We start from the raw sequence: 132,173 nt of genomic DNA on the forward strand, positions 1-132,173 counted from the left end.
ACACCCTCCTGTCTAATTGATGATGACGTCCAGGCCCGCATCCATCAAGCCTCCAAAGCTTTTGGCAGATTGCGTACTCGTGTGTTCGAAAACAACCACTTAAGAACTCCAACAAAAGTCGCAGTCTACCAAGCAGTGTGTGTGTCCACGCTGCTATATGGCGCAGAAGCCTGGACCGTCTATCGACGCCATGTGAGACGCCTTGATGCATTCCACATCAGGTGCCTCCAACGAATCCTTGGCATCACCTGGCAGGATCGTGTTCCACACACCGACATCCTTCAACGCACTGCCTCCACCAGTATCGAGGCCATACTGGCAAAGAGGCAACTTCGGTGGGTTGGACATGTCATCCGGATGCCTAGCTGCCGCTTGCCTCGACAGGTGCTTTATGGACAACTCTTGTCAGCGAAGAGGAAGCCTGGTGGTCCTAAGCTGCGATACAAAGACCAGCTTAAACAGACTCTAAAGAACTGCAACATCAAGCCCAGCGATCTGGAGTCTGCTGCAGCGAACAGGCCACTGTGGCGCTCCTTATGCCACGAAGGGGTGACACAACTTGAAGACAAGCGCACCCAGAGGAGGATCGTGTTTGTGGAAACATGGCTGATCGACAGCATATACTACGGACAGTGCCATCCAGCTAGCCCAGCTAACTAGCTTCCTAGCTTCCGGGCAGACAGAGCGCTCATCGAGGTGGGGAAGACTCGCGGCGGGGGACTCTGTGTCTACATCAGTGATGCCTGGTGCCGCAACACTGTTGTGGTATGCAAACACTGTTCACCAATGATGGAGCTTATGGTCATAAAATGTCGGCCATTCTACCTGCCGAGGGAATTTAGTGCCATACTGCTGGTAGCAGTTTACATCCCCCCGAGCTCAATTAACAACAGGAGCGCGGCATTGAATGAACTCTACCAGTACATCAGCGAGCAACAGACAGCCCACCCAGATGCTTTCCTTATCTTGGCTAGCGATTTCAACCATGCCAACCCGAAAAGCGTTTTTCCACAACTCCATGGACACATTAACTTTCTGACTAGAGGTAACAACATTCTGGACAATGTCTTCACCACACACAAAGGCGCCTACAAAGCCGACCTCCTCCCCCACCTAGGAGCTTCGGACCACTCCACTATTATGTTAATGCCCGCATACAGGCCACTTGTCAAAGTCGTCAAACCAGTCAAGAAGCAGATAAGGGTGTGGCCTGATGGGTCGTCAGAGGCACTCAAAGACTGCTTCTCCAACACTGACTGGAACAAGTTCAGACAAGCGGCCACCTACAACAACCACATCGACCTCCAAGAGTACACAGACTCTGTTACCTCCTACATGAGGAAGTGCATGGATGACGTGACTGTCACCAGATCTGTCACCATCCTGGCCAACAAGAAACCATGGCTGACGGGTCAAGTCCACAGGCTCCTTAGGGCTCGGAACGCTGCCAACAAAGCTGGCGATGAGCTGGGCCTGAGAACAGCCAGGGCCAACCTGTCACGTGGCATCAGGATGGCCAAGAGACAGCACTCCAGGAGGATCGCAAACCACTTCAGAGACAGCAGAGACACCAGGAACCTGTGGCGTGGGATACAGACCATCACAGACTACAAGCCCTCTCCACAGACCTGTGAGAACTCCACCACTCTGCTGAATCAGCTGAACGACTTCTTCGCCCGCTTCGAGGCAGACAACAGCACTCCAGCACAAAAGACCCCACCACCTCCCAGCGAACAGGTGCTGACACTGTCCCAGGGCAGCGTGAGGCGCTCCCTCAGAGGGACCAACCCACGAAAAGCCCTGGGTCCCGACGGCATTCCCGGCCGTGTTCTGAGTGACTGCGCTGTGGAGCTCACAGATGTCTTCACGGACATCTTCAACACATCTCTGAGCCAGGCTGTTGTGCCCACGTGCCTCAAAGCCACCACCATCATCCGGGTCCCTAAGAAGTCGTCTCCCACCTGCCACAATGACTACCGCCCGGTCGCACTCACTCCCATCCTCATGAAGTGCTTCGAGCGGCTAGTTATGAACCACATCAAGGCTGCCCTCCCCCCCAACCATGACCCTTCCAGTTTGCATATCGGCCCAACCGCTCTACCGATGATGCCATCTCCACTGCTCTCCACACAGCGCTCACCCACCTGGAGACCAGAGACTCCTACGTCAGAATGCTGTTCATCAACTTCAGCTCAGCATTCAACAGAATCATCCCCCAACAGCTCACCGATAAACTGAGCAAACTGGGGATCAGCACCTCCCTGTGCAACTGGCTGCTGGACTTCCTGACGGGGAGACCACAGGCAGTCAGAGTTGGCGACAACACTTCCAGCACCATCACGCTGAACACAGGGCCCCCCCAGGGGTGTGTGCTGAGCCCCCTCCTCTTCACTCTGCTCACGCACGACTGCTCACCATCATCACCCAGCTCCAACCTCTTCATAAAGTTTGCGGATGACACGACTGTGGTGGGCCTCATCAACAACGACGAGGAGACAGCCTACAGGGACGAGGTCAGCCGCCTGGCCACGTGGTGCAAGGACAACAATCTCCGTCTGAATGTGGAGAAGACGAAGGAGATTGTTGTGGACTTCAGGAGAGTGCGCCCCCAGCATGCTCCACTAACCATCGACGGTGCTGCAGTGGAGAGAGTGAGCAGCACCAAGTTCCTGGGAGTGCACATATCCGAAGACCTGTCCTGGAGCCACAACACGGCATCAATCACCAAGAGATCCCACCAGCGCATGTACTTCCTCCGCAAGCTTAAAAGAGTTGGAGCCCCGACCCCCATCACGACCTCCTTCTACCGCGGTACCATCAAGAGCATCCTGACCAGCGACCACCGTGTGGTACGGCGCCTGCACCGTGTCCTGCCGTAAGACTCTGCAGCGCATCGTGAGGACAGCTGAGAAGATCATCGGTGTGTCTCTCTCCCCCCCCTTCAGGACATCTACAACACCTGCCTCACCCGCAGAGCCATCAGGATCGCTGGCGATCCCACACACCCCTCCCACAGCCTCTTCAGCCTGCTGCCATCGGGTAGGAGACTGCAGAGTCTCCGAGCCAAGACCAGCAGGCTCAAGGACAGTTTCTGCCACCAGGCAGTCCGGAGACTCAACTCCCTCCCAGCCCTGCCCCTTCCCACTGCCACACTCGCCGAACTCTGAGTACACCCTACATGCTGTACGATCATCCTGAACTCTATTTTTTTTTGTTCTTTCTCATTTTTTTCTGCAAGACCTCACTTCAACCCTTTCTTGTTGTTTGTTTTTGCAATTATGACATTACGTCATTTTATGTACGTCACTTCCTCACTTTACATATGTCACTACCTCACTTTACATACGTCACTGCCTCACTTTCCAGACGACACTACCTCACTTTACATACAGAAATTACAAGTATTGTCTGTTGTCAATTGTATGTCTTTTAGCCACGTTATAAATGCCTTGCATGTCTTGCACGCTGGGTCCGAGAGGACATTAATTTCATTTGTGCTGTATGTCATGCATATTAGCACGTTTGACAATAAAGCTGACTTTGACTTTGACTTTAGCGAATCTGAGGTTATCCGCACTGTGTTGAAGATAACTAAATCTGGGACATTCCGAGACATGCTAAGTGATACAGAGGGTCTTACAATGTCACAGTTAAAAACAATTTTACGATCACATATCAGAGATAAGAGCAGCTCTGAGCTCTTCAACAAACTCACGGTACCGCTCAGCAGCGAGACAGTGAGTCCCCACAGCAATTTTTATATAGACTGATGGGTTTGAAGCAAAGAATTATGTTTGAGTCACAGCAACCAGGTGCAGATTTTGGTTACGATCAAAAACTTGTCCAAGGTACATTTCTGCACACACTCTATCAAGGGCTAAATGAGAAGAATTATCATGTCAGATGTGATCTCAAACCATTCCTTACCGATTTACAGGTTCGTGATGATGTCTTGTTAGAACAACTTACCAAGTCCACAAGTGAAGAGGCTGAGAGGGTGAAACGCATCAGTACTGTGACTAAAAATTGATCTGTGAATGTCCATGCTGCTCCAACTAATCAAACTGACCAGATTAACCAGACCAAAGTTGACTCTGAATTACAGGCTAACCGTGCTGCCATTCTCGAGCTGACTGCACAAGTGACCGCACTGACCAAACACTTTGCCCAAGTTGTTAAACCTACAGAATCGGCGCCTCAGGTAGATCCAGGTCCGTCCCTGACGCGACCCCAGACACCAACGAATGAGACTAGGGGCAGGTGTCAGGCCTGTGTGCGGAAGAACATTAAGAGCTGCCCTCACTGTTTCATTTGTGGTCAGGAAGGACATAGAGCTGTGGGCTGTCTGCGAAGAAAGGCACTGGGAAACGAGGAAAGGTCACTGGAGTGAGGCTTCCAGTGATCAATGCCAATGACAAGCCTCCAGTACAAATCAACTTGGTTGAACCAGTAACATCCATAAGTCTGACGACGCAGTCTCAGTCAACATAAAAAAAACATGTAGCACAACTAATTGGCAAGCGATGTATGGTCTCATGTGCACTCAATGGGGTCCCACTCCAAATGCTGCTTGACTCAGGGTCTCAAGTGACCGTGGTGAGTAGGGCGTGGGTAGAGGAAGCACTGCCCAACGTAACCATTCAGCCACTTTCATCCCTATTTCCGGACCAACCGTTTGAGGTATCTGCAGCGAATGGCACAGCGGTTCCCTTTGATGGATGGGTAAATGTGGGGTTGCAGATACGGAGTGGAAGCCATGGACATGCTGACATACAAGATCAGTACAAGTTGTGTGAACTGTCCTCTCTTAGGAAGCAATGTGATTGCAGAAATGATCAAAGAGAATAATGAACAGGTGGACATTGGAGCCATACTGAAAGAAGCCATGAGTGTCAGTGAACGCACAGTAGAGACTTGATTTCTGTGCTTCAGAAATTGGGCCCTGATGAGACATTCCTCCAGTACCCTGTGTGTGTTGGGAAGAAGGGACTCATTATTCCTGCGGGCAAGGTATGGGAGGTGAAGTGCAGAGTCAGAGCATGGGCCAAGGGGGGAACAATGCTATTTGAGCCCAGTATAGGGAACAGCTGCCCTGAGGGGCTAGAGCCGTTCTCCTCGTTAGTACATGTACCCAGTGGGCGACAAAAATTGTAAAAATTTCCATTAAGAATGTTAGTAAACATGACATTCATCTTCCACAGAGAACTGTTCTCGGCTCAATTGAGGAAGTTACTGGGGTCATGCCCTTTAAGGAGTGCTCCGACAATCCAAAGCCGCTAAACAGTCCCACCGTTCAAATCTGCTCGGCTCTGACCACAGACAAGTGGAATCCTCCGGTTGACTTGTCACATCTTAAAGAGGAAGAACAGGGCATTGCCAGAGACATGTTGTATGAAGAGTCAGATGTCTTTGCAAGAGGTGATGCTGATATAGGTTGCATTCCAAACCTGCAACTCAAGATCCAACTCACTGACAACACGCCGGTGCAAAAGCGTTACAATGCCATTCCAAAACCCCTTTATCAAGAGGTCAAAGACTATGTGCAAAACCTACTTCACCGCGGTTGGATAAGAAAATCCACTTCAGCATACTCATCTCCTGTCGTCTGTGTTAGAAAAAAAGATAAAAGCTTGCGCCTGTGCGTTGACTTTAGGGAGCTAAATCGCAAAACTGTCCCTGATCGTCATCCACTCCCACGCATTACAGATCTGCTAGATAACCTAGGGGGCTACTCTTGGTTCTCAATACTTGACCAAGGCAGCGCTTACCACCAGGGCTTTGTTGATGACAGTTCCAGGCACTAACGGCTTTCAGTACCCCTTGGGGGCTGTACGAGTGGCTCCGCCTCCCATTTGGCCTAACTAATGCGCCAGCAGCCTTTCAAAGATGTATGAAGGACGTTCTTGATGGCCTGAGGGACGAATGCTGCTCTCCTTATCTGGATGACGTGCTCTGCTTTTCAAAATCATTTCATGAACACGTAGAGGACCTGAGTAAAGTGCTTAACCGGCTGCGGGAGCATGGCATAAAGCTACGTCCGAATAAATGTGAACTGTTCAGACGACAAGTGAGGTACTTGGGTCGTCTCGTGTCAAGTGATGGTGTCCGCATAGACCCTAAAGACCTGGAAGCCGTTTTGCAGTTAAAAGAGAGAGAACCACGCAATGTAGGGGAAGTCAGAGCTCTATTGGGGTTCTTGGGCTACTATATATCCTTCGTATAGGACTTTGCCAGGTTGCACGGCCGCTGTTTAAACTGGTAGAGGGGGCCATTCAGTCTGACCAGAGGCCAGTTCACAACACCGCTGCACGCCAAAGGAAAGTCACCAAGTTAGGCCAGCTTCCCTCTGGTAACCCTGTTCAGTGGGGCCCCGAACACAGTGCTGTGGTCTCCCGCCTGGTAGTGGTATTGACTGGTCCACCTATTTTAGCCTACCCAGACTTTAATCTGCCCTTTGTGTTAAATACGGACGCATCCAATGAAGGTCTGGGGGCTGTGCTTTATCAGCAGCAGGGAGATAAACTTCGCGTTGTTGCTTATGGATCCAGAACACTCTCACCTTCAGAGAAAAATTATCATCTCCATTCTGGAAAGCTTGAGTTTCTGGCGTTGAAGTGGGCAATCTGCGACAAATTTCGAGATTATCTCTACTATGCACCCACATTCACGGTGTACATGAACAATAACCCTCTCGCGTACGTCCTAAGCACGGCCAAACTCAATGCTGCCGGACATCGCTGGGTGGGTGAATTGGCGGATTTCCACTTCACAATAAAGTAGAGGCCAGGCAAGGCGAATGCTGTCTACATACATACATACTGTCGCGTTATCCAGTTAAGATGGAGGGACACACAGAGGAGTACACTGAAACTTTGCCCCCAGACGTGGTCCCAGATGTGGTTTCCACCATATGGCAGGGGGACAAGGCTGTGGCTGAGGAGGATGTGCCATGGATGGCGGTGTTGTAACTCACCTCTGATGGTGAGGATTTTCTGCCGGTGACAGTCCCCGTTATCACTCCAGATGATATCAGAGCTGCTCAGGAAGAGGATGCGTCAATCTCTGAGGTAATGACACTGAAGAGGAGGGGATGGAACCCCAATGACAAAGATAAAAGACAAATGGGACCAGAGGCAAGGAGACTAGTACACGAATGGAATAGACTGAAACTGGACAAGGGAATTTTATACAGACAGGCGGGGAAATGGAAACAGCTCGTTCTCCCTCGTAAACTGAAGTCGACGGTGCTTAAACACCTGCATGATGACATGGGTCATGTTGGAGCTGACAAGGTGATCAACCTTGCAAGGCAGAGGTTCTATTGGCCATTCATGCAGCACGAAATAGAAAACTACGTAATTCGCCAGTGTTCCTGCATTAAACAGAAACGACCCACCATTCCGGAAAAAGCACCCATGGGCAACATCACTACTAGTGCCCCATTTGAGCTCATTTCTATTGATTATCTCCATCTGGAGCCAAGTAAAGGAGGCTATGAGTATATTCTAGTCCTGGTAGACCACTTTACTCGTTTTGCACAAGCCTACCCGACTAAGAATAAGTCAGGCAAGGTTGCTGCTGAGAAAATCTTTAGTGATTTTATTCCACGGTTCTCTTATCCAGAGAGACTACATCATGATCAAGGTCGGGAGTTTGAAAACAGTCTATTCAAGATGGCGCCCCCCGGTGTGGCTGCCTCCACAGCAGCTCTTTCCCTTTCTTGTCTACTTTTTCACTTCTTTACTTTTCCGTTTTTGTTTTGCCTAATCTCGTTCCATAAACCTACGGAGAGGAGATGGGCATCTTTTCTTTTGCTCATCGCCGTTATTTTTTACTTTTTCATCGCTCCTGTGAACGGGGAATCCACGCGCACGCGGAATCCCATTGTTTACAGTCGAGACCAGCTACTAGCGTGGCGGGCTAATAGCGGACTAGCGGCCGCCGCACCAGACATCCCCGATGAACTGAAGAGGAGGAAACGAGGATGTCGGGCCGGGAAAGATCGCCGCAAAAGAACGAGGAAATACCGACACGTTCTCCCGTCCGTCATCATGGGGAACGTGAGATCGCTCCCAAATAAAATGGACGAGCTGGCGGCGCTAACGCGACATCAGAGGGAGTACCGGGAAGCCAGCTTGCTACTCGTCACAGAGACATGGTTTTCGGCAATCACTCCGGACGCCCACGCAGAGTTGGAGGGCTTCCAACTCGTACGAGCGGACAGAAATGAAGGCAGCGGTAAGCAGAAAGGAGGGGGGATTGCTGTATTTGTGAATGACAAATGGTGCAATCACGGTGAAGGAAAAACTCTGCACTCGGGACATCGAGCTGCTAGCCGTTAGCCTCCGGCCGCATTACCTGCCACGGGAATTCTCACACGTCATAGCCGTGACGACGTACATTCCCCCTACGGCAAATGGCGGCGCTGCCTCCGATGCCCTCATATCTGTTGTAAACAAGCTGCAAACCCAGTCCCCCAACGCCTTGTTTATCATCTCAGGGGACTTCAATCACATTTCCCTGAAATTCTCCCTCCAACATTCACACAGTATGTAACTTGTGCCACCAGAGACAATAACATATTGGACCTATTTTATTCAAACGCCAAGGATGCATACAAACCCTCCCCCCTCTCGGAAGAGCAGACCACAATATGGTTTATCTCCAGCCTGTGTACAAACCCCTTGTGCAGAGGCAACCAGCTGTGACCCGCACGATCAAAAGATGGTCCACAGAAGCTGAAGAAGCTCTGCGGGACTGTTTTGATTCAACCAGGTGGGAGCTCTTTACTGAGATTCATGGGGAAGACATTGACTCACTCACCAACACCATCACAGACTACATTAACTTTTGTGAACAAAACACCGTACCCACCAGGACTGTGCGGTGTTTTGCCAACAACAAACCATGGATTAATCCCGACATAAAAGTCCTCCTGAAGGAGAAGAAAAGGGCTTTTGTGTCGGGCAACAGAGAGGAACTGAAGGCCGTGCAGATCCAACTGAGGAGGAAGATCAGAGAGGGGAAGAAGGCCTACAGGATGAAAATGGAGGAGCAGCTGCAAGCCAGCAATGTCGCTGGTGTCTGGAAGGGCCTGAAAAACATCTCAGGCCACAAAAGCCCAGTGACATTGAACGAAAAAGACAAGGACTGGGCAGATGAACTCAACCGCTTTTTCAATCGGTTTGACAAGACGCCAGCCGCCCCCGGCCCACCGTCAACTTCACCTGTAGCTGCACCTGCACCAACTCTCACTGTGGCCTTACCCTCCCTGCCCCCTCTCACGACCAGCTTTCCACAACCAACATCTGCCCTCCCAACCGTTGCCACACCCTCAGCCGCCACTCTGCCTCCTGGTTCCTGCCTGTCTGTCACAACAGCGCAGGTGAGGAACCAACTGAGGAGGATGCAGGTGAGGAAGGCAGCAGGTCCGGATGACATCAGTTCCCGACTCCTCAAGACCTGCTCCGACCAGCTGTGTGACATTGTCCAGCACTTGTTCAACCTGAGCCAGAAGCTGGGCAGAGTTCCACATCTGTGGAGAACGTCATGCCTGGTCCCAGTGCCCAAGATTGCCAACCCCAAAGAGCTCAACAGCTACAGACCGGTGGCGCTGACGTCTCACCTGATTAAGACGCTGGAGAGACTCGTCCTCGCCCACCTGCGACCGCTGGCAAGCTCATCGCTGGACCCGCTGCAGTTTGCCTACCAGCCCAGCATCGGTGTGGAGGATGCCATCATCTACCTCCTCCATACGGCGTTGCTGCACCTGGAGAATGCTGGGAGCATGGTGAGGATCACATTCTTCGATTTCTCCAGTGCCTTCAACACCATCCAGCCAAGTCTACTGGGGGACAAGCTGCAGCATGCCGGAGTCGACCATCACCTCACATCCTGGATTACAGATTACCTCACAAACAGGCCACAGTACGTGAGAGTAAAGAACTGTGAGTCGGGCAGGCTTCTCTGCAGCACCGGAGCGCCGCAGGGAACAGTCCTGGCTCCATTCCTCTTCACCCTCTACACCTCGGACTTCAACTACAACACCCCAACCTGCCACCTTCAGAAGTTCTCTGACGACTCAGCTATTGTCGGCCTCATTACAGAGGGAGACGATAGGGAGTACAGGGGACTGACAAAGGACTTTGTGGACTGGTGCCAGCAGAATCACCTCCAGATCAACACCGGCAAAACCAAGGAGCTGGTGGTGGATTTCTGCAGGAAACAATCGTCACCTGCACCATTGAACATCCAGGGTTCGGACATTGAGAGGGTGACCTCCTACAAGTACCTGGGTGTTACTCTCAACAATAAACTGGACTGGACAACAAACACGGATGCCCTAATCAAAAAGGGACAGAGTCGCCTCTTCCTCCTCAGGAAACTGAGGTCTTTTGGAGTTCAGGGTTCACTCCTAAAGACTTTCTATGACTCTGTGGTGGCATCAGCCATCCACTATGGCATTGTCTGCTGGTCAGGCAGCATCACCACCCGGGACAGAAAAAGACTGGAGCGCTTTGTCAAGCGGGCCAGTTCTGTCGTGGGCTGCTCGCTGGACTCTCTAGAGGAGGTGGGCAACAGACGGACGCTAGCTAAACTAAAAGCTATGACGGACAGCCCCTCCCACCCCCTCCTGCCCATCCTGACAGCTCTGGGTAGCTCCTTTAGCCAGAGACTATTACACCCGCGCTGCAAGAAGGAGAGGTACCGCCGCTCGTTCCTACCGACTGCTGTCAGGCTTCACAATTCCCAATGATCACATGTGAGAAAAAAAAAAAAAAAAAAAAAAAAAAATGGACACTTGTAAATATGGGTTGTTGCAATATATCTAAATGCATTTCTTGATTCTGCACTATGTACAGTCTTGTTTATAGATTGGTTTTTGCACATCTACATTTGCACAGTAGACAGTTGACATTTTTATTTTGTTATGCTTAGAATATCTTGTTTTCTATCCTTTCACTCCCACCCCAACCCCATCCCTCTTCAATTGCTGCTGTGGACTGCAAATTTCCCCATTGCGGGACGAATAAAGGTATTCTGATTCTGATTCTGATTCTGATTCCAGCGGTTTCAACAGTTGTCTGGCATTGCGCATTCCCGAACCACCCCATACCATCCGCAGAGCAACCCTGTAGAACGTCTGAATAGAACATTGTTACAGATGCTACGCACTCTCCAAGACGAAAGGAAAGCTGAGTGGAAAGACTATTTGCCTCATGTAGTTCATGCGTACAACTGTACAAGACATGAGTCCACTGGCTATTCACCGTTCTTCCTCCTCTATGGAAGGTCTCCCCGGTTGCCCATCGACTTAGTTTTTGGTCTGACAGCTGACGAAGAAGTAAAAAGCCGACAGGAATATGCACGTAAGTGGGCCTGTCGAATGCAAGATGCTTACAGAATTGCCTCCGAGAACAGTCAAAAGAGCTCTGAAAAAAGGAAGAAATACTGACCGTGGTGTTAAAGGCATTGCACTCCAGCCAGGGGATCGTGTACTTGTCAGGAACCTATCTGAGAGGGGTGAACCTGGCAAGCTCCGGGCTTATTGGGAGGAAAAAGTCCACAGGGTCACTGAAAGAGTGGGAGATGGACCAGTGTACAAGGTTCGGGCAGAAAACGGAGACAAAACTACCCGTGTGTTGCACCGTAATCTCCTAATGTCTGTCAATGATTTGCCAGTTGAACAGCCAAATAAACAGGAAAAAAACAGCTAGACAGACAGGCAAATAAACAGAAAAAACAGCTAGACAGACAGGCTTATAGCAGGGAAGCAGTTGGGCAGGAGTCTGGATATTCAGATGAAGAGGAGGGATGTTCATACAATCTCCGACGGTTACCTGTGTATACAAGGAAGACAGGCAGTCATCAGGTGTCTCAACCTGAACCGCCCAATTTAAGAGAGCTGTGGCATCAGAATTCCACCCCCAGGCACAAACTACGGAACCAGAGAATGGGCATCAGCTAGAGGAAGCGTTTCCATTGGTCGTACCAGCATCATTACCAAAACCAACACCAGCTGACAGCCTGCCTGCTGAGGGAAGCCCGGAACAACTTGTAATGGATGATAATGAGGGTGATGCAGGAGCGCCGGCGGAGTTGGTGGAATCGGACACCGCGTCACAAAGTGGAATGGAATCGCTGCCACGAAGGTCTACTCGTACTCTAAGACCCAGAGAGATATTTACATATGAACACTTGGGTCATCCATCATACCAGGCCTGGAGACCTGGGGCAAATGTGGTGTATACTTGCATGCCTTACCCCACGACTCATTATCTAGTGCGACCTGAACACTATTGCTACCCTACCCCGACGGTATGGACTTGAATGTAGTTGCATTTCAATGTGATTGACACCACCCTACGGAGACCAGACAGATGACTGTGCTTCTACTGGTACTGGACTACTTGTTGGTATAGTCAAGATGTCGGGGGACATCTTTTAAAACAGGGGAGACTGTAGGGGGTTAGAAACGACCTCTGTTATTGTATGTTAGTCGATTAGACTACCAAGTCAGGAGAGGGCGCTACGCGCCTGTGAATGAAACAGAGGAAGGCGATGTAGGCTCAGCTCACGCATGCGCAGTTGACATAAATGCCGTTGTGTGAAGCTGATTAACACGGTTGTCTCGTGTCGTCTTTCCTCGTCGTTCACAGTGCTACCTGCCTGTGACACCTTTGGACCTAGGGGACCCAGGTATCCCCTAGGCCTGAGGCCATGAGCTCATCAAGGCAATGTTGGCAAAGTGGAATGATGTGCAGGCTTTTATCGAACAGTTCCATCCAGAAAAGACTGTGGCTGTGAGAATCATCAACATGATAAACGATAATGTGATGCCTCAGCTTCGTAAGACCTTACAAGTCAGAAAGCAACAGGTGTCAGATAAGAGGTTTTTAATAATCAAAAATGATGAGGAGTCTCCAAATAAGCAAAGAGGAGAAGCCACACCAGAGGTTGAGAATCCACATATGTGTAACCAAGTCTCAGTATAAATGCACCTGCTCTGTGATAGTCTCAGGGTTCTGTTTGAAGTGCAGAGAGCATCATGAAAACCAAGGAACACACCAGGCAGGTCCAAGATACTTTTGTGGAGAAGTTTAAATCCGGATTTGGATACAAAACGATTTCCCAAGCTTTAAACATCTCAAGCAGCACTGTGCAAGCCATCATATTGAAATGGAAGGAGCATCAGACCACAGCAAATTTACCAAGACACAGCCGTCCCTCTAAACTTTCTTCTCAAACATGGAGAAAACTGATCAGAGATGCAGCCAAGAGGCCCATGATCACTCTAGATCAGGGGTTTCAAACTCAATTTACCCGGGGGCCGCTGGAGTAGAGTCTGGGTGAGGCTGGGCCGCATCAGGATTTCCACAAGAAAAGCACAGATCTTTATTAAAATGTATAATTTTTAACACACACAAAATTAATTAAATGAATAAATGGAAAAATGAATAAAAAAATAACCAGTAATAAATAAATAAAATAATTATAATGATCATAAGGCAGATAGAAATGACTAGAAAAAAAAAAACAGGAAAAATAATTATTTTAATAAAGTTTACAATGTCTGTATTCACAGGTCTTTAACCTTTAACTTTCTTAACATAAATAAAATATTAAACATGAACTGTCCTAAACATGGCTCCTCTTGCCTACTACTTCTGGCTGCTAGAGACCTGGCAGCGCTTCTTTTCACAAAGCCGAGCCACATTTGGCTTGAGGGAGAGGAGACTCTGAGTCGGGCTTGAAGATGCTCATCAGTAAGTCTGGACCTTGTGATGTCACGAGAGGCTGTGTCCTGGAGGGCAAGTACATTCCCCTAAGATGGCTTCACCCAGACCGAGTTTTGGGCCCATCTGGTGGAAGGCAGCAATTAAAACCCCACACCTGTGGCTGATCACGGCTTGATTGGCAAGCAAGGCTTTTAAGGCAGGAAGCCTCTGAGTGTGCAGCTTGGAGAAAGACGAGCTCGATTGCTGTGCCCTGTGAAGAAGTTGATTGCCCAATATCAGGCCAATTTGGCTCTCCTAGAGGAGCAAAAGAGAGCCAATGAACTGAACGCAGAGGAATTGCTCTTGCAAAACAAATGGCCGCCAAGAACATGCCCCGGGTGAAGGCGGGTGAATTTTTAGCCAAGATGGGGGGGGGGGGGGGGGGGGGGCGGATGATATTGAGGCGTACCTGCATACGTTTGAAGCAACAGCCACTCGAGAAAAGTGGCCCAAGCAGCAGTGGGTGGGATTGCTTGCACCCTTCCTGACAGGGGAATCACTGAATGCTGTCCTGGACTTGACCGCAGACAGAGCAGACGACTATGATTATCTAAAAGCTGAAATTCTCAGCAGACATGGGCTCACCAAGTTCGGGATGGCACAGCGCTTCCACACCTGGACTTTCCAGCCAGACCAACCTCCACGGGCACAGATGCACAAATTGGCCCGCATCGCACGGAAATGGCTGGAACCGGAAAGGAGCACGGCAGCTGAGGTGGTCGAGGCCATTGTCGTGGATCGCTACTTACGAGCCCTGCCCTATGAGGCAAAAAAGATCATCAGCCAGCAGTCGCTGACTACTGCCTGTCAAACAGTGGCAGCAGTGGAACAGTACCAGGCCACAGCGGAGATGCTGCGAACAACCAGGAAGGAAACCGGCAAAACATCCCCACCCAGGACTGGAACGGCCCGCACAAAGGCGCCCAAGCTCCCCAACACAGCCAAGATAGCTCCAGGCGGCACCAGAAGCCCACCCAGGCAGTGGCAAATACCCGGGGGCACTGGGCCCAGACGATGCTACAGATGCGGAGAGACGGGACACATCTCACGGCAGTGTGGAAAACCAACGGAAGAGTCCATGCCGACCGCTGACTCTTCCAGTGCCCACCCTGCTCACTATGCCTCCCTCCTGGGGGGTAGTGAAAGCTCACTAACAAGACCTGTCCAGTGACAGTGAATCAACAGGATGTTGAAGCCCTGCTGGACTCCGGAAGCCTGGTCACCTTGGTGCGCCAAACGCTGGTGGATCCAACCAGGTTGTCTCCAGAGAAAACCCTCCCAGTCTCCTGTGTCCACGGAGACACCAGAGAGTACCACACCACCGAACTCACCATGACCACAACCAAGGGAATCATCCGCATAGTAGCTGGCGTGGTTGACTCTCTCCCTGTCCCCCTCCTGATTGGACGCGACTGCCCGGCCTTTCACCCACTGTGGAGAGAGACACAGGAGAGACTGGCCCGACTACCTCGGAAGGGGAGGGGTAAGATGCTTGTCGTGAATGCTCAAGCCTACCCCCCTGATTCACTCTCTCCAGCCTGTGCTCTCCTAGGGACAGCAAATGCACCACCGGAGACGGAGTCTGGCCCAGAGACAGCCGAGGAGACTCCAGTCTTAGAAAATCTCCCGGCTTCCAGTGGTGATGAGAACCCAGGGACCCAGAAGCTGCCTCCCCTAACAGGCCGGTATGGTACAGCCCAGTTGCAGGATCCTACCCTTGCCAACGCCATGAAAAATGTGCAAGTCTTAGAGGGTGTAGTACTGGGGGAGAGGACGAGTCCCACATACGCCCATTTTGCTGTTGACCGTGGGTTAATATACCAGGTAACGAAGCAAAATGGTGAAGTACATGAACAACTTCTCGTACCACAGCCACACCGAGCTACAGTCCTGGACTTGGCACACACACACCTGCGAGGGGGACACCTAGGGGTAGAAAAGACGAAAGAGAGAATCTTGCAACGGTTCTTCTGGCCAGGGGTGCACAAGGACGTGGAGAACTATTGTTGTTCTTGCCCGGAGTGCCAACAGGTGGCGCCAAAGCCCACATACAGAAACCCGCTCATTCCCTTACCCATCATTGAGACCCTTTTTCAGAGGCTTGGGCTGGACATAGTCGGACCTCTATCAAAAAGTGCTAGGGGACACCAGTATATTTTAGTAATGATGGATTATGCCACCCGGTTCCCAGAAGCTGTCCCCCTCAGAAAGGCTACCACAAAGCAGATCGCAAAGGAACTGTTTGCTCTCGCCAGCCGGGTAGGGATCCCAAAAGAGATACTGACCGACCAGGGAAGCCCCTTTATGTCCAAGGTCATGAAGGACCTGTGTGCCCTGCTCAAGGTCAAGCAGCTGAGAACCTCCATCTACCACCCACAGACAGATGGATTGGTCGAGCGATTCAACAAAACACTCAAGGCCATGATGAGGAAAGTTATCAAAGAAGATGGCCGAAACTGGGATCAACTGCTGCCGTATTTGCTGTTTGCAGTGAGGGAGGTACCACAGTCTTCTACGGGTTTCTCACCCTTTGAGTTGTTGTACTCTTACAGGCCCCGGAGACTGCTGGATATCGCCAAAGAGGCTTGGGAAGAGCAGCCGTGCCGACAATGTACCCTCATCGAGCATGTGGGGGACATGCGGGAAAGGATGAAGGCCATTTATCTCATAGTGCGAGAACACATGGAAGCGGCCCAACGACAGCAGCAAGCCTCCTACAATAGACCCGCCCAGCCTCGTGAGTTCAAGCCAGGGAACCGAGTGCTGGTCTTGGTACCAACCGTGGAGTGCAAGTTCCTGGCATCCTGGCAGGGGCCCTTTGAGGTCATCGAACGCGTGGGGGAGGTAAACTACAAGGTGAGGCAACCTGGTAAGAGGAAACCTGAGCAAATTTATCATGTTAACCTCCTAAACAAATGGCATGCCAGAGAGGAGCTGTTTAGTTTCCTACCCCCCAGCGAGGCGAAGGAACCGGCCAGAGAAGGCGTCCAGACGGGTCCAAATTTGTCCCCACACCAACGCCAGATGACCCTCGAATTGGTTGAGCGTAACCAAGACGTCTTCTCCTCCATACCTGGACACACGGACGTGGTGCAACACGAGATACGCACCACACCTGGAAAAACGGTCCACCAACATCCATACCGGGTGCCGGAGGCCCGTAAGGCAGCTATTCAGGAGGAGATATGGAAGATGCTGGAACTTGGAGTAGTTGAGGAGTCCCAAAGTGCCTGGGCAAGTCCGATCGTGTTGGTTCCCAAGCCAGACGGGTCAATACGATTCTGCAATGACTATTGGAAGTTGAATGAGGTGTCTGAATTTGATGCGTACCCGATGCCTCGTGTTGATGATCTCATTGACTCCCTGGGACAGGCACGCTTCATCACCACTCTCGACCTCACAAAGGGTTATTGGCAGGTGCCCCTGACCCCGGCATCAAAGGAGAAGACAGCCTTCGCCACACCTGAGGGGCTCTACCAATACACCAGGCTCCCGTTTGGTCTCCATGGAGCACCCGCCACGTTTCAGCGCCTAATGGACCGGATTCTCACCCCCCACAAGAGGTACGCAGCAGCATACTTAGATGATGTCGTCATACAGAGTCCCGACTGGGAGAGTCACTTACCCCGAGTGCAAGCTGTGATTGACTCCCTCAGAAAAGCAGGTCTCACAGCAAACCCGAAAAAGTGCAGGTTGGCATTTGGCGAGACCAACTACCTGGGCTACACTATAGGACGGGGGCTGGTGAAGCCTCAAGAAGCAAAACTACGGGCTATACAAGATTGGCCCCAACCCCTTACCAAGAAGCAGGTGAGGTCCTTCTTAGGCATGGCTGGCTACTATAGACGCTTTATCGCTGACTTTGCTACTATAGCAGCCCCCATGACAGAATTGACGACCAAAAAACACTCCCGATTGGTGAAATGGAGCCCAGAGGCCGAAATGGCCTTCGCCAATCTAAAACAGGCGCTATGTTCCAGTCCGATCCTGGTGGCACCAGACTTCAGCAAGGACTTCATGGTGCAAGCGGATGCATCGGAAGTTGGTTTGGGGGCTGTACTCTCGCAAGTACATGGAGGAGAGGAACATCCCATCCTGGACCTTAGCAGGAAGCTGTTGCCCAGGGAAAAGAATTATTCCACCGTGGAGAAGGAGTGCGTTGCCATTACATGGGCGCTGGAGTCATTGCACTTCTATCTCCTGGGAAGACGTTTCACAGTGGTCTCTGATCATGCTCCTCTCCAATGGATGGACAGGAACAAGGAGACCAACAGCCGAGTAACCAGGTGGTTCTTGAGCCTGCAGGCCTTTAACTTCTCTGTTGTCCACAGGGCTGGCAAGCGCCAAGGCAATGCGGATGCCCTCTCCCGAAGGGAGGCCTTCCTGGCCTGTTTCGCATCCTTCACCCCGCCGAGGATGTCGGTCTCAAGGGGGGGGGGGTGTGTGATGTCACGAGAGGCTGTGTCCTGGAGGGCAAATACATCCCCCTAAGATGGCTCCACCCAGAGAGAGTCTTGGCCCCACCTGGTGGAAGGCAGCAATTAAACCCACACACCTGCAGCTGATCAGGGCTTGATTGGAAAGCAGGGCTCTTAAGGCAGAGAGCCTCTGAGTGTGGAGCTTGGGGAAAGACCAGCTCGATTGCTGTGCTCTGTGGAGAAGTTGATTGCTGCGTGGAACTCATTGCCAGTTGGGACCACACGACTGGACACTGGATTTGAACCTAGCTAAGGTGGCTAGGCTACATGACGAGGACGTCAAGAGGGGTGAGGCCTAGAGACTCTTGTAAAGAACTCCGTCTTCAGTTTTACCTCAGAAGAGACTTTATTTGGATTTAAGTAGCAGAAGACATTATTTGGATTTAAGTATCAGAAGAGACTTTATTTTGATAAGTATTGGAAGAGACACTATTCAAACCTTTGTTGCTTGTGAATTCCCCCTGGAACCCTTGATTAAAACCTTTTGTTTGTATCCAAACCTGTCGTCCATTGCACTTCTTGTCCCGTCCCGCTGAGAGCTAGCCTCTCATGATATCACATATATATATATATATATATATATATATATATATATATATATATATATATATATATATATATATATATATATATATATATATATATATACAGTGAGACCTCAATTTACGAACTTAATTGGTTCCCAGACAGAGTGTGCAAACCGAAAAGTGTGTATCTCAAAAACCAAATTCCCATAGGAAACCATTAAAATGGGAATAATCCGTTCCCGGGTTTCCATAAAATATATTTTTCAACAAAATAAGCCTTACTACACACAACATACCTTATTCTATGTATAATAAATGTGCTATTGTATTGCAATGAAAGAAATACACTGCATTGTATCATAAAGTCACTTTATTTACATTTGTGATGGTCATTTATGGCTTGATGGAATGGCGTTGGAGGTCGTAGGTCAAAGGGAATTGCATGAGGACTGTAATTAAAGAAATAAACTGTGCTGTAAAATAAAGTTTTATTTACCTTTTTGATGGTCGTTGATGGCTTATGGAAGGAGAGTCACCTTCCATAAGGACAGTTCGGTCGTGTGCTTCCGCCGAAGATCACTCCGCCAGCCGTGGTGGGTGTGTATTATGAAAATAGTGCTTATTATAAGGTTTAATTTTCATAAATTTGATGTTTGTAAGACGAAAAGTTTGTAAGTTAATGTTCATACATTTTCATACATTTTTTGGCTCGTATTTTGTACATGCTTCATCAACACTGGTTATATAATGCTCAGTGTCTTGCTCTGAGGTACCTCAGCAGCAACCAGGAATAAAATATATCAACACCAAAAGTAGGAAACCATTTTGAAGTCAAGCAACTCTGCTTCGAAAAGGTCAGCAGGCTTGAAAACACAGTTCAACAAATTGCTGACCTCATTGAGAAACACAGAGTGCCTCTCAGAGTTTGGCATTGTAGATCAATAGAGCTGAAATGTCAAGAATGGCTAGACAACAATTCACAAAAAAAAATGTCATGGACTCATAGACCTCAATTTACTTTCCCATAACTAACCTCCAATGGAAACCGATACTGGCCTGTGATGTGTAATTCACTTACAGTTTTTGTTTGACTGAATTACTTCACTGTTCTGACAGAATGACAAATGACAGAAGCATTTCTGTTTGACACAAGACAGGGCCAAAGTGAAGGTCCAAATCAATTGAGATCTGAAAAATTTAGAATGTCATGGAATGTAGAATTTCAATGCATCACTAATGGTGGAGTCAAAATGTCAGCTTGCAGGAAAGGTGGCATTACAGGAAAAATACACACGCCCAAAGGATGAGCAGATTGAAACTCTCTGGTGGAAAAAAATATAAATCCAACAAACAAAGTTTGATGGAACCCTGCAGCATTAAAAGAAAAAAAGCCCCGAAGAGGTAATTAATTCAACAGGTAGTAAAAAAATACTTATGATTCTTTGAAATAAAAATGCCTTATCTTGACAGGGCGAATCTATGTTTTTGTCTTCAATATTTACATGAGAAGTGTGACACCATGTCAAACTCACAACTGAAGCAAACAAAGAAAAGTGATAGTAAAATCGCATCACATACTGAATCTTGGAGGTTCCCGCTCCACGCTGTTAGCTGCTCTAGCTGCGAAAGCAAGTGATATCAAAGAGAGTATGAGGCAGAGGAAGAATAGCTCTCTCAACCTCCCTTCTCTCGTCTCTCTTTTTCTTCTATCTGTCTGCGGCTTACCGCCGTGATAGTTTTAACCTATATTTATGCCTTTATCTACGTTTTATCAGACCCATTCATCACTCTCTATCTCTTTTGTCTTTTATTCCCTCAATTAACCACACACACACACACAAACATACACGCACTGATTCCCAATTCCAAATGCCTTGGTTGCCATGCATACCAGATGCGGCTGTGTAAACTCTCAGTCGTACAGGAGTGGTCCATCGATGAGAAGGTTTCTTCAGTCGTCATCTGTACAAAAGTGAAGGTTTCGGACGTTTCGCCTCCTATCCAAGAGGCTTCGTCAGCGAACTAAAGTCTGACTGGTCGTATCGGCCCCATTTATATATCCCTAATGTCCAGACCTGGTGGCGCCGGACACAGCTATGATAGGTCCCTACGCTCAGGTTCGGCAGTACATTTGCACCTAAAAGCTACTAACCACTCATTTGACGACAATGAGGTTAAAATCTTAGCGAAAGAACATAGATGGTTTGAAAGGGGGGTAAAAGAGGCGATTCTTATAAAACAACAAAATCCTTCATTAAACCGGTCTGGTGGTGTGAGGTTCAATTTGGATCGTTCTTACAATAGCCTGCTCAGGCAAAACAGGTTAGGCAACTTTCGCAATGCTGATGAGGGTCGTTATGCTGATGAGGTGATACCGGGGGGAGTGGGTGTAATAGGCCAATCGTTAGTCAGGAATGTAGGAACAATCAGTGGGGCCACAGGGGGGGGTCCCGCGCCCCCCCCAACCTGAGAGTAGGGACCTATCATAGCTGTGTCCGGCGCCACCAGGTCTGGACATTAGGGATATATAAATGGGGCCGATACGACCAGTCAGACTTTAGTTCGCTGACGAAGCCTCTTGGATAGGAGGCGAAACGTCCGAAACCTTCACTTTTGTACAGATGACGACTGAAGAAACCTTCTCATCGATACCAGATGCGGGTAAACTATGTATAATGCGTTTAGTAAAAGTTGTGCAATTGCATGTCTATTATTCACATTGGGAAAGAAGTGGTGCAAACATGAGAACCTCAAACGTTACACAACAATAAGACTCAAAGCAATACAGATGTTCTTATTTAATCGGACGCTATCACCAGTAAGTTATCTAATCAAGGCCAAACATTTAGTTTTGAGCAGACCCTTATAAATGAGGAAATGTTTTTGAAAGATGATTCCAGGTGAAAAGATGAAGCCTTTCTTCAGTGGAATGCTGTTCAAAGGAAGATGCTGTTTCGTGCATAGACACAAACAGTCAAGACCCTTGCTCACATCTATCTATCCATCCATCCGTTTTCCAGACCGCTTAATCCTCATTAGGGTCAAGGGGGGTGCTGGAGCATATCCCAGCCGTTTTTGGACACTCGCAGAGGAGACCCTGAATAGGTTGTCAGCCAATCGTAGGGCACACAGAGACAAACAGTCACTCTCACACTCACACTTGGGGACAATTTGGAGTGTTCAACCAGCCTGCCATGCATGTTTTTAGAATGTGGGAGGAAACCGGAGGACCCGGAGAAAACCCACGCGGGCCTGGGGTGAACAGGCAAACTCCACACATGGAGGCCAACCTGTGATTGTTGAGATTCAATTCAATATATTATTCAAGTCAAATGCAGCAAATGACATTAATTTTAATCCTTTGGAACACTTAAATTACACCTATTGACAAAGTAGTTGATATAGGAGGAAACCCCATTCTGCTCACTGAACGATAATGTATGAATTGGTGCGACTGAAATTTACCAAAATGATCAACTAAAACAGCACAGAGATTCCAGGAAAGTGTCCTTGAACAGAAATTAAGCAGACTGTACAAAGAAGACAAGACTTTACCAAAACATGTACAAACAGCTGCTTTGCTGTATGAGGAATTGGGTGAACTCCATCTGTGCAGGACACAACAATAGAAGACCCAAGACAAATAAAGGCATTCTCCAAGACATATAAAGGCATTCTGAAATGAAATGTGCAGCCCGCTGTCAAAAAGCTTGAGCTACATGAAACCATGATCACATGGGTCACACCTCCTCCACAGGATAAAGACTTTTACACTGAGTTGAAAACAACCTGGAATGGATCAAAACATAAAAAGAAAATGCAGTGCAAAAATCATTAAGTGGCCTTTCTGAACTCTTTTCTATGGTGCATAAAATAAATACATTGTATTGGATTGGATTTGCCTTTATTAGTCTCGCAGTGGAGAAATTTACATTTCACAGCAGCAAAGCGATAAAAGGAATGAAAGTAGAAAAACAAAATACATGAGCTGCTGGAAAGGCAGCCACTCTCGCGGCGCCGTCTTGAAGTCAAAAGAACAAAAAAAAAAACAAATGAATAAATAAAAAAAAAATTTAATTAAATGAACGAATAACAATAATAATATATTTCATTCATATCTGTCTGACCTAATCTACGTTCCCTCTCGGGCCCACAGATCCTCATCCTCAATCCACCTCTGTATGCCCTCTTCCCGTCTCACCACGATGGGCTCCGCTCCCAAACTCTGGTACTCACTTCCACCCAACATCCGTAACATTGACTCCCTTCCTACTTTCAAATGTCACCTCAAAACCCACCTGTTTAAACTTGCTTACATGGTCTAGTTTAATCTGCTGTTTTATTATTTATTGTTTTATGTATTGTTTTTATTGAAAAGTGTCCTTCGGTGTTCAGAAAAGCGCTTGTAAATTAAATGTATTATTATTATTATTATAAGTGAATGAATAAATACATAAATAAATAAATAAATAAATAAATAAATAAATAACATAGAATGAATAAATAAATAAATAAATAAATAAATAAATAAATAAATAAATAAATAAATAAGTCGGTCTGGAAAAGGCACCACATTTAAACCAGAGACACCCAGAGCAGTTTGTGCATCTGTCAATCGCCACAGGTCTTCTAGAGTTAACAAAAATCGTAAGATTGCAGTGATTGCTTCAAAACGCTGAGCAGCAAAATATGAAGTTCAATGTACCATCGTTATCTTTCTCGTCTCACCATGAATTTAAAGAAAATCCTGATTTCAGTTATTTTTTGGTTAGTCATGTCAATTGCGATCGCAATTTCTGTGAACATTTCTTCTTTTACCAGATGGGGATCAAATCTTGTCCACGTGTGAAAAATTGAATGATGAAATTCGGTGCCCTCCAGGAACGCGTGAACCATCATTTCATTTAGATGGCCTCAAGACTGATACATTCTATTGTTTCTGCTGGAATTTGGTTCTTTAACAGGCTGAATGTTTAACAGGTGAATTAGTGTTAGCTGATAACTGCACTCCTTCACTCGCGAGGAGAGCGCATTACTGCTGATAGCCGCAATCAAATTTCAGAATGCTATAGTTCACTTTGGAGGCTTTTTAGATTAATGAGGGTTCATTTGGAAGTAGTCAGCACCTCGACTGCATTGCATCGCCTCGCCCATAAGCTTGATTGTGCAAGTGTCAACGGGGCAGTTGATAAAATCGCATCGATGATGCGCAAGTGAGGCAAGGTATAATAAGGCGGCTCTGAAGTCTTGACATCTTCGTAGGAAATCGGGTGATGGGGCGAATTATGTAAAGGTTTGCTCATGTGAGAGACACAATCCTCCATTGAGCTGGATGAGACAAAGAAAGGGAGCTATTTTTAGACCTGCACTTATGAACAAAGTATCAAAGTTCTCCAGATATATGAAGTTCCTTTTTGGGTTGATCCATCAAATCAAAATGTGACACAACAAAATAAACTCCAACTCGGCATAGCTGGGATAGTCATGGACTACAGCTAGAAGCTTTCTATGCAAGTGTGTCGCTCAAAATCTTTTTTTCAACCTAAAACATATGCATGTATGTTTATGCATCATTTATATTGATTATCCAACTAATGTTGAAATGATGAATCCGCTTGCCCATGGGAATACAGTAAAGTCTTCGATATTCTCGGGAGTCAGAAAAAATGTCGATATAGCCAGACTATCAATATATCTGTCCTGCGCCAAACTGCATTAAAAAAAGGGGGGGGGATATGTAAATGGGGAATCTTTGATATGGCAATAGCATTGGATCCATGAATTTTGTATCTAGCATACTTTTTGTACAGTAGTGAAGTGAAAAATAAACTTGTCCATAAAATAAAAAAACGTCTTTACACATTTTTAATGACTATTTCCTTTCAAAAATGCAACCAATGCAAAATCCTCACGTTGTTCTATACACACGAAACCGCGAACGCCAACATGTACAAACATATGAAAAACAGTGATTGTTGCAAGCGATAAAGATATCTGAATACAACACAATTAAATACATGTATGGAAAACGAAAACTGCAACGTTTACATTACGTACTTACGTTGATGAAGTATTCTGCGGCACGTCAAACTCTTTCTCCTTGTTGGATTCACCTCGACAACCACTATTGCTTTGTACTTTGTTCCAAGATCGAAATTTTTACGTTTCCCCATGGTTTAAATTGGTGTTGAACGGTACTGTTGTAATTATTTTCCTCGTCGTCTTTATGAGATAACATCTATCCTGAACTTTTGATGGGTTCAAAGTATTTCCAGCGGAGGCACGAAAAGTGATGCAATTTAGGAACTATGCAATACAAAAAGGCCTCGCCTTTTGTCCTCGCGCAGTTTCTCTACCTTCCAAAAGTTTCTTTTTTTTTACCTACCTTGATTCCTGGTTTTTAATCCCTGAAACAATCACACATCTGCAGGTTAGGCGTAACAAGCCGGCTGCCGGGAGCACAAACTGAAGCATTACGTCGGCTTTGCTCCCAATTTGAAGGCCATGGAAACTATCTAAGATGATTCTGAACAAGCTCCGTGACCGCACAACCACAAGAAGGCTACAACGCTTCAGTCTTCTTTCAGCTCCCTCCTTTTCCCTTTTTTAATTTTTTTCACCTGCTTATTATTACGTGAGACTCAGCTGATCAAACCAAAGTGCTGAATTTGCACCCATGAGGGTTTCATTTTCATGCATATAAAAGCATAATGGTGTTAACGTCTGTATAAGCAATGTTGATAATTATTACCACCTCTGATGAGATTAATTTCTGCATCACCCCCTGTTCATTTCTGATCATTGTTTTCTTCCTTCGTTTAGGCCTGGCAGTACGGAAGAGGCCCTAATCCTCTTCTGTATGGCAGAGACTAGGATGTTGTACGATGTCTCGTATGTTTCAATGACTCTACTTCATAAACATCGTTCGTTTTCAGATGTCAAGCATATGTTGTACAAGTGTGTGTGGGTGGCAGGGTAAAGTATTAACCTCTATTGTGATATAAGAACCCCAATTTAATTTATTGAAGCCTTCTGCAAATGTCAAGAGTGATTTAATGATTGTTTTTTTTTGTTTGTTTGTTTTTGTCAATCGCCTTCTAAACGATCCAAAATTTGACATGGAGCCTCGAAAGGGGATTAGTCATCATGCAGGTATTTCTTCAGGTCCCTATTAAATTACATTTCTACACTTTTCCAAGTGACCCCTATTCTTGCTACAAAAGTTTAGCGTTAGTGTTTGATAGGTTTCACATAGTCTGGGTGTAGCTGTTATTTGTAATACATAGTAGGTGTTGTGTCAACGTGCCACATACACACAGTGTAGTCTATGAAATGCTGCCTCAGTGAGTAAAAATAATCTTATAGTCCTTACGGTATTCAGTCCCGCCCCTCCACCCCTCACTCATCAAGACCCCTCCCCAAACACACACATAAACGCACATGCTGGGCTCTTGTTGCAATACCGAGGCTCAAGCCCTGGTTGTCATGGTAACAAAATCAGTGCCATACATTGGGTTGGGTAGACAGTTCCTGACTTTAAAACAACCATTACTGTATACAAAATACTCCACATGGGGAAAATATATCGAAATCAATAAAACAACAAATTAATTACAAAGACAATAGAAAGCACCAAAGAGTAAAGCTATGATCAAGTCTGAATCATGATGCGTTAAAGGCCAAAAAATACACAGAGGTTTTGAGATTTAGTTTTGAAAATCTGAGGCAATGTACTAGAATTACTCTGGTCAAGAAATTGGATTGGATTTATGAAAGGAAAGGAAGATGCAAGGAATGAAAGTAGAAAAACAAAATATAGGAGCTGCTGGAAAGACTCTTGCGGTGCCACCTTTAAGCCAAAAGAACAAAAAAAAAACTAAATAAATAATATGACAACACAAAAACACAGAGATTCATTCTGAAGCACTTTCTGTTCTCTTTGTTACATGAAGCACTTCTAGATGAAAGAGGAGAGGATCAAAGCGTACTTTACGCTAGTGGATCAAGGACGTCATGGTGGAATGTGCACGTCTACTACAAGCTATGTCTACAGTTTTTTTAAAATTCTGAACTATTACTACTGCAACTACTAATCATCTACACGACAGCATCATCATCATCATACAGTAAAATGTAACAATGGCGGGCCAGTGATCAAGAGGTTAGCGCGACAACCTCGCGGTTCAGAGGTACCAGGTTTGATTTCAGTCCCAGCCCTCTTGTGTGGATTTTTTTTTTTAATCTGATGTAATACCAAAAAAAATGCAAAAATATGTTTCAAGACACAAAAGGCGATCTCTGGTTAAAATTCACTGTTAACCGATGTTTTGGAGTATTTTAATGAAAGGGCAAATGGTCGTCCAGCCTTCCACCATGGATTTGTTCAGCAATCGGTGTTGTTTTTCATATGCTACCTGTCTCCATTTGTCTCGGGCAATGTATTTGATTGTTTCATGTTCCAATTGGAGCAGATCAAGCACAGATCACTGTGTCACCACAACTGTGATGAAAGCACGCACTGAGTTTTCTGTGTTCACTCTTCATCAGATCATTTAGGCGAGAGGGAAAATTAACACGTGTTTGAGTAAAAAAGACTAATCGGCAATTTTATGGAAGTGTTGTTCTAAAAGCACAATCCAATTAACCATTTTTGTGAACACTTACAAATAAATGTTCATTACTATTACAACTTCTGACATGGTTTCATTATACAGTGAGACCTCAGCTTACGAACTTAATTGGTTCCCAGACAGAGTGTGTACGCCAAAAAGTGTATATCACAAAAAAAAATCCCATAGGAAACCATTAAAATGGGAATAATCCGTTCCCGGGTTTCCATAAAATATACTTTTCAACTAAATAAGCCTTAAAACTACATACAACATACCTTATTCTATGTATAATACATGTGCTATTGTACTGTAATGAAAGAAATACACTGCACAGTATAATTAAGTCACTTTTTTCCATTTGTGATGGTCATTGATGGCTCTTAATTGACACCTGTTGCTTTCTGACTTGTAAGGTCTTACAAAACTGAGGCATCACATTATCATTCATCATGAACTCCTGAATGGCCTGCTTCTGCTTGTCCTCTTGAAGTCAAATCAATCATATGTGTCAGGCTGAGATTCACATGACAGCCGCGGTGTGCACATGCGACGCCACAAATGCACCCCTCGTTCGTGTTTCTCGATCTCCTTCTTCTCCTCGGCTGAACACGAACCTGTGGTACCCCCACAGGTTTTTTCGGTCCCATAATAGTAAAATTATCTGCAAAAAGCTCATCGGAGGCGATCGACGTGTGAATTCAGAAAGAGGGAGTGTGGAAAGCTGGGCCGGCTCGAGCGCTGTTCGGTCGTGTGCTTCCGCCGAAGATCCGGAGATCACTGTGCCAGCCGTGGTGGGTGTGTATCGTGAAAAGTAGTGCATATTTCAAGGTTTAATTTTTAGACAGAGTTTTAAAGACAGAGTTTTCATCCAGGAGCCAGGCATAATTAATCACAATTTCATTGAATAATGGTATTGGACACAACAAGCCATTTCATTCAAATTATAAATGATATAGCAATGCTTAATGAAACAAAATTCAATCAAAAACAGCCCATATGAGCAGTACAAACCCAAAGACCGACGCAACATTACTATCTTGTATTACAGCTGTTGATGCAAGCACTGGTGCGGGTTGAGGGACTTTGATGATAATCTTTTTTTGCACAACAAAACCACAGTCCGTTCAACAACTTTTTTTTAAATCACTGTTCATCAAGCCAGCCAAACAATGTGGTCTACCTTCTTGCCAGGTGACAATGTTCTGGCGGACTGATGTGACTCAATCTTTTGGATCCACCTTGCCGATGTGGTTGAAATTAATGCAAAAGGTTTCAAATAGCCTAGACCACAAAAATGGCCAAGGACAAATCTTTTTTGTTAGGTAGTGCAAATAACGCCTCGAAAAAGCTGAATTAGAAAGGAGCGTCAGCGCAGAGCGCCGATGCGTATGTGGAACTGTTGCGGCTTGGAATTGAAGCAGATTTATGTGGAACAGGAGATGTGAGACAATCTCTTTTCGTCAATGGATGCTACAGCTGCGTGTTTGCTTTCAACATTTAGCTTGTAGTCGACGTGCACATTCCACCATGATGTCCCTGATCCACTGGTGGAAAGACGCTTTGATCCTCTCCTCTTTCATCTAGAACTGCTTCATGTTATCACAAAGAGGGTACAGCAAGTCCTGAAGAATGAATGTCTCTCTGTGTCTTTCTTTTGTCATATTGTCTCTATGCTGTCATATTATTTGTTATTTAGTTTTTTTTTGTTCTTTTGACTTCAAGACGGCGCCGCAGGAGTGGCTGCCATTCCAGCAGCTCATGTATTTTGTTTTTCTACTTTCATTCCTTTCATCACTTTGCTGCTGTGAAATGTAAATTTCTCCACTGTGAGACTAATAAAGGCATATCCAATCCAATCCAATCCAATTACCCTCAATCATCCAACCATTCGAATCAACCAATTGAAGCATCTTGTGAGTAGGCAAACGCATTGCATAGGCAATGTGGGGGAAGGCTCCTTTGACATATAAAAGACATGCTGTCCAGAATCCTTCCTTGCTTTCTAACCCTCATTTAAATGAGATGAAGGTATTTATTTATTTATTTATTTATTTATTTATTTATGTTCATTTATGTGTGTTTGTTTATTACTTTGTATTTTTATTTGTTTTTATTTGTTTTGTATTTATTTGTGTATTTATTTTTAATTTTTCCGAACTCAACTGTCTGACAGACGAGATTCTGACCTGTGTGAGAGTACCGGTTTAAATAAATGAATACATCAAAATGCCTTGTTGGCTTCAGGGTGGGTTTAACACGTCAGATTAACACTTACTCTGATTGAATATGGGGGTGTATAAAGGCAGAACATTAAGTGCATTGATTGACTCACTGAAGTAGGGTGCCGGCTTTAAGGCCATCAGTAGTCTACATTTACACTACTTTTGAGACGGAAAATTAGACGTCAGTTGAAGTGCTAAAGATTTCATTTGTGGTATCACAGCTACTTGTCGGTGACATTTCTTTCGATCCAATGGATCAGACAGAGTGAATTTCACTAAAGGCGTTGGATCAATTTGATGAAAACGCTATTCAATAACAGTTAACCTTGAATCACAGTGAAACTGTTTCTCCCCAGGAAGAAACACTTGAGGCCAAAGTCACAACTTTTAATGACTGAAACAAACATTATTTTTTGTTGGCTAGCAAAACTGTGCATCATTTTTTTTCTTTCTCTGGATAAGCTGCCAATTACAACAATACAAGTACAACCGCAGAACAGTACACATGACACAAAAGCATAAAGCCCGAGCCAATCTGCAAAGTAATATATAAATATTGTATAGTAATAAGTATTAAATATTGTATTGAAATAAAGGTCAGCAGGAACAAAATGTAAAACATCAAAATGATCTGAATGGAAAAAATACAAAGTAGCAAAAGAAGACCAGAAGTAAAAGTCCGCCAAGGTTAAACAAACACATGCACAGCATGCAGCAAACAAGCAGCAAACAATGAACCGACCCCGGATGGTCGTGCCGGGTGTCCTTTTAAGTGTCAGTGATTAAACGACCAGCATCTGCGAGGCTGCAGGCAGGGCTGACGTCGCTATCCGCTGTTCGCCAATCTGATCGGGACGACTAGCACCTATGCAGGTGCAGGCGGGGCCGACAGCGCCCCCCGTTGGTCGCCAACCAGATCATGACAGACTGCATGCTTGAGTAAGAATTGTTGGCAACCAACCCACATGAACAAGATGTCCAGTGGGATACATTGTGACCATCGTTAGGTAAGACATTTCCATCTTATTTGACTGCACAGGTGTACCACATTTGCTGTATACATGATTCATTTTATGTATTTGATCTTGACATTATTCACAGTACTGTGGTACACTATTGCCAGACTATTCACAACATTTCAGCCAGTGATATCTATTAATAGATTAAATTGCAAATTTCCCCATTGTGGGACGAATAAAGGTTTTCTGATTCTGATTTTCTGATTCTGAATAGTATCGCTGTGAACGATGAAAAACTGTTGTACCCATGGTGGTGTCTTGCTTCATCTTTTTACGACTACAAAGCGACTCAAATGTGCAAGCAGCAAATAAATGTAGTCTCTTCCATTTCCGTGTGTGTGTGGGGGGGGTGCATCACGGTTGTTGTCTCCTACTGCCGCTCGTCTCTCATAAAAGCAATGGTGCAGTTGAGGACAATTCTCTTTCTATGCTCCACTTGCAGATGCTGCGCATCCCATCCCCCCAGCCATGCCGAGACCTCTCCCTCACTTTCTTACTTACTGTCTTAGTTTCTGCCTTTGCCTTTCTTTCATGTCCATGTCATATTTCAGGCAGCGTTCCTCGCTCCTCGCCTCTCTTTTAAGACTGGTCATCTTTAAGCAAATAAGTGTGATAAAAAGAAAAATTATTTTAGGAACTCAATTTTACAACCTATATTGTTGAAAAGGAGCCTGGCATATAAAATTGATGTACTATCAAAGGGGCTGATACAAACCCATTTAAGAGCAGCACGGATTTATAAAATGCTCCTAAATGCTATTTTTCTCCAGCCCCAACAGCCAAATGAGCAAATCGAATCTGAAATAAAATTACTTTTCCAAAAGAATGTGAGACTAAAAGTCTGAATCATGCAGAGTCAAATGCCAAAGAGTACAAGTGAGTTTTGAGGCGGGTTTTAAAGATGGGCGGGTAGGGGGCTTGCCGAATGTTCGGTGGCAGGTCATTTCATAGAGTGGGAACCAGCAACGGAGAATGTTCAATCCCCTCTGAGCCTCCGTTTAGTTTTTGGCACATCTAATAACGTCATCAGCAGACCTGGGGTGGTGGGAAGGTGTGTAGGGGTGGATAAGCTCAGATAGGTAAGGAGGAGCGAGGCCATTTAAAGATTTGAAGAAAAATAATAAAATCTTGAAAGGAACTTTAAAATGTATGGGGAGCCAATGACGAGATGCCAGAGTAGGAGTTATGTGCTCCCTCTTACGAGTATCAGTCAAGAGGTGAGCAGCAGCATTCTGGACCAGCGGGAGACGCTTTATGGAGGATTGGCTGACTCCAAAGTAAAGTACATTACAGTAATCGTACCAAGATGTGACAAAGGCATGATATACTGCATCAAGGTGGTCATGAGAAAGGAGAGGTTTTATTTTAGACAGCTCCCTAAGATGAAAGAAGCTGGATTTAACAACAGCACCGATTTGTCGGTCAAGTTTAAAGTCACTGTTCAGTTTAAGTTTGAGACTGCATATGAACACAAAAAGGCAATTCTTTTTGAACTATTTCTTGACGTCTTTGGTAAATTTGTCCTCTTGCTTAGCAGTAGCAGCTAGCGAAATGACAGCTCCTCCCCCGAATTTGGAACCCTGTTACCTTCAATCCTGATACGGTGTTTACAGTTTGAGGGTTGTCAATTAGTAGTTTAGTGTCCTTTTCAACATTATTTATAATTGTTATTCTATATATACACAGAGGTTTAGTTGGGTAGGTTTTAAAATTACCTCTTTATTAGAACTGCATTACAAATCTTCAACTGCACAAGTTACACTAATAGTCCACAACATTCCTTGATAAGGTTACAAAGAAAAAAAAAAGTCCCCGGAGCTTTTGTTGTTGTATGTAGGCTGGATCAGCCTTTTCAAGATACTCTTTAATATTGCATATCGTCATCATTATCCCTCCCTAAAGCCTCAGTTCAGCACAAACCTTACCACCTCGAGAATCACTTCATATTATGTACATAGGGATATTTTGCAATTGCGCCGTGCTATATTATTCATTAGGCTCTCGCATGTGGAGGCTGGCAGATGGCAGCACTGGAGCCAAAGCAAGATGGACTGCGCCATTGGTGCTAATTGGCTTGGATATCACTGATAATGAGTGTCAATGTAAAGAGAGTGTCCTCGGGGGAGGGAGGGGGTGTCAAAGAATTGAAGCGCAAGTAACTGCGTACGGATGCGTTCACAAATATACGAGACACAATGTCCCATTTTCAAGAATCGACATCAACATTAAATGTGTTTTTTAAAGGACTTCACATAATCTCTCCCATTTAATAATTATTGTCACAAAACATTTCAGACACTCAAATGTGATTTTCGATTCCAAAGACACATCCATCAATCATATACATGACCTAGGCAACAGACAATATTATGAAACAGCATATTCATTATTTATACTTTGTACTTGACAGTTGTTAAGTCTTGCTTGGCCCCACTAAAATAAACACTGTCCAGATCTTCGATGAGGTTTCTTCACCCGTCAACTGTACAAATTTGAGGGTTTTGGACGTTTCGCCTCCTATCCAAGAGGCTTCGTCAGCTAACTAAAGACTGACTGGTCGTATCGGCCCTATTTATATATCCCTAATGTCGAGACATGGCGGTGCCGGACACAGCTATGAAAGTTCCCTACTCTCAGGTTGGGTGGAGCAGAGGACCACTCCGTGTGGCCCCAGGGTTCAGATTGAGTGAGGGTTTGGGGCTAGAGTTTAGGGTTAGCACATTTAGGTTTTGAGGGATTTTGGGCTAAGGTTGGGGTTAGGGTTAGGGTTCACTTGAGGATTGGGTTAGGGTTCCGGTTTGTGTCAACATACACCTTCTTTATGCTTTGCATTGTATGCTTTGCATGTGTTTGTTTAACCTTGGCAGACTTTTACTCTTGGTTTTCTTTTGATACTTTGTATTTTTCTGTTCGAATGATTTAGATTTTGTTCCTGTTGACTTTATTTTAATACAATTTCTCAAACACAACCTGCTGCTACCTCCTGCCTGCTTTTTGGGATCCACATCTGCCATCACCACCTTGCAAAATTTGACAGGCAGTACGTCAAACTAGTTCAGTCAATGGAAAAGTCATCGTGTGAACGTGACAATAAGTGAAGCAGCAGCACGTTCGTCAGATCAAGCCAAAGCAACAACATAATAAAAAAACATCTTAGCAATGGCACCTGATTAAACTGTTGTGCTTCTCTGCATTGTTCATTTGAGAAAAAGGCAAACTGTTGATATTGATCCACAATGATTATGTTGATATGAAAGTCAGCTTTAACTGAGCATCTTTTTTTAGACTTCAAAATGCAGAAATAGAGTACAGTCATGTTTGTGGAGAGGTGGAATTCCTAAATGCAACAGAACAATCTATGTATTTTCTATCACAATTAAAAGAAAACATACACATTGCTATGGTAAGGTTTCGTAGCTAGATCCAATTGTTTATTTTCAGTATTTGAGGTTGCCTACCCCTGACATAGCCAAACATTATAATAATGAAGGTAAAGTTGGTAATATGCTTGTATTTATGAGGTTCAATGTTACTTCATAGGATGCATAGGATATACACTTTTTTTTATTAGCAGTGAATTAATTTTTACGAAAAGACTGAGAAAATATTTTCCTTGTTTTCCAGCTGCTTGTTACATGCTTGCAATGCCAAATTCCTGCGCCTGGGCTCAGTGGGGTCGAAGACTCTCCTGCTCCTACCCCCTTTCTCCTCCTGTCATGTACTCACCTCCGTGCAGCATAAAGACCATTCATTCCATCCAGTCAAAAAATTATATTTGGTTATTGATATACTGTACTTTCTACTGTGTGTGCCTTCCGATGCCCAGTTGTGCATGTTACCGATTTTCTGTGTGTGTATCTGATGAAAAGTAAACACCCAGCTGGCTACCTCTTGAAACAATGAAAACAATGCTGGCGGTTATACTGACGGTGTCACAATTAAAATAACAAAAACTGATAAACACTTCAGCTGGTGCTGTAAAGAGTCAAATCAGAATGCTTATTACACCATTTTGATTCTTCCTCACTTATGTCCTTTTGTTCAGAAATGCAATGTGCTACAATTTTAGAAATGTGATGAGTTCCCTCTACAGGACGGCAGAATGAAAAGCTCATTAATTTATGCCAGAAGAAAATTGGACCGGGCAGATGTACAGTAGTTGAGTTCTCATTGAAAGAAGAGGATTGCACTGCCCCCATCAGGTTCTAATAGCCAAGTGCAGAAGATCTTTCCATAATTTCAACGACATAATCCAATATATACGGTTCCAGATGTTCGGAATGTAGTCATTTGTTCCCCTTGACAGTGATGGGAATAAGGGTGTCACCAGTGCACAATAAACAGGAAAAAAACTGGCTGTACCAATACACAGCAAACAATTATCTTAAACTGTACCAATGGGGGCGTTTTATGCTCAAATGTGTTCCGTTATTCTTGCTTGGAAAGATATTATGGTTTCGTTTCAATACAACAAAGCAACATATTCTGTCTGAGAATGTTAGCATTACTGGTTAGTTTGAAATTAATGCTAAACATTGCTTGTCCGGTCATGTCTGGAACAAATATTACTCTGGTATTAATTGACCCTCCTGTTTGCATTATTGATTAACGGGCAGATATGAAAGTTTGACTGACAGGTCTTTAAACATGAGACTTCAGCAGATGCCTTTCAATACTTAAAAACAGTCTGGTACTGAGATTAAATGGGAAGGTTTTGGGCCTTATTCATTCATTCATCCTTCACACCCATTAATTGAAACACGATGTGTGTGGGTTGCTCTGTTGGGAGAATTTGCTAGGTGTCTTGGTACACGAGCTATTTGGTACACCGAATCGATGTTTGTTTGTTTTTGATAGTTACTGTCTGTCCAGGAACACTTGTGAAGAGTGGCACGCTTCATAAACGAAACATCCAATCAGCATCTGTTGCGTCACACGAGTGTATGATTTTGAAGTGCGCTTTTCAACACTTTCATGTCTTTCAATTCCTTGATCTCCTTGATGTGCGTATCACCCTGACGCATAGCACACGCTTGCAAATTGTATAAAAGGAGCTGTCGCGGGACAGAGAGATTGGGCGAACCACGGGGCAGACTCAACTCGGGGGGGCGTCGGACGGACATCACGGCACGACTTGCTCGACTCCACGCCGCGATCAAGCCCTGCGCGTCACCTGCCTGGGAGATCTGACAACGAACCTACTTACAAATAAAGACAAACATCAAACTCTTTATTGGCGAGCTAGCCAGGAGGATTTTTTCCCTCCTCCTCAGCCCAATCAACTCTCCAAATGGAAATATCCAGATTTCCCAGCCGCCCGTGAACCCGGCATCTTCACAGCAAGACCCCTCAAGCCGAGCTCCCGATGGGCCGCCACCACCCGTGGGCGCCCCGACCCCACCGTGAAACCTGCCGCACCCTGATGGCCGACATCGTCCAATTCGCCTGGCGACTCTGCAACTAGCTGCATCGTATATGTCCACGATCGCACATCGTCGGACATCGCTTATGTCCACGATCGGACATCGTATATGTCCACGATCGGACATCGTCGGACATCGCTTATGTCCACGATCGGACTTCGGGAAGACGCTTCATGGCCGACACGGCCGCCGACGTCAGCGTTCTTCCTCAGCGTCCTGCAGAGCGCCATGGCAGCGCGATCAACGCCACCGATGACCCGCCTGTCCGTGCCCGGCAGCATGGCCAACCCCACGCACCTTCGTCCTCACAATCCCTCATCGATTCTCCGACTTGACCGATCCCAGCCGAACAACTCACGGTGAGAAGACCTTCCGGCATCGACTCGACGGCCGCGAGGAAAGTTTCCATCGATCGACTCAAACTGGCAGTCGTAGAGCACTCTTTGCCGTGCTTCCGTACAACGACTTCAGGCACCATGAAACTTCCTCGGCAACCACCCCACCGACGCCTGCCATGCCCGGTGACCGTCATCTTGCCTGGCCTCATCATGTCGCTGAGTGACTTTTGTTTTTATTTCTTTTTCCTTCATCGTTTTCACCGACTTCGGATCCAGGAGGGGAGCCCTGTTGCGTCACACGAGTGTATGATTTTGAAGTGCGCTTTTCAACACTTTCATGTCTTTCAATTCCTTGATCTCCTTGATGTGCGTATCACCCTGACGCATAGCACACGCTTGCAAATTGTATAAAAGGAGCTGTCGCGGGACAGAGAGATTGGGCGAACCACGGGGCAGAATCAGCTCAGACTCATCTCGGACTCACAGACTCAAAGAGACTTGCAAAGCCCCGCACAGGCGCCCGGCTATTGCCGGGCGTCGGACAGACATCACGGCACGACTTGCTCAACTCCACGCCACGATCAAGCTCTGCGCGTCACCTGCCTGGGAGATCTGACAACGAACCTACTTACAAATAAAGAGAAACATCAAACTCTTTACATCCACCATGTACCTCCAAGAGGAAAAAAAAGATGAAAACTTACCAACATTGATAAAATTGGCTGACAAGAAGTGCCTGCAGGGTACTCTCAGTGAGGAGTCGCCATCCGTGGCCATGGTTGTCCCTGATCTTAGTGACACGTTTGGTGATTCGTTCACTGTCGAAAATCGTGCTGCTCCAGGCTCCATTAAAAGATGGTGGTTAAGGTTGTGTAACAAAAGTAGGTGTCGAAACAATGGTCACACTGTTTTCTTCGAGCGGTCTTCACTTCCCCAAAGATAAAATAAAAAATCTAGTAAATTGAAACAAAAATAGTTATTTTGAAGTTATCTTCACTATGGGGAATAACACATTTTAAAAGGTTTTGCACGACCTGAAAAAGTTTAGTTCTCCAAAGTTCACCTGCAGTAATATCCAATGATTATGAAGCGCATTCCCATATACTTGTTGAGTATCTGATAGTAAAAATGGTAATCCTCGGAGAAGTTAAGAATGAGAAAAAGGACATTTAAAAAAAATAAACAAAAATTATGGTACTTCGCCTTGAGTTTGTGGTATTAATAGGACATAAATGTTTTCCTCTGAAGCCAGAGAAGGCTCCTTCATCAAACTCCCCCAGTTCCCTGCAACACAACCAAAGTCAAACTTATAAAAGGTGCCCATTAAAAAAATACAAAATAAAACAATATTTAAAACATTGACAACAAATGCAACTATAAATAATCAGCATTTTTGGCCACGACATTCATCAAGGAGCAGTTGCGCCTTTTCGGCAGCATGAATATGCCAGTACTGGTTTTGAATGGGAGGAATGTCGGTGCCATTCGACTGACATCGCTGGACAGCTCTGGGGCCATTGTGATCTTTTGCGCCTGTAATGGGCAGGATCTTCACAGCCCCGCTTTGTTCAGTGCAAAGGTCAGTGCTGTTGGACGGTCTGCGGCTGGATGAATGCATGGCTTGATGAGCCTGCGATAAGAAGAAAGGAGCGTCAGCGCAGAGCGCCGATGCGTATGTGGAACTGTCACGGCTTGGAATTGAAGCAGATTTATGTGGGACAGGAGATGCAACATAATCTCTTTTCGTCAATGGATGCTACAGCGGTGCGTTTGCTTTCAACATTTAGCTTGTAGTCGACGTGCACATTCCACCATGATGTCCCTGATCCACTGGTGGAAAGATGCTTTGATCCTCTCCTCTTTCATCTGGAACTGCTTCATGTAACAAAGAGGGTACAGAAAGTGCTGAAGAAGGAATGACTGTTTCTTTGTGTTGTCATATTGTCTTTGTGATGTCATATTTGTTATTTAGTTTTTTTGTTCTTTTGGCTTCAAGACGGCGCCGCGAGAGTGGCTGCCTTTCCGGCAGCTCATGTATTTTGTTTTTCTACTTTCATTCCTTTCATCACTTTGCCGCTGTGAAATTTAAATTTCTCCACTGCGAGACTAATATAGGCAAATCCAATCCAATCCAATCCAAATATTCTATTTGTCGTAGGATAATCAGATGAATCGGCAAAGTTGTCTTTTCACTGCAGTTGATACTTGAAAATATTGAGTAGCGCCGGCAAATAGCAGTGCCATTTCTTGTCCTTTACCTCAAGTTAGGAGGGGATTTTCAGTCTCTGGGTTTTCCTGCGCATTTAGCATATCTGTGTGCTGATATTGCAATTTTGGCCTTGAACACAGTTTTTTTAGCATTTTGGGGATGCATTATGCAAAAACTACCCAACAATTTGACCAAAATTTATTTTGTTCAGAGGTGAGGACAGAACTGATTTGAATTAAACAGGCATATAAAAAAGATATTTAAACCTGAAGGGTGATAAAATAAAATGATACATTGTTGAAAAAAGAATATTGAGAAAATATATGTATTTTGGTTTTCACTCTACACTGTGTATCCCAAATGTGAACTAGTATTTCAGACAGAGATATACATTGTTTGTCATTTGATTGTAAATCTCTGTAACCTTTACTGGCACAGATTTCAGTCCCTTCGTCTGGGTGGTGGGTGAGTCAGGGCTAATTTGAGGTGAAAGATGAGGTTCTACAGCCAGCTGCAAGGCAGATACTGTATATAGTCGGCAATTAAAATTTGATAGTCACATTCATACCTACAGGCAATTTGTCAATGAAGCCAACATGCACGTTTTTGGAATGTGGGAGGAATCCAAAGCTCTCCCCACCCAGGAACAAAGAAATGAAACACCAGAGGGCCTGAGTCTTACCCAAAACCACAAACATACCATGCTACTCATCATAATAATAATCAAAATTATAATCATCATCATCACAGGACTTTTTCAAATTACCGGATTTTCCGGTGTATAAGGCGTACGCAAAAGAGTTGATTTTCTTCAAGAGATGACCCATCACCTTATATGCCAGTGTGTCTTATATGTGAAATAATATTGAGCCACAACCTCTCTCGCAACTACGATCAGCAGCCACCGACTCCATTTCCCCCTGTAGAAGAAGTGGTCTGTAACCCCAGCCTCTACAACCGACTCCATTTCCCCCTGTAGAAGAAGTGGTGTGTAACCCCAGCCTCTACAATAGTGCCTTATAATGTGATGTGCCTTATATTTGGAAAACTTTTATATGTACACATATTATATTTGGAAAACATTTTTTCATTCAATAAAGGTGCGACTTATAGTCCGGTGCACCTTATACATGGAAAAAGTTTGAAAATACACCATTCATTGGAGGTGCGCCTTACACCAGTGTCTGAAACTCATGACAAAAAAGTTAGCAGACAACTCTGAAAAGTTGCCTGCCCGGTCATAAAGTTGCCTGCCCGATTTTTCTTGAAAAACAATAATACGACTAATCGCAAAAATTAACGCATTGTTGCAAAGTATTAAGGATTGATAATCAGAATATATAACAGAACAACACTTTAAAATTAAGTAATTGATGTACCTACCACAAATGCTCCCATGCTTAATTTGTCGTAAATATCCTTTGTTGCTGATTTTGCTTCAGCTGCCGTTTGTCCATACACTTCCCGGCAGGTTGCACAGTGCAATATTTGTGTCGTCTGCTGCAAGCCACGTAAACTCCTCTTTCCACTATGCTCTCAGTGTACGTTTACGTTTTGGAGTGTCATAAATTTTGTTCGCTTCTTTTCAGTCTCTCTTCTGGGGCTGAGGTTTTGGCTTGATTCCTCACCACGTATCCATTTTTCTTGTGTTCTCTGTGCGTCTACTTTTGAAAATGATATGCAAACGGAGCCGGACGTACGAAGTTATTCGATGCAGGCTTCTGATTGGTTGCCAAGTATGTCAATTGCCAAACAAACCGAAATTAAAAATTGCCAAACGAACCGAAATCCCGAAATTTCAAACCGAATGAATATTTTGAAATCGGAACAAAGCAAACGTTTGATTTGAAAAATATATATATTTTTTACACCCGGCGTAAAAGCAGTGTCTGAAACTCATGACAAAAATTTAATGGACACCTGGGCAACAAAAGTTTCCGACCCGGCCATAAAGTTGCCTGAAAACATAAAGACGTCTAATCGCCCAAAAAAAATAAAAACATTGTTGCGAAGTCTAAAGGGTTTTTTTTTAATTAAGGGAGTACCAACCACAAATGCTTCCTTGCCTAATTTATGGTAAATATACGTTGCTGAAGATTTTGCTCCAGTTGTCGTTTGTCGTCATGGTGTACAATGTAACGTTTGCGATGTGTTGTCTGCTCAAAGCTACGTGGACTCCACTTTCTCAGCGGCTTTCAAAACTCTCGAGTCCACTTTTTAGTCAGGGTGGAGTTCGAATTAGGCTTCTGATTGGCTGCCGGTGCCGAGCATGTAATTTGCCAAACGTACGTTCGTTTGGCAATTTGCATTGAAAGCCGCTGAGAAAGTGGAGTCCACATGGCTCGTAGCATTTTGTTTGTGGCGTTTGGTTTAATGAATAAAACAAACGTGATTTGAAAAAATATTGCTTTTTTTCTTGAAGAGAGAGAAGTACAGAGAAGGTCAGAAGGAATTGCATTGTGTCTTTCTAGATCTGGAGAAAGCGTATGACAGGGTGCCCAGAGAAGAGCTGTGGCATTGCATGAGGAAGTCTGGAGTGACGGAAAAGTATGTCAGAGCAGTGCAAGACATGTATCATGACTGTAAGACAGTTGTGAGGTGCGCTGTCGGTGACTGAGGAATTCAAGGTGGAGGTGGGACTCCACCAGGGGTCAGCTCTGAGCCCCTTCTTGTTTGCTATGGTGATGGACAGGCTGACAGACGATGTTTGACAAGAATCTCCTTGGACCATGATGTTTGCAGATGACATTGTGATCTGTAGCGAGAACAGGGAACAGGTGGCGGAGAAACTAGAGATGTGGAGATATGCCCTGGAAAGGAGAGGAATGAAGATCAGTCGCAGCAAGACGGAATATATGTGTGTGAATGAGAGGGATCCAAGTGCAAGAGTGATGCTACAGGGAGAAGAGATAAAGAAGGTGGAGGATTTTAAGTACTTGGGGTCAACTGTCCAGAGCAATGGAGAGTGTGGAAAAGAGGTGAAGAAGCGTGTCCAGGCAGACTGGAGCAGCTGGAGAAAAATGTCAGGTGTGATGTGTGATAGAAGGGTTTCAACTAGGATGAAAGGAAAAGTGTATAAAACCGTGGTCAGACCAGCCATGATGTTTGGACTGGAGACGGTGCCACTGAAGAAAAGACAGGAAGCAGAGCTGAAGATGTTAAGGTTTTCTTTGGGAGTGACCAGGTTGGATAGGATCAGGAATGAGTACATTAGAGGGACAACTCATATTAGAGGCTTTGGAGAGAAAGTCAGAGAGGCCAGACTGAGATTGTTTGTACATGTCCAGAGGAGAGAGAGTGACTGTATCGGGAGAAGGATGCTGAGCCTTGAACTGCCAGGCAGGAGACGGAGAGGAAGACCGAAGAGGAGGTTTATGGATGTGGTCAAAGAGGACATGAAGGTAGCTGGTGTGAGAAAAGAGGATGCACGGGATAGATGGAGGACATTGATTCGCTGTGGCGACCCCTGAGGGGAAAAGCCGAAAGGAAAAGAAGAAGATAGCTTTTTTTCTTGAAGAAATTATCGGCCATCGGGCCGAGACGTTTTGAAAGTTGTACGCCCGACGTAAATGTTGTACGCCCCGGGCCACCGGGCAGACGTTATTTCAAACACTGGTAAAAGTTACACGCCTCGGGCATCTGGGCAGACGTTATTTCAAACACTGCTTATACACCGGAAAATACGGTATTTTCAGACAATAAATTTCACATCAAATGTATTTGTGTTTTGAAGTGAATTACGAGGGATATTTGTTCAAGTCGGACTAAGCAGGACTTCACTGAAGGCCTAGGTGTGAAATGCACGGACCGCCACTAATATTTTTATATATATATATATATATATTAAAAAAAAATCCTCGTCTCACCCACCATGGGTGGTGTCTGTCCCCATTTCAGCTCGGGTCCTCTACCAGAGGCCAGGAAGCTTGAGGGTTCTGCGCAGTATCCGTGCTGTTCCCAGCACTGCGCTTTTCTGGACCGAGATATCCGATGTTGTTCCCGGGATCTATTGCAACCACTCGTCGAGTTTGGGGGTCATTGCCCCGAGTGCTCCGACCACCACAGGCACGACTGTCACCTTTACCTTCCAGGCTCTCTCCAGCTCCTCTCTGAGCCCTTGGTATTTCTCGATTTTCTCATGTTCCTTCTTTTTGATGTTCCCATCACTCGGGACCGCTACATCCACGACAACGGCTTTCCTTTCCCCTTTATCTATGACCACGATATCTGGTTGGTTGGCCATTACCATCTTGTCGGTCTGTATCTGGAAGTCCAACAGGATCTTTGCTCGGTCATTCTCCACCACCTTGGGAGGTGTTTCCCATTTTGACCTTGGGGTTTCCAGTCCATACTCCGCACAGATGTTTCGGTAGACTATGCCAGCCACCTGGTTATGGCGCTCCATGTAGGCTTTCCCTGCCAGCATCTTACACCCTGCAGTTACGTGTTGGATTGTCTCAGGTGCCTCTTTGCACAACCTACACCTTGGGTCTTGTCTGGTGTGGTATATCCCTGCCTCTATGGCTCTGGTGTTCAGGGCCTGCTCTTGGGCAGCCAGGATGAGTGCCTCTGTGCTGTCCTTTAGGCCAGCCCTCTCTAGCCACTGATAGGACTTCTTGAGATCAGCCACTTCTGCTATGGTTCGGTGGTACATCCCGTGTAGGGGCTTTTCCTCCCATGATTGTCCCTCTTCCAGCACCTCATCCTCTGTTCCCCATTGACTGAGACATTCTCTGAGTACATCATCCGTTGGAGCCTTCTCTTTGATGTATTCATGGAGCTTGGATGTTTCATCCTGGACAGTGGCTCTCACACTCACTAGTCCCCGGCCTCCTTCCTTACGGCTTGTGTACAGTCTCAGGGTGCTGGACTTGGGATGGAACCCTCCGTGCATGGTGAGGAGTTTTCGGGTCTTAACATCCGTGGTCTGAATCTCTTCCTTTGGCCACCTTATTATTCCTGCAGGGTATCTGATCACTGGCAGGGCATAGCTGTTTATTGCCCGGGTCTTGTTCTTGCCATTGAGCTGGCTTCTGAGGACTTGCCTCACCCGCTGGAGGTATTTGGTCGTAGCCGCTTTCCTTGTTGCTAATTCGAGGTTGCCATTGGCCTGTGGTATACCGAGGTACTTGTAGCTGTTTTCAATGTCTGCTATTGTTCCTTCAGGGAGTGAGACCCCTTCAGTGTGAACTACCTTGCCCCTCTTAGTCACCATCCGACTACATTTCTCCAGCCCGAATGACATTCCGATATCACTGCTGTAGATCCTGGTTGTGTGGATCAGGGAGTCTATGTCCCTTTCGCTCTTAGCATACAGCTTGATGTCATCCATGTAGAGGAGGTGACTGATCGTAGCTCCATTTCTGAGGCGGTATCCATAGCCTGTCTTGGCGATTATCTGGCTGAGGGGGTTCAGTCCTATGCAGAACAGCAGTGGGGAGAGTGCATCACCTTGGTATATGCCACATTTGATGGACACTTGCGTTAGTGGCTTGCCATTTGCTTCAAGTGTGGTTTTCCACATCCTCATCGAGTTTGCAACGAAGTTGACCTATATATATATATATATAAGGTCATATATGACCTTCCTGTTGACCTTATACAACTCCAAGCATTCATTGATCCATGTGTGTGGCATCGAGTCATATGCTTTCTTGTAATCAATCCAGGCTGTGCACAGGTTGGTATGTCGGGACCTGCAGTCTTGAGCGACTGTTCTGTCAACCAGCAGCTGATGTTTGGCACCTCTAGTATCTCTACTAATGCCTTTCTGTGCTTTGCTCATGTATTGATCCATGTGTCCACTTATCTTAGCCGCAATGATGCCTGACATGAGCTTCCATGTTGTGGAGAGACAGGTTATTGGCCGATAGTTGGAAGGAACTGCACCCTTTGAGGAATCCTTCATGATCAGGATTGTTCGCCCTTCGGTTAGCCATCCTGGGTGAGTCCCATCCATCAGCAGCTGGTTCATTTGTGCTGCTAGGCGCTCGTGGAGAGCTGTGAGTTTCTTTAGCCAGTAGGTGTGGACCATATCCGGGCTTGGTGCCGTCCAGTTTTTCATACCTGAGACTCTTCCTTGTATATCTGCCGCTGTGATGGTAACTGGGTTCTGTTCAGGGAGGTTGCTGTGCTCCTCTTTCAGAGTCACCAGCCATTGTGCACTGCTGTTATGTACGACCTCCTTCTCCCATATGCCTTTCCAGTATCTTTCAGTTTCCAGCCTTGGAGGGTCTGCTCTGCTGTTAGAACCCTGCCACTGAGCGTACACTTTCGCAGGTTGTGTTGCGAACAGCCTGTTTATTCTTCTGGCCTCATTCTCTTTCGTGTACCTCTTTAGGCGACTGGCCAAGGCCTGGAGCCTTTGTTTGGCAGTTTCGAGTGCTTCAGGTATGGTTATCTGCACCTCTCTGGGTCTCCGTCAATTGACTCACATCTTTCCGAGCCGCCTTGATCTTGGCCTCCAACCGTCTTTTCCATGGTGGGTAATGAATCTCGTGGCTCTCATGGTTGCTCTTGTAGCCAAGCATGTCTAGGATCACTGATGCTGAGGTGTATATCAGCTCATTGGTTTCCGTGATTGTTCCGGTCGGGATCGTTCTCAGTGCTGCATTCACAGTTCCCATGAGACTTTCAGGTGGTACTTCACATAGCCGTTGTAATCGGTGCCTTCGTTGCCCAGTTTTCATTCTTGCCATGATCTCATCTCTCAGGTCATTTGCTGCCTCACTCAGCATTTCATTTATTGGGGCTGGCTTCCCAATCTCATTATTCATTGGGGCTTGCCTCCCAATCTCTGGTTGAACCTCTTCCTGTGATGTGACAGCCTGGGGCCCTTCACCTCGGAATTTGTGTTGTACCTCATCAATCTCAAGTTGTGATAGCAATTGCCGTTTGTGGATATTGGAACACTGAGCTACTAGTTGTTTCGTGGTCAACCGTGACTGTGGGTTTCGAAGTAACCATTCAGCCCCCATTCTCCGCATGTAACCCCTCTGACTAGGGTTGCTTGAGTAGTAGCATTCCAACAGAGCCATGTTATCGCATCTCGTCCATCTCCGCTTTGTTCCAGTAGCCCATTTTTCATCAGGGTGCTCTGGTTCCCCAGCACCTGACGCAGACCTTGTTTGGCCGGGCGACGTCTGAGCCGGCATGTCATTCCATTTATTGTCTCTCATCATTGTATGAGGTAGGCATTAGCGTGAAGGGTCTTGCCCAAGGACCCACACTGGATGATGTCATTGTGCTCATTTTCTCTGCCACAAGTGGGATTCGAACCCTCGTCTCCCATATGCCAAACCGATGCATTATCAACTGAGCTATCCAGCCGCTTATATATATATATATATATATATATATATATATATATATATATATATATATATATATATATATATATATATATAAAAAGTCTCGTTATATCGATATCGGTTATATCGATAGTACCGCTTATTACGATACTATTTTCATTTCCCTTGAACATTTCTAGTCTTTTTATGTTATTAGTACCGTTTAGTACGATACCCGGTTATTACGATAATCCGGTTATTACGGTGCTCCTTTTCATCCCCCGCCGGCCATTTTTGTTGTTTATATCGATATATCCGTCGCGCCATTGGTCAACTTGGCCGTGTGACTTTGTCACGTGACACGCCATCGGTCGCGCCATTGGTCAACTTGGTCACGTGTCTTGGTTACGTGTCACGCCATCAGTCGCGCCATTGGTCGACTTGGTCAGGTGACTTGGTTACGTGCCCAGCACCCGTGTAGCAGAGCCATTTTCATTTTCAGACGCCAGCTCGTGTGTAGCAGACGAGATTGAAGTGTTTGTGTTAAAAGGTAAAAATGGGAAGCAGAAGAAGATTGATGACTTTTTTAAATTGTATACATAATACAGTAAGATGTAAGCGTTGCAGTTTCCCTGTTGTGTTATGTACATGCCCACTGTACTGTATATGAATGCAATCGTTTTTTGCAACAATGTTTCTTGTTTTGTCTGCTGAAGCGCGATGATTTTGAAAATTATTAACATTCCATACTGTGTATTAAAGGACAGCCGATGTCACTTTTTATTCAAATGCAAATAAAAATGACTTCACGCCAAGACGTCTTGCATTGCTTGTGAATCCAAACAATGGCTTCAGATTCGGATAATATGCTTTCTTGTTACACATCCAGTTATGAATATGTTTCAAATACACTGTAGTTCTGAAGATTAAAGCATACATGTTTACAATCATTAAAGAATTATATGTGCCATTTTGAGGCAACATTGGGGGAACATCTCTCACCCAAAAAAAAAGGGAGCTAATGGCCAGCTCCGTTTCTTATATGGCGCTTGGCTGCCCTCTTTTGGCGGCTTTTGTTTAATGCAGTTCGGCGCAGGATCGGATATATCGATAGTCCCGGTTATATCGATATTTTTTCGGACTCCCTTGAATATCGAGACTTTACTGTATATATATATATATATGTATATATATATACAGTAAAGTCTCGTTTATATATATATATATCGATAGTCCCGGTTATATCGATACTATTTCTATGCACGCACGGAGAAAATTACATGCAAACAGGGTCGGATATATCGATAGTCCCGGTTACATCGATATTTTTCGGACTCCCTTGAATATCTTTACTGTATATATATATATATATATATATATATATATATATATATATATATATATATATATATATATATACAATACAGTAAAGTATATATATATATATATATATATATCGATATATCCGACCCTGTTTGCATGTAATTTTCTCCGTGCGTGCATAGAAATAGTATCGATATAACCGGGACTATCGATATATCCGATATCGATATAACGAGACTTTACTGTGTATATATATATATATATATAAATCCTCGTCTCACCCATGGGTGGTGTCTGTCCCCCATTTCAGCTCGGGTCAGGAAGCTTGTGGGTTCTGCGCAGTATACGTGCTGTTCCCAGCACTGCGCTTTTCTGGACCGAGATGTCCGATGTGCTCCGACCACCACAGGCACGACTGTCACCTTCACCTTCCAGGCTCTCTCCAGCTCCTCTCTGAGCCCTTGGTATTTCTCGATTTTCTCATGTTCCTTCTTTCTGATGTTCCCATCACTCGGGACCGCTACATCCACGACAACGGCTTTCCTTTCCCCTTTATCTATGAGCACGATATCTGGTTGGTTGGCCATTACCATTGTGTCAGTCTGTATCTGGAAGTCCCACAGGATCTTTGCTCGGTCATTCTCCACCACCTTGGGAGGTGTTTCCCATTTTGACCTTGGGGTTTCCAGTCCATACTCCGCACAGATGTTTCGGTAGACTATGCCAGCCACCTGGTTATGGCGCTCCATGTAGGCTTTCCCTGCCAGCATCTTACACCCTGCAGTTATGTGTTGGATTGTCTCAGGTGCCTCTTTGCACAACCTACACCTTGGGTCTTGTCTGGTGTGGTATATCCCTGCCTCGATGGCTCTGGTGTTAATGTAAGGAAAGAGATGTGATGTAATGTAAGGAAAGAGATCTTACCATTTCACGGTAAGATCAGAGCATTTCACATTGTCATCAAATGGTGAGTATAGTTTTTGCTTTTTTGAATGTTGCTGTGCCGATGACCATTTTGTGTTTGGGAGCCTTTAACTGAGCGAGTTGCTTGTTCTGTAGCCACAAAGGGACATAAGTCTTCTTGTGCCGGTCCCAAGCCCGGAAAAATACAGAGGGTTGTGTCAGGAAGGGCATCCGACGTAAAAGCTTGGCCAAAACACACATGCAGATCAAACCTCTAAAGATGGAGGACACTGATTTGCTGTGGCGACCCCGTCAAGGGAAAAGCCGAAAGGAAAAGAAGAAGAGGTTGCCGTGCATGCGTAAACAACAGCGCTAAACGCAGCAAACTTTACAAGCTACTCAGCGAATTAATAATTTTAAGCCCTTGCTAAAACATATGGTGATCAAAATGAGTGAGAAAGCGGGACCAAGTAAGGGGGCAAAACATATTACTTTCATACGGAATGGGAAAATGTGGAGCGCCATTTTCGGACTGTTCATGGAAAATACGACATTGACTTCACGCCGAAAAGCCAGCTGAGAAAGAGAACGGTGGACGAACTAAAATCCCAGTTGTCCGGACAGCAGTCATTTTTCACTCAACATACTTCAAAAGCGAAAGTCGCCACCGAAGCGTCTTTCCGGGTGAGTCACGCCATCGTTAAAAACAATAAGTCCTTCCAAAACGGAGAGATGGTAATAGAAGCATTCGTTGAAGCAGCTGACTCCTTGTTCAGAGACTTGGACAGTTCTGTAACTTACTCACACAGGAAAAGTACCCCAACTTGAGGAAATGTGCTACCTCCTTGACTGCATTATTCAGCTCCACTTATTTACGTGAGTCAGCCTTTAAGTCCAAATACCGTTCCACCATGAATGATGAAAATTTGGAAATGTGCTTATGGCTGGCTGTCAGCAGCTACTGTCCGGACTATGCATCCCTGGCTGATTCAATTCAGTGCAAGTCATCAAAGTAAACTCAGGTAATTACAAAAAATGTTAAAAGTTATTTATTATGTTATGTATATGTAGTTATTATGTGTGTTGTGCAATATTGGCTTATTCAGTTATGCAAGGTACATCAACATACATTGTACATACAAAGAATCCTTAAAACATTTGAAAATAATTATGTTTTGCATTTCTGTCGTGGGTAGATCATTTTGACTTGGTATTTTTTGTAAGTAGCTCCAGTGACGTGCAGTCAGTGGAGGCAGGTGAGGCAGTGCCTCACCTGTCGTCATGGAAAGCTGTCATGGAAATATCAAATGAAAAAATAAATTAAACAGTTATATGTATTTAGTGATTTGTACTTTAAAGTTCTTGTCCATTTAACTTCACCGTTTTAGGATTTTTTTCAAAATCGCTGAATTTTCACATTTACCGTTCAAATACTAAGTAGAGACGAGCGGTGAGGCTGAGCCTCACTATGGATTGCGCAATCACTATGCTTACTGTGCTGGCTTGCTCTGCAGTGAGACCGCATTGCTATCCTTCTGCATTTCGCTATTAAAGCGTTCAAACACGTTTAGTATATGAACTAAATTTCTACAGTTTAGCTGGTGTATATAATGTAGAGTCATTGTACATTATAAACACTGTACTACAGTGTTTATTTTGTTTTCTTTTTATCAAATCGCTGTGCGTAGGTGAGGCAAACAGTTCTCCCGCCTCATGACAGGCAGGGGGCGCTTGTGATTCCAGAGATACTTCTTACTCCACGTCTGCAGAATAATAGAATTAGAGACAGAAAGCTACAGTAAACAGTTAGCAAGTAAAGTGCAACCCTCCAGTCATTTTTTTTCGTGTTGCTTGGCCTCACTTTCAGAATGGAGGATTACATATCTAAATTGAAACAATTTTTTAAACTGGACTTTCAATCGAAGCAGGAGGTAATAATTAAAGGAAGACCAACACCGGAGCTAAAAGGTTTGCTTCAGACAACGGGACACAATGCTCGCTCTTTTCAGGCGGACTGGTACACATGAAAAGGCTGGCTGTGTGGATGTCCAGCAAGAAACCGCCTTTTCTGCTTTTCCTGCCTTCTGTTCTCAACTTGTGACAATGTCTGGACTCAAATGGGATATTGCGACCTGAAAAATTTACAACGAAGACTCAACATCAGCATCCACAATGCTAAGGTAAAGGAGAACCGGGAGATTTTATAAGATCTCATCAATGCCACCTGCTCCCTTGCCAAACAACAGCTGGCATTTCGTGGAAATGATGAAAGTAAAGGCTCCGCTAATCGTGGCAACTATGTTGAACTATTACATTTCACTGAGAAAGATGACAGTCTAGCGAGTATTTTTGGGACATCCACTGTATTTTCTAGCCTGTGAAACAGAATACAGAACGATTTAATTGAAGCAGTTGGTGATGTCATTAGAAATGACATTTAAAAAGGAGATCGGTGCAGCTCCATTTGTTGCTGTAGAAGTAGACGAGATTGTCATTCTCAGCACTGAAAACATAGTCGCAACAGGACTGATCAAGGACGACTTTCTTCACTGGCAGTGATCTCCGTTGAGACAGAGAGACTTTTAAAACTGAAGAAAGATAAGGAAGGCTTCTACAAAGAAGTTATCGATGCCTTTCTTCAGAAGGAGCGGCGCATGGACTTCATTTACAAGTAAAGGTAACACGATAAAAACGTTTTTTTAATTATTTTTTTCTATGCTACAGTTTGTATATATAAAGAATGCTGACATGAAATTTTAAACAATACGTTAACTGTTGCCAATCAAATGGTGAATAAACTACTCTGTAGAGTTCATATGTTTGTAAATCTGACTATGATGACATCACTGCCTCACCAGCCATGAACCTCACCGCACGTCACTGAGTAGCTCGTATGCTGAAAAAGTCCTGATATAGTCGAAGGTGCCTGCTTGCCCACTCCGCGACATCACGTGACTTGACAGCGATCAAAGCCAGTGTATGTATATGTGTTTTGACTTCTCATACGACGATGAGCGCAGCGGTTGCTCTATGTGCTCCGGCAAATAAATATCCTACTTGTATGATCTAAACAAGAGGACCATCTCGACTCTTTATTCTCCCATCGCGAAAGCGCTGAAGATCTCAACAGGTTATGGGCCCAGGAGACGTTTGGGAGATAAAGTGAAGCCAGAAGTGTATCCAGACTTGAAAGAGCGGTTAGCAAACGAGGCTATCGCTAACCGGCTAAACAGCGGTCAAGATGGATCAAGGAAGGGTAAGCAGGCACCTTCGACTGGCATTCGACGGAGATGAAGATAAGTACGAGATATGGGAAATAAAAATGCTTGGACATTTTCATTTATTGGGACTAAAGAAGACCGTGCTAAGCGAGCCGGCGACAAGTTCCGAAATGGCTACGGATGCAGAGAAAAATGCAGATGCGTACGCCGAATTGCTAAATATGCTTGATGACAAGAGCCTCTCATTAATGATGATGAGAGATGCACCTGATGATGGAAGAAAGTCTTTGAAGATATTGAGAGAATATTATGCCGGGAAAGGAAAACTACGGATAATAAATCTGTACACCACGCTCACGTCGCTTCAAAAGAGGAACGATGAAAGTGTTACAGACTATCATCAAAGCCGAAACCGCCATCACAGCAGTCCGAAATGCGGGTGAAACTATGGGAGATGGACTACTTGTTGCCATGGTATTAAAAGGACTACCAGCAAGTTTCAAGCCATTTGCAATCCATGTAGTGCATTCAAATGATGAAATCAAGTTTGAAGATTTCAAGACAAAGCTACGGAGAGAAAGAAGAAACTGAGAAATTGAACACTGAGTCAGGGGACAGTGTGATGAAGACACAGGGTCGGAGTGGATGACAAACCACCAAAACCAACACCTATGACAAGCACAGTGTTGACACAAGCATAGTGTGTTTTAAGTGTGGGATCAAAGGCCACAAAGCAAAAGAATGTCGATAGAAGACATGGTGCAGTCATTGCAAAAGCAAGACACATAAAGACGCAACGTGCAGGTGTAAGGACAAGTACAGACGAGATGACGCCAGTAAATCGTCAGAAGATGGCGAGACCGACAACGTGCTCAAGATGAGGGACAGCGAGACCAGATCCAGGGAGCAGTTGCGTCGCGACATCCGAGAGAGAGGATTGATGGTGGACACGGGAGGCACTTTGCATATCATCACTGACGTGACCATGTTCAAGGATTTTGACAGCACGTTCAGACCAGAGACACCTTGTGGAGCGAGACACCTTGTGGAGCTGGTGGACGGCACACAATACAGAAAGTCGCACATAAAAGGGGAGATGCTGAGATCACTTTGATTGACATCAAAGGACAAAGACATAAAGCAACGCTGAAAGACGCTTTATACATTCCTTCATACCCCCAAGATATTTTGTCTATCAAGAAAGCGACCATCAACGGAGCAACAGTGATATTTAAAGAAGGTAAAAATGCACTGATTACAAAAGGTGGAACAAAATATGATATACATGTGTGGAAAGTTGTACTATTTACATATTGAGAAAGAGACAGATAAATGAAACATGAAAACACATGTTATGGCATGAAATTAAGGCCTAAAACAAGTGATGTCTTTCAGAAACCTAATAAGAGAGCCCAAGAGTCGTGTATACAAGACAGGGATGCACGTGAAATTGCAGTCACAGAGATTAGGCCACATGAACATAACCTCACACGACAAAGTGACACAAATGATGAACCTGAAAATAGAAGGTATCCTACTGTGGTCGAGTACAGCGATAACGATGAGGCAGCCACCACAGTGGACTACTGTTACAGAGCTGTGTGTGGTGTTCCGCAAACATATGCAGAGGCAATGAGATCAAATTTTTCTCAAGAATGGGCAAAAGCCATGGATGAGAAAATTCAGTCATTGAATGACAACAATACATTTACTGTAACAACCCTACCAGCGGGCAAGAAAACAGTGGGGGGTAAGTGGGTATATGCTATCAAACGTGACGTAGATGTGAGAGACAAATACAAAGCACGATTTGTAGCAAAGGACAAGAGCCAGGTGGAAAACATAGACTATGGAGAGACATTTTCACCAACAGCCAATCTAACAGGTATAAGAGTGGTGCTTCAAAAAGCAGCTCTGGAAAATGAAGAAAATGATGATGGTCTATTTTACAAACTAGAAAAACTTTACGATCTCAAACAATCTGGCCGAAACGGGAACAAGGTCTTACATGATGATTTAATAAATAATGAATACAAGCAAAACCAAGTCAAGAAATCAAGTCAAGAAATGACAAGGTGATCAAAATCATATGAGACAGTGATTTCATTATTGATGACTACCAATACGCAAAACCAATTGTGTTTGAGAGTTTACAACCATTGTTTTTGGAAGCTGAAATGTGTAAGACTGGTTTACATTACAGCAAACTGTGTATAAGTTGGGGTGTTAAGAAAGTTACAATGTATCCTCATTTTGTGTAATGCTGTAATACTGAGCTGATCTGGCAACCCAGCCACTACGCGACATCACGTGACTTGACAGTGATCAAAGCCAGTGTATGTATGTGTTTTGCCTTCTCGTACGACGATGAGTGCAGCGGTTGCTCTATGTGCTCCGGCAAGTAAATATCCTACTTGTATGATCTAAACAAGAGGACCATGTCGACTCTTTATTCTCCCAAATGCATCGCGAAAGCGCTGAAGATCTCAACAGTCTTCCTTTAATTATTATCTCCTGCTTCGATTGAAAGTCGAGTTTAGAAAATTCTTTCAATTTAGATATATAATGCACTATTCTGAAAATAAGACCAAGCAACACGAAAAAATGACTGCATGGTTGCACTTAACTTGCTAACTGTTTACTGTAGCTTGCTGTCACTAATTCTATTATTCTGCAGCTCAGGAGTCGCAAGAACAATCTAACCACCAGCGCCCCCTGTCATGAGGCAGGAGAACTGTGTGCCTCACCTAAGCACAGTTTTGATAAAAATAAAACAAAATAAACACATAGTACAGTAATTTGGGAATGCACATTCCAGCTCCTCCCTTCTCGCGTGAAAGCAAAGTTCAACTTCCTTGTAAGCAGGATGGCGAACAGACGGTCCAAGGGTTATTACGGGCACTGTAGCCATAGACAGCCACAGCTAAAGTGCATGAGTGGCCCGAGTGGGCTTATAATGGATTGTATTATGAGGCAGCTATAGTATACCTTGCTGGCTCTCGGGGAGAGAAAGGAAATGGTTCAGCCACTTTTCAGGCTGATCATTGAAGACCTTTCATGAATGAATGGATGTTTTTAACCTACTTTCACTAGTGAGAGAGCTTCTTGTAGCATGTCTGTGTAAGCTCTCAGTTGTACAGGAGTGGTCCATCGATGAGAAGGTTTCTTCAGCCGTCATCTGTACAAATTTGAAGGTTTCGGACGTTTCGCCTCCTATCCAAGAGGCTTCGTCAGCGAACTAAAGTCTGACTGGTCGTATCGGCCCTATTTATATATCCCTAATGTCCAGCCATGGCGGCGCCGGACACAGCTATGATAGGTCCCTACTCTCAGGTTGGGGGGAGCAGAGGACCACTCCCTGTGGCCCCACTGATTGTTCCTACATTCCTGACTAACGACTGGCCCATTTGCCCCACTCCCACCGGTATCACCTCATCAGCATTACGAATGTTGCCTAACCTGTTTTGCCTAAGCAGGCTATTGTATGAACGATGCAAATTGAACCTCACCCTACCAGACCGGTTTAATGAAGGATTTTGTTGAAGGATTTTGTTGTTTTATAAGAATCGCTTCTTTTACCCCCCTGAGAGTGTTATGTCTCTTGAGGCTTGGAGGCAGGACTCAAGTGACGAGGGAAAGCGGGGAGTTCGGATCCAAAGTACACGGCGAGACAGATACTCGTGAACCAAGAAAAGTCTTTACTGAGACACATGTGCAAAAAACAATACCAAGGGCGATGAGTGAAGACAAAAGAAGAATGCAGACCTGACGGAAGGGAAGTCGCGAGGGTAGCTTTCTGAATACTCCGACGGAGACGGTATTGCACGATCGGCAAATATAGTCAGAAGGCACAATCAAGGGAATGACAAACAGCTGTGGGAACCCAGGTGCGTGATGATGGGAGGGGCCGTCTCCAGGGAGCAGCGGAGGAGGTCACAGGAGGGGCGGGGCGCGCCCAGGACCGCGACGAGATGTGACAGAGAGTAGGGACCTATCATAGCTGTGTCCGGCGCCGCCATGGCTGGACATTAGGGATATATAAATAGGGCCGATACGACCAGTCAGACTTTAGTTCGCTGACGAAGCCTCTTGGATAGGAGGCGAAACGTCCGAAACCTTCAAATTTGTACAGATGACGGCTGAAGAAAACTTCTTGTGGCACGTTGTAAAGAGACACAAGATACACGGTTCTTATATCAGACATTGTTCAAGTAGGAAGAACCATACTCGATGTCCACCTTGCAATTATCTTTATAAGTGGACTAAAAAAAAGACGAGTAAAAAGTAAGCTTTTTTTCACCTGCAGAGATCAGTAAAAAGTAAGCTTTTTTTCACCTGCAGAGATGAAAATTATTTATACACACTGTGTACGTGAATGTGAATAAACTTGACAGATTATTGAGTGCATTGTCTGTAGACCAGTCGTGTCTAATCTAAACCAATTTGTATTTCAAAATATAAATGTTCTATTTTCATCATTGCGATCAAGAAAGATGGATGTAATATGTTAAACAGTATATTAAAAAGCACTGTATTAAAAGCAGTGCCATTTTTATTTATTTTTTGTGAGTTTAATAAATGTAAATTGAATTATGTGAAAGTTTAAGACACCTTGAGAAAGAGGAATGGGGTGAGCAATAAACTAATCAGGGGAGACTTTCAGTACGTTTTAAAATATTTTCAGGCAAAGGGGAATAAATATGTCACTCAATGCAATGTTGAGTTACTCTGATCAGCAAAGTATTTCGTTATTTCGTTCACGTTATAAACGTTTGTCGTTGATCAGTTGCATGGTAGCTAAAACGTGTCCTCCGACATTGATGATCCTCTACCCTGGGGTAGAGGATCAGGGGTCGCAGACATGGGTTCAGGGGTCCCCAAACTTTTTCCTGTGATGGCCACATAACTTTTCCCTTCTGTGATGGGAATTTGTTTTCTAGAAAGCCACACATAACCAAATAAGCCTTTCCAGGTTCTTTACAGAAAAAAAGTTAGGAAACAAATAACACTATTAACGAAATAAATAACAACTAAATAACCCACTCTAAGTTCTTCACAGAAAAAAATCAGGAAATAAATAACACTATTTATAAAATAAATAATAACTAAATAACTCTCTGGGTTCTTCATAAAAAAACAGGAAATAAATAACACTATTTATGAATTAAATAACTAAATAACTCTCTCTGTGTTCTTCATAGAAAAAAAGCCATGGAACATTAAAGGACAACCGACGTCTCCGGACAAGTTGTGTCCATAATTTGAAATGGCTTCAAATGACTTCTACTGAGCGTGTTTTAATAAGATTCCACAGCATATAGCTATATTTTACGTTTTAAGACTCGCGCTGAATATTCAGGAAGTCTTGTTTTTGAGTTGGTGACGAGTCCGTACGTGACGTCACTAAAGGAACGCCCCTGACCGAAAAAAAAACGACACATTGTAGCAGTCCCTCCATCACGTCAATGTATTTTGCTGTACTTGTTTGGTCTGAAAACCTTGTGTTGCACCCAAAAGCCGCCAGAAGAGGGCGTCCAAGCTCCACGCAAGGAATTTATCAGCCTGTGGAAACGGGCTGATTCATTCCTCATATGAGCTGGTCACCATTTTTCTGCCTCTTTTCTGGGACGCTACATTGCAGTCCAGATGCCTCAAAATGACACGGAATAAATTCTTTAATCGATTGCAAACATATATGCTTTCCTCTTCAGAACTATTTGAATTATATTCATAACTGGATGGGTAACAAGAAAGCATATTCTCCGAATCTGAAGCCATTGTTTTGATCAGCAATGCAAAGACGTCTTGGCGTGACGGCACGGACTGGGGGCGGGACTTTCTGAAAATGCCCAATTCGCAGCTCAATTTTTTTCAGATTTTGGACACTTTAAGTCATTTTTATTGGTGTTTTGCATTTGAATAAAAATATCATGCTGCATGTTTTGGATATTTTAGATACTATAAAACGTTTTTCTGATGTCAGTTAAGAAACAAAAAACGAGACTTCCTGAATATTCAGCGAGAGTCTTAAAACGTAAAATATAGCTATATGCGGTGGAATCTTATTAAAACAAGCTCAGTAGAAGTCATTTGAAGCCATTTTACAAATTATGGACACAATTTGTCCGGAGACATCGGTTGTCCTTTAAATGCCATAGTATGGGTACAGAAACGGCTGTCGAAAATAAAGTGCACGTTGTGTACGTTTTGTACTCTAGTACACAATATGTATTTACTACGTACGAATTTCCAAAACACTTTACCTGAATAATTGCATGCTTGCTTGCATTATCTGGAATAACCAGTGAACGGCGCTGTGAAAAATACAACCATGTATTTTTTGTCTTGATCTCTCGTGTTTACAGATCTCCCACTTCCGGTGAGTTTCCAGTGTTCAATGTCTGTGTCGCGCAGAAGCATTAACGACTGTTCAGACAAGTTATAGTGGAAATGTATATTCATTACACGAACCATTTCGGCACAGACGTGTGCACTGCGATCCGTCCGGTTTAAGTCGCGATGCCTCTTGCTCCTGCCAACCAGTCGCAGCTAATTCGAGCTGGTCAGAAGGACGACTACTACCAGACCTTCCTTAAGAACAACGCTAATGAAACTTTTCAAACGCTTGCCGGTTAGTTCATTCTGAGCGATAACACAAGACCCGGGTCGTTTCTGTCAAGATACATGTGAAAACTATGGTTCTTTCAGTGGTGACATTATATGTTTATTGGCCTGATTAAAACGTTTCAGGAAAGAGGGTCTATGCCAGGGATGTCCAAAGTCGGTCCTCGAGGGCCGCTGTCCTGCCTGTTTTACAGCTCTCCTAGGAGCAACGCACCTGATTCAAATCATCAGGACCATTTTGATGCTGCTTCAGAGCTGGCTGATGAGCTGATCATTTGAATCAGGTGTGTTGCTCCTGGGAGAGCTGGAAAACAGGCAGGACAGCGGCCCTCGAGGACCGACTTTGGACACCCCTGGTTTATGCCATCTAAGACAAAATAGTTCAAGAGCTCGCCACGTTTTAGAGGCAATATTTCCTTCAATTTTGCCTCTCCGTTGTGTTGAACGAACTACTGTAGATGCACAGCACTGCATGTCATTAAAAGAACACAGTGAACCGTGGTCAATACAGTACATAAATATTCTTTGACACATATATCAACACTGAAAACCGCACCAGACGCCACTATCGGTTTATTTAACATGTTTCCATTATCTGCAGGATCGAAAAGGTGGCTGGACTGGAGGAAAGAAGTTGAGCTATTTTCAGACATCACTTATTTTGGTTTAACAACACTCATAGGTGGGCTGTCCAAAGTAGTGTTAAATATCTGTCGGCACTGTATCTGCTTTTCCAAAAGTCCAACTTTGTTTGATTAATGTACAGTGACCCGTTGAAAACAAAACGTGTTTTTTTTTCAATAATAATTAAATAGTTTGTTGTACGCTCACAATCACTCATAATTCATTGATTACCGTTCTTGACAGGTAACCAGACCCTTGGTGAGGAATATGTCAATATCGTCCAAGTTGACCCCAGTAAAAGACGCATCCCTTCCCTTGCCAGACGAGGTTCCTTTATTTTCTGTCATACATTCCTGCCCTACATCTTGGACAAAATCTTGATCTGTTTGGAGAATGAGCTTGAAGAAGCACAAGAGTCTCGCTGCGGTGTCAGACGTCGGCAGGCTGCGTCTAGGCCGTGCAGCCTGGAATTGTGGCTGAGGAGGTGCATACGAAAGGCAATGGGACTGCTGTCAGAGCCCCAAAGAAAAAAATGTTTGCCTGCTGTATTTGTCATTCGGCAGACACTCACCCTCCTGCACAGATTTCATGTGGCTCTCTTCTATATCAGCGGTATTTTCTATCAACTGTCCAAGAGGACGTCTGCGATCCGCTATGTAAGTGATTTACATTCAAAAGTGCACATCTCCCTCACAGACACTTTCTGAAATACTGTAAAACATTTTTCATTAACCCTGAAATGCGCGTGCAGCTGTGTGTTTCAGGGCCTCAGGAGGATGATTTGACCATCAGGAACAGCTACAGGCTGCTGGGAGTCGTCTCCCTCAACCAGCTGCTCATCACAGTGTATCTGCAGCTCAACAACTTTCGACAAAGACAGCGAGCCAGGCAGGAGTGGAAAGATTTCAGGAACCTCACCGGCAGGTAAATTTAATACGCATGTGGTGATAAGATGGCCTGCTTCCCACAATGTAGTTTGTTTAGCATGAAAATAAGATTCAAAATTCACTCCCCGAAAACTTTGCTGTGGAGAGCTGCTTGAACCAACAACATTCCATTCTGGTGAGGCTCTGCAGAAAAGTCCAGAAGTCATCGCTAGAGGTATTATATTTCACTGTGTGACACACTATGGCGTGAAAAGTGGAAATAAAACAATTGTATTTAAGGTACAGCAATTACAAAGATGTTTGTTCGGACACTTTGAACAGAGGAAGATTGTCTGTTACTGCCGGCAGGGGGCGTAGTTTTCATGAAGCCACTTCATGTGAGCTTCTTGACCGACGCCCGCCCGAATGTTGAAAACCCTGCCAAGCACTTTATTGAGAGTATATGCAAATTCAAGTGATACATTAGTAAAATGCTCTCTTCTTGATTTGAATACCATGCCCCTGGACGTCCCATGGACACCCCTCCTCGTCGTCCCCTGGTACAGGCACCAACATCCATAAACCAACAACGTAGACATTTTAATGGGTGGCCTTTCCATGAACTGATTTGTAACCTGGCTAATGAGCACTTGTACAGGAGCGTACCAAGTACTGCCTTCCGCCCTGTACAATGTATCCACAAATATTCCCTTCTGCCCAAGGCTAGATTTCTTACCCGAGGATGACAGTTTAGCAGGCTGGTTCTGTTCATATCAAAGTGAGCCCAGATTGTCTGTGCTCCATTGTGTATTGTAGTCACACGGGTTTGGCCAAAAGCATCCAACCGGATGAAACTTTTAACATGATAACTTCTATTCTGTCTATTCTCTATCACAACCACAGAAATGTATAATCATCCAAAGGCAATGGATGGGGGTGTGGCGTTTAAATTACAAATGCATGTTCCTCTGACTGTACATTGCTAAGATGGCAAATGATACCTGTTTGGCACTTTGATATAGCTGTTTTACTTTTTCAGTGCACAGAAAATCCAGAAGTCAAGGTCCTCGCCCACCCGCTGTATCCTCTGCTTGGAAGAGCGCAGACATTCAACTTGTACCCCCTGTGGACACCTATTCTGCTGGGAATGTATAACAGAATGGTGCAACACCAAGGTAGGGCCCATGTCAGAGCCTTCATGACAATCATTTACATTTTGGATTTTGCAATATATTTCCATGTAAATAATTTAGTCTGCGCTTGCCTACCCATCTAAGGTCAAATTACATTTGATGCCTATTCGTGGGGGTTTCTCTGGAACCAATCCTCAGCTTTTTTGTTGAAAAATGTCACCACATACATTGAATAATTAACCTAATTATTCTGGGGGTAGTTACAATTAGCCTAAATTGTTAGTTGAAATTAGATGCACATGCATTTTGTCAATCTTACATCATTGTTACATATTTATTTGAAGGGAATGAAATTTTTTAAGATGATTTTGAAATCATACTGGTGTAATGGACCATTGTTTGTGGTGATTTCATGGTTTAAACATTCAGTAGAGACAGAACAAAATTAAGGGACTGCATCAATTAGAGGTGTGCAATATGCACAAACATTTGTTTCCCAATGTGGGTGCCAGAAATTTGATACCCGGCAAAAACACACCTTATCTCTTCCATTTAAATGTTTTCAAAATGCCATGTTGATATCTAATCAGGTCAACTTAGCTGACAGTAAAACAAGCTTTATTCAATACATCTGTGTAAGCTCTCAGTCGTACAGGAGTGGTCCATCGATGAAAAGGTTTCTTCAGCCGTCATCTGTACTTTTTGAAGGTGTCGGACGTTTCGCTTCTTATCCAAGATGCTTCTTCATCGACCCTATATATATATATATATTCCTAATGTCCAGCCATGGCGGCGCCGGACACTGCTATGATAGGTCCCTACTCTCAGGTTGGGGAGCAGAGGACCACTCACTGCAGCCCCACCGATTGTTCCTACATTCCTGACTAACGACTGGCCTGATTGCCCCACTCCCTCCGGTATCACCTCATCAGCATTACTAGTGTTGCCTAACCTATGTTGCCTAAGCAGGCTATTGTACGAACGATCCAAATTGAACCTCACCCCACCATATCGGTTTAATGAAGGATTTAGCTTTTTTATGAAAATTACTTCTTTTACTCCTCTTTCAAACCATCTATGTTCTTTTGCTAAGATTTTAACCTCATTGTCATCAAATTAGTGGTTGCTAGCTTTTAGGTGCATATGTACTGCCGATTGAGGCCCACGAGTATTATCCTTGCGATGTTGATAGTCTTTTTTTGAGAATTTGTTTAGTCTCCCCAATGTATTGTGCTTTACAATTTTCATTCTTACAATGTATTGAATAAACTACGTTACTTTGTTTTTCATTTGGCAGCCTATCTTTTGGATGCACTAATTTTTGCCTTAAAGTGTTTATCGGTTTGAAATAAGTAGGAATTTTGTGTTGCCAAAGTACTCTTTGTAGTTTTTCAGAAACTCCTGCAATGTAAGGTAGTGCTACTCCTCTCCTTTTTGTTTCTTCATAATTTTTGGTTTCATTCCCTATTCTTTCTTTCTGACATTTGTTAAAACGACCACTGAGGGTACCCACAGTTTGTGAGTGCTCTCCTGATATGTTTTGACTCCTTTTCTCTGCCTTCGACGCTTGTTGGTATTAGTTTAGCCATATGCTGGAGGGTTCTGATAACTCCTAGTTTGTGTTGTACAGGATGGTTCGAATCGAAAAGTAAGTACAGTGATACCTCGGTTCTCTACCATAATTCGTTCCAGGACCCTGTTCGAAAAGCAATTTGTTCGAACACCAAAACCACCTCTTTGCTCCTGTCACTTGCGAGTTGACAGCGGGGGGCGGAGCTGCCTCTCCCGGCCGTTCTCCACCTGCTGTCAATTCTCTAATCACGGACACAGGGCATTTATACGGTTCGCGATCACCTCGCCAATGCCGGATGATTGACTCACCTCGCCACCGTACCTGGACTCTTCCTTCGATGCGCGAGTGTATCTGGTCCGAGATATTTTCCCTGCGTCCCGTAAATGTATGTCATCTTGCGGGATTGCGTAATTTTGCACCCTCGTGTGCCATTTGCTGTTTGGCGTAGTAAGCGGGTCGGATCACCCCCTGCCTTCTTACTCGCTGTGTTTTCTTTTATTTGTGAATAAACATCCTGCTTGGGTAATACGTCTCTGCCGCCTGCTTTGGGATCACAAACATTCCACTACGTTCCGATGAGTCAGCTGCCGTTACTCTCGCTCGGAACATGACAGCTATGGATGACTCGGATACAGGATGTTCTTTTCTCTTAAAATATCTATCCAATGACACTTGCTCTCACTCCCACAGTCACATCACTAGATTTCACAGCCTCTTTATTCTTTAATATCGTACTGATCGTAGATTTCGCCATGCTGTATTCCCTAGCCAGATCAGACACTCGCACACCTCCTTCATATTTTGCGATTATTTCTTTCTTAAATGCAATAGTTGTATGGACTACTTTTCCTTTTCACTTTTAGCAGCACTTACTTTATTTAGAGCCATGATTAGGGGCTAAAACTCTTCGTACACCTATATTAAACGCTAGAGCAAAACGCAGCACGTCCGCAAGCGACAACAGTTGGTCACGGAGAGAGCGATACAACCGTACGCCGCTCAGCACCCCACCCTCGCGTACGCACTCACGCGTCGTATTGGCATTCGAACACAGATTGTTGTTCGAACTACGAAGCAAGAATTTCTCGAATATTTTGTTCGGACTCCGATTTGTTCGAACTGTGAGACGTTCGAAAACCGAGGTTCCACTGTATTGGTCAGTGTGTGTAACCTTCCTAAAGACTTCTGTTTTTAGCGCACTGTCCTCTTTTATAATTACTTTACAATCCAAAAGGGCTAGTTGGTTCTCTTTAATGTCCTCGCGAGTAAATTAAATGTTGATGTCTACTGAGTGAAGGTGATCTGTGAAGGATTGAATTTCTTGTTTTTTAATTATGTTGAAAGTATCGTCCACATATCTAAACCAGTGTCTAGGTTTTGTCCCCCGGAAGGATGTGAGGGCCTGTTTCTTCATCTCTTCCATGTACAAATTAGCCACTATGGGTGAAACTGGTGAGCCCATAGCACAACCATGAATTTGTTTGTAAATGTTTTCCCTAAATTGAAAATACGTAGTATTATGGCAGATTTCCAATAATTGGCAGATGTGGTCCAGTTTAAGTTTGGTTCTTTCGTGCAAAGAAATGTCTTCCAGCAGTCTCGTCCTCACCACTGAGACTGCTGCTGGGGTGGGGACAGATGTAAAGAGAGAAGTCACATCATAAGATGCCAATGTTTCCTCAGGTTCCAATATGAGGTCTTTGATACTCTCTACAACCCCTGTGGTGTTCTCTACGTGATATGCTGTGTTCCCAACCAACGGAGCTAAGATAGTTTTCAGATATTTGGCTACATTGTATGTAGAGGAGTCAATGCTACAAACAATGGGTCTGAGGGGGAACCCTTCTTTATGTATTTTAGGCAGGCCTTAGATACATGGCGTGGCCTCTCCCGGGTATAATCTAAAATACAGTAAAGTCTCGTTATATCAATATCTGTTATATCGATAGTACTGCTTATTACGATACTATTTCTATGAACGCAAGGAGAAAATTTACATGCCGCAGGATCGGATATATCGATAGTCCGGTTATATCGATATTTTTTCCGACTCCCGAGAATATCGATATAACGAGACTTTACTGCACATCTGTTTGTCTATGTTTTCCTTTCTCTAACTTTTGGAGACAGTCTATCATTTCTTTCTTGTATCTATTGGAAGGGTCCCTTTTTAGTTGCTCATAAGTGTTAGAATCACTGATTAACCTATTTATTTTGTCTTCATAATCCAATGTGTGTTAAGAAGCACTGTACATCTGCCCTTGTCTGCTGGCAAAATAGTAATATTTTTGTCTTTTTGGAGAGTAGTTAACGCCTTTCTCTCTTCTAATGTTATGTTGGGCGGAGGTGGTTTAACCGGAGGCGGTAAAACCGATATGGTGGGGTGAGGTTCAATTTGGATCATTCGTACAATAGACTGCTTAGGCAACATAGGTTAGGCAACATTAGTAATGCTGATGGGGTGATACTGGAGGGAGTGGGGCAATCAGGCCAGTCGTTAGTCAGGAATGTAGGAACAATGGGTGGGGCTGCAGGGAGTGGTCCTCTGCTCCCCCCAACCTGAGAGTAGGGACTTATAATAGCAGTGTCCGGCGCCGCCATGTCTGGACATTAGGGATATATATATATATATATATATATATATATATATATATATATATATATGTATATATATATATATATATATATATAGGACCTATACTACCAGTAAGACTTAGTTCGCTGAAGAAGCATCTTGGATAAGAAGCGAAACGTCCGACACCTTCAAAAAGTACAGATGACGGCTGAAGAAACCTTTTCATTGAAAGCTTTATTCACTGCCAAACATGCAAAAATGTGTCCGCTCAGTTCCAGGGTTTTTGTCATTGTAACTTGAATTCCAGGATCCACAGAATATTGAGTTTCCGGACTACATAAACATTCAGTGCAGCTTAAGAAACCCTACACTCTTCTTTCATCAGAAAAAAGAGTTAATTCCGAAATTATATGGGTCTGGAGTGATATGAGCTTGAAATGATGGTGGCTGTCCAAAATACAATGCAATACATACATATTGGTTTATATAGCGCTTTAACAACAGCTGAAGCTGGAACAAAGCGCGGACATGGAAAAAGGGGATTGCACTGCCCCCTTGTGGAAAAGAAAAAAACATTGCCAGAGGCCATGGCCAGCGCTTTATCAGCACCCAAGCATGAAAAAAAAAACCCAAACAAATTCGGGAATGGCGCCCTACCTAAATTTGTCAATGGCAGTGAGTTAATTTCGTATTGATCAGGTACATTTATGCGGTTGACATGAATAAATCTCCTTGCGGGCTGAAATCAATGTAAGCATGTTTGTTCTTCAGATTGTCATTAGTCAATATTGTGAGTCCGATATCAAAGGAACTCACCGTTGATGTGTCAGTGGTTGTACTCTGATAATTATTCCCTTGTGTACTTCTGTGTTTGCATGACTTTAAGGCCGCGTGCCCCCTGTGCCGTGAGAAGTTCCAACCTCACCGACTTGTGTACCTGAGGAACTACAGCTAAAAGAAGCGCTTTTTGTGCGTGTGCTTTTTTTATTATTAAGAGTTTAGTGTAGCTCTTTAGATGATTTCAGTATGAAAAATTACCACTAAATGGCAGGAGTGGCTATGATCATAAACGTGTGTGTGCGTGTGTACGCGTATGTGCACGCGTGTGTGTGCGTATATGTTGTACAGTTCAAATGAGAACATGAATAAAGTTCAACACGCGTAATTCAGGCTCCGTGAGGTGTCTTTTTTTCAATAAAAGTGCAATTTTTGTGTTTTTTGTGTTATTTAGTGGGAAATTGTTTATAAATTTGAGGTATACTAAAAGTAACACCAAGGCGGTTCATCCTAAAATGCATCATGTCACCAGATTTTCTCAGACTTTTTCTTGGAAACGAATAGAAACTTACCAATTACTGATGTTTTTACCAAAACATTTTTTTGTGCAGTTGTACAGTTCTTTTTTGGACATTCAGTAGACACTACCGTACTTTGTTTTTTTACCCCCCCCCCCTTTCAATTTTGCTCCTGTAGATGACAAATTTCCCCACTGTGGGATTATAGGAGATGCGAGTTGTTTACGGAGGTGACGTCACGAATCACGCGATTTTTCTCGCTGGTAGGCAAAAGCAACAATGGCGAGTATGTGTGACGGGTGTCACAACAGTGACTGTCTTCATCTCCACGATGCTGCCGTATTAATGAAGACGAGACGCGTGGATGTGTCTTTTTATTTCTTTTATTTCTGCAACACAGTATGGCAGAAGGGATGGGTGAAGTCGCATGGGTTCGTCTTGTGATTAACCTGAATCTCCTCGAGATTGTTCTGGAAACTATGGGCGGGACATAGTGCCACACTGTGCGCCGTTGCGTCACTTCCTTCATAATTTAATAATCTAAGCGCACAACTCCATTACATACACCCCCCTTAAATTATGCAGAAGTGAGGCAACATACACACGGAAGACAACAGAAAGACCAACAGGCAAAATAGACAAGGTTATCGGGCAAGGATGTACAACAGTGCTGTCTAATTATGTTACTCATCTGACCAACTACGTCAGGTGACTGGAGTAAGGGATCTGTCGCCGGTGTGTCAGGATCTGTGCGCTCGTCGTAGATGCACTGCACTGGGTCTGGGAAGGAACTCTGTCCCCACTAACATAAGTGGCCTCAGCTTGAACCTGCCCATTCCCCTCTGTACAACCTACACCACTCTGGATTGCACGACACAACTGTTACACGGTTGGGAAGCCTCTACCTCTACCAACACACTCATTCAAAGGTGTGCTACGTGTTACTTGTAAGGAGCTCATTCTTAGCCTTAACACACAAAAACACATACATGAAAAAAAAACACACTAATTGCAAAACAGCAGGTCAGACAATTAACACACTACATGTATTTTCAAAACGGGGGTCGACACACCGTCCACCGAGTGATGGGACTGCACAGCGTCTTCATTGTGCAGCATCGCGGTCCCGGTCCGAAGTGGAGAGTCATTTGTGATCCGGGTCACGGCACCAATGTGACGGGTGTCACAACAGTGACTGTCTTCATCTCCACGATGCTGCCGTATTAATGAAGACGAGACGTGTGAGAGCGTGGATGTGTCTTTTTATTTCTTTTATTTCTGCAACACAGTATGGCAGAAGGGATGGGTGAAGTCGCATGGGTTTCGTCTTGTGATTAACCTGAATCTCCTCGAGATTGTTCTGGAAACTATGGGCGGGACATAGTGCCACACTGCGCGCCGTTGCGTCACTTCCTTCATAATTTACTAATCTAAGCGCACAACTCCGTTACATATGGACAAAGCGAACTACTGTCGCATGAAAACTGAACAATGCTCCGATTATGTGCGAAAGCTACCGTTAGAAGTCCGAGAGTGATACTTTGAGAAGCTAGGATATTGTGACTGAACTTCTAACTTGCTGGATCCTTTCAATTTGAAGAATGGATGGGTTGACGATCCATCATTGTGGCCGGACATTACTATCACCGATATTTATTTTGACCTCGTCGATACTCCCAGACAGTTCACTCATGATAGTTTGAAGGCATATGAGTCCCTCAAAGCTTATGAATACATAGAAAGTGGACACATGTATCCAGTGTGTTATTACAACGTTGAACAGTCGCCGTATTGTTTTTGAAGACAAAGTTGTCGTGTATGTTGTACATTTTGAATCATATTTAATCATTACAACATTTGAAAGTCATTAAACTAACTTGGGATGCAAATTTGAAAGAGCACAGCATATTGTCATAATATTGTCAGACGGAGGCAAGATTAATTGTCATAGTTGTACTTTGAATCTTAAAGTTTTTAACACGCTCGGTGGCTTTTTCTACATGAATCCCCTTCTTCTTGATCAATGTTACTGGTACAGTTAGTCCCAGGAGAATTGAGGCAGCGTTGTTCCTTTCTTGCTGCATCCTTGCTGCCGTCTGCTTGTCATCGTCCCGACGCTGTGCTCGCTGATACCTTTTCTTTGAATTATCAGTTAACATGGCTAAAGTTTTATACAACCACACGCGATATCACCATTCTACTAAAATGCGAAGACTTTCATTCATCTAAACCGAAAATGAAACGCATAAGCTTACAATACAATGATAGCACTCGCTAACAACTGTTGTGTTGGTAGGCTTTCTGCCTACCGGAAGTTAGCGGCCGATTCGTGATCATAACAAATGACGACACGCTGGCATCTCCTATTTTTTTCTGATTCTGTTTACTAACGATGAGAAGGTTTCTTCAGCCGCCATCTGTACAAATTTGAAGGTTTCGGACGTTTCGCCTCCTATCCAAGAGGCTTCGTCAGCGAACTAAAGTCTGACTGGTCGTATCGGCCCTATTTATATATCCCTAATGTCCAGCCATGGCGGCGCCGGACACAGCTATGATAGGTCCCCCCTACTCTCAGGTTGGGGGGAGCAGAGGACCACTCCCTGTGGCCCCACTGATTGTTCCTACATTCCTGACTAACGACTGGCCCATTTCCCCCACTCCCACCTCATCAGTATTACGAATGTTGCCTAACCTGTTTTGCCTAAGCAGGCTATTGTATGAACAATCCAAATTGAACCTCACCCCACCAGACCGGTTTAATGAAGGATTTTGTTGTTTTATAAGAATCGCTTCTTTTACCCCCAAACCATCTATGTTCTTTCACTAAGATTTTAACCTCATTGTCGTCAAATGAGTGGTTGCTAGCTTTTAGGTGCAAATGTACTGCCGATTGAGGCCCACTTGTATTATCCCTGCAATGTTGATAGTCTTTTTTTGAGAATTTGTTGAGTCTCCCCAATGTACTGCTCTTTACTGCTCTTTTCTGTTTACTAAGGAATGGTAAAAGGTACATGCGTTCTTTTCCTTGTGAAAGGTTATAGCTCAATGATTACATCGCTACAGAACTGAATTCTCTATAGGCCTTCAAAAATGTGTCCATTGGTGAAAATAATTCCCTCCCCAATTGAGAAAAACTGCTGGCGTTATATAAATTACATGTTCATTTTCCCTGTCAGTAGTTGTAAACTGCGCCGTTCATCCAAATTTTGTTGATTCACAGTATTTAACTAAGCACCGTGATTATGTATTGTGTTTGAAATGAGTAAATTGTCAGTTTGAAGTAAAGCTGTAACTTACCAGAAATACATTTATTTGAGCTCAATGTTTAGTTGTTTACCGTCGTGCTCGTATAGTGCTCGGATAGCTGCATGAGTCTATGACTGTAAATCTCATTTGAGATGTGTGCTAATAATGGAAGAGTTAGCATCAACCCACAGGGATTATTTTAAGAGTGAAATATAATTCTTCCGATGCCGTACTTCACACATTTGTGGGGGAGTTCCTTTTGGTGATTTTCCTCGGTCCATTTCTGCTTTCAAATGCCTCGTCCCAATCTTGACGCACAATGACGTTTTCAGCTTGTTCGTTTTGCGTTATCACGTGACAGTACGAAGCAGCAGTGAAAAGGCTGGATCCCACTGCTGAGATCCACTCCACCTCGACTCCTGCGATCTCGACACCAGGTAAAGAAAGATTTTTTGGTTATTATATAAGCAGGTTTTGTGTTTGATTCTAGCGGTGAAGTAAAAACGAGCTAAAGCAGAAGCACGTCGTTTTAGCGGCAAATGATGCGTCGACCTGCGAGTTGTCACGCTAGTTCTTTCTTACATTGCGCGTAATGATTAAAGGCGAGTCGCTTACCTGCGGATATTGTTTGGAAATAAACAAAAAAACATTTGGCCTTGAGTCACGTGAACTTGACCAACTCTGAATGCACAGACGCAAGCGACATACTAATGGCAGAAGGAATTGAAGAGCAGGGATGATTTTGTAACATTTGCCCCGTCCCAAATATTTGTGCATACTGCATAGATCATTGACAGTCAAAAGTAAGGTACTAGTGCAGGGGTGGGCAAACTTTTTGACTCCCGGGCCGCATTGGGTTCTAAGAATTTGACAGAGGGGCCGGGCCAGGAGCATTTGGAGGGAGTGTTTGGGCCGGAAATACTAAACCTAAAGCACTAAAGGACAACCGACGCCACCGGACAAGTTATGTCCATAATTTATAAAATCACTTCAAATGACTTTGACTGAGTGTACAAAGATTCCACAGCATATAGCTATAGTTTACGTTTTAAGACTTGTGCTGAATATTCATGAAGTCTTGTTTTCGAGTTGATGACGATCCCCATGTGACGTCATGTTTGGACCGCCCCTGACCGAGAAAGCGACACACAATGCATTTTGGGTACTTTGTTTGGTCTGAAAACTTCGTGTTGATCCGTGTTGTTGGCGAAATTAGAAGGAAAACACATAAATAACGCCATGGTGAATCGTTGTGTGTTGCACCAAGACAACTATTTGATATTCGCTGACACAAATTCCCAGCTGACAAATCAGCCCATTTCCAACGGAGCTTGGGCGCAATCTTCTGCATTTTCTGGTTGCTACATTGCTGTCATTGATGGCTCAAATTGATATGGGAGGACTCCTTGAATCAATTGCAAACATGTATGCTTTCCTCTTCAGAACTATTTGAATCATATTCATAACTGGATGAGTAACAAGAAAACATCTTCTCCTAATCTGAAGCCTTTGTTTTGATTCTCGAGCAAGGCAAGACGTCTTTCCGTGACACCACGAACAAGGGGGTGGGACCTTCTGAAACTGGCCATTTTCGGATTCATTTTGAAGTCATTTTTATATGTGTTTTCATTTAACTAAAAATATCAGCCTGCCTGATTTGGGTATTTTAGATGCTATAAAACGTTTTTCTGATGTCAGTGGGAAACAAAACAAAAAATGGTGCCGGTTGTCCTTTTAAATGTAGTGGGTACAAACCTCATAGCACAGTAAGAACATTACAACCCAATTTATTAACTGTCTTTCAAATGTGAAAAATATCCCTGAGCAGTTAATAAATTTGTCTCAAGGAATATGGCGTTTACATGCTATTTCGCAGATACTTGGAGGAGGAAATGGAAATCGATTAAAATAACATATGCACTGTGATTTATCAAGATTGCGTCTGTTTTTAATAAGTTTTCATTGAAGGGGCAAAGTTAAAGAAATCAACATTTATTGAAAAATGGAATCACTTTCAACATTCAAAACATATTATTACACAACGAAATATTCAAGCTCAATAATACCTACTTGTGTTAAATTCCGCCAAATCGGTGGATGGTTTGTCCGCTCAACAAACAAACTCTCCACTGACGCCCTCGCCTTTACGCGCAAACAATACACGTGTACCGTCGCCCGAGCACACAGACGTAGGCTACCTGCAGTTGAAATTTGCATGCACGGCAGCCAATCAGAAGCCTGCTTCTTTCTTCCGGACTTTCGCAAGCGTTATAAAGTCGTGCAATTGCATGTCATTTTCTAAAATAGATGCACAGAACCTCAGCCCAGAAGAAAGATTCAAAAGAAGCTAACAACATATGTGACGCTACAAAACGTAAATTTACATTAAACCGTGACTGTAAAGTGTACATGAGACTCATGAAAGGGGCTTAGTGGCTCGTAGGAAGCAATGCAAACGTTGCATTGTGCACCACAATGACAATCGATTACTGCAGCAAAATCTACAGCCATGCACATTTACCGTAAATTAAGCAAGGTAACATTTGTAGTAGGTACATTCTTGATTTTAAAAAAACTTTATACTTTGTGACAATGTTTTTTAATGTGATTAGTGTCTCATTGTGCTTCAAGTTGTGATAAATGGGGCTGGCAACTTTTCAGTTATCTGCCCTGTTGTCCGCTAACTTTTTGTCATGAGTTTCAGACACTGTTATAATTTGGGCAAGTTCGGCGGGCCGGATTAAAAAGCCTAACGGGCCGTATGTGGCCCGTGGGCCGTAGTTTGCCCATATCTGTACTAGTATATTACCTGGGAACTGCAGAGAGCGGCGGCAATGGGCCAGCCATCAACCTGTTTGCTCTTGATTCATCGGGTACGATTAGCACCTACTTATTTTTCCAAAACTAATTAAATTGTGGGCGTCTGGCGCACATTGACAAATCTAATTTGCAACCAAAAGCCAACATTGTTGAGCATATTTGATAGTGTGACATCAGACTCAATGGGTTGTAGCAAATATGTTGCATTTTGATAACTTTGGTTTAATGGCCAAAAATCTCATTAAAATGTTTCAGTTATTGTGTATAGCTTAAAGTGTATGATGTTTCTCTTTATTTGTGAGTAGGTTCGTTGTCATATCTCCCAGGCAGGTGACACGCAGAGCTTGATCGTGGCGTGGAGTCGAGCAAGTCGTGCTGTGAAACTCCGTGCGATGCTGAGCATGTCTCTGCGAGCTGTGTGTCTGTCTGGGTCTGAGTCCGAGATGAGTCTGATTCTCTCTGTCTCGCGACAGCTCCTTTTATACCATTTTCTAGCGTGTGATATGCGTCAGGGTGCGGCACATCAAGTAGATCAAGGGCTTGAAAGACATCCAAGCTGCGGTGCGCACCGGTGACGCCACAGGGCTCCCCTCCTGGATCTGAAGTCGGGGAAGGCGACGCAGGAAAAAGAAAACGAGCTGGACGCGCTCAGGTCGTTCGGCTACACGGAGAGGCCAGGCACGAAGAAGGTCGATCACCGGACATGGTTGTTGGTGGGGTGGCCGACGTCGGTATTTGGGAGCAGGGCAACGTGTGCTCTACGACTGCCGGTTTGAGTCGGTCGATGGAGACTGTATCCTCGCGGCCGTTGATTTGAATCCGGAACGTCTTCTCACCGCGGGAGAGGACGGGATACGGGCCATCGTAAGGGGGCTGGAGGGGCTTACGCACCCGATCACACCGCAGGAAGGCATGCTGGTACGATGTTCGCGGTGGCCGGGGCTGCAGAGCCAGCGCAAACTGCCGGAGGCGGGTGAGCAGATCATTGACGTCAACAGTCGTAGGGTCGGTCGGGTTGAGCAGCTCACCAGGCAGGCGTAAAATGGTGCCGTACACCAGCTCCGCTGGAGTCGAGTTGATGTCGGGCTTTAGCGTGGAGCGGATGCCCAGCAACACCAGAGGCAGGTTATCCACCCAGTGTTCGGCATTGTCGGCAGACATCAGGGAGGCCTTCAGTTGGCGATGGAGGCGTTCCACCATGCCGTTCGCAGCTGGGTGGTAGGCAGTCGTCCGGTTTCGTTCACATCCCAGAAAATGGCACAGCTTGCCAAATAGTGCAGACTCGAACTGGGCTCCACGGTCAGTGGTGATGGTCTTCGGTGATCCAAAGCGGGCGACCCAATGTTGGAGGAAGGCATCGACAACAGCTTCGGACCCACAGTCTGACAAAGGAAGGGCTTCGCACCATCGGGTGAACCGGTCAACGCAAGTCAACAAGTACCGAAAGCCACGGGAGGGGTGGAGGGGTCCGTCAAGATCTATGTGGACGTGACTGACAAGCATGAAAAAAATTTGACACGCCGGACGTGATCGTCCGGCGTGGCAAAAATTCCCATGGGTGACCTCGTATGGCGCTGGACCTTTGAGCGTTGGCATCGTAGACAGCCGCGCACCCAGTCTCGCACGTCTCTTTGCAGTCCCTTCCCGGAAAACCTTTTCGCCAGCATCTTGGTCGTGCCACGAATTCCAGGATGAGAGAGACTGTGCAGAGAGTCGAACACCTTTCGCCGGAAGGAGTCGGGAATCAGTGGTCGAGGGATGGCGTCGGACTGGACGCACAGGATTGTGCAGCCAGAGTTAGGGAGAGGGACAGCGATGATGTTGGAGTCGTTGGCATGGTCGGCCAGACCTTCTCGTACCTGGGCTGCTGCCATCTCATCGTAGTCAAGACCGTCGGGAAACTGGATCGCGTTGATCTCAACTCGAGAAAGGGCGTCTGCGACCTCGTTCTGAGCACCCTGGACGTGGCGAAACTTAAGGTCAAATTGCGAGAGGTAGTCCAAGTGCCGAACTTCTCGCTCCAGGTACTTCGTTGATGCCGAGGGGGTGGCGTAGAGGAGTCGCTTGTGGTCGGTATAGATGATGACGCGTCCACCCTCAATGAAGTGCCGGAAGTGCTTCACGCTGAGGTAGACACCAAGAAGTTCCCGGCCAAAGGTGGAGTATCGGCGTTCGGCTGGCTGGAGGGCCTTGGAGAAGAAGGCGATGGGTCGAGAGTCACCATTGAGGCCGTCGTGGAAAACCGCACTGATTTCAACCGTGGAGGCGTCAACCATGAGAGACAGCTGACCATCGGGACTTGGGTGAGCTAGGAGTGTTGCATCGGTAACGAGATCCTTCAGCCGTTGAAAAGCCTCCAATTGCTCGGAGGAGAGGTCGACGGGAACGTGCTTCTTCTTGTTGCCAGTCAGCGAGTTTAGTGGCAGGGCTACCTCGGCACAGTTCGGGATGAAGCGTCAGTAGAAGTTTACCGTCCAGAGGAATCGTTGTAATTGAGTTACCGTCTCGGGTGTGGGAAAGTCACGGATGGCCTGCACCTTGCCGGGTAGAGGGCGTACTCCTTTGCCATCGACTAGGTGGCCAAGGAACTTGATCTTGGGTTGGCCAAAAACACACTTGTCGGAGTTGACGACCAGGCCGTGCTCGTCCAGATGCTTGAAGACCGTTTCCAGGTGCTGCAGGTGCTCGTCTTGGAAGTTGCTGGCGATGAGAATGTCATTGATGTAGGCACAGCAAAGTCAAAATCGCGCAGCATAGTCGATGAAGCGTTGAAAAGTCTGAGCGGCGTTCCGGAGGCCAAATGGCATGCGGAGGAACTCAAACGAGCCAAATGGGGTGGTGACGACCGTCTTCGAAACATCCTCTTTCGCAACAGGAATCTGGTGGTCGGCTTTTACCAGTTCGATGGTGGAGAACACTGTTTGTCCGTGGAGGAAGGACACACAGTCGTGGATGTGAGGAAGAGGGTAGCGGTCAGGAACTGTGACGAAATTCAGCGCTCTGTAGTCACCGCAGGGACCCCAGTCGCCTGCCTTCGCCTTGGGGACCATGTGCAGCGGGGAGGCCCATTTGCTGTCCGATGGACGGATAATACCAAGCTGAAGCATGTGGTTGAATTCGGCTTCAGCAATCTGTTGTTTTGCCGGGGCCAGGTGGCGAAAACGTTGAAACTTCGCGGGACCAGTGGTCACAATGTGGTGAACAACGTCGGGGGCAGGTAGGGTCGTCCGACTGGGGTTGGTCAGGTCGGGGAATCGTCGAAGGAGCGTGAGAAATGGAGAAGATGAAGGAGATGGTACATGCGAGAGATGAAGAAGCGCAGGGTTGGCCGTCCTACCGTGCACAGACAGGCCGGTCGTCTATTCAGTCAACCTCTTTCTGCGGATGTTGACGGACAGGTCAAACTTGTGCAGGAAATTCGCGCCAAGGATGGGGTGAGGAACATCGGCAATGGTGAAGATAAAAGGGAAGGAGTGACGTAGGCCCAAGTCGAGGTTGAGAAACCGTTGGCCACAAGTCTTGATGGTGGTGCGGTTGGCAGCTTGCAAGGACTCTCCAGCGTCGGGGTTGCGGCGCTCTGCAGGAGAAGGTGGCAGAACGCTGATGTCAGCAGCTGAGTCCACCATGAATCGTCTCCTCGATGTGCGGTCGCGGACATAAAGGATGTGGCAGGTTGTGGAGGCGCCAGGCAAGTGGGAAGCCGTGTTCACTCCCTGGCTGGGCCGTTTCCCGACTTCTTGCACGGCTCGCTGCATCAATTGGCCCAGTCGCCCCAATATTGGTGGTACCAGCACAGGTCGGGGTCCGCGCTTTATGTTTCCCGGTTGCGGCTTGGGCTGCGCTCTCGAATGGGGCGGCGTCCGCGACTACGGTGGCGTTCTCGACTGTGCCTGCGTTCCCGGAGTTCGGTTCGCAGGGCACGCATCTCGTCGACGAGCAGTTGGAGAGCATCAGTCGAGGGCCCTAGCGTCGGAGGGCGCTGCATGGCAGAAACGGTAGGCTGCCCCGCGTACGCCTCCGCAACTTTGTCGGCGAGCGCGGCCAACTCCTGCAAGGTGGAGTCGGGTGGTGTGGTTGCCAGGACTGCTTGGATCATCGGGGGCAGCTTCTCTATGAAGACATGCCGCAGGAAACTCTGGTCCTTGAGGCTGTTGCCCGCCACCATCTCGAGGGTTTGCAGGACCTGGGAGGGCCGGCTGTCCCCCAGCTCGACGTCATGCCTCAAGGCTGCGTACCTCTGATGTTCCGTGAGGGTGGTCTGCCTCAGGATTTCCTGTTTCAGGGCAGAGTAAGGATTTTCAGCCGGAGGATCGAAGATGACTCGGTGCACACGACCAGCCAAGTCCGGAGTGAGGGCAGCAACCGCATAATGGAATTTGGTGGTCTCCTGGTTGATGCCACGGTTGACGAATTGGGAGTCAACCACTTGGAACCAGAGCTCCAATGTCATTGTGCCAGGGGGGGTTTAGGGAGACGGCGGAAATCTGGTCTATTTCCATTAGGAGAGTTGATTGGGCTAAGGATGAGTAGAGAAAAAAAATCCTCCTGGCTGGCTCGCCAATAAAGAGTTTGATGTTTCTCTTTATTTGTAAGTAGGTTCGTTGTCAGATCTCCCAGGCAGGTGACGCGCAGAGCTTGATTGTGTCGTGGAGTCGAGCAAGTCGTGCTGTGAAACTCCGTGCGATGCTGAGCATGTCTCTGCGAGCTGTGTGTCTGTCTGGGTCTGAGTCCGAGATGAGTCTGATTCTCTCTGTCTCGCGACTACCATTTTCAAGCGTGTGATATGCGTCAGGGTGCGACGCACATGAAGGAGATCAAGGGCTTGAAAGACATCCAAGCTGCGGTGCGCACCGGTGACGCCACAAGCTTGTTTCAGTGGCCTAATGGATGATGTGGTTTTTAATGTAAGATTGTGCATGGTAGAGAGTTGTGTTTCAAGTGTAATGTTCGTGTGGGAGGTAAAGGGGCAAATGGAGGGAGAGAGAGAGTACTTTTTTCCTTAACTGTTCATAAATAAAGGTATTCTTCGAGTCGAAAAAACTTGATGAGTCGGCCAATTTTCAACAGCCTTATTTTTTTTTCAGGCGCTAATCGCTTATACACACATTTTTTTTTAAAAACCATACAACACACCCTCATGCATGCCCAAATAACAAAACATTTATTAAAAATGGCCAGTAATTGTTTCGCCATCCAAATTGGAAATTGGAATTTAGGAGAAACTAAAGCAAATTGAAGATCCCGCTGCGCACTTCTCACGCCTGTGTCTCCTTTCCCAAAACTACAGTATTTAATAATAATAATACATTTCATTTTAAGCACCTTTCCAAGCTCTCAAGGACACTTTACAGTCACAGACAAGCATAGGTACTATCATCAATAAAATACAATCACAAATAGAATACAATAAATAAAATGCAATTATAAATAGAAACAAGAGAAAGAGCTACACAGAAAATGCAATTTTAAATAGGTGGGTTTTGAGATGGGATTTGAATGTGGATGAATTCCGGAGTTTGGGGCAGAGCAGCTGAAAGCTCTGTCCCCCATCGTGCTGAGACGTGCAGGAGGGTACACAGAGGTGGAGGGAGGAAGAGGATCTGAGGGAACGAGAGGGAATAGAAATTTGAAGAAGGTAAGATGGTTATGTATAGCTTTAAATGTATTGTTACGTGCTCCTCCATCCTCTAGACCAGACATCGGCAAACTACGGCCCGCGGGCCACATACGGCCCATTAAGCTTTTTAATCCGGCCCGCCGAACTTGCTCAAATTATAGTACAAACGGTGTCTGAAACTCATGACAAAAAGTTAGCGGACAACAGGGCAGATAACTGAAAAGTTGCCTGCCCCATTTTTCACAACTTCAAGCACAATGAGACAACTAACCACATTAAAAAAACAAAAGGTATAAAGTTTTTTTAAAATCAAGAATACTACAAATGCTGCCTTGCTTAATTTGCGGTAAATGTGCATGGCTGTAGATTTTGCTGCAGTAGTCAATTGTCATTGTGGTGCACAATGCAACGTTTTCATTGCTTCCTACGAGCCACTAAGCCCCTTTCATAAGTCTCACGTACACTTTACAGTCACGGTTTAATGTAAATTTATGTTTTGTAGCGTCACATATGTTGTTAGCTTCTTTTGAATCTTTCTTCTGGGCTGAGGTTCTGTGCATCTATTTTGGAAAATGACATGCAATTGCACGACTTTATAACGCTTGCGAAAGTCCGGAAGAAAGAAGCAGGCTTCTGATTGGCTGCCGTGCCGAGTATGCAAATTTCAACTGCAGGTAGCCTATGTCTGTGTGCTCGCCGACGGTACACGTGTATTGTTTGCGCGTGAAGGCGAGGGCGTCAGTGGAGAGTTTGTTGAGCGCGCGGTCAGGACAAACCATCTGATTTTGCGGAATTTAACACAAGTTGGTATTATTGAGCTTGAATATTTCGTTGTGTAATATGTTTTGAATGTTGAAAGTGATTCCATTTTTCAATAAATGTTGATTTCTTTAACTTTGCCCCTTCAATGAAAACGTATTAAAAACAGACGCAATCTTGATAAATCACAGTGCATATGTTATTTTAATGTATTTCCATTTCCTCCTCCAAGTATCTGCGAAATAGTATGTAAACGCCATATTCCTTGAAACCATTTTTTTTTGTTTCCCACTGACATCAGAAAAACGTTTTATAGCATCTATAATACCCAAATCAGGCAGGCTGATATTTTTAGTTAAATGAAAATCACCAATAAAAATGACTTCAAAATGAATCCGGAAATGGCCAGTTTCAGAAGGTCCCACCCCCTTGTTCGTGACGTCACGCCAAGACGTCTTGCCTTGCTTGAGAATCAAAACAATGGCTTCAGATTCGGAGAAGATGTTTTCTTGTTACTCATCCAGTTATAAATATGATTCAAATACAGTAAAGTCTCGTTATATCGATATCGGATATATCGATAGTCCCGGTTATATCGATACTATTTCTATGCACGCACGGAGAAAATTACATGCAAACAGGGTCGGATATATCGATATTTTTTCGGACTCCCTTGAATATCGATATAACGAGACTTTACTGTAGTTCTGAAGAGGAAAGCATAAATGTTTGCAATTGATTCAAGGAGTCCTCCCATATCAATTCGAGCCGTCAATGACAGCAATGTAGCACCCAGAAAATGCAGAAGATTGCGCCCAAGCTCCATTAGAAATGGGCTGATTTGTCAGCTGGGGATTTGTGTCAGCGAATATCAAATAGTTGTCTTGGTGCAACACACAACGATTCACCATGGCGTTATTTATGTGTTTTCCTTCTAATTTCGCCATCAACACGGATCAACACGAAGTTTTCAGACCAAACAAATTACCCAAAATGCATTGTGTGTCGCTTTCTCGGTCAGGGGCGGTCCAAACGTGACGTCACATGGGGGTCGTCATCAACTCGAAAACAAGACTTCATGAATATTCAGCGCAAGTCTTAAAACGTAAACTATAGCTATATGCTGTGGAATCTTTGTACACTCAGTCAAAGTCATTTGAAGTGATTTTATAAATTATGGACATAACTTGTCCGGAGGCGTCGGTTGTCCTTTAATGCTTTAGGTTCAGTATTTCCGGCCCAAACACTCCCTCCAAATGCTCCTGGCCCGGCCCCTCTGTCAAATATTAGAACCCAATGCGGCCCGCGAGTCAAAAAGTTTGCCCACACCTGCTCTAGACTCTAGAGGTCAGTGATGTGGGGTGAGGGTAGTTTAGTCATTCCTGTTCTCCCCTCCTCCCCCTTGGAGGCCACATGGAGCCAACTCATTGCTGATGAGACACACCTGGATCCTGGGCAGCCTACATAAGGAGCTGCTCCAGGCTCACTCACTCGCTCCCTGCCTGCCAAGATCAGACCATTGGCCGTGTTTTTCTTTGGATTGACTAACATCAATAAGTTCTTGATTTTCCCAGAACCAACCTCTGTCTTGTCTCCCTTTTATATTATTGGCTTTGCTGGGCCGTAACATAAATTGGGGGCTCGTCCGGGATAGTTAGCTGGTTCATTCAGATGTCTAGGGGAACAAGAACAATGAATCATTGTACTTGTTCCCCTAGACATCTGAATTTGCTTGTTTGGTATCCTGGATTGGTTAGAAAGCCAGGTAGCTGTTGCCACATTAGGTAAGTCCTGAGTGTAACCTGGTCTCGTTAGTCTATGGGTGGTGGCGAGACCACTAGCACTTTGTTTTGCCTTTATTGTTTTTGTCAGTAACCCTGGGAGGGCTCACGCCGGGAAAGCTGATGAGACTAGTGGTTTATTTAGGCAGTTTTTGTTTGAGATAGGTAGGGCGTACCAGGTGCACTCGTTATAGGTTTGACAATTTTTTGTTTTGTTAGCATGTGGTAACATCTACTGGCTTTAGTGTTGGGTAGGTAGGAAAAAATAGAGCATTTAGCTGTCTTTTTGGTTTATTAAAGACAGGTTTTGTGGCTGACAACTTACTAAATGGCCAAGTACAAACTCAATGAGTTTGATGCTGATCCTTCTGCTGAGCAATTGGATCTGTGCACAAATGCCTCAGTTGGTGAGTTGCTGCGGGTAAAAGAACTCCAACTTGAGTTAGCCCGCACGCAGCTAGAACTGGAAAACGTTCGTCATGCAAATAGGGGAGAGCCCCACGGTATGGTAGCTCCTGCTACCTTTAATGCTAGTAAGCATGTTCCTTTTGTTCCTCCTTTTAACGAGGATGATGTTGATACCTATTTTGCTGTATTTGAGCATGCTGCTGCATCTTTGAAATGGCCGAGAGAGGTGTGGACATTGCTATTGCAGTGTTTCCTCACTGGTAAAGCCCAGGTGGCATATGCATCCCTGGCAACTGCAGATAGCCTCGATTATGAGCAGGTAAAGGCTGCTGTGTTAAGAAATAGGAGAAGCAGACGTTCGCTGCATTTGTCCATGAGAAGGAGTTGTTATTTGATATTTGTTTATTTGGGCAGTTTTTGTTTGAGATAGGTTTGGCGTACCAGGTGCACTTGTTATAGGTTAGACATTGAATTTTTTGTTTTGTTAGCATGTGGTAACATCTACTGGTTTAAGTGTTGGGTAGGCAGGAAAAATAGAGCATTTAGCTGTCTTTTTGGTTTATTAAAGACAAATGGACAAGTACAAACTCAAGGAGTTTGTTGCGGATCCTTCTGCTGAGAAATTGGATCTGTGCACAAAGGACCAGCTAGTCAATGTGTCTGACCATTTTGATTTTGATATCCCTCGAACATGGCTTAAGGCGGCCTATAAGCAAGAATTGCTATTGGCATTGGTAGACAGTCAGGTCTTGCCTGGTCTGTCCGTTGGTCAGTTGACTCGGCCATGTGGGACTACTGAGGAGGTTGTAGAGGAAAAGTTCTGGTCAAGCCTGTAACATGTATAAAAAAAGAATTTTTAAGTTCATTCTATATTTGACCGGGAGCCAGTGGAGCTCTTGGAGAACAAAGGCGATGTGGTGAAAGGATGAGGTTCTGGTGATGATCTGGGCTGAAGAATTCTGGACGAGTTGAAGTTTGTGGAAATTTTCTGAGGGACACCCAAGAGAAGTGAATTGCAATAGTCAATCCGGGAGGTGACAAGACTATGAACAAGGATAGCAGTGGTGTCAGGGGTGAGAGACGGGCGAAGACGGGAGAGACTCATTCAGTCTTACACTTTGTCAGACATTTTGCAGACAATTGCCTCTCCAGTTTCACAAAAGTCGCAACCCTACAATGGTTTGTAATGAATTGACAGGCTAGCGCTGATATGTTTAAACTGTTATCCTATACTGCCCGTATGTATGACGAAGACGATTGATACTGCGTAGGTGGAAGTACGCAGATCGGGTTAAGTTATTTATATGGGAGTGGAAAGATAGTGTGCTGTCAAGGATGATATCTAGGCTTTTGACCGGATGGGAGGGAGAAACGGTCAAATTGTCAATAGTGAGAGAGAAACTGTTAGCTTTGCTCAAGGTGGATTTGATACCAACGAGGAGAATTTCAGTTTTTTTTGCTGTTAAATTTGAGGAAATTATTGGTGAACCAGGATTTAATTTCAGAGAGGCAGAGTGAAAGGGAAGAAGGTGGAAGAGAGGTGTCGGGTTTGCTGGAGAGATAGCGCTGGGTGTCATCTGCAAAACAATTAAATTGTATACCAAATTTACGGAAAATATTGACAAGGGGAAGAAGGTAGGTGATAAACAGGAGAGGGCCCTGGACACACCAGAAGATACAGGAGAGGACTGTGAAGTGAATGAGTTAATTTGGATGAACTGAGAGCAGCCAGAGAGATAAGAGTGGAACCAGCGTAGGGGTGATCCCTTTGGAGGAAAGTCTGTCAAGGAGGATGGGATGAGAAATGGTGTCAAAAGCTGCAGTGAGGTCAAGGTCGACAATGGTGGAGAGTATACCGGCGTCAGCTGCCAAAAGAAGATGATTCGTGACTTTTAAGAGAGCTGATTCTGTGCTGCGGTGGGGGCGGAAACCAGATTGGAATGGTTCGTCGAGATCATTCTGGGAGAGGTGAAAGTGTCGCTGGGAGTACCCAACTTTTTCTAGGATTTTGGAAATAAAAGGAAGGTGAGAAATGGGGTGAAGGTTCGTGAAGTCATTGGGACCAGGCTTTTTAAGAATTGGTGTGACAGTCGCCGTTTTGAGAATAATGGCTGAAATGAATGGAAGGAGAGACGGCAAGCAAGATTTGACCAGTATTGTTGGGGGGGACCTAATTAACAGGAAGAAATCTTGGATTTAGTTATGAGGCTCGAGATTGTAGAGGGACGAGGGAGATAAAGAAGATAAAAGATGAGAGGGGGTAGGAAGGTTGGGGGAGGGGTACAGAGGAGCCATGATGCTTGTGGATTTTGTTGACTTTTTCAGAAAAGAATAGGAGAGAATTGCAGGTGTCAGAGGAATAAAAGTTAGGGGGAGAGATACATGGGGTTGAATGATTCTGTTATAAATAGAAAAGATAGCCCGAGTATTTCCAGTATTTGAGTAAATTAGTCCAGAGTAGTATTGTGATTTAGCTTGAGAGATACGTATGCAACGCTCAATCGTAAGAAATCACCCCCTAACCCAAATCAACCCCCAAATGCAACAGCCCAAAGAGAAATATGGTGTCCCGAGTGTGTTGCTTTGTGTAAGCGGGTTCGGTAAATGATACAACTTCTGAATAGAGTTGAGGTTCTTTATTAGGACTGCCGTCGGAGGGTGTTGAGATCTTCACCGCATTCGCGATGCATTTGGGAGAATAAAGACTCGAGATGGTCCTTCTTGTTTAGGTCATACAAGTAGGAGAGCAGCCGCTACTCTCTGCATCGTACAAGAAGTCACTAACACACACTGGCTTTGATCGGTGTCAAACCACTGTGATGTCGCGTTGTGGCTGGGTTGCCAGATCCGCTCAATATTACAGCATTTCACAAAATGAGGACACAATATAACTTTCTTAACAGAGGGAGAAGGCAATTGACGTGTGCCTCTCGTGGACTCTCAAATGACTGACTTGCAGCAGCGCATGCTCCTTTGTGCTGTAGCCAGGCATCACTGGTCGAACAAGCAAATACGATTTGCTCATATCATTACACAGGGTACACAACACACATTGTCACTGTACCGCTACATGGAACGATTTGTCACTTCAATAACATGAATTCAAGATCATGACAGTTACCCTTCCTTGCTTCCTTGCTTCCTTCCTTCCTTCCTTCATTCATTCCTTAGCAGTCTGTGGCCAGCTCTTATCAAAGCTTAGTAGCTTTTTTCCTCCTACACAGGAAGTACTAATTTGATCACATACTGTATAGTATTTCACAGTGGCGGGCTGTGGATAGTTCAGTAGTCAGCTACGTCTGAATCACTCCACAGCTGCGAGTAATAATAATATATTTCATTTATAAGCGCCTTTCAAAACTCTCAAGGTCACTTTACAGGATAAGTTTTTCTGCAGGTGAGCAGCGGTAGCCACACGTGCCAGCGTTCACGCAACCCGTGTGGTTTGATTTACTACAAGTCCACTAGAGAATGTCGATGGCCAGGAAATAACTTGTGACTTACAGAAACTTAAGAAATACTGTCATTAAACTGTTAGAATTTTTACTATGAAGGTGTGGATTCATGATGACCTCATAAAATTTAAATATTATTTGCTATTTTTGCTAGCTTCGGAGGTGTGCAACCTTTCTTAATGATATCCGTCTTGAAAATGGGTACATTCATCAAGGAGGAGACTGTGCTGAGCGGTTGCGCCTTTTCGGCAGCATGAATATGCCGGTACTGTTTTTGAATGGGAGGAATGTCGGAGCCATTCGACTGCCATCGCTGGACACCAAAGGGGCCATTGTGCTTTTTTGCGCCTGTAATGGGCAGCATCTTCACAGCCCCGCTTTGTTTAGCGGAAAGGTCAGTGCCGTTGGACGGTCTGCGGCTGGATGGATGCATGGCTTGAGGAACCCGCAATAAGAAGAAAGGAGCGTCAGCGCAGAGCGCCGATGCGTATGTGGAACTGTTGCGGCTTGGAATTGAAGCAAATTTATGTGGAACAGGAGATGTGAGACAATCTCTTTTCGTCAATGGATGCTACAGCTGCGTGTTTGCTTTCAACATTTAGCTTGTAGTTGACATGCACATTCCACCATGATGTCCCTGATCCACTGGTGGAAAGACGCTTTGATCCTCTCCTCTTTCATCTAGAACTGTTTCATGTCATCACAAAGAGGGTACAGCAAGTCCTGAAGAATGAATGTCTCTCTGTGTCTTTGTTTTGTCATATTGTCTCTATGCTGTCATATTATTTGTTATTTAGGTTTTTTTTGTTCTTTTGACTTCAAGACGGCGCCGCGAGAGTGGCTGCCTTTCCAGCAGCTCATGTATTTTGTTTTTCTACTTTCATTCCTTTCATCACTTTGCTGCTGTGAAATGTAAATTTCTCCACTGTGAGACTAATAAAGGCATATCCAATCCAATCCAAATCCATTTCTTCTCCTCCATCAGCCATTGGGGGTTGACAAACTATTAAATCAACAACAATATATTTGCTTATGCAGCTCGCTACAGATATAGTGTGCTAGCTCTGGCCAGTCTGCTCTTATCACCAGTGGCTAGAGATACTAAGATTGGCTCAGTACTAGCCAATCATGTGCCCTGCCAATCATAATTTGTGTAAACTTTGACAGTCGGCAGCGCCTTGCAGCTGGCCTTGGGTTGCCAACTCGAAATATGATTGGTTAAAACAACAGTTTCATCTGCACTTATTTCATGCTACATGGTCTACACCAGTGATTTTCAACCACTGTGCCGCGGCACACTATTGTGCCGTGAGAGATCGTCAGGTGTGCCGCGAGAAATTATCCAATGCCCCTTTTTCAAATTAATTTTTTTACAAACATTTATTAATCATTTTCTGACAATATTATTTCATTGTCCTGTGTCCGTGCTGAAAAGACTGGGAGGGTAATTTCATATTCGTCCGTGTGGCAACACGTCACTGATGCCTCTTTCCTGCGAGATGGTTCGTGGTGTGCCGCAAAAAAATTCCAATGTAAAAAAAACGTGCCCTGGTTCAAAAAAGGTTGAAAAACACTGGTCTACACAACTGATTGTGAAGGCGTCCAGGTAGATGTCTCACCCTGGTAGTTCATAGATTGCTAATACTGTACCACAAATTATTTTTGCCCAGTCTTTCCCAAGTAAAAGTAAAAAAATGGCAAATAAAGAAACCTTAAGCCACAGGTGTCAAAGTCATGGCCCGGGGGCCAAATCTGGCCCGCCACATCATTTTATTCGGCCCGCGAAAGCAAATCTAGCATGTCAAGTTCTGTGATGCTAGCTAAAGTCTGAATCAAAATTTCAAATTATCATATGTAAATCACAGTAGCAGTCAGTATTCTTGACTTTAAAATTGAAAAGTAGTTATTAATTTGTAGTGCAGATAATATGTCCTATGTGGAGGGGACTAAACGTTCTAATGGCTTCCCCAAATTCATAACGGCCCTCGAGGAAACCGTAACTATAATGTGGCCCGCGGCAAAAAATGACTGACACCCTTGCTTTAAGCAGTTCTATATTAAACGTCAAACTTGAAATATGACAATGCTTTAGCATAGTGATGTGCTGAGTTGTCTTCAATTTAGTGGTGCAGTTAATGTCCTGCCTACAATAAAATGTGAATATCTTCAATTTCACAATTGTGTAGTACAACACATTTGTGCTTGCAGTGCCAGACTCGTTATGTCACACATCCTGGTCATTGCAATGTTGAAACGCACACTATTTGTAGCCATTTTATATATGTTTTTGGATTACAGTCAGTTCAGTCATTTGTTATTCTTTCACATATAATTTTCCCCCATTCCCTGTAGTAGTGCGCCATGTCTGTGGTGAAACTGGACGAGTGTCGAGAGAAAATTCGCAAAGAGTTGAACAACGTCGTGGACTTTTGGCTGAAATACTCGCACGACAACGTTTATGGGTATTGTGTTCATCCCTGCTTGATAATGAAAAGTATTAACCCGTGTATTGATGATTAAAAAAAATTGCTACGGCCAGTCCTTTTTGTTTTTTATTTCAGGGGCTTTTTTAATTGTATTGGAAAGAACGGGGCGGTTTATGATGAGCTGAAATATGTCTGGTTGCAGGGAAGACAGGTAAGCCTTCATCGTGGATTTGTCAAGCATGTACCACACATTTCCATTGTCGCCTTGACGAATGTTATTCTTTCCCAGGTGTGGATGTACTGTCGCTTGTACAGAACAATGAATAGATTCCACCGGCCTGAAATACTTGATGCAGCCAAAGCAGGTATGTGCGCTACATGGATTTACAATAATTGACATCTAAAATGTCACAACGACTGTATGTGTAGCCTTCCACTATCTTGTGACTTGGTTTTGGTTCTTGCATTTGCACAACCTGACTACGTATAATTATTGGCGTTGTTATGATTCAATTATTGATTGATAGTGCCATTGATTGGTTGTGATTCACTAAGTGCAGTGGAGGTTGTACCACAACAGTTTGAAACTGTCGCAGAAGATGCTAGAAAGGCAAATCTACTGTCTGATGATCTTGTTAGGTCAATGTAGCCAGAAAGTCATGAATAGTTTTAGCAAAGGTCGCAATTGCAAAATAGGCATGTATTCACACGACATGGTGAGGAACATGTTTCATTCTCATCGTGCTGCTGGTTACTGATAGTCAGTAATTTATCAAGTGCTTTTTGTTCCAGCTTCTGCTGTTGTGAAAGTGTTCTTACTGTATCGATAAAGTTGAGTTGACTATCTGCTGATACGTTGTGCAAGTGTTGATTGCTGGAATTGAAACAAGAAAATTGTCAATGCGACATCGCTGCAAGATCCCTTTTGAGCATGACTCATTGGTGTCAAAACCTTATATTTGCAGTTTCAGTATGGCTTAATAAGTGAAACATGGTAAAGTCATCGATGTAAAAATCACACTTCTGTTTGTACTGTCGAGACACACACACTCACAGTTGGAGAAATGATATAAATACACCCATGTTATGATGTCAGATTTTTGCCATATAAAAAATAAATTTACCTCAAATAAATATTTTCATATTGTGGAGGGATAATAATAATAATAATAATAATAATAAATAATAATAATAATAATAATAATAATAATAATAATAAATTTCATTTATAAGCACCTTTCAAAACTCTCAAGGACAATTTACAGTCACAGGATAAGATGTCCAATCTTTGGTAATGTCAGAGTTGTGCCACGTTTTCTCCGAAATTCTGATTGTCTTTCCTGTCTTCCAATGTCTTACTGTGGTTAACTCATTCACTGCCAGATAATGTCCAAAATATGTGTCCACTCCATTGCCAGGGTTTTTGTCATTTTTACTCAAATTCAAGGACCCACAGTATTTTGAGTTTTAGGGCTACATAAACATTCAATGCAGCATAAAAAAAACCTAGGCTCTCTTCTCTCATCAGAAAAAAAAGATTTAATTCCAAAATTATAGGGCTCTGGAGTAATATGAGGTGCAAGTGAGGGCAGCTGTACAAAAGGCAAATGCTGCCCCCTCGTTGAAAGGAAAAACATTGCCAGAGGCCTTAAAGAGTTTGTCAAATCTCTTTATTTGTTGAATGGTGGTTGTCAAATCTCCCAGGGAAGTGACATGCAGATGTCTCGCAGAGCTTGATCGTGGCGTGGAGTCGAGCAAGTCGTGCTGTGAAACTACGTCCGATGCTGAGCACGTCTCTGGGAGTTGCGTGTGCGTCTGTGTCTGAGATATTCTCTGCTGCTGTCCCGCGACGGCTGCTCCTTTATACTGTATATAATATAGCGTGGGAAAAGTGTCAGGCTGAGATTCCCATCAAAGCCGTGGTGCGCACCTGTGCCGCCACAGGGCTCCCCTCCTGGATCCAAAGTCGGTGAAGGCGATGAAGGAAAAATGAAAAACAATTAAAAAAAACGTCATTCGGAGAGGCCAGGCACAATGACGGTCGTCACCGGGCATGGCGGGCGTCGGTGGGGAGGTGGCCAAGGAGGTTTCGGTGGTGGCTGAAGTCGTTGTACGGGAGCACGGCGACGAGTGCTCGCGGAGTCGTTCGGCTGGGGTCGGTCGAGTAGGGGAATTAATGAGGGAGCGTGGTGTTGGTCATGCTGTCGGGCACGTACAGGCTGGTCATCGGCGACCGTGACGTTGATTGCGCTGCCGAACATCGTTAAACATCTTTTTGCATCATTTTGTTTTGGTTTGGACTTCCTGATACGTCATCCTGCCTGCCTTTACATGATGTCACATCCCATTACGTCACATCCTATTGCGTCGCACCCTGTCCATCATATAAATGCTCTCCCAGTCCGCGCTTCTCTCTCTCTCTCTCTCTCTCTTCCTTCCTCCTCCTCGGCCGACACCCCGCGATGCCCCTGCTGTCTACAAGATTAGACTAACTTATTCTGTCCAACACCTGGCTTCCTGCTGATTTAACGATCCTCTGCCATCAACACCCTGAAAAGTTATGAACCAAGAACGAACGATCACGATAGACCCATTAACCACGTTACAGTGAGTTGCAATGTGTTCGGGCTGATGAAACCACTTAAGATGATGCGTTTGATTTCTTTTTTCTCTTGCGTTCCAGGAGGGACTTTCCTTAGAAAGTTTGCTCGTGTTTCCAGCGATAATGGTCAGATGAAGTGTGCGTTCTGTCTAACACGAGATGGTAAACCAGTGAAAGTACAGAGGACCATATTCAGTGAGTGTTTCTACATCATGGCCTTAGACGAGCTGAGCAGAGTCACCGGTGACAAGGACATTCAGGTACAAAGTCAACATTACCATTCACTCATTCACTGCCAGACATGCAAAAATTTGTCTACTCCCGTGCCAGGGTTTTTGTCATTGTCACTCGAATTCCAGGACCCACAGAATATTGAGTTTTAGGACTACATAAACATTCAATGCAGCACAAGAAACCTCTTAAATTATATGGGTCTGGAGTGATATGAGGTTTAAATGAGGGTGGGTGTCCAAAATACAATGCAATACATACATATTGGTTTATACAGCACTTTAACAACAACTGAAACTGGAACAAAATGCTAACATGGAAAAAGGGAAATGCTTTCCCTTTGTGGAAGGAAAAAACACATTGACAGAGGGCATGGCCAGTGCGTTTTCGGCAAATGTCCTTGAGAGTTTTGAAAGGTGCTTATAAATAAAATGTATTATTATTATAAAAACACATTCGTGAATGGCGCTCTGTGATATTTTCAATTCCCAAATAAATCTGTGAATGGCAGTGAATGAGTTAAGAGTATTATATTCGAATTATTTGGATCTTTCATTCATTTCTATTTTCCTGTACTGTATACTGTGCGTGTGCATTTTTTCTTTATGCGAAGAAACAGACAGATAACTGTCTTTTTATTGAATGAATTCAACTGAGATTTCACTGTGTGAAACCAAGGGTGGTCTTGCTGGTTTTTTATGTATTTTTGTTTAGTTTTGTTTTATAGCAGGGATACTTAATGTTTTTGATTTTATTGATCAAATGTGTATTTGTACCTCTGTATACATTTTACTGCCGCCATCATCAATTAAGTTAAACAAACATGTCCCTTAAAGGACAACCGATGCCTCCTGACAAGTTGTGTCCATAATTTGTAAAATCACTTCAAATGACTTCTACTGAGCGTCTTTTACAAAGATTCCACCACATATAGCTATATTTTACGTTTTAAGACTGTCGCTGAATATTCAGGAAGTCTTGTTTTCGAGTTGATGACGATGCCTGACCTGACGTCACGTCTGGAACGCCCCTGACCGAGAAAGCGACACACAATGCATTTTGGGTACTTTGTATGGTCTGAAAACTTCGTGTTGATCCGTGTTGATGGCGAAATTAGAAGGAAAACAAATAAATAACGTGATGGTGAATCATTGTGTGTTGCACCAAGAATACTATTTGATATGAGTTGACACAAATTCCCGGCAGACAAATCAGCCCATTTCCAACGGAGCTTGGGCGCTATCTTGTGCATTTTCCGGGACGCTATATTGGAGTCCTGACGGCTCAATTGATACGGAAGTACTTCTTTAATCGATTGCAAACATTTATGCTTTCCTCTTCAGAACTATTTGAATTATATTCATAACTGGATGAGTAACAAAGCATCTTTTCCAAATCTGAAGCCATTGTTTTGATTCTAGAGTAAGGCACGACGTCCTGGCGTGACGTCACGAACAAAGCGGCGGTACCTTCTGAAACTGAAACTTTCTGAGGTCATTTTGAAGTAGTTTTGGGACACTTTAAGTCATTTTTATTGGTATTTTTCATTTGACTAAAAATATCAGCCTGCATGTTTTGGGTATTTTAGATGCTATAAAACGTTTTTCTGATGTCAGTTAGGAAACTTAAAGTGACTTAAAGTGTCCAAAATCTGCAAAAAATTGAGCTGCGAATTGGGCATTTTCAGAAAGTCCCGCCCCCCTTACGTGATGTCACGCCAAGACGTCTTGCATTGCTTGTGAATCAAAACAATGGCTTCAGATTCGGAGAACATGCTTTCTTGTTACACATCCAGTTATGAATATGATTCAAATAGTCCTGATGAGCAAAGCATACATGTTTGCAATCGATTAAAGAATTTATTTGGGCCATTTTGAGGCAAACGGGCGGGTGGGAATGTCTCACCCAAGAAGAGGCAGAAAAATGGCGACCAGCTCCGGTGAGGAATGAATCAGCTCGTTTCCACAGGCTGATACTATCTTTCCATGGAGTTTGCCTCCCTCTGCTGGCAGCTTTTGGGTGTTAGACATGGTTTAAAAAAAATAGTACAGCAAAATACATTGACGTGATGGAAAGACGCTACAATGCGTCTTTTTTACGGTGTGGAGGCGGTCCTTTTCTGACGTCACGTACAGACTCATCACCAACTCAAACACAAACACAAGACTTCCGAGGACGTGTAGCTCACACGTGCGACGGAGGAGGACATGCACTCCTGAGTGCTTCCTTTCATTAGGACTGCTGAACACCAAATGAGCCCTGAATACATGTGAGCAACTGCAAGATAACGTCTAATCGTCTCTGCTTGATCTGAGACCAGATAAGATCTACAATGACTAAAAGAAAAGGCAGGGCTACAGATGCTAACACCAAAGCTAACGTCAGCCCTGTACCCATTAATGCTGCTACTACAGGATGTCTCATCTCATCTCTCATCTCATTTTCCGTACTGCTTATTCCTCATTAGGGTCGCGGGGGTTGCTGGAGCCTATCTCAGCTGTCTTTGGGCACAAGGCGGGGGACACCCTGAATTGGTTGCCAGCCAATCGCAGGGCACACAAAGACATACAACAGTCACTCTCACACTCACACCTAGCGACAATTTGGAGTGGTCAATCTGCCTGCCATGCATGTGCAAACTCCACACAGGAAGGCCGGACCGGGATGCGAACCGGTGACCTCTGCACTGTGAAGCCGGTGTGCTAACCACTCAACTACCGGGCCGCAGGATGTGAAAGTGAAAATACTGTTTCTTTGCCTCCTTTATGTCATCCAAAAGAAAGTCACGCCATGATTGTTGCTAATATGCACGATTACCTGGGGGGTGAACCTACTGTGGCTTCCAATGAGAATGTGGTGGGAGATTTGTTCCCTCCGCTTCCACTCTCTCCTGCGGCTACCTCTACCACAGTTTCCTCCCCTACTTCACCAGCAGCCAAAATAGCTCGCAATATCCGAGGTTCTACATACTTGGCAATAAAGATGATTCTGATTCTGATTCTCAAGACCTCATGGCAATTCTGCTCGCTGAATTTGAGTCTCTGCGGCAACTAATGAACACAAGAGCTGATGCCCTAGAGCAGCGGTCGGGAACCTATGGCTCGCGAGCCATATATGGCTCTTTTGATGATTGCATATGGCTCGCCGATAAATATTGCATATTATAATACATATTGTCGTTTTTTTCGTCGTTCATTTCCCGTTGGGGCTGCAGTTGGCGGAAAGCGCCATTTTGATTGGATGACACTGACCTAGAATGGCCGAAAGCGCCATGTTGATTGGATGATAGTGGTCGTCATGTTGAAACAGGTAAACGCCCAACTAGTGCACTTCACGCCCAACTAGTGCACTTCAGCGTGAAAGCACTGGAGCATTAGAGGAGAGAAAATGTTCTGATTCTAATTTGCAATGAAACAATACCATCGATGAAACAGTCGAATGTCAGTGACATTTTAACAAGCCCCATGTTAACGTAGTAGATTGCAGATAGCAAGTGTGGAAGCTTATGAGCCGTGTGCAGGCTAGCTAGCAGTAACTTCGCCTCTGGACCGGCAAATTGAATTTCATTCGGATCGTTTTCCTGGATTTTTACCAAACACGAGGAACGGAAAACCATCCATGTTAACGGTGAGTACTATCACAAAGTTATTTTAAATAATACATTCTGATATTTTGTTGGAAAGTGGCCGCGCGTGTGCGTGTGTGTGCGCGCGCACGCGAGCGTTTGTATGTGTGCGCGCGCGCGCGTGCGTGTGTCTCTCGCTGAAAAACATTTCTAAATATTTTACTTTTATGGCTCTCTTAGTCAAAAAGGTTCCCGACCCCTGCCCTAGAGGCTATGATTAAGATGAACTCAGTGACTATTGCAAAAGTACAAGCAGAGAGTAAAGAAAATACAAAACAAATAAATGGCTTGAAAGTTTCTCTGGACCAGATGCACGCAGAAACGGTTGCAATAAAGGATAGATTGGGAAAACTGGAGTCTCACCCATGCAGTTTAAACAAAGACATGATAAACCGCATTTCCAAGTGGGAGACCTATCATTGACGTTGGAATCTTATCCTCCATGGATTGGAAGAAAACAACCAGCAGAATATCCGCCAGGAGACCATACAAGTACTTCAGGGTGTGCTGCCTGAGGCCAAGGACAAGATCCCTGGTGTGGTGGACACCATCCATCGCCTCGGCCCGAGACGCCCAGACAGCTCCAGGAGTCGCCCTATAATGATCCAGTTTGCCTTCAGGATCCACAAAGAAGCCATCTGGGCAGAAGCGAAAGCGGGTAACTCCTTCCTCCAGGCTAAAGGTCTTCGGCTGTCCCTTGACTTCCCACCAGAGGTACGTGAGAGGAGGCGTCTGTTGTGGCCCCAAGTGGACAAGGCCAGAGAGGAACATAATCAGGCCCATTTTGTGGGAGGCCGTGCCTTTGTGGATGGGGTTGAGATCTTACCTCCTTGATATTTAGGAGCTTCTGACTGACTTAACCTCTAAGTATCCTCCAATACCTGTAAATAATTTTTGATTTACCAGGCTGTTAAGCTAATAGTATTAAAAGAATAATAAATAATTAATAAAGCAGTTGCTCTCGAAATAGAAATTGAATATTCTACACGTTATGATACGCATCATACATTATAGGCTTATTATGTTTAAATGTACTACTTTTGGTTATTCAGCAGTCCTTAGTCTCAATTTCTTTTTCAATAGAGACTGTGCTTCACCAAACCTTTGGTGTGAGCACTTTGTTTTTGAAGTGATCCCGTGGATTGCTGTTTGAGTTTTCTATATTTAGTTCTTATTAAAAAAAAATATTGTAATTTCTTTTATATTTTACTTTTCCTCGCTTAATTTTTCACTTATTCTATTTTCCTTGTCTATTTCTTACTGTTCTCATCCCTATGTCCCTTTCCCTTCTCTCCCTAAATGCCAGGGGTTTAAGGAACTCCTTGAAAGGCAAAGCTGTATTTTTGTTTCTCAGAAAATTTAAGTGTGATTTCTTGTTTTTGCAAGAAACTCATAGTACAACAAATGACGTCAGTCTCTGGAAAAGTCAATGGGGAAGAGACTTATGGGGAGCACACAGGTCGGAAAAAGCAGCCGGTGTCACAGTTCTAAAAGAAAATTTCTCTGGGGAAATTATTTGTCATGACAGTGACCCGGAAGGTCACTATATCATACTTATGTTGGCAATCTCTGATAAAAATGTTATTATGATGAATATATATGGGTACAATTCACGTCCTAAAAATATATTATTGTTAGAAGAAATTGATAAAAAAGTTGAGTACTGGTTAAACAAATATCCAACTGCCTATTTAATTCTGGGTGGTGATTTTAATGTAGTTATGAATAACAAACTAGATCGACTTCCACCACCAAGTCAAGCAGTCTCTAATCTATACCTCATCACCTTCATGGAGAAATACAACCTATATGATGTTTTCAGAGAAAAGTTTCCCTCTCTAAAAACATATACTTGGAACTCTAAGGACCTTTCAAAACAATCTAGACTGGATTACTGGTTGATATCTAAAACAATCTCTGCGGACCTCGTTGAAGTAGACTACCACCCAGCACCACTGTCTGATCATAAAATAATCACACTTAGGGTAACCTTGACACCAGTTATGAATATTCCAAAGGCTTTATGTTGGAAGCTGAACAATAGTTTGTTAGCCCATGATGAGGTAAAGGAAAATATAAACAGGTTAATAAAGTCTCATTGGGACACAGCCCTTCTTCAAAACTCTTTCAGCCTCCAATGGGAACTTCTAAAATACGAAATCGGTAAATATATGAGGAAATATAGCAGCAATTTAGTGAAACACAGAGGAGCGGAAGAGGACAATTTATGTGCTCAAATAATGTCTCTTTCCAGTCAATCAGCAACCCTATCTGAGGATGATCACGCCAAGTTATCAGACTACCAAGATAAACTTGATGGTATATATAGACGAAAAGCAGAGGGCGCATTTATCAGATCCAGGAGGCGTTGGCTGGAAGAAGGAGAAAAATGCTCATCGTACTTCTTTAACTTGGAAAAATGTAAATCTAAAAAACAAACCATTGACACATTAAAAAATTATAACAAAATTGTTTCAGACTACCACAAAATCTCCTCTTTCTGCTCAAAATTCTATGGTAACCTATGTACTTCCAACCATATGCAAGCAGAGCCAGTGTCAATCTTAGAATCCATTACGTCCAATAAAACTATTAGCATTAATGAGAAAAAACGATGCGATCAACCAATCAATCTAATTGAAGTGCAGGATGCAATTAAGAAGCTCAAGATGAATAAATCTCCTGGAAATGATGGGCTTACTTCAGAATTGTATAAAACGTTTTCTGACCCTTTGGCTCCTTTCCTGCTCAATGTTCACTCTCTTAAGGTCTTATATCGCTCATTCCAAAACCAAAAAAAGACACATCATCTCTTGAAAACTGGCGCCCCATCTGCCTATTAAATACAGACTATAAAATTTTAGCCTCCATCCTTGCAAACCGAATTAGAAAATCCTTACCGCATATAATTAGTGAAACACAGTCAGGCTTCTTGAGTAAAAGACACATTGCCAATAATGTTCGTCTTGTATTGGATATTCTTGATTATCAGGAACTTATTAACCACAATAGTTTTATTTTATTTTATTTCTCGATTTTTACAAAGCTTTTGACACTTTGGAACACCGTTTTATTTTTCAATCACTTAATAAGTTTGGTTTTGGAAACTACTTTACTCAGGCTGTTAAGACGCTGTACACCACAGGTGTCAAAGTCAAGGCCCGCGGGCCAAATCCGGCCCGCCACATCATTTTTTTCGGCCCGCGAAAGCAAATCAAACTTGTTAAATTCCATGATGATTGCTAAAATCTGAGCCAAAATTTCATATTTTTGGATGTCAACCACAATAAAAGTCATTATTCTTGACTTCAGATTTGAAAACGAGTTACTCATTAATTTGCTGTGTGCTCTATATGTAATATTTGAAGGGATTTAAACATTCTAATGGGTTCCCCATATTCATAACGGCCCTCGAGATGAAAACATAACTACAATGTGGCCCGCGGCAAAAAATGACTTTGACACCCCTGCTGTACACCAACTGCAACTCCTCAATACTGCTTAAATATGGTACGTCCCCTCGCTTCAACGTCTCCCGTGGCATCCGTCAAGGTTGTCCCATTTCTCCCTATTTATTCTTACTTTCAGCACAAATCTTATCACTGTTGGTCACTGAAAGCGAGGTCCAAGGTATTGAAGTAGCGGGCAGGCAGGTTGTGATTAGCCAGGTGGCAGATGACACCACACTCTTCCTGAAAAATTCTGAGCAAATTCCAAAGGCCATAGCTCTGGTTAAAGAGTTTTCCAAAGCGTCAGGTCTTTCGCTTAATATAAATAAATGTGAGTTGTTAGCTGTGAAATCATGTAATGAGTCTATGCTATACAACAGCGGTCGGGAACCTTTTTGACTAAGAGAGCCATAAAAGTATTTAGAAATGTTTTTCAGCGAGAGCCACGCGCGCGCGCGCACATACAAACGCTTGCGTGCGCGCACATGCGCATATACAAACGCTCGTGTGTGCGCGCGCGCACACACACACGCGCACGCGCGGCCACTTTTCAACAAAATATCAGAATGTATTATTTAAAATAACTTTGTGATAGTACTCACCGTTAACATGGATGGTTTTCCGTTCCTCGTGTTTGGTAAAAATCCAGGAAAACCATCGGAATGAAATTCAATTTGCCGGTCTAGAGGCGAAGTTACTGCTAACTAGCCTGCACACGGCTCATAAGCTTCCACACTTGCTATCTGCAATCTACTTCTCGCAGAAGTATGTCGATGTTAACGTTAACATGGGGCTTGTTAAAATGTCACTGACATTCGACTGTTTCATCGATGGTATTGTTTCATTGCAAATTAGAATCAGAACATTTTCTCTCCTCTTATGCTCCGGTGCATTCAGGCTGAAGTGCACAACTTGGGCTCATTTAAAGGGCCGTTTACCTTTTTCAACATGATGGCCAATATCATCCAATCAACATGGCGCTTTCGGCCATTCTGGGTCAGTGTCATCCAATCAAAATTGCGCTTTCCGCCAACTGCAGCCCCAACGGGAAATGAACGACGAAAAAAAACGACAATATGTATTATAATATGGATTGGATTGGATTGGATTTGCCTTTATTAGTCTCGCAGTGGAGAAATTTACATTTCACAGCAGCAGAGTTATGAAAGAAATGAAAGTAGAAAAGCAAAACACAGGAGCTGCTGGAAAGGCAGCCACTGTCGCGGCGCCGTCTTGAAGTCAAACGAACAAAAAAACTAAATAACAAATAACATGACAACACAAAGACACGGAGAGACATTCATTCTTAAGCACTTTCTGTGCCCTCTTTGTTACATAAAGCAGTTCCAGATGAAAGAGGAGAGGATCAAAGCGTCTCTTCACCAGTGGATCAGGGATATCATGGTGGAATGTGCACGTCGACTACAAGCTAAATGTTGAAAACAAACATGCAGCTGTAGCATCCATTGACGAAAAGAGATTGACTCACATCTCCTGTCCCCCATAAATCAGCTTCAATTCCATCCCGTGACAGTTCCATATACGCATCGGCGTTCTGCGCTGACGCTCCTTCCTTCTTATTGCGGGCTCCTCAAGCCATGTATCCATCCAGCCGCAGACTGTCCAACAGCGCCGACCTTCCACTAAACAAAGCGGGGCTGTGAAGATGTTGCCCATTACAGGCGCAAAAAAGCACAATGGCCCCAGAGCTGTCCAGCGATGATAGTCGAATGGCACCGACATTCCGCCCTTTCAAAAACAGTACTGGCATATTCATGCTGCCGAAAAGGCGCAACCGCTCAGCACAGTCTCCTCCTTGATGAATGTCGTGGTCAAAAATGCTGAAAAACAATCCGTATCCGTTCCACACGACGCACAACAACACAAAGTGACAAAAGAAAACACAAAAACAAGACAAAAACAACAAAAAAAGCAAGGCTCATCAGAGCACTTGCTGACGGCTGCCTACTCGGGCGCCATCTTGGACTCCAACGATGTAATATTTATCGGCGAGCCATATGCAATCATCAAACGAGGCATATGTGGCTCGCGAGCCATAGGTTCCCGACCCCTGCTTTACAACATACCTGTTAAAAATCAAGTGACGTACCTAGGTGTTGTCATAGCCAAAGACGACGAAGAGCGTTGTCATCTGAACCTCGATCCAATAATTGATAAAACCAAGAAGCGCTTTAATCACTGGTTACAAAGGGATCTATCATTAAACGGAAGAATACTGCTAGCAAAAAGTGAGGGAATCGCTCGGTTTGTATATCCTACAATGGCTTTAAATGTGGATCCAAGTGCATGTAAGACAATGGACAAAATAATGTATAACTTTGTATGGAAAAATAAAACTCATTATATAAGAAACTCAGTCATATCCAGGACGTTAAAGGAAGGAGGCCTAAATTTTTTTGGACTTTACTTCTCTAAACTATACGTTTAAGATTAACTGGCTGCGTAATTATCTGTGTAGCCCTGATGCAATCTGGAATTTCATTCCAAAATCCATGTTTTCCCGATTTGGTGGTCTGTCTTTCTTGCTGAAATGTAATTATAAGGTTGAAAAATTGCCTGTTAACCTATCAAAATTCCATAAACAAGTTTTATTAGCCTGGTGCCTAATGTATAACCATTCTTTCTCTCCGCATTCATGTATGATCTGGAACAACTGTCATTTTGTACAAAAACAAATCACTGTTTTTGTCGAGATGGATTGACTTGGGTATCATTTATGTAAAGCAACTTTTTAACACAAACAATGTTTTAATGAACTATGCTGAGTTTCTCAATACGCATCAAATCCCTGTGACCCCCAAGGACTTTGCCATCATTATGGATGCCATCCCAAGTGGTATCATAAGCCTGTTCAAGGGTCACCCCGCTACTCCCGACAGACCACCGCCAATTCCAGTGACAGAAACTGCCCTGGGGAAACTCTGTTTCTCATCAATTGCTCGAAAGCGGAACCGTGCAATTCGACATTTGTTTCAAAAATCTTTTGTGACGGTTCCCTACGTTGTTCATCACTGGAGAACGTATGTCCCAAATATCCCATGGGAAAAGGTTTGGAACCTCCCATATAAATTTTTCATCTCAAACAAACAAAGAGAAATAACCTACAAACTTTTGCACCGTTGCTATCCTGTTAAACATAAGATACGGTCCTTACAGGATATATCTTGTACATTTTGTGAAGCTGAGCCTAAAATTGCAACTCACCTCTTCTGGGCTTGTCCCGAAACTACTCTCTTCTGGAAACACTTTGTCAAATATGTTCAATGTAAAATCACTTATCCGTTCATATTTCATTACAAAGACATGCTGTTTGGATATTACAACAAGACCAACGATAAATATTTTATTATTAATGTATTAGTTTTTCTTGCCAAACATCATATTCATAAATCTAAATTTTGTGGGAGGAAACCCCTATTTGTAATATTTCAAAATGAAATGAAACTATATCAGAAAACAATTCAACCATCTGCCGACCCAAACGCTATCAAAACACATGATTTGTTGATGAAATATGGCATAGGATGATGTGCTTGCCGATTTATCTGGTGTTCCCCCCCTCTCTTTTTTGTCAATTTCACTATGTTGTGCAGACTCGATGAAATGTTAAAACCCCTGGCACCCACTCCCCCCTCTCTCTTCTCTATTTTCTTCTTCTCTCCTCTTTTTTCTTTTTGTATAATGATTATCTGTCAGGAACTCCTATTTCCTGTGCGATCAGGTACTGTCTCGTACGCGATTATGTCACCTAATGTATGTTGCCAACTATTTGGAAAATATCAAGTATGCAGAAAGATTTTCTGAGACACACCTCAGATTTACTTCTAGAAGCTCCACGAGCTATTCAAAACCAATTGTTTTGTTTACTTTTGTTGTGTTTTGTTTGCAGTGTTGTTTGTTTCTGTTGCTGTATGTTTGCATGCTATTTGAAAAAAAAAAAAAAAAAGACTTCCTGAATGATCAGCGCGAGTCTTAAAAACGTAAAATATAGCTATATGCGGTGGAATCTTATTAAAATACGCCCAGTAGAAGTCATTTGAAGCCATTTTACAAATTATGGACACAACTTGTCCGGAGACATCGGTTGTCCTTTAAGCAACCATGGAAACCAAATTATGACATCACTTTCTCTGTTTTTGAAATTATGATTCCTTCTTTCTCAAAGATGTAGCCAGGTGTGTGTAAATAGTGACCAATCTATCAGCCTAAACACCATGTCATGGAAATAGAAATAAACATCAGTGTTGACCGTTCCATGATGAACTAGGCTGAGGCGCTCAGGGGAAATATAACTTGAGAGGGTGTATTTTACATTCCTGTGCTTATTTGCAACTGGATATTAGGAAAGTATCAGTGGGTTTCCCAGTTTTCATTCAAAAATACTGTATATATTTTAAGATAGCAGAAATGCTATTTGCAAAAGCCTCGAGGAGGTAACTAACATAACATTTGACTGCTTTTCTTGTTCCCAGCTAGAGGCTGAACAGATGTTGGCGCAACTCATATTCTGGGTTCAGGTTGACCCAACAGGTTTGGGCCGACCCATTCTACCCGGTGATACAAACACCAACAGCATGGCAGTTCCAATGATGCTGATGTGTCTTGTGCAACAACTCACTGAAGGCCGTGGTCAGGAATCAGTGCTGAACTACAAAAAGTTGAGCAGCTGGTGTGTGCAGCAGATTCTTCAACATGTCCAGGTTTGGATTGGATTGGATTTGCCTTTATTAGTCTCCCAGTGGAGAAATTTACATTTCACAGCAGCAAAGTGAAAGGAATGAAAGTAGAAAAACAAAATACATGAATAAGATCTAATTTAATCGCACCTTGTGTCCTGTATACTATCGTATCATGCAAGTCATTTGAAAATCCTCATTTGCTAGTTTTGTCGACAGTTATGAATGACTTTAGAATGGAATTGTATTATGACGTTTCTGAAAAACAAATGTTATCAAACAAGTAAATGTTCAATGTTAGCTTGGCTTGCGTTTGTTTATATTGTTTAATCATTTTAAAGGACAACTGACACAATTTTTTTGTTTCTTAACTGACATCAGAAAAACGTTTTATAGCATCTAAAATACCCAAAACATGCAGGCTGATATTTTTAGTCAAATGCAAAACACCAATAAAAATGACTTAAAGTTGCCCAAAACTGCTGTTGCGGCACTGGTGCGCACCGTGGCTTTGATGTGATTCTCAGCCTGACACATTTCCCACGCTTGGAAAGTATAAATGCGCAGCCGTCGCGGGACAGCAGATGAGAATCATCTCGGATCCAGACAGACACGAAGCTCGCAGAGACCCACTCAGCATCGAGTTTCACAGCACGACTTGCTCGACTCCATGCCACGATCAAGCTCTGCGAGACATCTGCGTCTCATCTTCCCTGGGAGATTTGACAACCACCATTCAAGAGATTTGACAACGAACCTACTTTCGACTACCATTCTACAAATAAGAGAAACACCAAACTCTTGATTGGCGAACCAGCCAGCCCAATCAACTCTCTGAATGAAAAGGCCCAGATTTATATATGGCGCACAGGGTGTGACGCGATAGGATGTGACGTAAGGGAAGGCAGCATATGACGTATCAGGAAGTCCAAAACGTAAACAAAGATTACAAAGCGATGTTTAAAGATGTTTACATAGCGAATTACCCCAACTTCTCCCCCCTGATGAACATATCTAACATCGGTGGAGGTGAACAGAAAGAAGAAAGAGAAAAGAAAATCACAAAGTAGAACAATCACAATGGAAACAATTTCAAATTAAAGTCATGTCTTCAACAGATCCCTGGAGCAGTGTGAAGTCCCATCCTGCTTCAAACAGTCTACTATCGTCCCAGTTCCAAAGAAACCAGCACCCTCGGGATTGAACGACTATAGACCTGTTGCTCTGACGTCTGTGGTCATGAAGTCCTTTGAACGCCTCGTGCTGAACCACCTAAAGAACATCACCGGACCTCTGCTAGATCCTCTTCAGTTTGACTACCGGGCAAACAGGTCTGTGGAGGATGCAGTCAACATTGGACTGCATCACATCCTCGACCACCTTGACAACACAGGAACCTACGCAAGGATCCTGTTTGTGGACTACAGCTCTGCGTTCAATACCATCATCCCAGAACTCCTCATCCCCAAACTTCTCCAGCTTGGTGTGTCCCCCACGATCTGCCAGTGGACCCTCAGCTTCCTGACAGGACGGACACAACAGGTCAGACTGGGAAATATATCATCCACAACACGAACCACGAGCACTGGAGCCCCGCAGGGATGCGTCCTCTCTCCATTGCTCTTCTCTCTCTACACGAACGACTGCACCTCAACGCACCCAGCTGTCAAATTCATAAAGTTCGCAGACGACACCACGGTCATCGGTCTCATCAAAGACGGCGACGAGTCTGCGTACCGACAACAAGTGGAGCAGCTGGAGCTCTGGTGCAGCCGTCACAACCTGGAGCTGAACACGCTCAAGACAGTTGAGATGATGGTGGACTTCAGGAAACATCCATCACCACAGCTACCCCTCACACTATCCAACTGCCTGGTGTCAACCGTTGAGACCTTCAAGTTCCTGGGAATCACAGTCTCCCAGGACATGAAGTGGGAGGTCAACACCAACTCTATCCTGAAAAAGGCCCAACAGAGAATGTACTTCCTGAGGCTGCTAAAGAAGCATGGCCTGCCACAGGAGGTGCTGCAACATTTCTACACGGCTGTCATCGAATCCATCCTGTGTTCTTCCATCACCGTTTGGTTCGGGGCCGCCACAAAAATGGACAAAATCCGACTTCAACGGACAGTTAGGACGGCGGAAAAAATCATTGGCACCGCCCTACCCACTCTCGAGGACTTGCACACTGCAAGAATCCAAACTAGGCCGCGGAAAATCCTACTGGACCCTCCGCACCCTGCCCACCACCTTTTCCAGCTACTCCCCTCAGGCAGGCGCTACCGATCCATGCGCACCAAATCCAGCAGACATTTAAACAGCTTCTTCCCCCAAGCCATTAACTCTTTGAACTCTTTCAACAGTAGCCAAAATGGAACTGTATAGTGCCACTTAGCAGTTTTTTTGACAACGATACTAGTGCAGCGTGTTCTACCGGAAACCAATTCCTTGTGTGTTCTACATACTTGGCAATAAAGATGATTCTGATTCTGATTCTGATTCTGATGTCATTCGCTACAACATTCAAATCTTCATGGCATCATGATCACCAGGACGACGAGGAGGAACTAAATACTTTGTAGCAATTGTCGCAAGCAGGCCCCAGGGTGTGATACGGATGAGCTGGTGACTGGGAAAGAGGGTGTGATCTGTCGACGCGGCTTCAGTGACGTGCATCGGGAATCTTCTTGACGAACGATGTCCTCGCAAATCCAGATGAAGCTTGTCGCTGCTAAGACGGCTAACAGCTCCGCAACCGGTCCATCCCACGTTGGTGTGGTCCACGTCATTCTCTTCAGACCGCAGCTCCGTCCTGTGAAGAACAAAAGAAGACTTGTGCCAGGTCACATGTCGAAAGGATGGTTTCATTGTACACATCACACTTTCTTGACGTTTCTTTCCCTATCGAAGTATGTCTCATCGTTTAGGCTCTGCAATGCATTCTCTCACAGAAATGGCAGCCATTTATTGTTAGTGGTTAGTGAGTCTGCATTTCTGGAGGGCACGACTTTCTTGGGGAATGACGTTGCAGCCAACATCACTCATTGTGAAGATTTTGGTAACGATGATCTGAGCTATCGTCACTCCCCCCTGTTGAGACATGAATTCTCAATTTGCCAACTGGGAACGTGTTTGCGCAGAAAATACGATCCATCCTTGACATTGCACAGATTATCAATTTGTATAAAACCATTTGTCAATCATTGTTCCAAAATTTTGGAGGCCAAATCTTGGCATGTCTCTCAACACCCGAATGGGAACCAATTCATGTGGCCTGTACCACGTAAACTTTGGACGCATAACACAGCTTCTCCTGCTGTTACTCATCTGCTGGCACCCAAGCAAATCATATCTGCAAATTTTTCGTGGGGTAGACATTTGCATGTCTCCACATTGTTCGGGTGGAGGACAGCCTTCCACAATTCTTCAGCACAAGTTGAGATGGTCAGCAACATTATGGCAATCTGCGTAAATGGTCATCATACTCGCCTTTTGTCATTCAGTTGTAGGGCACCAGTTGACAGTCAGTTTCGCTTCTGCATAGGACATCCATCCGCGCAACCCAGCTTCATCTCCGGTCACCCTGGCACGGATGCACCAGGAGTTCTCCCCTTCTGAAGAACCTCCTTCTCCCAATTCTGAAAGAAGCTTGTTAGCGTGGAAGCGCTATACAATATATTTGATTCCGCCTGAATCTCTTACTGACACTGGCCCCCACTCAACTTATCCATCAATTTCATTCTTAACGGCGAGAAATTCCTTTAATGTGCACTGTAGTCAATTACTTTAATGTGCACTGCATTTAATTCATAATAATAATAATTCGTAATCAAATCAGTCTCGACAGGTTACCATGCCTTTTTAGTCGTAACTATAAACTACTTTTGAACTGACAAATGCCATCACTGTACGCAAAGGCAGCCAGAAGATAATTTAGCATTTGCGGCTGTCCTAATAAACGTTGGATCTCCGCCATCGCACCTCCAACGTTGGATGTCTTTCGTTCGATCAAGCCCAATTGTCACAATTTGTCGCTCGTTAAATGGTTGGATGAGAAATATTTTAACAGCATTCTGAATGTCTACACCCTTGGAAATCAAAACTATTATCAATAAGGGCTTTGTCATCGATCCCAAATCATTAATTGGGTATGCCAAACTCTAGATGTGTAAGTGAATTACACCAGCCGTTGCGGCTTTCCTTTGTCGGATCTCCTATGACAATTGAAACAGGGATTAAATTTTGTTTCCAAAAAACATCAAGAATCAAAATGCAGAATCAAAAACTGTGATTCAGCAGTGTCTGCGCCTAGAACATCACAGGATGGGTGGATGCAAATGTCTTGTGCATCTCACAGTTCATCAATTCGTCCTGCAAATTTAACAATTTCTCAACCCCTATCCCAGCTCTGTTTGCGAATTGTTGCGGTTCACATGATCTAAATAAAAAGCATAATGAAAAAAGTCATCAAATTTTGCAACTCAACCTTATCCAATTTGTTATCGTCATCAAATTAAATATGTACATGGTATATATTAATCAAATCATCTGTTCAGTGACTTCAGGGGAATGACAATTGTCAGGTCAAAACAAGTGTAATAATCATGTCACAATCATTATCTTAATAAATCTATAAACTTTTATTTTATGAAAAGTCCAACGATATCAACTGGTGAATCTCTTAAGTAATTAATCACCAGCGAATCAAGCAACATTTACCTTGCCAATTCCATCCAATTCGAGACAAATGTTAATGTTAGTCTAATTTACTATTTTATTCACTTTTTCCAATGCAACTGTCATTTAATACAATTTCCATATCATTTTGCATTCGCCCAAATTAGGATTTCAAAATTATTTGTCCCGATCGCAGACAAAAACATTGGAATCCTGACTTCAAGGTGTTCAATTCTCTTAGTGAAAACACTTTATCCAATCTAACAAAAACACTTTACTTTTGCTTTCAAATTCACTCAAGTTCGGCTTCTGTTTATTCATTTGTTTGTTGGCTTATTTATATATATATATATATATATATATATATACAGTAAAGTCTCGTTATATCGATATCGGTTATATCGATAGTACCGCTTATTACGATATAATTTCTATGAACGCAAGGAGAAAATTACATGCCCGCAGGTTCGGATATATCGATAGTCCGGTTATGTCGATATTTTTTCTGACTCCCAAGAATATCGATATAACGAGACTTTACTGTATTTTTTTACTCAGTCTAATTTGCCTGTCTATTTAATTTAGTTTTTTTTTTTGTTTCAAGTGGACAGTATTCATCAAAGTGCTATGGGAAAAATGAATGTTATGTCATTCATGAAGAAGTCCAACTGGCGGCATGGTTGGGCAACTTTCCCGATGAGACAGGATAGTCGTCTGCACGGCACCCCCATCGAGTCCTCTTGTAATGACAAGGCAGTCTCTCGTCCTGTGAAGAAGAGAGAACTGGGCGGCAGAATTACATGCGGCAAGAACAATGTTTTTTGCACAATACATTTGTGAATGTTAACGCAAACCTTATTCATTTTATTTCCATTTTATTTACCTATTCGGCGAACAAATCAATTTGCCGATCCTAGAATGCGGCTGTGAATTTACCCCCCCCCCCCTCTTTCGGGCAGAGGAGGAAGGAGGAAGGACTGGGCTACCCGCTCTCTCTGGGCAGCCCACCCCCCCTTCGTTTTAGCAAAGCTCGCACAACGCACGCACATACACAAATACAATGCACACACATACACGAAAGCACACAATGAAACGCACAAAAGGGAAGACAAAAGACACAAGACAACGGACAAAAGACAAGTCACGGACAGACGGCTCCTCCAAATGCCCCCCCCTCCCCCCTCAGCCAACCCCTCTCTGTCCCCACGGGCTTCCCTGGGAAACCCCGTAGTACTGCATCAGCTAGCAATGCTGACAATGCGCTAGTGTTGCTGATTGCATTAATGTTACGGAAAATCCACGATCTATTGCAGCTGCAATTAAACTAAAAAAGAATACATAATCGTCCGGCTCCAAATTAATAAATCCATTTTTCGCTAGCCCTTGCGCGTGGGTCTCAGTCTTAAGCCCTATCGTCCGCCGAGCGCACGGAATCCGACTCTTAACCCGTACAAGCATTAAAGAGGCTAGCGTAGTAAGTCTACACCCACAGAGCTTGGCGAGAATTGGTCTACCTTACCACATTCACCTGCCCTCAAGCTCGCCGATGCGCAGATTAACCGTAGTTAGAATTCTTTTGGCCGGAAGAATTCCACAATACATTCATTCAAAATAGCTGCATGCTAGCGGTGCCATTCACCTGTGAAAAAATCCTGAGTGACGGACACCAGAAGGGAGGGACGGCCCACTCTTTCCGAACACTCGAAAGAAAAAGAGAGCTTCGTTAACTGGAGGGCCCACTCCTTCCCCCCTCTCGAAGCCATCAGCTAGGTCCTGAAGTCTTCCGGCACCAATAATAATGGGTTTATTTTGATCGTTCGTCCCCGATTCATTGCTTCTACGGGCGTTGATGGCAGAGGATGGTTATATCATCAGGAAGCCAGGTGTTGAACAGAAAGTTGGTTTAATCTTGAAGAGAGCGGAGACATCGCGGTGTCGGCTCAGGAGGAGTCATGGAGAGAGAGAGAGAGAGAGAGAGAGAGAGAGAGAGAGAGAGAGAGAGAGAGAGAGAGAGAGAGAGAGAGAGAGAGAGAGAGAGAAGAACTGGGAGAGCATTTATATATGCCGCACAGGGTGTGACGTGATAGGATGCGACGTAATGTAGATGTGACATCAGGTAAGGGAAGGCAGGATATTACGTATCAAAAATTCCAAAACATAAACAAAGATTACAAAGCGATGTTTAAAAATGTTCGTATAGCGAATTACCCCAACAGCACGCAATGCAGAGGAGTCGCACAGAAAAGAGGAGATGCTGAGGTGTCTTTGATACACATAAAGCAACGCTGAGAGACGCTTTATACATTCTTTCATACCCCCAAGACATTTTCTCTGTAAAGAAGGCGCCCACCAATGGGGCAACAGTGATATTTAAAGAAGGCAAAGATTCACTGATTACAAAAGGTGGGACAAAATATGATATACATGTGGATGGAAAGTTGTACTATTTACATACTGAAAATGAGCCTATTGACAAATGTAATACATGTCGTCACATACAGGAATGGCATGAGGTACTAGGCCACTGCAATTATGATATTCTTAAATTGCAGAATGTGGTTAAGGGCATGCAGATTAAGGGTAAAGCATGTAAACCTGAGCAAGAGTGTGAAGTGTGTATTGAGGGGAAATTCACTCAGAATAGAAGTAGGGATCCTGATACAAGAGCCAAGAACCCTCCAGAGTTGATACACACTGACCTTATAGGCCTTATCGCATCAAATATATTGATGGGCATGAATATGCAATATCATTTACTGACGATTACTCCGGTGCAATGTTTGTCTATTTTCTAAAGAAGAAAAACGACACAGTAATAGCGACCGAAAAGTTCCTCGCAGATGTATCCCCATATGGGACAGTAAAGCGTTTGAGGTCAGATGGCGGAACAGAATACGCAAGCAGTGATTTTTCAAAAACTGACGAGGCAAAACAAAATCAGGCATGAGATGTCACCGCACCAGAACGGGACAGCAGAGAGGGGCTGGTGTAATCTTCTTGAAATGGCAAATTGTATGCTAGTTGAAAGCAAGCTTCCAAGGGAGCTCTGGCACTATGCAGTACAAATGCCCGCACATGTACGGAACAGATGCTTGAGCAGGCGTACAGGGCAAACACCCTATCAGATGATAACTGGTAACTGGTAAGAAAGTTTGATGATTTTGTGGTTGAGTACAGCGATAACGATGCGGCACACACCACAGTAGACTACTGTTACAGAGCTGTGTGTGGTGTTCTGCAAACGTATCCACAGGCAATGAGATCAACCCTTTCTCAAGAATGGGAAAAAGCCATGAGTGAGGAAATTCAGTCATTAAATGACAACAACACATTTACTGTGACAACCCAACCAGCGGGCAAGAAAACAGTGGGGGGTAAATGGGTATATGCCAGACCTGGGAAAATTACGGCCCGCGGGCCACATCCGGCCCTTTGTACGTCCCTGTCCGGCCCGCGTGAGGCCAATCGTAAACGCCATAAATTAAACAAAAAAATGATTTAACTTTTATTTTGAAAAGCGTTAGGTCATTACGTATGCACGACGTAGACTCTACGTCTTACGTGTATATACGCGAGAGTCTTACGTGTATACACGGAAGTGAGTGAAGGCGATTCTGTTCGCCAGGTTACCCTCAAGGCTCAAGATGTCGGCACACCCCAAGAAAAGAAAAGTTGATAACGAATGCCGTATTTTCAACAAGACATGGACTGCCAAATATTTCTTTACAGAAATTAAAGGTAAAGCAGTGTGCTTAGTCTGTGGTACACAGGTTGCTGTGTTTAAAGAATATAATTTGAATCGCCACTACACGACCAAGCATGAAGATAAATACAGAAATCTGTCTGGTGAAGAGCGTGCAAGGGTGTCTGATGCATTGCTTGCAAAACTACAAACCCAACAAGGATGTTTCACTAAACTTCACACTCCCAGAGATGCAGCCGTCAGGACAAGTTATGTCATTTCTCAGAAAATCGCCAGAAAAAGTAGGGCATTTTCCGACGGAGAGTTTATTAAGGAGTGTTTATTGGACTCTGCTGCGCTGATGTGCCCGGAGAAAAAGGGTGCGTTTGAGAATGTTTCACTCTCCCAACGCACTGTAACGAGGCGGATTGAGGACATCGCGGGAAATTTAGAGCTTCAGCTGAAGAACAGAGCGGCCGACTTTGACTTTTTTTCTCTGGCTTTGGATGAGAGCTGCGATGTACGTGACACCGCCCAGCTGCTCATCTTCTTACGTGGGATAACCGCAGACTTTCAAATCACGGAGGAGTTGGCAGCCATGCAGTCAATAAAAGGGACAACCATTGGTAATGACTTGTTCAGAGAGGTAAATGCATGTATGGCCATGTTAGGACTGAAATGGGACAAGCTTGCAGGTGCGACAACAGATGGTTGTCCAAATCTAACCGGGAAAAATGTTGGACTTTTAAAGATAATGCAGGATAAAGTGACAGAAATGAACCTTGATCAGAAATTGACATTTTTGCATTGTATCATACACCAGGAAGTGTTGTGTAAGACAGTGTTAAAAATGAAACATGTCATTGATGCTGTCACTAAAATAGTTAATTTCATCAGAGCGAGAGCTTTAAATCACAGACAGTTTGTTGCTTTGTTGGAGGAACATGAGGCTGAACATGGTGACATAAGCTATCACTGCACTGTTAGGTGGCTCAGCCTTGGCAAGGTTCTGAAAAGTGTCTGGGACCTGAGAGACCAGATTCTGGAGTTCTGTATTCAGAAAGGTCATGATGTCACAGAACTTTCAGATAACGACTGGTTGGCAGACCTCGGATTCGCTGTGGATGTGACTGCACTAATGAACGAACTAAATGTCAAAATGCAGAGCAAGGGCCTTTTTGTGCATGAGATGTACAGTGCAGTGAAGGCTTTCATGAGAAAACTGCAGCTTCTCTCAAGCCAAGTGAAGGTCAACATTCTGACCCACTTGCCAACACTTAAGGAAGCCAAAAGATCAGGTGATCACCTCCAAAAGTACTCAACCACGTTAGAAGCATTGCATGCAGAGTTTTCAAGGCGATTTCAAGATTTCAAAACTCATGATAGTGAAATGCACATGGTTTCTTCTCCCTTCAACTGCAGTGTGGATGATGCACCAAGTGAAGTTCAGATGGAACTCATTGATCTGGCAGATCACTTCAAGTCAGTCTCACTGCTGGACTTTTACTCCGCCCTCAAAGAGGAGAATTTTCCACACCTGAGGAGGCATGCTCAGAGGATCCTAGTCCTCTTTGGATCTACCTATCACTGTGAACAGACATTCTCAGTTATGAAGTTCAACAAATCCAAACACAGATCCTCTATGACTGATGACCACCTCTCAGCTGTCCTTCGGATAGCCACTTCAGGCATTCCGCCAGATTTCAATGCCCTTGTTCAAGCCCAGAACAGACTGGATTATTCTCACTGAAGAGGTAACATTGGATTGGATTGGATATGCCTTTATTAGTCTCACAGTGGAGAAATTTACATTTCACAGCAGCAAAGTGATGAAAGGAATGAAAGTAGAAAAAAATAATACATGAGCTGCTGGAAAGACAGCGACTCTCGCGGCGCCGTCTTGAAGTCAAAAGAACAAAAAAAACAACTAAATAACAAATAATGACAGCATAGAGACAATATGACCAAACAAAGACACAGAGAGACATTCATTCTTCAGGACTTGCTGTACCCTCTTTGTGATGACATGAAGCAGTTCTAGATGAAAGAGGAGAGGATCAAAGCGTCTTTCCACCAGTGGATCAGGGACATCATGGTGGAATGTGCACATGAGGTGGAAAACTTGATCGTGGAGTCGAGCAAGTCGTGCCGTGACATCCGTCCGGCTTCCGGGCGTGCCTGTGCGGGTCTTTGCAAGTCTTTTTGAGTCTGTGAGTCCGAGATGAGTCTGAGATGATTCTGCCCAATCTCTCTGTCCCGCGACAGCTCCTTTTATACAATTTTCAAGCGTGTGCTATGTGTCAGGGTGAGACGCACATCAAGGAGATCAAGGAATTGAAAGACATGAAAGGGTTGAAAGGCGCACTTCAAAATCATACACACGTGTGACGCCACAGGGCTCCCCTCCTGGATCCGAAGTCAGTGAAAGTGATGAAGGAAAGAAAAAGAAATAAAAACAAAAGTCATTCTGCGACATGGTGAGGCCAGGCAAGATGATGGTCACCGGGCATGGCAGGCGTCGGTGGGGTGGTTGCCGAGGAAGTTTCGTGGTGCCTGAAGTCGTTGTACGGGAGCATGGCAAAGAGTGCTCTACGACTGCCAGTTTGAGTCGATCGATGAGGGATTGTGAGGACAAAGGAGCGTGAAGTTGGTCATGCTGCCGGGCACGGACAGGCCGGTCATCAGTGGCGTTGATCGCGCTGCCCTGGCGCTCTGCAGGACGGTGAGGAAGCACGCTGACGTCGGCGGCCGAGTCGGGCCATGAAGCGTCTTCCCGAAGTCCGATCGTGGACATAAGCGATGTCCGACGATGTCCGATCGTGGACATATACGATGTCCGAGCGTGGACATAAACGATGCAGCCAGTTGCAGAGTCGCCAGGCGAATTGGACGGTGTCGGCCATCAGGGTGCGGCAGGTTTCACGGTGGGGTCGAGACGCCCACGGGTGGTGGCGGCCCATCGAGAACTCGGCTTGAGGGGTCTTGCTGTGAAAATGCCGGGTTCACGGGCGGCTGGGAAATCTGGTTCTTTTCATTTGGAGAGTTGATTGGGCTGAGGAGGAGGGAAAAAACCTCCTGGCTAGCTCGCCAATAAAGAGTTTGATGGTTCTCTTTATTTGTAAGTAGGTTCGTTGTCAGATCTCCCAGGCATGTGACGCGCAGAGCTTGATCGTGGCGTGGAGTCGTGCCGTGACGTCCGTCCGACGCCCGGCTTGGGCCGGGCGTGCCTGTGCGGGTCTTTGCAAGTTTCTTTGAGTCTGTGAGTCTGAGATGATTCTGCCCCGTGGTTTGCCCAATCTGTCTGTCCCGCGACAGCTCCTTTTATACAATTTTCAAGCGTGTGCTATGCGTCAGGGTGAGACGCACATCAAGGAGATCAAGGAATTGAAAGACATGAAAGTGTTGAAAGGCGCACTTCAAAATCATACACACGTGTGACGCCACAACTTTACGGTCACAATCTGGCCGAAACGGGAACGAGATCTTACATGATTATTTAACTGATAATGACTACAAGCAAAACCCAGCTGATTATTGTATTTATGCCAGAGTCAAAAAGTGACAAGGTGATTAAAATCATATGGGACGGTCATTTCATTATTGATGACTACCAATATGCAAAAACAATTGTATTTCAGAGTTTACACCCATTGTTTTTGGAAGTTGAAATATGTAAGACAGAGTTCACATTATTCTATTTATCTTGGTTTACATTACAGCAAACTGAGTACAAGTGGGGGTGTTAAGAAAGTTAGATTGTATCCTCATTTTGTGAAATGCTGTAATACTGAGCTGATCTGGCAACCCAGCCACAACGCGACATCACGTGGTTTGACAGTGATTAAAGCCCATGTGTGTGTATGTGTTTGACTTCGCGTACGACACGGAGAGATGCGGTTGCCCTCTGCGCTCCGGCAAATAAATATTCTACTTGTATGATCTAAACAAGAAGGACTCTCTCGACTCTTTATTCTCCCAAATGCATCGTGAAAGCGCTGAAGATCTCAACACCACGCCACGATCAAGCTCTGCGAGACATCTGCGTGTCATCTTCCCTGGGAGGTTTGACAACCACCATTCAACAAATAAAGAGATTTGACTACGAACCTACTTTCGACTACCATTCTACAAATAAAGAGAAACACCAAACTCTTTACTGCCACTAATGGGCTTGAAACTGGGGAGATTCAGAAAGTCCCGCCCCCTTGTTCGTGATGTCACGTTAGAATTGGCCCACCCACAAACTGCCTAGGTCCAGAATCAAAACAATGGCTTCAGAGAGTTCAAATTCAGAGAAGATGCTTTCTTGTTACTCATCCAGTTATGAAGAGGGTCTGAAGGGTTCTGAAGACGTTCTTCAAATAGTTCTGAAGAGGAAAGCATAAATGTTTGCGATCGATTAAAGAAGTCCTTCCATATCAATTCGAGCCGTCTGCAAGCAATGAAACTGGTGAAGGAGATCTGGACTCCGATGTAGGAGCACAGAAAATGCACAAGATCGCGCACAAGCGGCGTTTCGTCCAGTATATGGTGCCGCTTATAAGAGCCGACCTTCGGTTAAAGCTGCCCGTGATTGGTTAAAATTAGTGGTAGATGGCAGAGGGGTGGGTTTTACGCACACACACAAAAGGAGAAGTATGAGAGACAGCGGCACACTTTGAGCAGCACACGAACACGAGAGATGGTGAGATGAGAGAGAGCTCGATAGTGCTACAGAGTAACAAACGACACAGTGGAAAGTGGATGTTTATCCGATCGGTTTGCTCTACTAATATGGTGATTGCTCTCTTTCACCACTGGAAGCAACTTTCTCCCCATTGTCACAGGCTGAGAGGATAACAGCAGTTATACAAGCGCTGAATCGCTCACTCCGGTTAGCTTCCTCGTTTGCCTCCGCTGGTGCTCTACTGCTCTGATCCGATGGAAATGGCTGGTTTGTCCGCTGGGAATTTGTGTAGACTTACACCTTCTTTATGCGTGTTAGCACAATTGGCTGCCACACAACGATTCATCATCGCGTTAGTTATGTATGTCAAGTTATGTTGTTTTTTTTGAGCTCTCCCCCTAACTTGAAAAGGGTTTTGACTGTGTTGACCGGGATTACACTGGGACTTCACTCATCCAAAGATGAGACTTAATCGTCTCTTTTCTCATTGAAAAGACAATTGCGTTTAGCTGGACAAGGCTGTTGTGTGAAGTAAGGATGTCGTCAACGTAGCTGTCGTTATGAATTACTAGACGTTCCTCTTCAAGGTGGGCAAAGAGAGGGAGGTTTGCAGTTTCACGCATTGCCAGTTGCGCTATGCACCCTGCAGGTTTGTCTCCTACGTTCACTCTTGAGATCGCGTATTCCCCCAGGTCCTCATTCTCAGTATCTCGCCAGAGGAATCTGTGAAGATGCATTTCTTGGTCTTCCAGCCAGACGGAGTTATACATCTTTTTTATGTCTCCCAGGGCAGCGTGAACTCCACATCTGAATCTGAGCAGTACAGCTCGAATCTGGTTAAGGACATCAGGGCCTTTCATCAGCAGGTCATTCATGCTGACACCTCTGCACCTTTGACTGCTATTCCAGACAATTCTTATTGGAGTTGTAACCGAGTGTGGGTTTGGAGCAATGAGGTGACTGATATACCAAACTGGTCCATCCCAACTGGTGATGCTGCCTTTGGATAGTTTGAGGGCTGCTTTTCTATTTACCATATCATGGACTTGTGCAGCATAAGCCACCTTCCACTCCGGTCTTTTGGCCAATTGTTTTTCTGTTCTCAGGAATGTAGCCTCAACCATTTTTATGTTGTTTGGTCAGGAAATGGGGTCCTCCACCCAGGGATACCTGGCATCCCAGTGTGGCTCTTTGCTGTGGTGGTCCTCTGTGACATAGGTGAGGCCGTCTCTTACTACTTCAAGTTCCCGTTCCTTTGCGACAGTCATCTCTTTGCCGCCTGGTTGACATTTTCCACAGCGGCATCCTCCACACTTTGGATCACATGCTGCACCAATACTGTCCCATTTCCACCACTCTAGGCAGTCCCGGTAGGTGCTTGAAGTGCTTGACCTCTGGAGCTTGGCGTGAACATGAGTGTTGGGAGGGTTTGTTCTAGCTGGGCCAGTGAGTTCTTCGTACTTTAAGGCAGCAGTTCTCATTTATCTTGCAAAGTGAGCCCTGGACATGTGGGCGGACACAGTAAGGTCTTCAAATGGATGCTACAGCTGCGTGTTTGCTTTCAACATTTAGCTTGTAGTCGACGTGCACATTCCACCATGATGTCCCTGATCCACTGGTGAAGAGATGCTTTGATCCTCTCCTCTTTCATCTGGAACTGCTTTATGTAACAAAGAGGGTACAGAAAGTGCCTAAGAATGAATGTCTCTCTGTGTCTTTGTGTTGTCATGTTATTTGTTATTGAGTTTTTTTTTGTTCTTTTGACTTCAAGACGGCGCCGCGAGAGTGGCTGCCTTTCCAGCAGCTCATGTATTTCGTTTTTCTATTTTCATTCCTTTCATCACTTTGCTGCTGTGAAATGTAAATTTCTCCACTGTGAGACTAATAAAGGCATATCCAATCCAATCCAATTCCAATCGAAAGAGTCCAGGATGAGAGCCTCCGACTGTCATCCCCAATGGCCCGTCCCACAGCACAAGGTCTCCAATAACTCTGATCCGTTGAGGTGCTAGCTGGCCCTATCTGTGGCTTATAAGCAGACTGACTTCATCTGGTCTTGTCAGAGCTCCAAGTGGGACATCCGGAAAGAGTTTCTGTAGCCGTTTGGAGTCAACACTTTTTTCAATGTCTGCAATATTGTCCAGACCACAACAGACCAATTGATGCGATTTAAGAGTGCCTTTTGGAGTCCTCACTCTGATCTTCAAGAGGTACCGCTTTGTCTCCACAATGGTCTTCATTCCTCCAACACTGTGTACGATGAGAGTGATGTCTTCGCTTCTGAGGTTCAGTTTGTCTGCAGTCGTGTGGGTGATGTAATTGGTGTCAGACGCCAGGCCAATCAGTGTTCCAATCTTTTGTCCAGCATTTGCGGTGACTTCCAATAACATCATCATCACTGGCAGTTCCTGCAATCCACTTCCTTCTAAAAGTCCTGATTTGGCTTTTGTGTTTAACATCTTGGCTGCAGCATTGGAGAACGCATCCTGAAACTGCCTTGCCAGCTCTGGGGAAAGCCTCTTGACAAAGTCTTCTTGTTCCTCTGTGTACGTTCTCCTGCTTTTGCCATCCATGGAGCCAGGTTTGCTCTTCTTCTGTGCTGAGCTGCTTTTCTTGTTCGAACTGAGGTAGAAATGATGCTCAGGTGCATGTTCATCCTTGCAGGCATGGTTGGTGCATAGGAAGTCATCTTTGCAGTCTGAACTGACATTATGGACATCAAGACATCTGTTGCGTGCTCCCAGCTTCTTAACAGCAGCTTTCTTGTCTGCAAGCTGCAATGCCCGGAACTGTATAAAGGGCAATTTCTATAGCAATGGACGTCTGGTTTCCATAGTGATTCTCCAGAACACGGAAGATGTCGTCAGCAGTGATATAGGTGGTGAGACGAAGGTCTTTCCTGATCTTGTCCTCAACACTGTCCAGCAATTGGGCCCTTTTCACTTCCCTGGAACCGGTTGGCTCACCTTGTCTTTGGAGCGCTTCCCAGTCCTTTTTCCACCTGTGGAAGTCACGTTTGATTCCGGTGAACTTAGGAAGGGTTGTTGGCTTCAACTTGATGGCTGGTACGGGGTGACTGGACGTAATTGGTTCCTTCCTGACCTCTTCCTTTACCCCCTCTTGGATGAAGTCAGCCTTTTTGGAAACAAGCTTGGTGGCTTGAATTTCCAGGGCTTTTAAGGTTGTCAGGATTTCAGCTACTGTATCTTCAGGAATCCATTGTCTCCACCGGCTATGTACCTCTTTTGCAGTCTTCATTAATCCTTCAAGGTGGTTCAGCAAGAACTGGTATCTATCCAGGTTCATATCCTCAGGGTCCACAGCAGTGGTGCGTCTACACTCCGCCTCTGCTGTCAGAAGAGCTATGGATACTTCATTTTTTCCAAACTTGTTCCACAGGACCTTCTGAAGTAAACCTTTGACCTCCGCCCGCTTTGACACACATTTTATTGAAGTATTGTCCAGATCTTCTTGCTGCACTTCAGTGAGTTCTGTTTCCCCATCTCTTAGCTGTATCAGGAGTTTGGCCTCTACCTTGTCATTGGCTTCCATAACTTTGTCAGCTGCTGCGATGAGCGTCTTAAAACTGTCTCTGAGCTCCTCCTCAGACAAGTCATCATGGTTCCTGGTGAGGCTGTTAACCTGGTGGGTGAATGATGCTTTTGCAGTTGTACTCTCAGTCTTAAACTGGTCAACTGCCTTCTTGTCGGCCATACTCAGGTGGAGTTGGAGGGAACTGGGTGAATTTAAGCCATTGAATCTTTAGTCAGGGGCCTGGACTATCCTGGTTTCCAGAACTTCTTTTTCCCGTTGTCCAGTGGGGGGACCGGTTTTTCACTGTCAAGTTATGTTGGTTTTTTGAGCTCTCCCCCTAACTTGAAAAGGGTTTTGACTGTCTTGACCGGGATTACACTGGGACTTTACTCATCCAATGATGAGACTTAATCGTCTCTTTTCTCATTGAAAAAACAATTGCTGATTGCAAGGTGAAAAACCTTTGAAGAAGATAAAAACACAAACGGCAATTAGGTTTACATTTGAAGGCAGTCTCTTAACAGGCTGGATTTGACATTAAACCACCAAATCAAATCATCAAATAAACGGTCACAATAACAGGTTCTCTCACCGTCAGCCACCCTGGTCTTTACACAGTTGAGCTCCACTGCACCAGGCAAACTCCTAGAGCAGTACTTGAACCGAACCGAACGCTGAGCAGTGTCGCAACTGACTATTTTAAGGAGCGATTTCTTCTGGTGAGAGCCTTCCTGATTACTGAATGGCTTTCAGCTGCTGGCACATTTGTTTTTATTCCAGTTCTCTCCTCTTGGGGAAAAATGGTGCCAAACTCATCTTTGGACTACAGCTTCGGCCATATTTGTAGTTTGCTAAGACACTCATCTTTGGACTACAGCTTCAGCCATATTTGTAGTTGCCAAGACAATGTAGTTTTCCTTCAAATTTCGCTGTTTACACAATTACACTATGTTTTCAGACGAAAAAAAGTACCCAAAATGCACTGTGTGTCGCTTTCTCGGTCAGGGTCGTACTGAATGTGATGTCACTTCCGGCATCGACATCAACTTGAAAACAAGACTTCATGAATATTTAGCATGAATTTTTACAAGTAAAATATAGCTATATGTTGTGGAATCTTTGTAAAACGCGGTCAGTAGAAGTCATTTGAAGTGATTTTACAAATGATGGACACAACTTGTCGGGAGGTTTTCCTTTAAACATTAAAGTCGGAGAACCATACACAAAAAAAAATGTCAGGTATTTGAAACACCTACAATACACTGTAAGAATCTGTTTTAAATTAGATATCAAGTAGACAGGATGAACTTAATACAACAATTTCAGAAGAGGGCACTCAAATTTAGGTATAAAATTAATTTCTAATCTTTACAATAAATTCCATATTTCTTTTTGTACAGAGAAATGGCACAGCCATCTTGGAAAATGTTTCGTTGGAGGGGGCAGAGCTGCCGGGTTGTCAAGGCCGGCTGCAAAATCCAGGTAAATAACCCGCTGTTTGCTAAACAGCAATACAATTTGCAGATTAAACATTGTTAACTCTTGGGCACAGCTCCAGCAAGGCTTTTCTTTTTTTCCCTATCTATACGTATAACCAAACGTTTCCTATTTTCTGTATTATTCCTGTTCATGCTCACAATGCTTATTTAGGCCATGCGTTGGAAGCAGGGTGGTTCCTTCTTCAATATGCTTCTCAATGGGGCGATAAAGTCCTGCAGGAGGAAGCCATCAATAAATTTTTGGAGTTACCCTTTCAATATGGCTGGGATAAAGACAACGGTGGCCTCTTCTACTTTCTGGATGTGGATGGCCACTGTCCTACACAGGTACAGTAATTTCGTTATCACTACCTTGAAATATTGGTATGTGGGAACAAATCTGAGCTTTTGGTGTGTCTGAGCAGTTGGAGTGGAGCATGAAACTGTGGTGGCCTCACTGTGAAGCTCTCATTGCCTTCCTCATGGCCTATAGCCAAACCAAAAGGCCTGGACTAATGGAGAGGTTTTCTCAAGTTTATGACTACACATTTACTCATGTGAGTATTGCACTAAATATCAAACTTTGGACATCAAGCTACACCAATTGTATTTAGTACTGATGCAGTTGGCAGAGAGTGAAAACTGCCTATCTGACTTGTGTTTTGACGAGAACAATGGTTCTTATGCTTCTTAGAGCAGGGATGTAAAACATAAGGCCCGCGGGCCGGAACCGGCCCCCAAGGATGTTTGATCAGGCCCGCACGATAATTTAGAAGTGGAAAGAAATGCACAAACGATATGGAATTCATATTTTTAATGAGGTGTAATTCAAGGATTGTCCACTAGGGGACAGAATGCTGTGGTTTCAATCAACGTAGAAGTTTTTTTTCAACCGCAGTGATTTCAACACCCTCATTTGCCAAAATGTCATTATCCAAGCGGAGAAAAGTAGATAAGAAGTGTAGAATTTTCAATGAAAAATGGACCACGTCATATTTTTTTACAGAGATCAATGGGAAACTTTGTGCTTAGTGTGTTTTCAACAATTTTCGGTATTTTGGTTATTTATAGCATGGATGGTATCATTTTAATTGTCCGGCCCACTTGACATCTACTGAGGCCATGTGTGGCCCACCATGTAAAATCAGTTTGACACCCCTGTCGTAGAGGGACCGAACCCCACCAATTTCAAAGCTCATTCACCAAACCCTTCTTTCAATGACTGTGCCCACTAACTGCAGACGAGACTGAGGAGTGGACCTCTGTGGCGGAGGATCCACCTAAACCCTGAGACCGACGCACCGAGCCCCTAGGGTTCAATCAAAGTTGAAGAACTACTGCCCTAGAGTCACTAGAATTATGTAAACTAATTTGCAAAACCGCACAGTCACATCATACAAATGTTGCATTTTAATGGGGTGATACAGAGTTTTTACTGGCATAAAATGTAATGTAATCACTATTTTGATTTACATTTCTTTAATCAAACGCATGCTTGTATGTGTGCAGTTCTCTGATGCCCAACATGGAGAATGGTTTGGCTATCTGTCCCAAGATGGAAAAGTAGTTCTGGATTTTAAAGGAGGGCCCTATAAAGGTGAGAATAACCTGGACTATGGTGGATGATTTTCATATTTTCATCAATGAAATAAATGCCATTAGTTAAGTGTATCCCTTTTTCTCTGCAGGGTTCTTCCATGTGCCACGCTGCCTGTATATGTGTGAGCGAATTCTGGATGATTTGTTGAATAACGCAGTGTGAACGTGTTCTCCATTGTGATTAATTGGGGAAAGACGGATATTTTTAAACTTTTGCAAATCAAAATAAAATGAATGTATTTTTCAAGCATTAAATTTCATTTAACTTTAGATGCAAATGACTTAAATAAAGCACTCCCGTGATGACTGATTACCTTGAATATCTTGTTTCGAGCTTATTGCAAGCTGCAGTCTTGTCCAAAAGGCAAGGTACAGCCTGAGGTGGAAAACTATTTCCACTCATGTGTACATGTATGTATGTTCCCCGCCTCGTGCCCGAAGACAGCTGAGATAGGCTCCAGCAACCCCCGCAACCCTAATGAGGAATAAGCGGTACGGAAAATGAGATGAGATGAGGTACATGTATGTTAAATTAAAAAAAAATCACAAGTTTACAGAGAGGAATGAACAGAACTGAACTGACAACATGCTTGACTGTGCCACGAAAAATAAACCAGAATGGACTCTGACAAATTGAAACCGGTTAGACTGTCTTGGACAGATGAGCCACAATGGGAACTTGTTGCGTCCAGGTGACGTCGGTGGTATGCAGTGACGTGCGGTGAGGTTCATGGTTGGTGAGGCACTGACGTCATCACAGTCATCACAGTCAGTAAAACAGTCAGTTTTACAAACATGAACTCTACAGAGTAGCTTATTCACCATTTGATTATTCACATTTTGATTGGAAACAGTTAACGTGTTTTGTTTAAAATGTCATGTCAGCATTATTCTATATAAACTGTAGCATAGAAAAAAATGAAAAACCGTTATTATCGTGTGACCTTTACTTATAAATGAAGTCCATGCGCCGCTCCTTCCGAAGAAAGGCATTGATAACTTCTTTGTAGAAGCCTTCTTCCGTTTTAAGTCTCTCTATTTCTTTCAATTTACATATGTAATCCTCCATCCGCCAAAATAAAATAAACACTAGTACAGTGTTTATAATGTACAGTGACTGTACATTATATACACCTGCTAAACTGTAGAAATTTAGTTCATATACTAAAATCTTTTGAACACTTTAATAGCGATATGCAGAGGGACAGCAATGAGGTCTCACTGCAGAGCAAGCCAGCAGTTAGCATAGTGATTGCGCAATCCATGGTGAGGCTCAGCCGGCTGGTGCCTCACCGCTCGTCTCCACTTAGTATTTGAACGGTAAATGTGAAAATTTAGCGATTTTGAAAAAAAAAATCAAAATGGTGAAGTTAAATGGAAAAGAACTTTAAAGTAGAAATCACTAAATAAATGTAACTTTTTAATTTATTTTTTCATTTGATATTTCCATGATGACAGGTGAGGCACGGCCTCACCTGCCTCCCCTGACTGCACGTCACTGGTGGTATGTCTACATATGCCAAAATGAAGGATGAGAAAATAATTCATACATTTATTTCAACATATTAAATATAATTTCGTTTTCAGAGGGACTACACAAATATTTAAACAATATGTGACCAATTATTTGTTTTTAAATACATGATGGTTCTATTTTGGTTTTATTCACTATTAGACTTTGATTAAAGATTAACCAACTTTAAAAGCCGGGGGGTGTGGAGCGGGTGCCTTAATGTAACAAATGTTGTTTTTCTACTTTCGTTCCTTTCATCACTTTGCTGCTGTGAAATGTAAATTTCTCCACTGTGAGACTAATAAAGGCATATCCAATCCAATCCAATCCAAATATGTAACTTTAAATACGGGGTGTGCAAATAAAATGACGGGCGACTGTTGACGGCGCCGTAACCATCCTTTGCTTAAAATTGATAAAATCGGGTCTCCAAGCAAGAAGGTGGCGCTAATACCAACCAGAGGATGCTTGCTAAGAATTACAACAACGTTTCGAAGAAAAACACAAGGACCGCCTTGCCCATGTTGTGAACGTAGGCAGTGGTGTATTTCTTGATTGATCAAAATTTTCATTGAATCTTGAGGAACTGGACAGATCCAATGGCAGAACAACGACTGGCTGAAATAATTTATTTTGCCAACCTGCAATCGCTAGCTTTTTCCTGGATTTAGCATGCCGCTTTCCCTATTTATTATTTGACCGAGACATGTATTCTGCAACTCAGCAAGACAATGTCACACAAAGGTAAAGTAACCAATTGAACGATAGGCATTCTGACGCGTGTTCCTTATGTGATACACGAAAATACGCCACAATGTTACTTAATAAGTATCTTTGTCCCTTTTCTCTTTTGTGCTGTCTGACTCAAAATACATGCTTTCTATGCAAATGATATGCCAAAGTCATCAATATCGCATCGTGCATCAGTACCTGACATGTTTTGACAAAATGTCACTTTTACTGATCACTTTGATATGTGCTCGTTTTACATTTCTTAGAGTGTCTGGGGTTTTCTACCAGGCCTTGCCTGCCATTGGTGCTGATGGAAGAAATATCATGACGTTGATTCCAGTTCAGGTGGTCAATGGGAAATGTGTCCAAAGACAAGTCATTAAACCTAAAACACGGGGAAATGTGTCAGCATCTGTTCCCTTTGGAATAAAGACGGCTGTGACGTCAGTAGCTCCAAAACAAACTCTGGGCAATCGAGTTTCCCGTCCAAATAGCTTGCCTTGTCTACTCGGTGTTGCAGGTCAAGCATTGGAGCTTGATATTTCATTGAATACATGTCAACTTCGGACTGAAGAACCACAAACATTCCTCACATCTCCCAAAAGTGAGGTGCGATCAGTTTCCACCTCTGAAGTTCACTCTGGTATGAAGTAACAGCAATTGCTGTCCGCCTCAAACTCATTTTCAAGTTCAGATTCAACCATTGTGCCCACTATATCATCTAAGAATACTGTCTGTCAAAGCAATGTTTCATCATATGTTTCAGAACTTTCACTGGGATCATCGAAATCACACTTGAAATTAATTCCTAAGGTTTCCGAGAGACCCAATAGCCCAATGAAATGGATAATTGAAGAAATCAACTCTCATGAGTCTGCTTGTGACCTTTCACATTCCTCTTCTATTCCATCAAAAACATTTCAAACCGTGGAACGGAGCAACACGTTTGGAGTGCTTGAAAAAGTGGTGCCTATTTCTCCACCAGGTTTAACTACAAGTGAAAAGCATCATCAGCAAGCCCTGATCATGTGCAACGGCAGGGTGTTTTTTGCAGCCAAAAAAGGCATCCCTTCGTCACCTGTGGACAACAAAGAAAAAAATTGTCAGCTAAAAAACCTTGCAGCACCAGCATCCTCATTTTCACTCTCTCACTCAAGGATTGTCACTCCAAAGGATCAAAATGAAGTGATTGATCTTTGCACTGATGATCATCCAGATGACTTGAGTCAAACACTGCAATCAGACCCTTCTTTGGACGAAGATAATGTCATATTTATATCGTATAGTCCACCTAAGTCTGAGAATGTGCCAATTGAAAGTGCCGTCGAAAAAACACTGGAGAAGGAAACAATCACACGAACCTTGACAGAACAAAAGAAGACAATCCTCACCTGTTCTGATACAACCTATGATAAATCAACATGTGAAAGCTCCGTTGGCCAAAGCCAGAAATCCGATCAGAGCAAGACGGTAAGCACACTTGCTAATTATGAATGGGACTCTACATACTTTTTGAAAAGATTTTTCTCAACATTATCTACACAAATACAAACATGGTGTTTCAGATCCACACATGTTGGGGATTTTCAAATCTATAATTTTTTTTAGACAAATCTTCCATGTTAATTTTCTGTTTACACTGTTGTTATTGTATGACATTTTCACTCTGTGTGCAGCGTATTGTATGCAACAATGGTTGTTTCAAAGCTAGCTTGTCCTGCTGCGGTCCTCGAGGATCAATTTCCAGCATATTTTGTTTCCCTATTCCAATGATAATTTTTTTATTGTTATATTATGTTCAGCAAGCTCTGAAGAAGCCTGATCACAATCCCGAGCATTTGAATCAGTTTCGTGAAATAGGTTAGGCGTATAAAACATGCAGGACAACAGCCCTCAAGGAGCTGGTTTGGACAAGAAAGAAAAAATGCTGGGTGCGGGTGCATTATAAAGTGCTATAAAATACAGTTGAGTTTTAATTGTTACTGGAAATGTCGAAAACGGTGAGAAAGTGTTCTCTGTGAATGATTAGGTTTAAGTTAAATGGTAAAAGATGCTATTATTCCTTTTCTAATGATCGTGATGGTTTTGTTCATTTATTTATGGTGGAATATGCCACCAAATGACATTTTATAATTATCGTGTGTGGTGTTTGTTGTTTTTTTTAACTTCCAGAGTTGCTCAAATTCACTACCAGTTTGCAGATCATCTGACCATTCACTCCGACAAATGTTTGGGGTTACAGCTGATGTAAGAATTCGCCTGCAGAGAATTAATCTCGGATCATCTGGTTTTGGACTCCACAAGCCTGCACAGAGAGGGCCCAGAGAGGACGTTCAGGAAACCATCAAGCCTTTGAAAGAAAGTGACCTTTTCATACAATGCCGTTACAATCCAAAAGTGCGTCACCGCAGCAGAAGTCCAGTTGATGTCAAAAGACCAGAATTATCAAGAGAAATTGTCGTTTCAAGTCCCGATGCAGGTAACAACTCATTCAAGTTTTGTCTTGAACCGTAAGAGCAAAGCTAACAAAGCAAAAGGTCCTTCTAGTAAAAGTTCTCATAAGAAAAACATTCTATGATCCTGACACAGGGCTAATCGTTGGCTACGTGGAGCCAATCGATGATGATATCGCCAACTCGGATGAAAACGACACCCCTGACTCTCACCACTCAGCTGCCCCGAGCATTAATAGTCCTTATTCAAATACAAGTCGAATGGGAAGGGCAAGGAAGCGTACAAAGTGTTCATGTTGTGTCCCTGGTACCTTGGGGCTGCCTGCGAAGACAAGGGCCGGCATCGAAGAGTCACGGAGGTTAACATGGACAAGAGAGCGCATGCGTAAACGGAGTACACGATTGTCGAAGGTCAAATGAAAGAAACACTTGAGTTTAACGGGATTAACCTGACTGTATGCACACAAAGGAGCCAGCAGAGAACAAGCCAGTTTATTGTTTATGAGCTCATAACAAAACATTTGATGTAGATGATATAGTAGAACTTGCACTGAAGGTGGCTTTTATTCAAGCACGCAGTTAAACAGAACTAACCTCGGAGGTTGTTGTAGTCATAGTAGTAGTTGTTGTCTTAATAGTGGGCCACATTTAACAATATTGTTCTTTGAATATGCAGATTTAATATTTTTGAGCATAGCCTTTAATCTCCTCGTTTTTCCATCAATTTCAGTTTGGCCATTCTCATGCAGCGACTGAAATGGAATGTCATTAAGTATTTGCACCAAACTCTATTTTCATTTCATTATGACATGTTTATAAAAATGCTTGTTTTTATGTCATCTTGAGTTTGATGATAATCTTCCTCTTTTCCTTTCGGCTTTTCCTTTCAAGGGGTCGCCATAGCGAATCAGTAACCTCCATCTTCAGAGGTATGATGATAGTATTTTCATTAAAAGCAAACTTTGTTCTAATATCGTTAGAAAATTGTGTTGGCTTGTTTTTATATTTGAAGATAAAGCAATAATTTTGATGTTTGGTTATTGTTAACATTAACCTCTAGTGGCTGGTTGATTGGATTGGATTGGATTAGCCTTGATTAGTCTCTCAGTGGAGAAATTTACATTTCACAGCAGCAAAGTGATGAAAGTAAAAGTAAAGGAAAGGAAGAAGTAGAAAAACAAAATAAAGGAGCTGCTGTCTCTAGGCGTGACTGAGCTTGAAGGCCGGAGAGTTGTTCGATTGACGTTTACAATTATGCAATACATTTATTTCACAATTTGTGTTAAATGTATGGCTGTTGTATATTTAACGTTGTGATATTTTATGAACTTTCAGTTTGAAATAATGAATGAAATTATAATTGTTTTCGTTGTTTAAATGTTAAACAAGAGCCCTGGATCTCTCAATTGCAGGAGGCAGTATTTATTTAAAGGACAACCGATGTCACTTTTTTGTTTTTAACTGACATCAGAAAAACATTTTATAGCATCTAAAATACCCAAAACACGCAGTATGATATTTTTATTCAAATGCAAAACACCAAAAAAGTGTCCAAAATGTGCACAAATTGAGCTGCGATTGGGCATTTTTAGAGAGTCCCGCCCCCAGTTTGTGACGTCACGCCAAGACGTCTTGCATTGCTGGAGAATCAAAACAATGGCTTCAGATTTGGAGAATATGCTTTCTTGTTACACATCCCGTTATGAATATGATTCAAATAGTTCTGAAGAGGAAAGCATACATGTTTACAATCAATTAAATAATTTATTTCGTGCCATTTTGAGGCAACATTGGGGGCAAATGTCTCACCCAAAAAAAGAGGCACAAAAGGGCGACCTCCTGTGGCCACCTCCGTTTCCACAGGCTGATAAATTCCTTATATGGAGCTTGGATGCCCTCTTCTGGCGGCTTTTGGGTGCAACACGAGGTTGTCAGACCAAACAAGTACAGCAAAATACATTGATGTGATGGAGGGACTGCTACAATGTGTCTTTTTTTCGGTCAGGGGCGTTCCTTTAGTGACATCACATACGGACTCGTCACCAACTCAAAAACAAGACTTCCTGAATATTCAGCGCGAGTCTTAAAACGTCCGTACGTGACGTCACAAAAGGACCACCCCTGACCGTAAAAAAAGACGCATTGTAGCGGTCCTTCCATCACGTCAATGTATTTTGCTGTACTTGTTTGGTCTGGGGACCTCGTGTTGCACCCAAAATCCACCAGAGAGCGTCGAAGCGCCATATAAGGAATTTATCAGCCTGTGGAAACGGAGGTGGCCACAGGAAGTCACCATTTTGTGCCTCTTTTTTTGGGTGAGAGATTTCCCCCCAATGTTGCCTCAAAATGGCACAAATAAATTCTTTAATCGATTGCAAGCATGTATGCTTTCCTCTTCAGAACTATTTGAATCATATTCATAACTGGATGTGTAACAAGAAAGCATATTCTCAGAATCTGAAGCCATTGCTTTGATTCACTAGCAATGCAAGACGTCTTGGCGTGACGTCACGAACTGGGGGTGTAACTTTCTGAAAATGCCCAATTCGCAGCTCAATTTTTTGCAGATTTTGGACACTTCAAGTCACTTTTTATTGGTGTTTTGCATTTGAATAAAAATATCATACTGCGTGTTTTGGGTATTTTAGATGCTATAGAACGTTTTTCTGATGTCAGTTAGGAAACAAAAAAGTGACGTCGGTTGTCCTTTAAGGGAAGGTAACATGTTTTATCGACAAGACAACTCAGTGTGCTTCACAAAAGCAAAAGCACAACACCTAAAAACATTTACAAAAATAATAGCTAATGCCATTCAAAACCAAAGTGAAGGGGGCGGGACTGAAAATGCCTAATTTGCAGCTCAATTTTTTTGCCGATTTTGGACACTTTAAGTCAAAGTCAGCTTTATTGTCAAATATGCTAATATGTATGACATACAGCACAGATGAAATTACTGTCCTCTCGGACCCAGCATGCAAGGCACTTATTACTAATTACTTTAACAAACATAATAAACATGAAAACGCCAATTTGCCGGGAGAGGGGAGCCGCTGCGTGTTCACGCGCCGCCATCTTGGGCACAACAAAAATAACAAATATGACAACACAAAGACACAGAGTCATTCATTCTTCAGGACTTGCTGTAGCCTCTTTGTGATGACATGAAGCAGTTCTAGTTGAAAGAGGAGAGGATCAAAGCATCCATGTCAGCAGTGGATCAGGGACGTCATGGTGGAATTTGTACGTCTACTACAAGCTAAATGTTGAAAGCAAACACGAAGCTGTAGCATCCATTGACGAAAATACATTGTCTCACATCTCCTGTCCCACATAAATCCGCTTCAATTCCAAGCCGCGACAGTTCCACATACGCATCCGCGCTCTGCGCTGACGCTGCTTTCTTCTTATCGCGGGCTCCTCAAGCCATGCATCCATCCAACCGCAGACTGTCCAACAGCACTGACTTTTCCGCTGAACAAAGCGGGGCTGTGAAGACGCTGCCCATTACAGGCGCAAAAAAGCACAATGGCTCCAGAGCTGTCCAGCGATGGCAGTCAAATGGCTCCAACATTCCTCCCATTCAAAAACAGTACTGGCATATTCATGCTGCCGAAAGGCGCAACCGCTCAGCACAGTCTCCTCCTTGATGATTGTCGTGGCCAAAAATGCTGAAAAACAATCTGTATCCGTTCCACGTGACGCACAACAACATAAAGTGACAAAAGAAAACACAATAACAAGACAAAAACAGCAAAAAAAGCAAGGCTCGTGAGAGCACCTGCTGATGGCTGCCTACTCAGGCGCCATCTTGGAAAAAAAAAATCATTTTTATTGGTGTTTTGCATTTGACTAAAAATATCATACTGCGTGTTTTGGGTATTTTAGATGCTATAAAACTTTTTCTGATGTCAGTTAAAAAACAAAAAAGTGACGTCGGTTGTCCTTTAAGGGAGGACAAAGTGATGATGATAGGTATAATATATGTATATGTACATAATAACAAAAAACTTATATTATTAACCTCCATACTGTGGGGCACTGGGACCACATTTTATCATAAACATAAACTGTTCCATATAAATCCAACTTCATTTTAATTGGTGAAAAATGCAATGGCTTTCACGTTATTTTAATGGCTTCATAAACAGTAAAACATTTTAAATGTTGAAATTAGATTCAGGCATATTGAAAAGTATATAATTGAGTCTGTTTATAACCGGTAAATTTATAGCACATTTTAATAAATCACTATGACAATTTGGACAACTTATTTTAATACCTGAAAGTTGAGCATCCACATGATTCGAAGAAAGCAGAATTTACTGTAAGTGCGCACATTAGTTCTGACTGTTTTTATGGTTTGATAAAATAAATCCTATCAAATCTAAGCAGCATTCTAGTGCAGATATCATGCTGAAAGGAACAATGCAATATGATTGTGCCCTTTTCTCCAAATTTACAAAACCATCCTAGCATCTTCTTTTAATTTAATTTTATGTAAATATTTCCCGGCTGTGATTTGCAGCAGTGACAGCCTGTCACTCATCGTCTGGGGTTTTGTTTCCAGTCTGCTTGATTTGTATTTTTATTTTCAAAGCATTAGAATGAAAACAATGGTGTAAAACCAAAGCAAACCTCAAACTCTGCTTACGGGCAACTAACATGGATTCATTATGCATTCAACACCTGTGAGTGTTCAAACTGTTTCCATACTTATACCAAAAACATTAGAACTTGCTGTGGAGCAACTGTTGCTTCATGGTTGGTGTGACATGAATTCACAATAACTCCAGATGTTTATTCTGTTCCGCACATAGAAAAAGGCCTCAGACCTTAGTTTACTAGCAGAACAAAGGAACACGACTTGAAATTGTTTACCACTTGAAAAACAAACACCTAACTTGCAAATCATGAGCTGATATAATGTTTATTATAACATTGATCTAGTTAAATCAGGTCATTCCAGTGCAGCGGTTCATATGCTGGACTTGAATTTGAATGAATGACACTTGCAATGCAAAAATGCAGTATGTGCCCACCTCGAAGGCTGTCTAAACTTACTTTCCCCTCAACAAAATTAGCAGACAGCCATTTACTAGTGACAAAAGTGAGTATACCCAGAGGTTAAAATGTCTAAAGAAAAATTACATAAAACGGTGGTAGAATATATTTACACAAATACAAAGTGCTTATGTTAATGAGAAGCTATGTTTGGTTGTATGATTGACATACAACCAATTCAGGGTGTCGTCTGCTTTTCGGAAGCATACAATAGGCTTCATTCCTGCGCGACCCTCAACAGTGTAAACAATGTAGAAAATGGACGGTCAGAGATGATGACGTCCATCGAGAAATGATTCAAGAATAAGAAGGTAACAGGTGAAGGAGATTGCCAGAGGGCTTTAAGTGACATTGAAGAGCTGCACATTCCAAATGATTAAGTTTGTTTGGCACAAGAATAACCGTATCACCGAAACAACGCGATACCCAAGGTGAAGGTCAGAATCACTGTGATCGCATACAATGTGATCAATATTAGAGTGAATACGTTTTTGGCTCAAACATTCCTCAAGTTGGATAAATCCTATTTTAGAAATAACTCCAGCATGATTTGTGTTGGTTTCGCCGCTGTCTCAAAACCAATTTCACAGGCCTGTTCACTTTTTGAATCCACTGTATGTTATGACAAATGATAATAAGGCACATTTTAGAGCAAATTAAGTGACCTGCAACCGAATGTTGAATGTCTGATAGGAAAATCAAATGAGATTTGAAAACAAATGTGCAAAGGAATGGAGGAAGGCCATCTTTCTGTACTGCAGTCCTTCCTCCACTCCTCCAGTCCGACTATAATACTGAAGGTGCGCTCATGTCCCTCCGCACAAGCAGAATGAACTCGACACGTTGCTCTTTAGGGAGACCTCTGCCATTGAAGGTAAGAGTTTTTGTTTGTGAAATATGAATGTCAATGTCAAAACAATAGTTTTGACATTGTTGCTATGGTTGCTGTGCATTCAGTGAAATCAAGCTTTATTTTTGCTGCTGTTATACCTTGGAATCTAAATGGACAATATAGGGTTAAAATAAAGAGTTCTTTTTTATTATTTTGTTTAAACCCAAAAAACTCAAAGCCCAAAACTTTGCCCTGAAATCCAACATTTGCTTTTTACATGGAATAGATGTGATTGAATTCTGTTTGGATCCAGAATCTTGACCAAATATAGACGATGGCCAAATAATTTACATACTTATCTAAAAGTCACAATGTTATTTATACTTGTGCAAAGGTCTAAGACCGTGCAAACAATCTGAGGAATCTATTGACATCTGCTCATTTCGTTCACATCCTACTTGAATAGATTGTTAAACTCACTGGCACTTTGCATATGTACATAAAATCCTGATCCACATACAATATTACGCTACCCTATGGATGTGTTGGGTAACTTGCATTTCATAGTGATTTGATTTGTAGTGTTTTTCATTAAATAAAAAAATACTCTTACTCTTTGAGATGCTGTTTAAAATTCAATGTTATGACTCACACCAAAAGCTCAAATAAAGTGTTTGAGATGAAATCTCATTCAAGCAACATCCTACACAGAGAAAACGGAATGTACGTCATTTCGCCACGTTTTTCCTTTGTTGTCCTCAGGTGTTGTGCATGTTCTGCTCGACCATGTGCCTGCTC

At 43.8% G+C, this 132,173-nt stretch overlaps 5 protein-coding genes across 9 annotated transcripts in view; all 5 read left to right on the forward strand.

Annotated features, from left to right (window-relative positions):
• The first annotated feature begins 57,709 nt into the window (after window positions 1–57,709).
• On the forward strand, window positions 57,710–65,911 carry pex10 (peroxisomal biogenesis factor 10). Of its 2 annotated transcripts, XM_089003262.1 has the most exons (6): window positions 57,710–57,973; window positions 58,568–58,648; window positions 58,834–59,246; window positions 59,342–59,514; window positions 60,496–60,631; window positions 65,624–65,911. In XM_089003262.1, exons 1-6 carry the CDS (start codon window positions 57,862–57,864, stop codon window positions 65,690–65,692), a joined length of 984 nt encoding a protein of 327 aa, XP_088859388.1. In that variant the 5' UTR covers window positions 57,710–57,861; the 3' UTR covers window positions 65,693–65,911. The 2 variants fall into 2 exon arrangements, with proteins under 2 accessions (XP_088859388.1, XP_088859398.1); XM_089003272.1 differs by lacking the exon at window positions 58,568–58,648.
• Window positions 65,912–69,588: 3,677 nt separating this feature from the next.
• On the forward strand, window positions 69,589–121,094 carry renbp (renin binding protein). 4 transcript variants are annotated; one of them, XM_089003300.1, is made up of 11 exons: window positions 69,589–69,715; window positions 86,471–86,580; window positions 86,680–86,755; window positions 86,834–86,909; window positions 89,228–89,406; window positions 100,945–101,172; window positions 119,108–119,189; window positions 119,358–119,533; window positions 119,611–119,742; window positions 120,695–120,782; window positions 120,874–121,094. In XM_089003300.1, exons 2-11 carry the CDS (start codon window positions 86,480–86,482, stop codon window positions 120,945–120,947), a joined length of 1,212 nt encoding a protein of 403 aa, XP_088859426.1. In that variant the 5' UTR covers window positions 69,589–69,715; window positions 86,471–86,479; the 3' UTR covers window positions 120,948–121,094. The 4 variants fall into 4 exon arrangements, 3 of the variants coding, with proteins under 3 accessions (XP_088859426.1, XP_088859443.1, XP_088859434.1); XM_089003308.1 differs by having other exon boundaries at window positions 69,641–69,715; window positions 86,474–86,580; XM_089003317.1 differs by lacking the exon at window positions 100,945–101,172 and having other exon boundaries at window positions 69,593–69,715.
• Window positions 107,846–111,258, forward strand: LOC148903471 (general transcription factor II-I repeat domain-containing protein 2A-like). The gene has a single exon (XM_089003285.1). It carries the CDS (start codon window positions 109,470–109,472, stop codon window positions 111,255–111,257), a length of 1,788 nt encoding a protein of 595 aa, XP_088859411.1. The 5' UTR covers window positions 107,846–109,469; the 3' UTR covers window position 111,258.
• Window positions 121,095–122,800: 1,706 nt separating the features above from the next.
• Window positions 122,801–126,846, forward strand: lrif1 (ligand dependent nuclear receptor interacting factor 1). The gene is made up of 5 exons (XM_089003328.1): window positions 122,801–123,041; window positions 123,296–123,672; window positions 123,796–124,499; window positions 125,202–125,508; window positions 125,619–126,846. The coding sequence occupies exons 1-5, from the start codon at window positions 123,004–123,006 to the stop codon at window positions 125,900–125,902; spliced, it is 1,710 nt and encodes a 569-aa protein (XP_088859454.1). The 5' UTR covers window positions 122,801–123,003; the 3' UTR covers window positions 125,903–126,846.
• A 1,221-nt stretch (window positions 126,847–128,067) lies between these two features.
• The window catches only part of igf3 (insulin-like growth factor 3), an 8,576-nt gene continuing 4,470 nt past the window's right edge, over window positions 128,068–132,173 (forward strand). The window contains exons 1-2 of the mRNA XM_089003342.1: window positions 128,068–131,417; window positions 132,138–132,173. The exon at window positions 132,138–132,173 is cut by the window's right edge and continues 97 nt beyond it. Coding sequence (XP_088859468.1) covers window positions 131,352–131,417; window positions 132,138–132,173 — 102 coding nt within the window. The 5' untranslated portion in view covers window positions 128,068–131,351. The remainder of the gene's footprint in view (window positions 131,418–132,137) is intronic.

The sequence above is a fragment of the Hippocampus bargibanti genome, linkage group LG01 (genome assembly GCF_051943395.1).
Source record: "Hippocampus bargibanti isolate YZ-2025 linkage group LG01, ASM5194339v1, whole genome shotgun sequence".
NCBI lineage: Eukaryota > Metazoa > Chordata > Actinopteri > Syngnathiformes > Syngnathidae > Hippocampus > Hippocampus bargibanti.

What these genes read in the sequence shown, in the direction of transcription:
- LOC148903471 (XM_089003285.1), top strand. Translation starts at nt 109,470, where the DNA reads ATGTCGGCACACCCCAAGAAAAGAAAAGTTGATAACGAATGCCGTATT.
- lrif1 (XM_089003328.1), top strand. Translation starts at nt 123,004, where the DNA reads ATGTATTCTGCAACTCAGCAAGACAATGTCACACAAAG. An exon ending in AATCCGATCAGAGCAAGACG is followed by an intron (nt 124,500 to 125,201) that starts GTAAGCACACTT and finishes TTTAACTTCCAG; the next exon opens with AGTTGCTCAAATTCACTACC. An exon ending in CGTTTCAAGTCCCGATGCAG is followed by an intron (nt 125,509 to 125,618) that starts GTAACAACTCAT and finishes ATCCTGACACAG; the next exon opens with GGCTAATCGTTGGCTACGTG.
- renbp (XM_089003300.1), top strand. Translation starts at nt 86,480, where the DNA reads ATGTCTGTGGTGAAACTGGACGAGTGTCGAGAGAAAATTCGCAAAGAG. An exon ending in TCGCACGACAACGTTTATGG is followed by an intron (nt 86,581 to 86,679) that starts GTATTGTGTTCA and finishes TTTTTATTTCAG; the next exon opens with GGGCTTTTTTAATTGTATTG. An exon ending in CCGGTGACAAGGACATTCAG is followed by an intron (nt 89,407 to 100,944) that starts GTACAAAGTCAA and finishes TCTTGTTCCCAG; the next exon opens with CTAGAGGCTGAACAGATGTT.
- pex10 (XM_089003262.1), top strand. Translation starts at nt 57,862, where the DNA reads ATGCCTCTTGCTCCTGCCAACCAGTCGCAGCTAATTCGAGCTGGTCAG. An exon ending in AACTTTTCAAACGCTTGCCG is followed by an intron (nt 57,974 to 58,567) that starts GTTAGTTCATTC and finishes CATTATCTGCAG; the next exon opens with GATCGAAAAGGTGGCTGGAC. An exon ending in TGGTTTAACAACACTCATAG is followed by an intron (nt 58,649 to 58,833) that starts GTGGGCTGTCCA and finishes CGTTCTTGACAG; the next exon opens with GTAACCAGACCCTTGGTGAG.